Consider the following 144179-nt stretch of genomic DNA (forward strand, 5'->3'; position numbering starts at 1 on the left):
AAATATTTTCAAATCATCCATCTGACCGACCGACAAGACCCTGTTTTGATGCCTGATGACTGCCCCTGAAGTATTATCGAAACAGGGTCTTGTCGGTCAATTTGATGGATGGTTTGAAAATATTTTTCAATAAAATCAAAAACAATTTGAAAAGCTGCCTGACCCATCCCAAACAGAAAGTTGCATCAGAAGGGGGTGGGATGATTAATAATTAACACACTGATTATAGCATAAATCGCGATTAACGTGCAGCCTTATTTATTACCTTTCTTTGCCATCGAGAGTAAAAGGCCCGGAACAATCTCATGAGACTATGGTAATGACAGCTTTTTTAGAAAGCTCTCTTGAAGCTTTGAAGTTGAACATGAAAGAAATGTAATCTTACGTTCATACTTCAGGAAAATGGGCATGGTTTTCTTGAACTCTAAAATTGTGTGTGTGTGTGTGGGGGGGGGGGGGTCCAAGATTTAAGTAGTGAAAACAGGAAGTTCATAATTTATGGTTCAGAAAGTTTCCAATTTTTTGAGCCTAAGTAACATCTAGATTTTTTGGTTTCTAGGGAAAGTTTCTCAGTTGAATATGACAATATTAATTGAGAATGTTATCTGCCTCCGCCGGCTAAATTGAACTCTCTTACACATTAACTGTAGTTACACCTTTGATGTATTTTGATTATTTCCTCTGCTGTAATTTGAAATCTTGGATCCCTGAATTGTAGACTATTATTTATTTTGATTGAGATAAATTTTTTATTGTTATTGTTATTTCCTTATTCATATACATGTTGTAATGAATATAATTTGAAATCAGATAAATTTAAAAAAATATTCATGGTATTTTATTTACCATTAAGTGTTACAGCATTCAGTTTTTATAGTAGAACAAATAAACATATATGGTTATTGCTATTGCTTTTAATCATTCAGTAGGTATGATTATAATTTTTCAGTTATGTACTTCCCAAGAATTTCATTGTCATCACAAGTTCAAGTAACAGAATCCATTATGCAATGTAAATATTCACAAACTATGTGAATTGGATTTTACAGATTACAGAGATGAACTGTAAATCACTTTACATCACTGATTCATTTCTAGGTAATGTCAACTCATGCATAGTCTATTTCTCCTTGTATCTATATGCTAATTTTAATTGGTAAGGGTAATACTTGTGTTCATAATTTGTGAACAATGGGACAATGAACATGAAGAAATTACTAAGAATCAGGTTCAGAAACAGAAAAACCTGAATAAAATATATTTCGAAGATGTATCACACACTCTGGTGTTATTTAGTTATTTCTTTACTTGTATGTCTTTTATACCATAACATCAACAAAATTTAACCTCACACCAATAAACTTTTTGATAAACATTAAAGTTACTAATTTTCTTAGGGTAAAGACCTCCCTAAGGTGGAGGAACAAAAACACTCTTACAAACAATCATAAGCAAACACAAGGGAGTAGGGTGTATGATGGTACTTCCAACCATGGACAACAGGAGGCTTGAGTCCAAAACAAGGAGTTTATTGTATCAATTGCACCACTAAGACTCGACACAGTGCTGTGTTTTGGCATTTCTGCCTGCATCAACCACATAAAATAGGAGTCAGTCAATATTTTCTTCAGAGATAAAAAGTTTTATTACCTTGGAGCAAAGGATTCACTTTTTTACAGGAAAAGGTCACTGCAAAAAACAAGGAAAAGAAAATGTGGACCATCATAAATGAAGCATTCAGCCATATGCAGCTTCAGTGACATAATTATCAGACCATTCAATTAGAAAATGTTATCAATATATGCATTCAAAGTTACAAGTCACCAATGACATATACACAAAAAAGTACTTAACTTTACAAATTGTGCACTCGGCACACACTCAGATGTACTCCCTTTATATTAAATACCAGCAACAATAGTCTGATTTCAACAAAAGTGGAATTTATTTTGGCCGCAGCCAGGACTTCAAACATTGTATTTGTAACATAATCCATATGCTATTACTTCAATTGCTATATTTTAAACATTTAGCTCCTGCCTAGGTACACAGCCTTTTAACAACTGCTATTTGTTATTACCCCACAGGTGGGACGTCCAAGCACCCTGTGTCTCCTCTCTGTGCTTTCTCTCTGAGCACCCATTGTTCTTTGGGTGTATCCCATAGAAGAATGCACCTATACTTCTTTCAAAACACCCGTTGATCTGGGCCTCCCGACCGTCCAAGCCAGGAGACAAGCTGTGTCACCATTCATTGTGTCATATTCCCGCTAACATGCGGGCATATCTTTCTTTAATTACATTTTAACATTATTCCAAAGATTTAACATCAAACTTATAACTCTGGCAATGTATAACTGAACATAGCGTAACGCCCGGCCATGACAACTACCACTCTGGCCATAGGGTGGGTGGGCTGGGTCAGCGCTGCTCTTTCTATGCTCATTAATCTTCAACTGTCACTACCCTCCTTTCTTTCTTGCTTTTCAACCCCCCTTTCACGCTCCTCCCATGTTTTTCTTAACCCTTCCCTCACCCTGATTGTTCTGTATTCTGTCTGTACTCATTTACCTTGCTAACTCAAACCCCCATCCCTGTCTTCCCTAGCCTTCAGCCCATTTGTATACGGCCTCTCCTTAATGGGTTTGCCTAAGTCTAAAATGCAGGTCACTGACACAATGGTGTTTTGAGCAACTACTCTGCCTTAGGGAAGTCTTCACTGTAAACAACCTTCAAATAATCAAACATATATCAAAACTTTGCAAGTTTCTACTGCAATAATCCCCAAATTCCCCAAATTCTACTGCAATAATTTATTGTTCCAAGCAAACATATTGCTCTGCATTGCTCTATAGAAAAACAAAACAAAACATGGCATTCAAGCTTATATTCCAACAGAAGTTATATTCAAGTTTATTCTAAACCAATCAAACAGCTTCTCTTTGAATCACATGATACTCCCAGTCTATCAGATTTATTAAAGTAGTGTAAGCTATTCCATATCTTCCAACTGCATGGTTGAAATGTTTTCAATATGTAGATCCATTATTGTTCACAGAAATTTCATTGGTAGTCATGATCATTTCTCAGGGTATACCATGACAGTTTCATCCACTCTCCAGTTAATATACTCAATCTGATAAGACATTACAATCCAGTGTGCAGTCAAAGATGCCCTCATCAGACCAGTTCTCAGATGGCTTTTATGTTCACTTAAATGCAGATGAAAAATTTGCTTCATTCTGCTCACATAAACCAAAGGGCAAGGGCACAAAATTATATAGATCACATAAGATGACTCACTTGAATCTTAATGTTGTTAGAAACCTTATAATACTGGGCTATACCCTACTTGCTAACTGAACCAACAATGCTACCAGTATAAATCTCTCTGCCAGTTAATTCATTTTTAGAAAATACCTTTATTATTTATTTGCTTACAAAACCTAATACCTTAACATATCATTTCTTCATACACACTCATGCACACTCACTTACAAATGCACACTCATACACATTTCACAATAAAACCTTAATGGAGCAAACCCACTAATACATGTAATATCCTAACTGTTCAAAATGCCCAGTAACCTCAGCAGGATATTTGTTCAAAAAGTTCCTCTGATGCTAGTACTGCACTACCCCCACGGGGTGTGCCTGTTGCTTTAATCTTCCATACTGGTCACAGCACTGCACTGCAAGTTCAAAAATTTCATCTAATTTTAGTGCTGCACTACCCCCTAGGGTGTGCTTGTTACTTTAAACTCCCATCATAGTCACAGCACTACACAAAATCCAATCCTTTTCATGTGTGCTGGGTCCCAGGAATTCCAAACGAAAATGCAAACATTTGCTTAGAGTTCTCCACTCCTGTGGTCAATCCACTTCCACTGTTCCACTGTTGTTAGAAGGAGATGTCCAAGAGACACCCTCTATCATTGAATTACATCATGTACATCTACCACAGCATTTATGTCCTGAGGTAGGCTCCATATCGATCTTAGCAAGTTTAGGGTCTATCAGTTCTCCAATATTTCTGTTTCATTGAAAAGCCATTATGGGAGATTTCTTAAGTCATTCTTGGCTAGATGATGACAAGAGATTCACAAATAATTATTCTGATCATCTTTCAAGGTAAAGAGATGTGATGATGCAACCTTCTTTTTCACACAAATATCTAAAACAAAATCAATCAATAACTGATTACGTGAGAAAGTAGATGAATATTTGTAAGAATTGCACTAAGAAGTTAAATTCAATGAAGACCAATTTACAATTAATTATGGGGTCCTTTTACTAAGGTGTGCTGAAAAATGGCTTGCGGTAGTGTAGGCACGGGTTTTGGGCACACGCCAATCCATTTTTCAGCGCACCTGTAAAAGCCTTTTAAAAATGTTTGACGAAAATGGACATGCAGCAACATCAAAATTGCCATGCGTCCATTTTGGGTCTGCGACCTTACCGCCAGCCATTGACCTAGAGGTAAAGTCTCATGCAGTAACCGGGTGATGATGATGACCTACACGCATCAAATGCCACTTGGCGCGCATCCGAAAATAAAAATTAGTTTTCAGCCGCACGTATTGAACACATGCCAAAAATGAAATTACCGCAAGAGCCATGAGGTAATTGGGCGGTAACTCCATTTTGGCATGCGTTGGGTACGCATAGACGCTTACGTAGCTTAGTAAAAGGGCCCCTATGACACCTGGCATTCAACTGTAGTCCCCAGCCCCCTAACAGTGACATCATCAGGGTGAGAAGAAATCTTCCTACAAAAAGGCTTGCCCATAAACAGATGAGGAAGTCATCTTGCATATTCAGTGCTGTTGCTGCAACCTCTGCTGCATTATTTGGGACTCTTGTGTGGAACGGTTGCTGCTAGGTTATGGCTGTTCTAAACTTTTGGCGCCATACCTATTAGCTTTTCATGCTTGTTTTATTTTGCTGTAACTTCTGTATGAAACTGAATCTATTTTTGATTAATTTAATGATACAGTAAGCAACCCAGTGTGTGGTCCTGTAAGGTGACACTAAAAAAGTCTCTGCTAGGGTTTGTGTGTGAGACCTGTGTAATTTTAATATGTGATTCTGTAAATGTTTCTGTGAGTGTTTTTGCAAATACTTTTTGAGAACTTTCACAAATAATTTTATTATAGATTTGGATAGTTTTGAGAAATTTAATTTAATTTTGTAAGTGAACTTGATCGTTTAGATTGACTTCCAGAATTATGATGCTTTATTATCCTTAGTGATTTGAGAAGTGAATCTCAAATAGGAAGTAAGGAAGAAGAGAAGCTGTCCAATCATTCTGTTTTCCCCTTCCAGGGATATTAAGAATAGGTCAGTATGAGACCCTGTTCAATCTGTGTTGAAATTGTTAATTATTGCAATTTATTATCTGTGCCTGCTACATGAAATGTAATCAGTTTGGCTAGGCCTTTTTCTTTAGGCTTAATATATATTAGATCTGTGAAAACCAAGGTCGAAGTAATATATATTTATTAATATCAATTTTGAAGTTCTATGTATATCAGATACCTGGTTGAGGTAGTAATCAAGGTTTTTTTTTAAACTAAGTCACAGTAGCGTTTTAAACTCACAGTAGAAATCAGCTGGTGGTAAACACCAAGACGCCCATTGGGGCGTCTTGGCATTTACTGCCAGCTGATTCCGCGAGCTAAAAACAGTACCGCAGCTTAGTAAAATACACTCCCCCCCAAGTGATGTTTAAGCTGCATTTTGACTCCCTGGTTATAAATATGTGCTTCAGTCTCATGAGAAAAAGAGATGTTGAAATATTATGTTTATATAGGAGTCCACAAAGAGACCACACAGATCCGGAAAAGAGAAGACACAAAAAGAGAGCAGATCTAAATCCAATATATAAAATGATGGCTTTATTTTAAAATATCCAGTGTGGGCCACGTTTCACCCATTCATGGGCTGCATCAGGGGTACATAAGTACATAAGTACATAAGTACATAAGTAGTGCCATACTGGGAAAGACCAAAGGTCCATCTAGCCCAGCATCCTGTCACCGACAGTGGCCAATCCAGGTCAAGGGCACCTGGCACGCTCCCCAAACGTAAAAACATTCCAGACAAGTTATACCTAAAAATGCGGAATTTTTCCAAGTCCATTTAATAGCGGTCTATGGACTTGTCCTTTAGGAATCTATCTAACCCCTTTTTAAACTCCGTCAAGCTAACCGCCCGTACCACGTTCTCCGGCAATGAATTCCAGAGTCTAATTACACGTTGGGTGAAGAAAAATTTTCTCCGATTCGTTTTAAATTTACCACACTGTAGCTTCAACTCATGCCCTCTAGTCCTAGTATTTTTGGATAGCGTGAACAGTCGCTTCACATCCACCCGATCCATTCCACTCATTATTTTATACACTTCTATCATATCTCCCCTCAGCCGTCTCTTCTCCAAGCTGAAAAGCCCTAGCCTTCTCAGCCTCTCTTCATAGGAAAGTCGTCCCATCCCCACTATCATTTTCGTCGCCCTTCGCTGTACCTTTTCCAATTCTACTATATCTTTTTTGAGATACGGAGACCAGTACTGAACACAATACTCCAGGTGCGGTCGCACCATGGAGCGATACAACGGCATTATAACATCCGCACACCTGGACTCCATACCCTTCCTAATAACACCCAACATTCTATTCGCTTTCCTAGCCGCAGCAGCACACTGAGCAGAAGGTTTCAGCGTATCATCGACGACGACACCCAGATCCCTTTCTTGATCCGTAACTCCTAACGCGGAACCTTGCAAGACGTATACCAGGGAAGAGTGCCTGGGATGCACACTCCCGATCTAAATGCTGTTAGAGCAGAGACTAGTATGTGTTCTGCTGCATTTCTGAAGGACCAATTCCTGTGCCTAGTTGTGGCTCAAGTTGGAACTGTGTGAGCAGTAATAGAGCAGAAACTTGTATGTGTACTGCTGCAGCTGTGAAGGAAAACACCTATGCTTAGTTGTGCTTCAAGCTGTGGTGCTAAGCACTAACATAAGTACATAAGTACAAAAGCATAAGCATCGCCATGCTGGGACAGACCAAGGGTCCATCGAGCCCAGCACCCTGTCACCGACAGCAGCCAGAAGAACAAGCAATTTGTCCTGCCCATCCTAGAAATACTGTATTATTCCCTCATCCATTCAATAACATTCTATGGCTTTTTCCTCCAGGAAGCCGTCCAACCCTTTTTTGAAGTCTGCTAAGTTAACCGCCTTTTCCGGCAGCGAATTCCAGAGTTTAACTACGCGTTGAGTGAAGAAAAATTTCCTCCGATTCGTTTTAAATTTACCACATTGCAGCTTCATCGCATGCCCCCTTGTCCTAGTATTTTTGAAAAGCGTAAACAGACGCTCCACATCGACCCGTTCCATTCCACTCATTATCTTATAGACCTCTATCATATCTCCCCTCAGCCGCCTTTTCTCCAAGCTGAAGAACCCCAGCCTCTTCAGCCTATCCTGATAGGGAAGTCGTCCCATCCCCTGTATCATCTTTGTCGCCCTTCTCTGCACCTTTTCCAATTCCACTATGTCTTTTGGGCATCTTTAGCGTTTAGAGTGCACCCCTTTTTAACTCGTGCTAAAAACGCCGGCGCACCTAAGTAAAAGACACCCTTATTATTTTTATCTGTCTGAGATTACAGCTGAGAAAGTTGTGCGGTCTGACCATTTCTTACTCATGTTTCATTGCATTTTGGTGCAGAATGAGAATCAGTGTGAGCATGATCCTTAGGCCACACTGAAACATCTCCCCATTGATTTAGATAGAGTTCAACAATGTTGGGAACAATCAAATACTGTTCTTCTGCAGTAACAGAGCATGACCTTCAATGTAAGGTTCAATTGTGGAACAATTCAATGACTACTCTAGTAGATAAGATTGTATCAGTGACTTATTGAATATAAAAGACAAGATATGGTTTAGTAGGACCTTGGTGGAGCAAACCTCTGTGGTCCGATGGCTTGAAAAAAAGCGTGAAAGGAAAGAATAGATATGCTCATATTTTAGAAACCCTATACATGATTTACACATATAAAATATCTGAATTTAGGAGGGTAGTTACTAAGGGGTGCTAAGGCAATATTGCATGTTATTTGTCCTTAATGCATCTGCAGGCACATAAGTTGGGCATGCAACCCCCGAATACTATAATACTGTGCCTAAATTTTTGGAAAACCCCTGACCTGGCCGTGCCCTTTTTGGGTTGCATGTGAGACACTGTGGGCCCCTTTTTCAAAGCAGCAGTAAGCCCAACGTGGACATACCACTCGTTAAAAAGGAAGTACCGCTGGGCTACCACAGCAGCCTGGTAGTAGTTTCCACCCCTAGAGGGTCTTTTAATTAGGCGCGCTGGTGTTTTTTTAATGCACGTTAAAAATAGATGCGCGCTAAACACTAAAGGCACCAATGTATTCCTATGGGCAACTTTAGCATTTAGCGTGCACCTATTTTTAAAACACTCTAAAAACACCAGCGTGCCTAAGTAAAAGACCCCCTAGTGCACTATCATATCCGACGCTACAAAAATATATTTATTTTTGTTGCACCAGTGTGTACCCAGTGATAATCGGGTATTGCTGTACGCTGCCTGGTTACCGCCGGGTTGGTGTGGGAGCAGGGCCGTGCCTAGGGTCTCTGGCGCCCCCCTGCAGACTATCAGTTGGCCCCCCCCCCGTGAAAATGATCACGCCCCCCCCCCATGAAAATGATCGCTCACCACTTGCCACACTGAAAGGAATTGTCAGCAATATTCTTAGAAACAAATTGCTATACATTGCAAAATAAGATAGCAGATGTAAATTCTCAAAGTGGACATATTCCAAACGCTAAAATGAAAATAAAATAATTTTTTTCTACCTTTGTTGTCTGGTGACTTTCTTTTTCAATCATGCTGGTCCAGTATCTGATTCTGCTGCTATCTGTCCTCTTAACTCCATTTCCAGGGCTTCCTTTCCATTTATTTCTTTACTTTTCTCCTTTCTTCTTCATTTCTTGCTCTATATCCATTTCCAGCAATTTCTCCTCTCTCCCTGGGTCCTGCCCTCCCATCCATGTCCATTCTTGTCCCTCTCTGTCCTTCCCTCCTCCATCCATAGCCAGCAATCCTCCTCTCTCCCCTCCCCTCCATTTCCAGCAATTTGTCCTCTCCCTGGGCCCCCATGTCCATCCTTGTCCCTCTCTGCCCTTCCCTCCTCCATCCATAGCCAGCAATCCTTGCCTCCTCTATCCCCTCCCCTCCATTTCCAGCAATTTGTCCTCTCCCTGGGCCCCCATGTCCATCCTTGTCCCTCTCTGCCCTTCCCTCCTCCATCCATAGCCAGCAATCCTCTCTCCCCTCCCCTTCCAGCAATTTGTCCTCTCCCTGGGCCCTGCCCTCCCATCCATGCCTCTCTGCCCTTCCCTCCGCACCCTGGGGCCTTTAAATCTTTTACTTCTGGTCGCAGCAGCGAAATAAAACAAATACAGAAAATAAAATAATACCATTTTATTGGACTAATACATTTAGCTTCCAGAGGCCAAAATCTCCTTCCTCAGGTCAATACAGTATAGTGCTGTTACAGTATCCTATCCTGATCTGAGGAAGGGGGTTTTGTTCTCTGAAAGTTAAGTCAAAATGTATTAAAATTAGTCCAATAAAAAGATTACCTTATTTAAATGTTCTATTTATAAACATTTATTAGCACAGCTAAAATACTATATCCTAAAGCAAAATAATAAAAATATATATTTACAGTTTGTTGTCTTTGGTTTCTGCTTTCCTCATCTTCTTTTCACCGTCTTCCTTCCATCCAGCATCTGTCTTCGCTCTCTCTATGCCATCCAGTGTCTGCCCTCTCTAATGTCCCTTCCATCCACATCTGCCCTCTATTTCTGCCCCTTCCATCCACCATCTGCCCCAGTCTGCCATCTCTCTCTCCCCCTTCCATCCACCATCTGCCCTCTCTCTCTCCTTTCCCTCTAGCATTTGCCCTCTATCTCTGCCCCCTTCCATCCACTGTCTGCTCTTTCACTCCCTTCTATCCACTGTCTGCCCTTTCTCTCTGCTCCTTCAATTCACCACTTGCCCTCTCCCATCCATTCAGGGTCTGCCCTCCCTCTCACTCCCCATTCCATCCAGGATCTATCCCCCCTCTCTCACTGCCCCCTCTTTTCGGCTCCCAGTTCCCACCTGCGGCTGCCCCTAGTTCCAGATCCATTGATTCTCCCATCCACCCCTGCCCCAGGCATGACCCCATTCTCCCTCCTGCTCACTTTTCAGACCCCAGTTCCAGCTCCATGCCCCTTCTCCCATCTGTCTCCCACCCAGTCCCTTCTGCCCATCCGAGTCCCCCTCACCCCATCTGTCTCCCACCCAGTCCCTTCTGCCCATCCGAGTCCCCCTCACCCCATCTGGCTCCCACCCAGTCTCTTCTGCTATCCAAGTGCCCCCCACCCTCACCCCATCTGTCTCCCACCCAGTCCCTTCTGCCCATCCGAGTCCCCCTCACCCCATCTGTCTCCCACCCAATCCCTTCTGCTATCCAAGTGCCCCCCACCCTCACCCCATCTGTCTCCCACCCAGTCTCTTCTGCCCATCCGAGTCCCCCTCACCCCATCTGGCTCCCACCCAGTCCCTTCTGCTATCCGAGTCCCCCCCACCTTCACCCCATCTGTCCCCCACCCTCACCCTGTCTCGTCTTCTCCCTGCCACCCGGTCTTTAAAAGAAATTGCCGACGCGATAGCGAGCACAGCACCTCATGTGGAAGTAAAACAAGCGAATCCGATCATCTCATTGGGCCTTCCTTCACTGTCCCGCCCTAGAGGAAATAGGAAGTTGCGTCAGAGGAGGGCGGGACAGTGAGGGAAGGCCCAATGAGATGATCGGATCCGCTTCATTTACTTCCACACGAGGTGCTGCGCTCGCTATCGCGTCGGCAAATAAATTTAAAGGGCTGGGGGGGGTGCCAGGATGAAGAGCAGCGGGAGCGGCGGCACCCCCCTTTCTGGTGACACCCGCGGCGATGAAAAGATTTAAAGGCCTCGGCGGCGCGGGGCGAGGGTAAGCACCGCGGGCGGTGCCCTCCAGAGGTGGGCGCCCCCCTGCGGCGCTTACCTCGCTTACCGCATCGGCACGGCCCTGTGTGGGAGCCCTTACCGCAACCTCAAGGGGTGGCGGTAAGGGCTCCCCCAGAAATGGCCATGTGGCAAACGCTTCACTTACCACGTGACCATTTCCTCTAAAAAAAACCTACCTTTTACCCGCTGCAGTAAAAGGGGCCTCAGCACACGTCAAAAACATGCAGCGCCACCAGAGAAGGACCCTTTTTGCCGCAGCTTGGTAAAAGGGGCCCTGTGTGCACACAACATTGTGAATACCAGGGGTATAGCCAAACCTCGGCGGGAGGGGGGTCCAGATCCCAAAGTGGGGGGAGCACATTTTAGGCTGCCTCCCCAGCCGCCGCTTCCAACCCCCCCCCCCCCCCCCCACCGCCGCCACAAGGTACCTTTGCTGGTGGGGGTCCCCAACCCCCACCAGCTGAAGCGTTTATCTGTCCCATCCTGGTCTCGCACTTGCTTCCTCTCCTGTTTTCAGCGTGCCGTGCACTGCACGTTCGTTCTAATGAAACTGAGGATGCGCGAGCATGCTCAGTTTCATTAATATAAGAGCATGCATGGCGTGACTGGAAACAGGAGAGGAGGCAACTGCGAGACCAGCGCGGGACAGTTAAACACTTCAGCTGGTGGGGGTTGGTGTTGGGGACCCCCACCAGTTAAATCAGGGGCCCCAGAGCCAATTTGGGGGGCCCAGGCCCCTGTGGCTCCTCATAGCAACGCTACTGGCGAATACCACATAAGCAGATGTGCACATAGGTCCAAATTAATGCCACTTAATGCCAATAATTGTTTGTTAATGGCTCATTAACTAATTAATTTGCTGAGCATGTGCGCCAAAATTTGGATGACCTATATAGAATCCAGTGGCCTTCCATTTACCCATGTCATTACAGAATATTTGTTATTACATTTGTACCCCGCGCTTTCCCACTCATAACAGGTTCAATGTGGCTTACATATAATATACAAGTACTTATTTCTACGTGGGGCAATGGAAGGTTAAGTGACTTGCCCAGAATCACAAGGAGCTGCCTGTGCCTGCAGTGGGAATTGAACCCAGTTACCGAGGACCAAAGTCCACCACACTAACCACTAGGCCACTTCTCCACTCCAGGAGCCCTACTGGCATTTTTATGGGTAGGTGTACAGCTATGTGTGTTAATGCTAGTATTCTGTACATTTATATGTGCAAAGAGTATGCAAATGCATACACCCATTTATATACCTACTCTTCACCCACAGTGCAGATAATGCACCTATTGAGGTGACCTTAAGTGATATATGTTATCTGCTGTGGCAAGTTGCCTTATGTTAACTGCAAGCACAGTCCATGCCTGTTCCTCTCCTATTGCTCTTTTCCACGTTATACTGTCAAGCCACCATGCTAATCATTAGTACATCTCAATTCATGTGGTAAGGTGTCGCGACCCTTACCTGCGCCGCCTTGCCCGCTGGGATGCCCCTCTCCGCGAGCAGGGAGGAGCGGGGTATCGCTGGCTATGGGCAGCGTGGGCGGAGAGTTGTACCCGCCTCCTGGGCTATGCCGGTTCGCCGCTTCAGCGCGGTGGCGGCCGGAGAGCGCCGGCGCTGCCAAAATGGCCGGCGCTCTCTAACTTGCAAGTCTCTTCCGGGTGCGGGACCTGGGAACAGAGGAAACGCCCCTTCAGGGTCCGGATTGGCTGGTCGCGGCTAGACTCCGCCTTCTCTCTGGGACCAGCCTATCCGGAGCCCTGGGGCTGGCTGTGGGCCCCTCCTTTCTATCAGCTGTTGAGTGTTCTCCAGATGGAGGGGGCTATTTAAGGGCAGTCACTGGCAGTGTTCGTTGCTTCGGCTTCGACTTGCGGATCCCTGAGTTCTGTGTTTTGGATTGCCTTCTGTTTGCCTTGAATTCCTGATTGAACCTGGACTTTGCTTTTGCCTGCCGCCTGCCTTTGAACCTCTGATTGAACCTGGACTTTGCTTTTGCCTGCCGCCTGCCTTTGAACCTCTGATTGGACCTGGACTTTGCTATTGCCTTCCGCCTGCCTTAGAACCCCTGATTGAACCTGGACTTTGCTTTTGCCTGCCGCCTGCCTTTGAACCTCTGATTGAACCTGGACTTTGCTTTTGCCTGCCGCCTGCCTTTGAACCTCTGATTGGACCTGGACTTTGCTATTGCCTTCCGCCTGCCTTAGAACCCCTGAATGAACCTGGACTTTGCTTTTGCCTGCCGCCTGCCTTTGAACCTACATAAGTACATAAGTACATAAGTAGTGCCATACTGGGAAAGACCAAAGGTCCATCTAGCCCAGCATCCTGTCACCGACAGTGGCCAATCCAGGTCAAGGGCACCTGGCACGCTCCCCAAACGTAAAAACATTCCAGACAAGTTGTACCTAAAAATGAGGAATTTTTCCAGTCCATTTAATAGCGGTCTATGGACTTGTCCTTTAGGAATCTATCTAACCCCTTTTTAAACTCCGTCAAGCTAACCGCCCGTACCACGTTCTCCGGCAATGAATTCCAGAGTCTAATTACACGTTGGGTGAAGAAAAATTTTCTCCGATTCGTTTTAAATTTACCACACTGTAGCTTCAACTCATGCCCTCTAGTCCTAGTATTTTTGGATAGCGTGAACAGTCGCTTCACATCCACCCGATCCATTCCACTCATTATTTTATACACTTCTATCATATCTCCCCTCAGCCGTCTCTTCTCCAAGCTGAAAAGCCCTAGCCTTCTCAGCCTCTCTTCATAGGAAAGTCGTCCCATCCCCACTATCATTTTCGTCGCCCTTCGCTGTACCTTTTCCAATTCTACTATATCTTTTTTGAGATACGGAGACCAGTACTGAACACAATACTCCAGGTGCGGTCGCACCATGGAGCGATACAACGGCATTATAACATCCGCACACCTGGACTCCATACCCTTCTTAATAACACCCAACATTCTATTCGCTTTCCTAGCCGCAGCAGCACACTGAGCAGAAGGTTTCAGCGTATCATCGACGACGACACCCAGATCCCTCTGATTGAACCTGGACTTTGCTATTGCCTGCCGCCTGCCTTTGAACCTCTGATTGAACCTGGACTTTGCTATTGCCTGCCGCCTGCCTTTGAACCTCTGATTGAACCTGGACTTTGCTTTTGCCTGCCGCCTGCCTTTGAACCTCTGATTGAACCTGGACTTTGCTATTGCCTGCCGCCTGCCTTTGAACCTCTGATTGAACCTGGACTTTGCTTTTGCCTGCCGCCTGCCTTTGAACCTCTGATTGAACCTGGACTTTGCTATTGCCTGCCGCCTGCCTTTGAACCTCTGATTAAACCTGGACTTTGCTTTTGCCTACCGCCTGCCGTTAAACCTCTGATTGAACCTGGACTTTGTTATTGCCTGCCGCCTGCCTTTGAACCTCTGATTGAACCTGGACTTTGTTTCTGTCTGCCCTAAGCCGGTCCTTCTTGGGAGGTCTCTGGCCTGATTCTCCAGGTAAGATCAGAACTGTCTGGCTGCCAGACGTTGTTTGGTCCAAGGGCTCACTTTCGTGACACAGGCCTGACAGAAAGCCGAAGCCATGAGCTCGCCAGATAAGCCTGATCTAACCGACTTGGCCCAAGCTCTCCAACAGCAGCAGGCCCAGCTCAACAGATTGTCTGGAGTACTGCAGGATGTGTGTTCCCAGATGTCAGCACAGCGAGCACCGACTCCCGGGGCAAGTAGGACATCTCCACTTCAGCCTGCCTTTCGTTTGCCAGAACCTCCCCGGTTTGACGGCACACCCTCCGCATGCCGCGGATTCTTGAACCAATGTCAAATGCTCTTTGACATGCAACCTGCCTCCTTTCCTACGGACAAACAAAAGATTACCTACATTATCTCATTACTCTCCGGTGCGGCTCTGGCATGGGCTTCACCTCTCTGGGAGCAACAGGATCCTCTCCTTTCAGAACTTGGAGAATTCCTGCGTCGGTTCCGCATGGTCTTCGATGTTCCAGGGCGTCCCTCCTCTGCTGCAGGAGAACTACTACGGATCCAGCAAGGAAGCAGTACGGTTGGAGCCTATGCTATTCGATTCCGTACTCTGGCGGCAGAACTCAAATGGAATCAAGAGGCTCTTACGGCCATTTTTTGGCAAGGCTTGAGTGGGCGCATTAAGGACGAGCTAGCCGGCCGGGAGATCCCTAGTACCTTGGACGCTCTAATCTCTCTAAGTACTAGGATTGATGTCCGCTTCCAGGAACGGGCACGAGAACAAATTGCCTCTCGTCCGCCTCGCAGGTTTTCCCCTCAAAGACCACGAACTGTCTCTCCCCAGGAGGCGGTGGTTCCGACGGTGGAGGCACCGGAGGTGCCTATGGTGATTGGCAGGCACCGATTGACAGCTGTGGAACGAACCCACCGGAGGGAAAATAAACTATGTATGTACTGCGGGAAACCTGGCCATTTTGTGAAAGGGTGTCCCAACAAGCCGGGAAATGCTTAGACCCTAGCCTGGTGAAGGGGGTGGTTTTGGGTCGTTCAGGAACCCTTCCGGATAACTTAATGACTGTACCTATTATCTTACGTTGGCAAGAATTCAGGATAAACACCCTAGCCTTGCTAGATTCAGGAGCAGGAGGCAACTTTATTGATGCTAGGCTACTTCAGGGCCTAGGAAGGCCGGTTATTTCCTGTAAACCAGCTCTTCAAGTCACTTCCATTCACGGCTCCACTTTACCTCAGCCTATTACTCATCTCACTCTCCCGCTCCAGATGCAGGTGGGCCTTCTTCACCATGAGGAGATACAATTTCTTATTTTACCTCAGGCCATCCATCCTGTAATTCTAGGTATTCCCTGGCTGCGGCTGCACGCGCCTTACATAGACTGGCCTTCGGGAGAGATCAGCCAATGGAGTGGTCATTGTTTTGAAACCTGTCTGACACCAGTGCACCCTCTTCCTATTAATGTGCCAGCACTACTTGGAGCCCTCCACCCCTGTGATGCTCATCTTCCGAGGGAGTACGAGGAGTTTTCTGATGTTTTTGATGCCCGGGAGGCAGATTCCCTCCCGCCCCATCGCCCGTTCGATTGTCCCATTGAGTTGTTGCCCGGCACTATGCCTCCTCGAGGGCGTTTATATACTTTGTCCCGGGAGGAATCTGCTGCCATGCGGGCCTACATTCGGGACAACCTTCGTAAAGGATTTATCCGTCCATCCTCTTCTCCTGCCGGGGCGGGGTTCTTTTTTGTCTCTAAAAAGGATGGGTCCTTACGGCCCTGCATTGACTATCGAGGACTTAACAACATCACAGTCAAGAACCGTTATCCCCTTCCGCTTATCCCGGAGCTTTTTGATCGACTCCAGGGGGCTGTCATCTTTACTAAGTTGGATCTGCGAGGGGCCTACAACTTGATTCGTATCCGTCAGGGGGACGAGTGGAAAACTGCGTTTAATACTCACGAAGGCCATTTTGAGTATCGGGTCATGCCCTTTGGACTGTGTAATGCTCCTGCTGTATTTCAAGACTTCATCAACTTCATTTTCCGGGATCTTCTGTATTCTTCAGTCATTGTTTACTTGGACGATATTCTGATCTTCTCTGCTTCACCTCAGGATCATCCCGGGCATGTCCGCACTGTGCTTCAACGACTCCGGGATCATCGCCTGTTTGCCAAGTTGGAGAAGTGTGCTTTTCATCACTCCACCATTCCTTTTTTGGGACATATTATCTCTGCTGTGGGATTACAAATGGATCCTGCTAAACTGCAGGCTATCCGGGACTGGCCGCTTCCCCAGGGTCTCCGTGCCTTGCAACGTTTTCTTGGCTTTGCTAATTACTACAGACAATTCATTCCCCATTATTCGCTCCTCACAGCTCCTTTGACAGCCCTTACGCGGAAGGGGGCGGATGTTCGACATTGGTCTCCTGCTGCCCTGGAGGCTTTTTCTGCCTTAAAGACGGCTTTCTTGTCTGCATCTGTGCTCCGGAGTCCTGATGTCACGAAGCCTTTCATCGTGGAGGTCGATGCCTCTGCTCTGGGCGTGGGGGCGGTGCTGTCCCAGACCACTTCTTCTGGTAAGAAACATCCTTGTTTTTTTTTTTCTAAGAAGTTTTCGCCAGCTGAACGTAATTATACCATCGGGGACAGAGAGCTGCTGGCTCTAAAGCTCGCCTTTCAGGAGTGGCGGTACCTACTGGAGGGGGCTGCGCATCCTATTACTGTCATCACTGATCACAAAAACCTGCTTTATTTGCAGGATGCCAAACGCTTGAATCCCCGGCAGGCCCGTTGGTCTCTATTTTTTGCTCGTTTTCTTTTCATTTGGTGTTTCGTCCCGCAGAAAAGAATATTCAGGCAGATGCCCTCTCCCGAGCTTTTGACGCACCGGAGGAACCTGAGGAGCTCTATCCTATGCTCAACCCTGCTTGCCTTTCTCCTATGGTGGGGGCCTCCGCCTGTCTCAAGACTCCGGTTCCTGCTCGATCTCGTCGCAAGGTTCTTCAGTGGGGTCATTCTGCGGCATTTTCGGGACATTTTGGGTTCCGTAAAACCTATCACCTTATTTCCCGTTATTTTTGGTGGCCCCGCATGACCCAGGAGATTCGGCAGTTTGTCTCTACCTGTCCTACCTGTGCTCGTACCAAGTCCTTGCCAGGCAAGCCGTGGGGGCTTCTTCAACCGTTACCTGTACCCCATCTACCATGGCAGGAGGTCTCGATGGACTTCATAACTGATCTTCCATGTTCCAAGGGCAACACGATCATCTGGGTGGTGGTGGATCGTTTTTCTCGCATGGCTCACTTTGTTCCCATGCGGTCCCTGCCATCCGCGAAGACTCTGGCTTCCCAATTTATCCAGCACATTTTTCGGCTGCATGGCCTGCCGCATCGTATCATCAGTGATAGAGGGTCACAATTCACCTCTAAATTTTGGAGATCGTTATGTTCTGCCTTTGGGGTGACCACGCATTTCTCGTCAGCTTATCATCCTCAGACCAACGGCATGGCAGAACGGACAAACCAGACCCTGAAAGCCTTCCTTCGGGCCTTCACTAATGCTCGTCAAGATGATTGGACTGATCTCCTGGCCTGGGCTGAATTTGCATACAACAATAGTTTTCATTCTGCTTCACGGACGTCACCCTTCTTCACTGTTTTTGGGCGTCATCCACGTCTTCCACCTCCGATTCCTTTGACTACAGCTCCCCCACTGCTCCAGTCTACTCTCACCACTATTCATGCAACTTGGAGGACAGTCCGTCAGCAGTTGGGGAGGGCGGCTGCTCGGTACAAACAATGTGCTGATCAGCGTCGCCGTGCCGCTCCCGTATTCCAGCCGGGACAGAGAGTATGGCTCAGCACCAAGTACCTCAAGCTTCGTCTTCCCTCCCTGAAGTTTGCCCCTCGCTTCATCGGGCCATTTTCTGTGTCATCTAGAGTGGGGACGGTGGCCTACCGCCTTCACTTACCTGGTAATCTGCGCATTCACAATGCTTTTCATGTGTCTCTGCTTAAACCTTTTAGGACTTCCCACTGGCATCCTGCTCCAAAGAAGATACTGGTTCCTGATTCTGACCCTGATCCAGAGTTCGAGGTAAAAGAGATACTTGACTCTAAACTCCAGCGGGGTCGATTGTTTTATTTGATCTCGTGGAAGAACTTTGGTCCTGAGGATAACTCCTGGGAGCCAGTGGCTAATATCCTTGCCCCTGATTTGTTACACGAGTTCCACTCTCGTTATCCTACTAAGCCTGGACCTAGACGGAGAGGGGGGGCTTACGGGGGGGGTACTGTCGCGACCCTTACCTGCGCCGCCTTGCCCGCTGGGATGCCCCTCTCCGCGAGCAGGGAGGAGCGGGGTATCGCTGGCTATGGGCAGCGTGGGCGGAGAGTTGTACCCGCCTCCTGGGCTATGCCGGTTCGCCGCTTCAGCGCGGTGGCGGCCGGAGAGCGCCGGCGCTGCCAAAATGGCCGGCGCTCTCTAACTTGCAAGTCTCTTCCGGGTGCGGGACCTGGGAACAGAGGAAACGCCCCTTCAGGGTCCGGATTGGCTGGTCGCGGCTAGACTCCGCCTTCTCTCTGGGACCAGCCTATCCGGAGCCCTGGGGCTGGCTGTGGGCCCCTCCTTTCTATCAGCTGTTGAGTGTTCTCCAGATGGAGGGGGCTATTTAAGGGCAGTCACTGGCAGTGTTCGTTGCTTCGGCTTCGACTTGCGGATCCCTGAGTTCTGTGTTTTGGATTGCCTTCCGTTTGCCTTGAATTCCTGATTGAACCTGGACTTTGCTTTTGCCTGCCGCCTGCCTTTGAACCTCTGATTGAACCTGGACTTTGCTTTTGCCTGCCGCCTGCCTTTGAACCTCTGATTGAACCTGGACTTTGCTTTTGCCTGCCGCCTGCCTTTGAACCTCTGATTGGACCTGGACTTTGCTATTGCCTTCCGCCTGCCTTAGAACCCCTGAATGAACCTGGACTTTGCTTTTGCCTGCCGCCTGCCTTTGAACCTCTGATTGAACCTGGACTTTGCTATTGCCTGCCGCCTGCCTTTGAACCTCTGATTGAACCTGGACTTTGCTATTGCCTGCCGCCTGCCTTTGAACCTCTGATTGAACCTGGACTTTGCTTTTGCCTGCCGCCTGCCTTTGAACCTCTGATTGAACCTGGACTTTGCTATTGCCTGCCGCCTGCCTTTGAACCTCTGATTGAACCTGGACTTTGCTTTTGCCTGCCGCCTGCCTTTGAACCTCTGATTGAACCTGGACTTTGCTATTGCCTGCCGCCTGCCTTTGAACCTCTGATTAAACCTGGACTTTGCTTTTGCCTACCGCCTGCCGTTAAACCTCTGATTGAACCTGGACTTTGTTATTGCCTGCCGCCTGCCTTTGAACCTCTGATTGAACCTGGACTTTGTTTCTGTCTGCCCTAAGCCGGTCCTTCTTGGGAGGTCTCTGGCCTGATTCTCCAGGTAAGATCAGAACTGTCTGGTTGCCAGACGTTGTTTGGTCCAAGGGCTCACTTTCGTGACACAGGCCTGACATAAGGTCTTAACACCCTTTAGTAAAGGGTTCAAAGAAGAGCGACCAAAATGATAAAGGGATGGAACTCATCTGATATGAGGAAAGGCTAAAGAGGTTAGGGCTCTTCAGCTTGGAAAAGAGACAAATGAGGGGAGATATGATTGGGGTCTACAAAATCCTGAGTGATGTAGAATGAGTAGAAGTGAATCCATTTTTTACTCGTTCCAAAAGTACAAAGACTAGGGGACACTCGAGGAAGTTACATGAAGATATTTTTAAACCAAATAGGAGGAAATATTTTTTTCACTCAACAAATTAAGCTTCATAACTCTTTACTTGAGGACGTAGTAGCAGCAGTTAGCATGTCTAGGTTTAGAAAAGGTTTGGACAAGTTCCTCATTCTCTGCTATTGAGACAAATATGGGGAAGCTACTGCTTGCCCCAGGATTGGTAGCATGCAATTTTTCTACTATTTTGATTTCTGCCAGGTACTTGTGACTTGGCTTGGCCACTGTTGGAAACAGGATACTGGGCTAGATGGATCATTGGTCTGACCCAGTATGGATATTCTTATGTTCTTATATAGACGGTGGCAGTTACAGCTTGCGAGCATGTTATATAGAATTTTGGATAGCTTCAGCTCTGTCATTATTACCTCTAATTATTATTATGTTTTATGGAGAGTGACACAGTCTATAGTGGTGATATAGGGCTAGATGGTCCAGTCTGTGACACTGATAGATAATATCAGACGTTGCATACTAGTTAATACCACATGCAATTCAAGTTTGCTTGCTAATCTACGAACACATTCACACTATAGCTCCTCATTACTCCTTTGCTTTTATCTCTTCTTGCAGCTTTCCGTGTGAACTCTGTTCATCAGACAGGATGCTCTATTACATGCCCTTCTTTTCCATTATCAGCCCCTGACTCTGGGTTTTCCACCTTGCTCTGTCAAATGCCTCTTACGGACTTACTGAGTATGTATTTCATGTTCCCTCTCTGGTCATATTAAAACCCAGTCCTGAAACTCACATTTTGAGATTATGATAATATATCTATTATAGAGAAACAGACTCGTTTGACATGTATCTTTGTCTTGACTGGAACTATGTGTCTCAGTACTGCTAGTAAGGTTTTAGATTAGATGTGTGTTTCTGCCCGAGACACTGAAAAATTATCTTAGTGAAAGGGCCCTTCAATCTTCACTTCTACTTTTTAAAGTACTTTTTTTTAATAACATTTGGATTCATACTAATTCCTCACTCCTCATGCCGCTAAAATAATTAGCCTCTCAACAACATAAATGCCTATGGGGTCCTTTTACTAATCAGTGGTGAGCACTAGCACTTGCTTACCACAGGTTAATATGGTTTACTGTGGGACATTTTAAAGCGTCCTGCAGTAAATTGTGGATCTGCATGTGCAAACCATGTGCTAAAAAATATTTTGTAATTTTTCTGGAACGGGGCGTTTTTTTGGGGGGGGCAGAGAGTGTTTCTGTGCTAATCAGTTAGGGGGTCTTTTACAAAGGTGTGCTAGTTTTTTTGGTGTGCACTAATAATTAGCGCACACATAATGCTAGAAATGCCCATAGGAATATATATAGGCATCTCTAACGTTTAGCGCATACTTATTTTAGCAAGCCTTAAAAACACTAGCGTACCTTTGAGAGCTAACTGATTAGTGCAGGATTAGCATGTGAGCCCTTACCACCTACAAAATAGCTGTCGGTAAGTGCTCATGTGCTAATTTTTGCAATGGCCGCGAGCTAATTCCATAATTAGCACATGGCCATTAATTCAGAAAACAGGAAAACTGGCCACTTTCACCCTATAACAAAAATGGCCTTAGTATGTGGGAAAGACCCGTGTAAGGACATGGTAAGGCCACATTTTGCCACAGCTTGGTAAAAGAACCCATATATGTTTTCCTCAATATTGTTCACAGCTTTATTAAACACAATAAATATCTACTAACCAATAACAGTAACAATCTATTGCAAAATTACAACATCCGTCTCAGAGTAGCCTTATCCCATCTCTTCATAAGGTACCAGGCGAGTTCCCACCCGGACAGTTCCCACTGGACAGTTCCCACCCACCAATTCCCCCTGAGACAATTCCAACCTAGGACAATTCCCACCTAAGGGTACAATTTCCACCAAGGACATTTCCCACCCACCCTAGCCTTTTTTTTTTTTTTACCGACTGTAGCTTCTTTCTTGTATTGGGTCCCATAAGGCCTTGTGGTGCTTTTTTTTTTTTTGCAGCGTCTGAAACAAGGAGGTTAGAGCAGCATACGAATATACAATAGAGGATGTATTATAATGGAATAACTTTTCATAGGTAGATTTCTTTCAGTTCCTCCGCATCATCATCCTTGAAAACCATTTCCGGTACAGGCAGATCTCTTATATCTTCTTCCGTAAAGACAGAAGCAAAGAATTCATTCAGTTTCTCCGCTATGGGTGATATGTTGAAACCCTCTGCTCAGTGTGTGGCAGCAGTTAAGAAAGCAAATAAAATGTTAGGTATTATTATGAAAAGAATAGAAAACAAAAGATGAGGATGTTATAATGCCTTTATATTGCTCCATGGTGTGACCGCACCTTGAATACTGTGTGCAATTCTGGTCACCACATCTCAGAAAAGATATAGTGGAATTAGAAAAGGTACAGACTCATAAAGGGGATTAGACGACTTAAAGCAGCTAGGGATCTTCAGCTTCAACGCGTGCCCAACACGCACCAAAATGGAGTTACCCCATGGCTACCGTGTGGCCCTTGTGATAATTTCATTTTTGGCATGCGTCCGCTGCGCGCGCCTGAAAAATATTTTTTATTTTCTGGCGCACGTCAGCTACACGTGCCAAGTGGCATTTGGCGTGTATAGGTCATTATTGCCTGGTTACCGGGTGAGATTTTACCGCTAGGTCAATGGCTGGTGGTAAGGTCTCAGACCCAAAATGGATGCGCAGCAATTTTTATTTGCCACATGTCCATTTTTGGCAAAAATAAAAAAAGGGCTTTTTTACAGGTGCGCTGAAAAATGGATTGATTTCATGCCCAAAACCTGCGCCTATACTACTACAAGCCATTTTTCAGCGCATCTTAGTGAAAGTACCCTTTACATAGTAACATAGTAGATGACGGCAGAAAAAGACCTGCATGGTCCATCCAGTCTGCCCAAGACAAACTCATATGTGTATACCTTACCTTGAATTTGTACCTGTCCTTTTCAGGGCACAGACCATATAAGTCTGCCCAGCAGTATTTCCCGCCTCCCAACCACCAGTCCCGCCTCCCATCACCGGCTCTGGTACAGACCGTATAAGTATAAGTCTGCCCTCCCCTACCCTCGCCTCCCAACCACCAACCCCTCTTCCCCCCACCTGCTTCGCCACCCAATTTCAGCTAAGCTTTAGTTGTTATGTATTAGATCTTATTATGCCTGTTTGTTGTACTCTGCCTAGAAGACTATGGATATAGCAGAATATAAATCTATCACTAAATATGGGATCAAATCAACTTTTTATTTCTGCCAGATGTGACCACTACCCTTCCCACCAACATACATACTCTATACATTACACTTGCTTCCTCCATACATACTCTATACATTACATTTGCTTCCTCTCCCTCCCCTTCCCCCACCCAAAATACACAACAGAGGGCATGGTGTCTGTATTATTTAGATTGTAAGCTCTTTTGAGCAGGGACTGTCTCTTTGTATCAAATGTTCAGCGCTGCGTATGTCTGGTAGCGCTATACAAATGTTAATAATAATAATAATGGTAGGCAAAATTATCACAGAAATCCACTCACACTTCACCCTCCACAATGTACCACCCACTCTACAATACCACAACCAGCCAAAACCAGCTCCTGTCTACAAACTCCACTTCGCTAACCTTTTCCCCATCCCCTTCCTCCCCAATCCTTTTTAAACATGCAACCTACCTTCACTCTTTCTTACCCCCATCTCTCCTCCCCCTTTCAGTCATGTTATATGGCCTCAGATAGTGCCTGTGAGCACTCTTTATACCTGGAGAATTTTTCTGATCATCATTCTTGTGCTTCGTCAATATCTGAGATTTAAGTAAGGAGTTGTGTAATAATGATAATAAAAAGATTGATGGACTAGTTAATAAAGACCTCTTTTGACTTTTATACTTCAAAGACCTTTTTATAGTAACTAACAAATCAGTATGATGAGATTCCTAGGCATTTTTCAAATCAATTTTATTTAATATTTTAACACTTCTTATTAAAATATATTTTCATTAAATATATATTTTTATAAAGCAATTCAGTTTATTATTAGTTCTGAAAAGTCATTAATCTCTTGTAATATAAAGTAATACATTGTCAGTATTCTTGTGCCTTTCTATAGGGAAGCCTTCACCCAATGCATTGATTAAAATGGAAAACAAAATCATTTCACCTTGAAATTGATGTATGAAAAAACAGACCACTCCTATTTTTTTTTCCAAAGAATGGCAACTCTTGTTGAATTTTTTTCACAGTGAATAAGGATTAGTGCCTCTATCAATTTTGTCCATATTCCTATTCTATATACTTTATTTTCACTGCTGGAAGGTGCCTCTTTTAGACTGAGCTGTAGAACTGTGAAATTGAGCTTCACAAAGCTGAGGAGATTGAAATGTCACTCTCTACAAGAAGGTTTAGGAGTAAGACTAAGTGCTTACCTCAACAGCGGTCATCCATCCTTTGACCTAGTTTAGAAACTTTCAAAACCAATTTGAGAATCTTCTCTTCATAGCTAGCTATCAAATGTCCCTTCGATATTATACTTATATTAAACTGCCTCGGTCAAAGGTGCATTTGGAGGGAAGACATTGATTTTTTGCCTGTAGACTCCGCTGTCACGTTGCTTTCACTCAAGCATTTGAGCATTCACCAAACTGATGGCCTGCTTTACTAAGCTTTTTTGTTTGTTTGTTTGTTTCCCCCTGCTGTAGATACAGAAGGGAGGAAAAGCCTTAGTAAATCAGGCCCTGAGCACAGTTTAAGGACCTCAATATTATTGATGAACACGTTAGGCCTGGGTGCTTTTGACAGACAATTCTTCACATTTGTGGTGCCTGTAATGTTTGGATATTCCTCATTACAGTCAAATTAGATTTAACCTGGATGGTAAGTCAGTGAGCAGAATTTCATACATACATATGGATGACTTCTGTTAGTAGATTCACATTGAAGGAGCTGGCCATTAGCAAAGTGCATCCAGGTTACGTAATTTCATTACATTCTCTATCTTTATGTTTGTACCAGCCACGTTGTAAGAAATGTTTAGTTAGTTAATGCAGAAATAATTTATTATTGCTCCACTAAACTTGTGTAGGACAAATATACCATTTCAATCAAGACTACTATTCAAAATTGCTGATCACATGTGTTTCCAATTAACTGTCACTCTGCTTTCAATGTACCATACTTAGAATTTTCCTATCAGCAAAAGAAAGTGCAAGTCTGAAACTGTAATGTGCTTTTGATTATTTATGTTGCAGCAAGTCTAATATTTTGGCGCTTTTTATATTCGTGATGTCTTTATCTTTTTTGAAACGTTCAACGTCATTATACTGTTTAAATACCGAACATGTTATGAGTGGGAGTTTTACTTCTGTTGCTGCTGTGTTTGTTTGGATAATAATACACAGGCAATTGGTATGTTTTGGATGTCTCATTATGGTTTGAATCTTTTTACTTTAATGGCATTTAAGGTCCCTTTTACTAAGCCGCATAGAGGGGGATAATCGAATGGGAGCGCCCATCTCTAAGGGCGCCCATCTCTAAGGACAGCCCTGTAAAGGGGCGGGGCAACCCGTATTATCAAAACAAGATGGACGCCCATCTCTCGTTTCGATAATATGGTCTGGGACGCCCAAATCATGAAATTTAGGTCAACCTTAGAGATGGTCATCCCCAGTTTTTGGCGATAATGGAAACTGAGGACGCCCATCTCAGAAATGACCAAATCCAAGTCATTTGGTCATGGGAGGAGCCAGCATTCTAGTGCACTGGTCCCACTAACTGAATGGAAAAGGCCCTTCCCGATCCGGAAAAAACAGGCATGCATGAAGGAAATTGCATGCAAATGAGCTGCTTGCTGTTAGCTCATTTGCATACAATTTCCTTCCTAAGGAGGGGATGTCCAAAATGTGGATGTTTCTATGAGAAGGACATCCATGCCTTTGCTATGCCTCTGACACTCTATTTATGTATTTGGATTTTGGATCAGAAGTAGCAGCAGTGGGATTTGAACCGGCCACCTCTGGATTGCAAGAGCAGTGCTTGAATCACTAGGCCACTCTTCCACTCCAATCCCTTGAAATTTGGCTGTCCCTGTGGGGGGCAGTTGAGGACGTCCAAAATATTTGAAAGAAGGACGTCCACGCCTTTATTATGCCTCTGCTGACACACACATACCTCCCCCCCCCCAGGGACCTGCATACTGCCCCCCCAGGGATGGCCAAATTTCAAGGGAGTGGAGTAGATTGGACATTTTTCTGCCATAATAGAACAAAAGCATCCAGGGCTATAAGTTGGACATTTTGGTCTAGACCTGTTTTATTAATGAATAAGCCAAAAACAAGTGCCCTAAATGACCAGATGACCACTGGAATGAATCAGGGATGACCTCCCCTTACTCCTTCAGTAGACACTAACCCCTCCCCCTACCCACAAAAAGGTATGATTTAAAACATTACTTACCAGCCTTTATGCCAGCCTAAGATGTTATACTCAGGTCCCTTAGAGCAGCATGTAGGTTCCTGGAGTAGCCTAGTGGTGGGTGCAGTGCACTGCAGACAGGTGAACCCAGGCCCATACCTCCTCCTACCTTTTATACTTGTGGTGGAAACTGTGATGCCTGCAAAACTCAATAGAAACTCACTGTACCCACATATAGGTGCCCCCTTCACCAATAAGGGCTAGTGTGCAGGTGTACACTTGGGGGTGGTGGGTTTTGGGGGGCTCAGCAGAAAAGATAACGGGGCAATGGTGAGATGTGTACCCGGAGCATTTATTTGAAGACCACTGCAGTGCCCCCTAGAGTGCCCCATTGCTCTCCTGGGATATCTGTATGGCCAGTCTACTAAGAATATTGGCTTCTCCTACACCCCATTAGCTTGATTGTGTGCATTTTTCACTTGGACCTTTTTTTTTTTAGTGGACCAAAAAGATACATACAGAGAGCACAAAACATCTATTAAATAGCCATTAAAAAAGAATAGACGTTTTTCTGTTTTGAAAATGACTATATTCCCCACTTGAAAATGCCCCTCCACATTTTCCTTCACTGAAACAACAGTTTGGTATTTATGTTTATGATTTTTAATGTGATTTTAGTCGATATGTGTGATAGCATACATGTTTTTTCTTCTTGATTTTCTGTTTGGTATGCAAAGTTTAATATTTTTATGTATTTTATGTGTATAGACCACTGATGCAGACATTTGCTGAAACACAGGCCATGTTCCTCCGATCAGTGACTCCATTTCATTATTTCATCTGTGATCAACTGCGCTATCATTGCTCTACATTTGGGGATCTTTTTACTGATCAGCAGTAAGCACTAACGTGTGCTTACCGAGCAGGAAAATTCACTACTGTGGGGTGCGCTCAGGTGTCCTGAGATAATTTTGGCCTCTGTGCATGCTTCCCATGTGTATTTGGGAGGAAGAGATTAGGCATGTCCAGCACTAATCAGCGCAGCTACATTGCTGCGCACCTACCGATTAGTGCATGGTTAATGCAGGACCCCTTACTGCATAGTAAATAGGTGTTAGTAAGGGCTAAAGTACTAATGGCCATCCATTAACTGGGAAATTAGCACATGGCTATTAATTGAAGATGTGAAAAATTGGCCATTTTATTGCTGTGTGAAAAGTGGCCCCAGCATGTGGGGAAACCCATGTGCTAGTCATAACACAGGCCACCTTTTAGCACAGCTTAGAAAAAGGGCCCCTTGGTCAGTTAATGCAGAAATGATTTATTATTGCTCCACTAAACTTCTGTAGGACAAATATATCATTGCAATCAATAACTTGTTATTCAAAATTGACGATCACATGTGTTTCCAATTAACCGTCAGTCTACTCTCTATATACCAAACTCAGAATTTTCCTATCAGCAAAAGAAAGGAAAAGTCTGAAACTGAAATGCATTTTCACTATTTTTGTTGCTGTTGAATGCACTACTTTCATTCTATCCACAATGAATATTCATGAGATAGATTTACATAGAGTGGACGTAGTGCATGCAAATCTATATCATGCATATTCATTATGGACAGCCTGAAAACCTGACTAGCTGGGTGTGCCCCGAGGACTGGGTTGAGAACCCCTTTCTTAAATTTAAAATCTAAAATTTGTACCCAATTTTCAGTCAAACTTAGGAGCAGAAGTTTTCAGCAGAAAATTAATCTTAATTTGGGAGCTTAGGGGGTCTTTTACTAAAGCTTATCTTGAGTTAATCTGCAGCACGGTCCATAGGAATAAAATGGGACCTGCTGCAGTTAACTCGAGCTAAGCTTTAGTAAAAGACCCCCTTAAAGTTATACTTATAAATTTAGGCCTGCCTAGATTTATGAGCCCAGTTTGTCCCTGGTAATTTTAGGATTGGCGTACACCTCTCACACGTTAAAAAATAGATTTTATTTTTTAGCGCTAGGGCAGGATGGGGGGAGGAGAGTAGTCGGGTTCTGCACTAATCAGTTAGCGAAGTTATACTGCTGTGCACTAACCGATTAGTGCATGATTAACACGTGAGCCCTTACTGCCTACAAAATAATGATCGTGAGCTAATTGGAAAACTAGTGCATGGCCATTTTTTTTTTTTTTTTTTTTTTTTTTTTTAATGTTCAAAATGTACAGTTTATTAAAACATCCAATGACTTTGACGTGAGCTGTGTTTCTGCCATAATGGCTTGCTTCAGGAGTCTTCGTTAGATGTTTTATTGAACTCTCTAGATGTCTGAATGTATCAAAAAGTTATAATCCACTGCTAAAAAAAATACACTGAAAGCTGAAAAGCTGCTGGAAAAACCTGCTAAAAGGCTAGTGTGCTAAAAGCACTTCATCACAGGAGTTTTCTTTAAGTGAACATGTGTTTTTTTTTTTTTATAAGTAATTTTTATTAAGGTACTAGAACACCAACGGCATTACATTACAACGCAAACAATTCCAAAGCAAGGGTAACCCTACCAGCAACAAAGTTCTTTGTACATAGAGCAGTTTAATATGCTGTCACCTACTCCTCCGTTAAGCTGCCCCTGCATGTACCAGTAATCAGTCAGTCAGTGTTCCATACACCCGGTTTTTTCATTATCTCCCTCCCCCCCCATTAGCCCCCCTTCCCCGCTACTCCCCTCCCCCCTCCAACCCCCCGCCCTCTCCCGGAGAACTTTGTGAACCTGGATTCATAGCCACGTAAAGTCGCCACATATCTCTATATGCTTGACCCCTCTGGCCGGAAGATTTAGTGCGCTCCTCTTCCCAGTGCGCCATCTGTGTCATCCTACCCCTCCACTGCTGTACAGTTGGGGGTACTTCACCGACCCAGTTTGCCAGTATTGATTTCCTGGCCAGCATTAACGCTACACAGGCAAAGCGCATTTGTGATGGAGATAATCCCTGCCCTCTCAAAGTGTCGTCATCCCCCAGCAGTACCACCCTGTAATACCACTCCACCCGCGTTGTCAACAGACGCCCCAATGTCTCCAGTACCCCCGTCCAGAAGGTGCCCAACTTCGAGCACTCCAAGAAGGTGTGCACAAGGGACCCTACTTTGTGTTTGCATCGCACACATGTGTCATCTTCCCATAATCCCATCCGTTTACCTTTCTCCCTCGTTATAAAAACACCATGGAGCAGTCTAAACTGCATTTCTTGTAGGTTTGCACTGGAGGTCATTCTAAACGCCCCCTGGAAGCATTTGGATAGCATTCCCGTAGTAATTTCCTCCCCCAATTGTTCGCTCCACCATCGTGCTAAGCCAGCAAAAAAGGGCGCTTCCTTCTGTTCCCTCCCCACCGCATACCACACTGCTAGTTTGTTAGCCGTTTCCGGCATTTGACAAAATAACTTGTCTAGCCGGGAGAAAGTCGGCCCCTGGGACCGTACCGCAGTCAGGGACGCACAGTAATGCCTCCATTGTAAAAAGGGCAGAACATCTGCTTGGGACAGATTCCATTGAACTTTTGCCTGCTCGAATGTAGGGAAAGGCCCTGCCCCCCAGTGCTGTAAAATCTCCCACATATCGGCATCCATTGCTGGCCCAGATTTTGAACCGCGACCCTCCTTGTCCTGCTGGGAATTGAGGGTTTCCAATTGCTGCAAGGAAGGGTGACGCACCCACCGCTCCCCCCAATACCCTTCTCCACCAAGCCCAGGCCCGACTCAATGGGTGGAGCAAAAACCCGATACTCCCTTTCCTGCTCCTCCCCCCTTGCAAAAAGTTGAATGCCGACTGCTGAAGCTGCTCGTCCTGCCATATAGCCTGCGGCGCAAATTTGGAGTTCCCCGAATGCAATTCGTGGATCCAGCGCAGCATAGCCGCCACGTTGTATAAGCGCAAGTCTGGCAAATTTATCCCTCCCTTTGCCCTATCCAGTGTCAGTTTGGCAAGACCTATCCGCGCCCGTCTCCCTGCCCATAGAAAAGTTCCAATGAACCCTTTGTAGTAGGATTCATCCTTCCTCGTAATCCATAAAGGTAACATCTGTATAGGATATAATATCTTTGGCAACATGACCATTTTAACCAGTGCTGCCCTTCCTAGCAAAGAGAGAGGGAGGTCGCGCCACTGATGACACAACTTCCGTATACTATCCAATTTGTCCTGGACATTTTTGCGGTATATTACTCTCAAGTCTCTGTGTAGGTACACTCCTAGATATTTTAGAGTGCCCGTGGACCACGCAAGGGGAAAAGAATGCACCTGCTGGCACTTACAGGGCGACGACACCGGCAGGGCCTCCGACTTGTCGAAGTTTATACGCAGCCCGGAGAAGGATCCAAACTGCAAAAGCAACGTTATTAATCTAGGTACATTCTTGGTGGCATTATCCAAGTATATGAGCATGTCGTCCGCAAACATATTTATTTTAAATTCTTGAACACCCATCTTGATTCCTGTAATCTCCCTGGACTGTCGAATTTTAATGGCAAAGGGTTCAAGCGATAGCACAAACAGCATTGGCGACAATGGGCACCCCTGCCGTGTGCCCCTTTCTAGAGAGAAGGACTGGGACAGCGTGCCGTTAATTAAGATCTGGGCAGTAGGGTTACTATAAAGTGCTCGTATGCCCCCTAGAAACTCTCCCATGATGCCAAATTGGGGAAGCACCCAGAACAAGTAATCCCACAGGATCTTGTCAAAGGCTTTCTCCGCGTCTAAACTGGTGATAATGGCATCTCCCGGCACAGTCCCCCATTTCTGCAATACCGACAAGGCTCTAAGAACGTTGGATGACGCGTATCGCCCCGGCACAAAGCCTGCTTGATCCGTATGTATTAATGCTGGTAAGACTGCTCCCAGCCTATGTGCCATGATATTTGCAAAAAGCTTTATATCCTGGTTCAAGAGTGAAATCGGGCGATACGATCCCAACAATTCCATGTCTCTCCCCGGCTTTGGGAGCACCACGATGTGTGCATGAGTCAGCCCTCCACCGTCACCCCCTCCCGCAGTGCACAAATGATGGCACAGCTCCTGAAACGGAGGGCACAACTTTTCTCCCAGAATTTTATACCACTCTGGGCCTAGCCCATCAGGTCCAGGGGCCTTTGCCAATTTCAATCTCTTAATTGCCTGGCAAACCTCCGTTCCGATCACCGGGGCATTTAGTACATCCCGCTGTGCCTGCGTCAACTGAGGGAGGGCAAGATCACGGAAAAAGGACTCCCTCTGCTCTCTATCTATCTCTCCTTTGCTGTATAATGCTTTATAAAATTTTACAAATTCCTCCTGTATGTCCTCTATCGACGTCACCATTCTCCGGTCGGCCGATCTGATCTTGCTGATAATCTTCTTTGCCCCTCGCTGTCGCACCAATGTGGCCAACAACTTCCCTGCCTTATTTCCCCAGCGGAAAAGATTGTATTTGTACATATTAATGTCGTGGGCTGCCCTGGCATTTAAAATATCATTTATCTGCCTCCTTACCGCCCAATACTCCCGCCTTACTCCCTCCTCCCTAGTGCGAATATGCTGCCCCCTCAGCTGCTGCAATTGATTAGTTAATGTAATCAGTTGCCTATTCCTCTCTCTATTTATTTTCACTGTGTAGGCTAGGATATGACCCCGCATCACTGCTTTCCCGGCTTCCCAATATGTTATGGGGCCCACCGACTCAGGATCGTTCTCTTTTAGGTAGTTGTCCCATTTTTGCAACAGGAACGCTCTAAAGTCAGGATCTAAATAAAGGGTTGGGTTCATACGCCACTGTCGCACCTCCTCCCCCTGCCGCCAATGTATCTCCACCCATACCAGACAGTGATCTGAGACAGCTCCATCTACAATATCTGCTTCTCCTACTCTCGCTAAAAAAGATGGGTCCAAAAGCAAGTAATCCAGTCTGGAATAGACTCCGTGGACCTGCGAGAAAAAAGTGTATTCATAAGATTCCGGGTGTAATACCCTCCAAATATCTAACAGCCCTAATTCACGCATCAAAAATTGCACCCCCTTGCCTTCCCAAGCAGATGTTCTAGTTTTTGCTGGCTTGCAGTCAATCGAGGGGTCCGCCGTGATATTAAAATCTCCGCCTAATATCAACTGATATCCAGCGATCGAGACCAACTGCGCTAACAGGTTGGAGAAAAAGGAGTGGGAATACACATTGGGTGCATACACAGAGCAAAGGGCGACCCTCTGTCCCGCTACCTCCCCCAGCCACAAAATAAATCGGCCCTCTGGGTCTTGGACTAACTTATGCATGCTTACATGGAGTTTTTTATGAAATAATATAACCACTCCTCTCTGTCTGCTATTATATGAAGACGAGACCACCTCCCCTACCCATCCCCGTTTCAGCTTTTGGTGTTCAATCTGAGAGAGATGAGTCTCCTGCAGGAATAAAACATCGATGTGCATCCTAGCGCAGTAAGACAGGATCTTGGAACGTTTGACAGGTGAATGAATCCCATCAACATTAAGAGATCCAAATCTTAATTTACTCATTGGTCAACATCACTTTAGGGTTCAAGCAGCCCTTACAGTATCTTGGGGTGATGTCCCAGCTCACCACCCCCCTTCTATTTCCCTTTAGTACAACTTGCCAAATCCAGGATTTTGTTTTCGGTTGGATCCCCATTTCTCCAGGAGCCTCCCTCCCATCCCCTTCCTTCCCATCTTCCCTTCCCTTCCCATCCCCTCCTCCAGCCCTATCCCACAGCATTGTTTCCCCACAATCACTCTCATCAAGCTGCTCATTTCCCACATTCAAATCCCAAACAACGCACCTCCTAAGTTCCTCTTCATTCCCTTTCCGTGCAACTCCCTCCCCGCTATCCCCCCTCCTCCCCCCTAGAACAACCAGTGTTGCAACCCTGTTCAAGAAAGCTGCTCCCCTCCCCCATGCACCCCTTGTAAGGCACCAACTTCTAAGATTAACATACAACAGGCTAACTATAACAACTTGAATCGTCTCCCCTTTGCAAAAACATCTACCACAGTCTTCATATACACCCCCTCCCCTCCCTCATGCGTTTTTATACAGGCCTGTACATATTGATTGTTCGCTGCCCCTTTAACTAGTGCAGTGAGCAGGTGCGAGGGAGTCCCGCACACCTGCCACTGAAGAAAAATTAAATAACATGTCTGAGCAGCAAGAGGAGAGGCTGTACACAGCATCCGAACATCTGTTGGCCAAACTGCCTTGATCCTTTCAAATGAACATATCTCTGGGGCTTGTTCTTGAGTCTCCCAGTAAAATCCACTAGCCCTACTTGATTCTGGCGCCAAAAATAAGCGTTCCTCTCACCAACGCTCCACTGCTGTAGTAAGTCGGCAAAAAATCAGAGCTCCCTTCTGGAGAGTACCCCCTTCTGGCCAAACGATCAAAATCCGTGAATAAACTCACAAGTGATCCAGATCTGCATCCCCCATTAGTTGTCCTCTGTGGTACTGCTTTCTTAGGTTGCCCCTCATTTCAATTGCTCCATGAATGATTGGAGCTCCTCAGGTTTTTCCATGAATAGAACGCGACCCTCATGTAGCACTCTTACCCGGGCTGGGTATTGCAGTGAAAACTTAATTCCCTTATTAAAGAGCTGAGAGCAATAAGGAGACAGACGCCGGCGGAGCTCCGACACTCTAGGGGAAAAATCTTGAAACATCAGTAAACTGGTTCCATTATAGACCAAACTCCTGCGCTGGCGATATTTCTCCATCAGCTGGGCCTTGTCCGCATAGTTGAAAATGCGTGCAATTACCGGGCGAGGCCTGCTATGTTGTTCTTTCAGCACTCCCACGCGGTGCACTCTTTCTGCCTTTAGACGCTGTCCCTCCATCACGAGGCCCAGTTCTTTAGGTAGCCACGTTTCAACCAAGTCCCATAAATCTTTTTCTTTTACAATTTCTGGGACCCCCACCAACCTGATGTTATTGCGTCTGCTCCTATTTTCTTGATCTTCAACTCTGTCTTCCAGCACTTTGCACCTTTTGTCCAACGCAATTAGCTGAGTAGACATTCCATTCGCGAGGTCCTCCTGCTGAGAAATCCGTTCCTCTGCCTGTTGTATGCGGTTCCCCTGCACTGCCATGTTTTCTTTGAGTTCGTCCATAAAGGCATGTAGGGTAGAAAGCTTGTCATCTAATACCGCTGCCATGTGCTTCATAATCTCTTTGATCGCCGCCTCCTGCAGCGCGATCACTGGCGGGGTTTGACTGTTGGTGTCTGCAGCCTGCTCTTTCCCGGACGCCATCTTGTTCATAGCGTTCGCTCTGCTTTTTTTGTGTGTCCGCGGAGTCTTCGGCGGCATGCCGGTGCGTCCACACCCAAAGGATCTCCTCCTTCTCCACGTCGGGTCAGTGAGTACTGCGCTTTATTATTCTTCAGTTACCGCGGGTCTAAGTTCGTTAGTGCCGCTGTAAATAGCTGTTTTGTCAAGCTTGGGAGAGGAGAGCAGCCTCGAGACGTCCGTTCAGGTCCCTGCCATCACGTGACCCCCCGAACATGTCAGTGCATGGCCATTAATTAAAAAAAAACAAAAAAAAAAACAAAACAACAACAACAACAACAACAACAGAAAAAGCAGACATTTTACTGCTGCAGTAAAAATGACCTTAGTGTGCGGGGATGGCCTGCATAAGGACATGCTAAAGCCACGTTTTACTGCAGTTTGTTAAAAGGACCCCTAAGAGTTCAATGACATTTTGGGTAAATATTCAGCCAACAATGGTCAGTGATTTTTTTGTCGCCACAGGCTTTATGTCCAGATATTCAATGTGGGGCCATGTCCAGGCACTGGCATTGAATATCCAAGTATGTGCAGATGGATGCCACTTATTTATTTATTTATTTATTTCACAGCACTTATACCCCACAATTTCCCACCGCTGGCAGGCTCAATGTGGCTCACAACATTTAAATAACAGATAGACAAGTATAATAAATGGAAAGGGATAAGTGAGGTGGAAAGGTAAAGATAAAAAATGGGTCAGTCCATAAAAGAATTGTCTTGAGGTCAGGGAGGCAGGACAGCATCTTTAGGGTACGCTTGCATAGTACCGGAGAGGCGTTACAGACTCTGGTGTAAACAAATACAAAGTGATGTTGTAGTAAGATAAAATTCATGTGGCACAGCCACACTAGGGAATCATACAACGGAAGAGTTGTGTTATGTCCATTAGGTTCTTTAGTTTTGTTGTGTTGCAGAGATCAGGCATTTATGTTGGATTGGTAGGGTATGCCTTTTTAAACAGGTTAGTTTTTATTTTTTTCCGGAAGTTTAGGTGGTCGTTCGTAGTTTTCAAGGCTTTTGGTAATGCGTTCCACAGTTGTGTGCTTATGTAGGAAAAACTGGACGCGTACGTTGATTTGAATTTTAGTCCTTTGCAACTTGGGTAGTGCAGATTTAGGTATGTTCGTGTTGATTCAGTTGATTTGGTTCAGGATCAATATTCAGTCCTTAAACAGATATGTTACATTGGATAAAGATAGGATCATGTAAGATAGGATTATGTTTTTTGTGGTCTGATTTGCCCCGTTAACTTATCCAGTTACTTGCTGAGTATCGGCACTTAACCCGATAAGTGTCGAATTCATCCCCAAAGTATCCACAACATAACTGATTTCGGCTTAGGAAGTTAGAGGGGATATTCAGTGGCACTGTCCATTTAAATGCCACTAAATATCTCCAGACAGCTCTGTAAAGGCAATTTAACAGGGCAGGATCATCTCTTGCCTGGTTAAATCGCTTTGAATATCAACCTCTTTGCGTTTACATTTAGACACTCGGCCCTGGTAGTTTTTCAGAAGACAATTTAATTGCATAACTCTCAAAGAAGCCATTTTACTAAAATAAGTTATGCAGCCAGCGCAGGATTTACCTCCTGTTAAATGTTTGTGGAAGTAAGTGCTAATGTAGGTTAAAATAGGCAGCCAGTAAAAAAAACAACAACCATGCTAACTGTTCAACATCGTTTATCGTTTATCAATTTCACATACCACCTGCCTTGAAAGCAAATTGTGGTGGTTTACACTTACTAAAAACTTATAAAAGTTGGAAAGGAACTCCATACTATAATATACGCAATAGCAAACATACAGAACATTCACACCTACAACAATATTCTTACATTAGTCCTAGTAAATTAAGCATATAAAACAACAATAAACCACTCAAACCTAAAAGCAATTGTCCACCACAGGAACAACTGTAACCAGGTCTCAAAAGCAATGTGAAAAAAAATAAGTCTTCAGAGCTCTGTGAAAAGAAGAATGGGAGGTGTCCAACCGAAGGTATTGCGGCATGACAGGGCGGAGCAAAGGAGTGGCCTGATGTGCATAGCTTGTGCTAGCTGTCAAGACTACCAACAGTGCTGCTACACTTACCGCCACCTCAAGAGGAGGTGATAGGTGCAGCCATGCTGTAAGCAGACCTATTCTATAACTGCCTGAGTAAAGACAACAAATCCGTTGTGATGGCTCACCTTTCCTTCTGAACGCTCATGACTAGACCCTCTAAATCAGATCTATCATGATCTGACCCTTCCTTTAAATGCAATTTTCCTGATCTAATTCCCTAATTCCACAATCCAACCTCCCCAAATGAGATCCCCCCAATTGATCCCCTCTATTTGATCCAATCTCCCCACCAACAGCTTACTCTGCCCTGCCACACCTTTCACAAGAAGCAACATTCCCTTGAAGAACTCCCAGGACTTATACCATATACCTGAGAGCCACTCTTAGTGGCCCTGTTTGGCTACAGCTGGGGTAGGCCTGGGGTGAAGAATGGGCATGTTCTGCACTAATCGGTTAGCGCATGGGCATTGCTGCATGTTAATTGATTAGTGCAGGTGTAGTGCATGAGCCCCTACCACCTACAAAATAGGTAGCGATAGGGACTCTTGTGCTAATGGCCACATGATAATGGGAAAATTAGCATGTGGTCATTAATAGGAAAAATAGGAAACTCGGCCATTTTACTCCAACAATAAAAATGGCCTTAGCGTGTGGAAATGACCCAAGTAAGGGCACGTCGAGGCCACTTTTTATCGCTGTTTGGTAAAAGGGCCCCTATGATTTATGGGCATTCTTGCTATCATCTAGGCATGAGTGTTTACACCAGCCATAAGGATGATTGTGTCTTAAATCAAGGCATGTTTTCAGTCACATGTGCTGCTATTTTATAAAGAAGAGTAGGCACCTACTTTTCTTTATAAAATTGGCTTAAAATAGGCCCCTTAATTAGTGCTTTTAGTAGGCAGGCCTGTTATAGAATTAGCCGCCAGGATTTCATTCTCTGTGACAAAGAAAACAGAGTGAGTACATAAGACTGTTAAATGTTCATGAAACATGAGCCTACAATGATTACAGTATGGACATAGTCTATATCGCAATCTTCATTCTATTCAGATAAAGGTAAAGCAATAACTAGAGAATGATACTATAATAAAATGAAAAGTTGTAAAAATATTAAGCATATGGTTAACATTGTATCTTCAAACATTAGACCCTGCAGCCAATTGTATAACATCCCTTAAAACATGCTAGTGTACAGATAATATTACAAACAACACAGGCAGAGAACCAAGACATGATATAGGGCGACTACAAAAAAAACTCAATTAAGTGCAAAAAAGACCTTATTACTGCAGCTCAGACAACACCATAAAGCACAATAATAGTTCTCCTTTAAAAAAAGGAGCACAGCCTTAGGTACAGAAACTTATCACAGCAGTCATTCCATAACCTGTTCAACGCAGGAAAGACCTGTTACATGAGAACAAAGTAACATCCATACACTCTTGAGTTCGTGCAAGCAACCGAGAAAAGATTAAAAAAAAAAAAGGAAAATAAATTGACACACGAGTATACACTAGAGTGTGGTATCCTTCAGCCAGTTCTTACTGCCATATAGACACTCTTCTCTCTGTTATTGATCTTCCTTGTTCCAGAGAAGGAAGGATCTTTTGCTAATGCCTGCACCTTCATAAGGATGTTGGCTTCACTAGAATCTGTCTGAAAACATGGAACGTAGGATGAAATGCATATCACCATATTTATCAAAATCCACAGTGGCTACACAATATGTTACTGTATGACCGTTCTTCTAAATTCCTTCTAGGATGATCTACAATCTATAGTTCCAAATCTTCTGCCCCCCCCCCCCCCCCAAAGTTTACTTATCTTCAGGTCTCAACCAGGCTGGTTAAGTAAAATGTGGGTCCTTTTTTTGCTTTCAGCTTGATTTGATTCCAATATAAAAAAATCAGAAATTAAAAAATAATAAAAAATATACGATTTCAGAGTAATGAAGAATTGCTGTGAAAGAATTACAAAGAGTAAGAGAAACAAGCAGTGGCGTAGCCACAGATGGGCTTGGGTGGGCCAGGGCCCACCCACTTATGGCTCAGGCCCACCCAACAGTAGCACATGTTTAGTGGTAACTGGTGGGAATCCCAAGCTCCGCCAGCTGAAGATTTCCCCCTGATGGTAACGAAAATGCTACTCTCCACAACACCGGCACCTGCGCATACTCAGTTTACAGTGCATGCCTGCTGCCAAGGTGGAAAGAAGCGTTTTCCCACCAGCTGAGATTTTTTTGGGGGGGCAGGGGGAGAACACTTGGTGCCCACCCAATTCTTGCCTAGGCCCACCCAAAATCTGTTGTCTGGCTACGCCCCTGGAAACAAGCAAGCATTTCGGGGTTTTAGCCAATGAAGAGTTGTAAGTATATACACAAGAGGACGGAGCCCTCAATTATGTAGGGGTATATATCCAGGAGGCCAACTCCTAATATACATATATCCTGAGATACTTTGCTGACAGAACACTACTAAATAGCAATTATTCTGGACTCGTGTCTAGGGGAAGCGATGCCGGTAATTGGAAACAAAACGGGAGCTGGGCAGACTTCTACGGTCTACGCCCTGATCGTGACTGAATAGATAAGGGATGGGCTGGGGTGTAAATTTAAGGGGCTTCGATGTTAGCTTCAGAACTTAGTAAAAGAACAGTACTGGGGAGACTTCTATGGTCTGTGCCCTGAGAAAGGCACTTGGGTATACATATAAAGTATCACCTACCATGTAAAATGAGTTTATCTTGTTGTGCAGACTGGATGGATCGTACAGGTCTTTATCTGCCGTCATTTACTATGTTACTATAAGTTACTACTAGTAAAAAAAGCCTGTTTCTGACACAAATGAAACGGGCATGTTACTATGTTATAAGCTGGTAAGCCTCACATTGGTGATGGGGAAAAATAATGGAGTCGCTGCTGAAGGAAAAGAAAGTTAACTTTCTAGAAGCCAACAGGTTATAGGATCTGAGGCAACATGGCTTCACCAAAGGAAAATCCTGCCAAATGACTCTAACTTCTTTGACTGGGTGACCAAAGAACTGGATAAAGGTCATACGTTAGACCTAATCTCAGGGGCGTATCTGGAATCCGGCGGTAGGGGGGGCCACAGCCAGAGAGGGGGGGCACATTTTTGCCTCCCCCCCCCCCCGCCGCCGCCGCCGCCTCTCTCCACCCCCTCCCCGCCGTCAACCCTCCCCCGCTGCTTACTTTTGCTGGCGCCGAGGTCCGACCCGCAATCTCCGTTTTTTGTCTTCCTCCGTGGCCATGCTTCCAGGAAGTAACGCTGCAGTGCTGATTCGTTGAATCCAGTTCGACGTCTGACGTCAGACGCCGAACTGGATTCAACGAATCAGCACTGCAGCGTTACTTCCTGGAAGCATGGCCACGGAGGAAGACGAAAAACGGAGATTGCGGGTCGGACCTCGGCGCCAGCAAAAGTAAGCAGCGGGGGAGGGTTGACGGCGGGGAGGGGGGCCAGGGCGAAATCTGCGGGGGCCCAGGCCCCTGTGGCCCCACGCAGATACGCCCCTGCCTAATCTACTTGGATTTCAGCAAAGACTTTGATACAATCCCTCACAGAAGATTCATGAATAAGCTGAGAGGCTGAACCAAAGTGGTAAACTGAACTGGAAACTGGTTGAGCGACAGTAAACAGAGGATGGTGGTAAATGGAATCCACTCAGAGGAAAAGAAGGTGACTATTGGAGTGCCTCAAGGGTCAGAGCTGGATCCTATTCTGTTTAATATATTTGTGAGAGACATTGCTGAAGGGTTAAAAAAGAAAAGTTTGCCTTTTTGCAGATGACAAAAAGATTAGAGTGGATACCCTGGAGAGAGTAGAAACTGTGAAGAAACAGTGGGTTTCTAAGACAGTAAACTATATTATTTTACTGATGAAGTGTATTTCTCCTAATTGGCCAGCAGATGGCACTTGTTTTCAGTTTTAAGCTGTCACAGAAAAGCTGTTTTCTTCTTTAGTTTAGCACAAGAGAGGAAGTTCCTGCAGTGTGTGGCTAACTACTTTTGAAAGTTGTTGTACTGGGCTCTGATTGGCCTGGAGTTCAGATATAGCTAGGAGTTACTGGCTTTTCTCTTTTTTCTCTGAATCTCAGTCTGGGAGAACAGAGGTAAACATCTGTGTCCTGAGATCCTGTTCAAGGCTTTTGAGCAGATAATTTCCTGAAACTCCTCAGGCGCTACCCAGGTAGTGATAAAATGTTTAATTTTAATGGTAATCCTTTTTCAGTTACCTGTTTCTGTGTCCTGTTTTCCCATCTGTTTTTATGGTTCACTGTTCAATATTTTTATGACAATAAACTGTATTAGTTTATTGGCTCTGGTGTCCTAGACAGACTAAGAATCCTGGTTGTTTGTGTGTTGGGTCTGTGGGTGCTTTCTAGGAACTGTGGGATAGTATGGCCCCCAGTAACCTAGAAATCACCGGGGAATACCTTGAGAGTGGGTGACTCATCCAGAGGCAAGTGAGACCCAGTCAGTGGGGTGGAGGGTGCTACTGTAGAGCACAAACAGCAGGTGCAGGCAGACCTGAGCAGTGCTGGGGATAGACCCTCTAGGTGGCTGCATGGTTAGCCCCAGTCAGGTGGCTAGGCATTTCATGACAGAAACCATGAGAAGAAATCTCCAAAAATTAGAAGAATGGTCAAGGATCTGGCAGTTAAAGTTTAATGCAAAGAATTGCAGAGTGATGCATTTGGGGTACATAAATCCAAAGGAGATGTACCAGAAAGGAGAGATTGATAAGCTCGGCTCAGGAGAGGGACCTTGGAGTGATGAAACAATGAGACAAGGCAGTGGCCATGGCCAGAAGGATGCTAGGCTGCATAGAGTAGGGTATAACCAGCAGAAGAAAGGAGGTGTTGATGCCCCTGTACAAGTCGTTCATGAGGCCCCACTTGGTATTGTGTTCAGTGTTGGAGGCTGTATCTTGCTAAGCATGTAAAAAGACTTAAAGCAGTTCAGAGAAAAGCAAAAACAAACAAACAAAAAACTCCAAAACAAAATGGTATGGTGGTTTACATAGCAAGATGTATGATAAGAGACTTGATGACCAGAACATGTATACCCTCGAGGAAAAGAGAAACAGGGGTGATATGATACAGACATTCAAACATTTGAAAGGTATAAATCTACAAACCTTTTTCCAGAGATGGGAAGGTGGTAGAACTAGAGGATATGAATTGAGGTTGAAGGAGGGCCAACTTGGGAAAAATGTCAGGAAGTACTTTTCACCAAGAGGGTGGTTAAATACCTGGAATGCCCTCCTATGGGAGGTGGTGGAGATGAAAATTTATTTATTTTATTTATTTATTTGTTGCATTTGTATCCCACCTTATCCCACCTCTTTGCAGGCTCAAAGTCGCTTACAATACAACATGAGTAGTGGAGGAATGTTAATAGATAAACATTTGGTATTGCAGGATCTTGGTCAGCATGATGATAATAAAACAAACATTTTAAACGAAATCATAGTGTACAAGCAGATATTATGAAACAAGTTCTGATTATAGATGTGCAAGTTGTGCATATTCACAATTGTTGATCTTTGTGGTACGCTTTATTGAAGAGATGTGTCTTCAATAGTATGCGGAAGTTTGTTCTTTGGAATATCGATTTCAAGCTGCGTGGCAGTGCGTTCCATAACTGTGTGCTCAGGTAGGTAAAGTTTGATGCATGCATTATTTTGTATTTCATTCCTTTGCAGCTGGGGAAGTGCAGATCAAGGAATGTGCAGGATGATCTTTTGGCATTCCTAGGTGGTAGGTCTATCAGGTCTGACATGTAAGCTGGTGCATCTCCATGGATAATTTTATGAACTAGTGAGCAAAATGGTAATGGAATTCAAAAATGCATGTTTGAAAGGAATGGATCCAAAGAAGCTTAGTGGTGATCAGATATACATATTGTAATAACTGTAATCCCGGTAGCAAACCTTCAGGGGTGGTAGGCTCCCTTCAGCAGTCCACAAACAAAGTCCTTCCAGACAACACAGCTTTTAGTTCCAAACAGTTTATTTCCCCTCCTCCACAAAATCTCAGTTCAAGGGGGTTAAAGTCCCATTCAGTTTCCAAAATAAAGCAACAAGAAAAAAACTTCCCTTTAAATCCAAGTTCTCCCCCAGTTCAACAGCCTGGGTTTCAGTTTTAAAAGTCTTTCCGCTTGGGTGGTTGCAGAATGGCAGTACACCGCCCACAACACAGCTAATTGACTCCTGTGACCACCCACTGCCTTCAGTCCCTGCAACTCTGCCCCAAAGTACAATTACAGTCCATGTCAACTAGCTCCTCCAAACCTGGTGTGTTGGTCTCTCCAGCCTCTCCTTCCTCCAAGCACTCCATTAACTCTGCTTCTCTGCTAGGCTGTTGGTTGGAGACCTCCTCCCCCTCCCAGGTGGAAGGAATCTTGTACTGATTTCTAACCCAAGGGTATTGAGCTTTGTCATCCCTGCTCCCCCTTCTGGCCCTCGCTTGCCATAGCAGCTACTCTTTCCAGTCCTTTTCCCCCTCCCTTCCATGTGGGGGCCATACCGGGTTTTGGGACCTACCACCCCGATCCCTTCTCTCAGGGCCTTGTGGGGAATGTAGTCTGGCCCCATACCTCCTCCTGAGCTGCTTAGACCCTCCAACCTCCTTACAATATGAAGTGTCACATCATACCTTATGAGTTTATCATGTTAGGCAGACTGGATGGACCGTTCAGGTCTTTATCCACCGTCATCTCCTATGTATGTTGTAACTATGCATTTGCTCAATAGATTCTTTGAACTGCAGAAAGGAATTGACTAGATCTCATTGCTGGATGTTTGAAATCTTGACAATTAAATTTGAGATTCCCTATTAAGGTAACATCATATGCCTCTGAAGCTGGTGCAAGCCAAAACAGCTGTGCTGTGCAGGTGAATTTGTATCACCAAGAGGGGCATAATTGAACGAAAACGCCTATCTCCATGGGCGTTTATCTCCAAGAACGGGTCCGTGAAGGGGTGGACCGAACCGTATTTTGGGAAAAAATAGACGCCCATGTTTTATTCAACAATGTGTGAGCTGGGCGTTTTTGTTTTTCAGAGATAATGGAAAATGAAAGCGCCCAGCTCAAAAACGAATAAATCCAAGGCATTTGTTCATGGGAGGGGCCAGGATTCGTAGTGCACTGGTCCCCCTCACATGCCAGGACATCAACCGGGCACCCTAGGGGGCACTTTTACAAAACCAAACAAAAAGGTAAAAGAGCTCCTAGGTGCTCCCTTCCCTTGTGTGTTGAGCCCCCCAAATCCCCCTCAAAACCCACTGCCCACAAGTCTACACCATTACTATAGCCCTAAGGGGTGAAGGGGGGCACCTACATGTGGGTACAGTGGGTTTGGGGGGGTTGGACGACTAATAAGCATTAAGCAGCACAATTGTAACAGGTAGGGGGGATGGGCCTGGGTCCACCTGCCTGAAGTCCACTGCACCCCCTAACAACTCCTCCAGTGACCTGCATACTGCTGCCAGGGAGCTGGGTATGACATTTGAGGGTGAAAATAAAAAGTTGAGAAACGTCATTTTTTGTGGTGGGAGGGGGTTAGTGACCACTGGGGGAGTCAGGGGAGGTCATCCCCGATTCCCTCCAGTGGTCATCTGGTCATTTAGGGCACTTTTTGGGGCCTTATTCGTGAAAAAACAGGGTCCAGGAAAAGTGACCTAAATTCTAGCTAAAAACGCATACTTTTTTCCCATTATCGGTGAAATGCGCCCATCTCTGTTCGGCAGATAACCACGCCCCAGTTCCGCCTTCGCCACACCTCTGACATGCCCCCATCAACTTTGTCCGCATCCGCGATGGATTGCAGTTGAAAACGTCCAAAAATCGGCTTTCAATTATACCGCTTTATTCGTTTTTGTGAGATAAACGTCCATCTCCCGATTTAGATCGGAACTTGGGCGTTTTTCTCATTCGATTATAAGCAGGCAAATGAATTAGACATTATTAAACACTTTTTACCATGCTGCTTCTGACTAACTCTGGTCTCTGCCCTGGGTCCATCCTTGAACTGCCCCAGATAGTGTCGCTGAATATCTGTCTCAGTGGAGCTTATCCGGGTAGCTGGTGCTGCTACTTGGACAAATCCTTTAAAATATTGACCTACCTGAGAGCACCTACATACATTCCATTCATAAATACATGATATGTGTTGATAGCACATACAGTATTTTTATATGTATATACCCAAGGGCAACTTTATAAGCACCTGTTTCTGCATATAAAACACCGACACACAAAGAAGACATATACAATTAGCCCCTGTATGTCAATAGTGTACAATGGTTGAGATTCCCTCCCTGTCCCCTCCTTGGGGACTGTGAATCCTCTCTCTCTTCAGTTTAAAGAAACATTAAAGGAGGCCAGGTAGTAACACATTCCAAGAAGAGATTAGTGATATAATTTGCCTAGTGGTTAGGGTGGTGGACTTTGGTCCTGAGGAACTGAGTTCGATTCCCACTTCAGGCACAGGCAGCTCCTTGTGACTCTGGGCAAGTCACTTAACCCTCCATTGCCCCATGTAAGCCACATTGAACCTGCCATCAGCAGGCTCACAGAAGCAGAAGCCTGCGTGGCCACATTGGTGATCTGCAAGGGCCGACTTCTACATGGAATGTTGCTAGAATAGCAACATTCCATGTGGAATCTCCAATAGTAGCAACATTCCATGTAGAATCTCAAATAGTAGCAACAGTGGAGGAGTGGCTTAGTGGTTAGGGTGGTGGACTTTGGTCCTGAGGAACTGAGTTTGATTCCCACTTCAGGCACAGGCAGCTCTTTGTGACTCTGGGCAAGTCACTTAACCCTCCATTGCCCCATGTAAGCCGTATTGAGCCTGCCATGAGTGAGAAAGCGTGGGGTACAAATGTAACAAAAATAAAATCATCATTTCAGATATCACACAAGGAGCCATTTATTTTTAAAAATGTTACCAGAGAATGACCAGCATCTCCTATAAAGTATTTCAGTTATGAAATCTGAGGATTAATCATGTTTGAGTTTTCTACTAAGGAAAGAGTGGGATGGTATTATCTGCCAGCATCTGTTTTCCTCTGTTTCTCTGTGCTAAGAGTTCAGATGATATGTAGCCTCTTAAACATTCCAAAAGCGTATACTGAAAAGAATTACCATAATATCATTATATTTATTTTAGCATTTTCCCTTGATTTACACTGAAGCTTTTTCTTAATATTCAATTACGTTAATATACTAGACTGGGTTAATAGTAACACAAACATTATTGTTCATTAAACACAGGATTTATCTAATACAAGCATGTAACATATGTAGACTAGCTTCTGTTACTGTTAATACAACCTGTGCTAAAGAGGTAGTGATTTATAAAAGTATGTGTGGAGGGGCATTTTCAATATGATGTCTAAATCTGATTTTGGATGTTTTGCAGAAAGCAACCAAAAATCCAGTAGTGAACATGGCCATTTTCAAACCAGAAAACATCTAACTTTTTGCTTCAAAAATGGCCATTTGCTAGAAGATTTTCTGCTCAGTACATCTATCTTTTTGAACCATTTTCAAAACAAACAAAACAGTACCAGGGGAAAATGCACAAAAATAACCCATTGAGATGCATGGGGGGGGGGGGGGGGGGGGGGGGGGGGGGGGAGGCAGCATTCCTAGTAGACTGGCCACACAGACATAACAGAGCAAGCAGTGGGGGCACCCTAAAGGGCACTGCAATGGACATCACATAAAAGGTCCCAATACGCATTTCACCATTACCCCCTATATTGTATGGCAAGCCCTCCAAAACCCACCAAAAACTTACTGTACCCAACTGTATACCACTACAATAGCCCTTATGCCTGCAGCTGACACCTATATGTGGTTATGGTAAGTTTTTGGTGGACTTTGGAAGACTCACACTTTCTACCACAAGTGCACCAGTTAGAGTGAGGTATGGGCTTGGGTCCCCTTCTCTACAGTGCATGGCACCGACGACCAGGCTATTTCAGGGACCTGCTTGCGGCTTGAATAGGACAGGCCATAACATCTGAAGCTGTCATATAGCTTTCACAGCTTTGGGGGGAGGGATTCAGTGCAGTGGCATAGCTACAGGGGGCCTCAGGGGCCCAGCCCCCCACATTCCTATCTCAGGCCCCCCCCCCAACAAAGGTGGCCAGCCAGGTGCTTGCGTGTCCGTGCACTGCATCCCTGCCCCCTACTCTCCATGGATGCTCCCGATGCAGTCGTCTCCCCTTCTCTCTCCCTGCAGTCCTTCCACTTTACCTCTGTAGCGGCACCACTGTGATTGAAGCAAAACAGACAGCTGCCTCGGAGCCTTGGCCATCCCTGGAGCATACCCTGCCCTCCTCTATAACTTTGTTTCCGCCCGCCCTTGCAGAGGGGAGTAGTATGTTCAGGGAAGACCAAGGCTCCGAGGTAGCCCTGCTTCAATTGCTGTGGTGCCGCTACTGAGGCAAGGTAAGAAAACTGTGGGGAGGGAGAGGGAAGGGTGCTGGATCCAGTAAAAAAGTGTTACTCTGCTGGGTTGGGCTGGGGAGGTGGGAGGGAGAGAGGTGTGCTGCAGGGGCGTAGCCAGATGGGCAATTTTGGGTGGGCCTGAGCCTAAGGTGGATGGGCATGGAATTCGCCCCCCCCCCCCCGGCCCCCCTCTGGTTTGCTCCTCTCCCCTCCCTTCCTTGCCCACAAACACCAAATATTAAATACTTTGAGCTGACGGGGATACCCAAATCCTGCCAGCTGAAGACTTCCTCCTCCTCGAGCAGCCAGCACTCTTCCAAACGGCAGCTGGTAGCACTTGCCCCAAACTGATGCTGCTGCCAACAGGCTGTGCATGCTCAGTGCTTTTACATGTGTGAAAACTGAGGATGTGCAGAAGGGTTGGTCTCAGCGTCAGCTCAAGGAAAGTGCTGCTGGCTGCCCAAGAAGAGAAAATCTTCAGCTGGCAAGGTTTGGGGATCCCAACCAGCCACAGCAAGAGTGTCACAATTTTGGATGGGCCTGAGTCCATAGTAGGTGGGCCCTGGCCCACCCAGGCCCACCTGTGGCTACGCCACTGGACTGTGCTGGAAGGTGGTTAGATCATTGAGAACAGGAGACGGTATGAGTCTATCTAGCCTATTTTATTTGGGCTGAAGCCACCCAAAACAATAGCAAAAGATTATTACAAATGAGGGACTGACTGTCTATGTGTGGTCCATCTATAAAATGTCAAAAGCTGTCCCAGTTGGATAGGCAGTGCCTTAAAGTGTGGACAAAAGGTTGTTTTTTTTACTTATTTGATAGCTTTTTATTTATTTATTTGAAAGCTTCCCATATGTAGATATAAATATCATGAAATAAAAATTGATTATCAACAGCTTAAAAATTATTGTTGCTGGTGAAAACAGCAGTTATAAACTCTGTATTTTGTGCTAATTTTTCTACACTGTTCTATACAATACAGGTGGCCAAATATCAGTGAGGATATCCTGTTTGCTGATGGGTTGGTTCATCTTAACTGTTGTTGTAATCTGCCTTGGGAAGCCTGGTGTTATAAAGATGGAATATATTGAAATTAAATGGACTCTCGCCTAACTTTTAGCCCTGGACATTTTTGCTTTTGTTCCATTATGGCAGAAAAACATCTAAGTTTTGAGAACAGCCAAATCCCAACATGCCCTCTTGTGAATTGGATGTACTGCATATGAACTGCACAGAAAACTCTCTTAAAATGGGTTTTGAAAATAGCGATTTGGACATTTTGGCAAAGAAAATGCCCACCTGCTGCTCTGTGCCACTTTTGGGGCATTTTTCTGTTTTGAAAATGAGTCCCAAAATATGTCATTGCCTATTAGCACAGGTTTAAAGGGTGGGGTGGAGGGCAATTAACATCCAGCATTTTAGAGCCTAAGTGCTATTTCTCAAATGGGATGTGGGCACCCAGATTTGATTACAAAAATTACAAACTGCTCAAAATACCGCTGCACGCTTCATATGCAGACCACCTCTCTTCGCCAAAGCAACTCCTCTTCTATATAACCTACACTGGTTACCAATAAAAGAGAGAATATCTTTCAAGTTCTATGCTTTTATTCACCAAATTCTGTATGGTTCTGCTCCAATCTCATTGAATTACCCCTGTATAAGTCGTTGGTGAGGCCCCACCTGGAGTATTGTGTTCAGTTCTGGAGGCCGTACCTTGCTAAGGATGTAAAAAAAATGGAAGTGGTGCAAAGAAAAGCTACGAGAATGGTATGGGATTTGCGTTACAAGACGTATGAGGAGAGACTTGCGGACCTGAGGAAAGGAGAAACAGAGGTGATATGATACAGACGTTCAAATATTTGAAAGGTATTAATCCGCAAACGAACCTTTTCCGGAGATGGGAGGGCGGTAGAACGAGAGGACATGATATGAGAGTGAAGGGGGGCAGACTCAAGAAAAATATCAGGAAGTATTTTTTCACGGAGAGAGTGGTAGATACTTGGAATGCCCTCCCGCGGGAGGTGGTGGAGATGAAAACGGTAGCGGAATTCAAGCATGCGTGGGATAAACCTAAAGGAATCCTGTGCAGAAGGAATGGATCCTCAGAAGCTTAGCCGCTGGTGTTTGGGTGGTGGGGCTAGTTCTGGGCAAGACTTCTTCGGTCTGTGTCCTGAAAATGGCAGATACAAATCAAGGTGAGGTATACACAAGAAGTAGCACATATGAGTTTATCTTGTTGGGCAGACTAGATGGACCATGCAGGTCTTTTTCTGCCGTCATCTACTATGTTACTATGTTACTATTACCCCCACGTAATGCCATATCATCATCCAGAGAATATCTCATTCTGCATTTTCCTATTTGTAGAAATGCAATCTATAAAACAATTCACAATGCCACTTTCTCATATCAAAGTACTAAAATTTGGAATTCTCTACCAAAAACAATTAAATGCACAGATGATTATCTGTCCTTAAGAAATATACCGAAAACTCATTTTTTTTTCAATTCAGACTTTCAGAAAACAAAGAATTCTAATTGAACATTATCCATTCATACAAAAATTTTCATTTCTTCTTTCCTTCCTAATCCTAACTAGCCCCAATTGTACCCATATTTATTCATCTTCAGTTCTTTGCTTAGGAGCGGAATTATGATTTAATCTTCTCTATCCATCTACCCTTAAGAACAGTTGCATTAATTCACTACATATGTTATATTTGTTTTACAAAGCCAATGTTATAGCATTATTTCTTGTACTTTATAATCTGTTTATGTAATTTTTAATATGTATCATTCGTTTGTTATGCAGGCCACATTGAACCTGAGTCACACTCAGGCTAATGTGGGGAAAAATATCATAAATAAATAAAAATTATAGAATACAAGCGTAAATCAGGATTTATGCACTGATATTTAGATGACCACTTATACCATGTCTATGGCAGTCATGAAGGCCTGAACCGAAATGCTGCACTTTGGCATACAAATGACACTATTCTACAACATATGCATATAATTGTGGGAGACGAGACGTCCCTTTTGTATTTTTGCACTATGCAAATTCGGCGCTAAGATTACATGAGAGTCTGTGACATTCACATGTATAAATGATAGTATTTTATAATTTGAGTGCACTTATATTTAGGCAATTTGGAGGTCTTTTACTAAGATTCAGTAGCGTTTTAGCTCGCGGTAGAAATCAGCTCATGGTATATGCCAGGATGCCCATTATTCCTAAGGGGGTCTCAGTGTTTACCACAAGCTGATTTCTACTGCGAGCTAAAAATGCTACCGCGGATTAGTGAAAGACCCCCTAAGATTACAGAATTGTCAAATGTACAAAATGTAATTAAGACAACAAATTTAACTACATCCCTCACATTGATATGCATTCTATTCTGTGAATATTTTGCTATCAGCTTCTATCTCATTTGCATTTCATTAACATTAGATGTTAATATGTGCCTTGAATATTGCATTAACATACATTAACAGCCAAAGTTAATGCAGTTTAGAGCATTGGCCCACAGTAAACCATTTAAAATGGCAACTCTTTCTTTCCAGTTTCACTATCGAGGTGGTGATTGTAAGTGTGAATTATAAAAGATCAACAGGTTTTCATTGCAACATAATTTCCAAATAATGATCTCGTGATGGTCACTAAAATACAACATGATGTGTTCATGGTATGTGTATATTTTAATTTAATTGTTTCATTAACTAGACGTCTGATCAAGACTTGTTTATCATCTGCTGAGCAGTGGAAACTAACTTCATTAAAAATAAGCGTTCTGCAATATTTTATTCCTCCCAATGTTGTATATAGCCAATTAAAACATATAAATACGTAGTCATCATGAAATAGATTTTACAGGCATTAGCTTCATTTGAAAAATGCTGCATTTTAAAATGAAAATTCAATTAGTTTTCTCTTATTAGCATAGCCCTGGTCTATAAGCAACTCAGATTCAACCAGTGTACTCTGCAAAGCGGATCCATTTTCACCAAGCATCCATTTAAAGGGATGTTCAAATTAGTTTTTCCAATTTACAATCAGGTATTTATTATTATTATTATTATTATTATTATTTTGATTGCTGTCCAACTTGTACAAATTCTGCCTTCTGGGAATTCAGTTCATGTATTTGATTCATGATTTGCTACTTATTGCAAGGATTCTTTGCAGGCTGAGATGTCTTTGGGATTCTTTTACTAAGAAGAGGTAAATGCTAGCGTCTGTTTACTGCACTTTAAAATGGGTTGCCACAGGATGCTCTCAGGTGTCTGGCAGAAAGTTCAAAATCATCGTGTGCTAACCGTGTGCAAAAAAGGTTTTTTTTTGTTGGATTGGGCATGTCCGGAGGTGGAGCGTGGGTATGTCTGGGTTTAGAGAGTAGGCATTTCTGCGTTAATCAGTTAGAATATTCGCAATTACCATGTGCTATCTGATTAATAGGAGTACCACATGAACCCTTACCACCTATAAAATAGGTGTTGGTGAGTGCTTACACATGCTAATGGCACTGAATATTGCTGGCACCCGCATAGTTACCATATCCTCCTTGATTCTGCCTCCTCTGGAACACCCTTCTCTTGACCATTTTTCTAACGGCTAGTCAGAGTCGATATTCAGCTGCACTGCTCAGTTAAGTGCCATTGAATATCAACCACAGAAAAGGAGAGGTGAAGTTGGGTTGGAGAGGGCAAGACTTGAAGATTGTTATTAGATAAGCAGAGAAAAGTATCTGTTTCCCCTTTGGTAAGACCAACTGAAATAACTTTAGATGACGTTTGGTCCACAGTCACTTCAATGCATAAGCTAATCTGTACTGTTTGCTAATTTTGCTTCTCAAACACTTCTGAAAGCTCAAACTGTTGAATCTAACTCTTGCACAATGACTCAGAAAGTAGATTCTTTCGATCAAGATTTAAAGAAAGTTAAAACTGTTATTCAAAGAAAGCTGGAGAATATGGAAAATGTGCTAGACATTTAAAATATTAGAATCTTGAATTTTCCACAAGCTTTCTCTGCATCACCCAAGGATGTATTTTACAGATATTTAAAAGAGACATTGAAGTTTCCACAAGGTTCTTTACCGCCTTTGAACCAAAGTTACTACATCTAGATGGACAAACATGCTAGAAGACCTGAGATGAATTCTGAAGCTATATTGGATGTAACAGGAGATTTTGTTATTAAGGGCTCCATTTACTAAGCTGCAGTAAGCACTCATGGCTTTGGCAAACTGTCGTGGTTGGGGAAAGTAAGCTCTTGGACTGATGAGGTTGGTGCCACCTACAAGCAGAGTTCATCATTTGTATAAATCTTACAATAGACAGAGACTTTACTGGAATTGTTGAAGTTGTTGTTGAACTTTGCCCTAATTCTCCAATGACCTGCTGATGATAGCAGAATATTATCCATAGCTTGTGTCATATGATCTATAATGTAAAACTGTTGACCTGTTAACCTATGACTTAATGCTTTCTTAATAAAAAGACGAATGTGCTTAGCAAACTGAGCCAGTCAGGTGTCATTTCAATGAGTGAACGCCATGACTCTGTTCCTGAAAGCCGTCATCATTTTCTAGTAATTTGTGTATGACCTATTCTTTCCCTTGGATTCATTCAGAAAGTAAGAGCTAGGTGAGGTTAAGCAAATAAAACATAGACTAGAATATATATTGGAACAAGGCTGAGGACTCCAACGGGAATAGGACCTCAGGAACAGAACAGGACAGGAAACCAGGAACAGAGGAAGACAGGAACACTGGAATGAGCAGGGCAATGACCACTGGAGTAAGCACAACTCCAGAATTCTCTTGCTGAAGCACTGGTGGAGTGAAGATTACTTCCTTAAATATCCCTTAGCCAGGAAGTGAGATCATCTGTCAGCCCCCCATCTAGGGCTATAAAAAGGGAAGTGCAGGAACCAGAAAGTAAGACTCACAGGACTCAAGGCATAGAATGGTGCAGAACTCTAGTGGTTTTCTGAACCAGGTGAGAGGTGTGACACTTGGTAAAAGGACCCGTCAAAAAAGCCTTGCCTATATCTAGGATATATTCTCCTTCTAGTTTTTAAGAAAATCTCAAAAACTAGAAGGAGAATGTATACTAGATATAGGCAAGGCTTTTTTTGATGGGGTACTTGGGGGTACTAAGTACCGGCACCTTTTCCATCGTCTGCTAAAATTGGCCCATGGACCCCACATTTTAATGAAAGAGCTCAGGCTCTACACACCAATTCTGCCTTGTCATAGGTTCTGTGACTGGTTGCAGGGGGCCTGGCTATTGATCCCTCAGTGATCACCCCACCCTTGAAAGGTGGCCTAGCATTTGAGTTCCAGCACCTTTTTTGCTAGAAAAAAATGCACTATAGAAGAAGATAGTAAATAGGACATGGAAAACATGTGGAGACCAACGTTCAATAGATTTTCAAATGATAGCAATATAAGATGTTCTGAAAACCTATATCAACAGATCTATATGTATATATGGGTAAGAATGCGTATTGTACTTTATGTGTTCAGAGTTTCTATGTATTCTATTTCTGGTTCCTGTATATGATTGAACCATACAGCACATTCCTGTATCAATGATCTTACAATGACCCTTTTTATATTAGATTGCTTGGAAGTTTCTTTCAACATGCTTTTGTACCTGCATGATAAACGTATATTTTAGAAATGCTAACTAATATAATTCTTTAGGTTTTGCTATAGTCTTTTGAGCAATATGCAATGAGATTAATATCACTGTCAATGCATCTTTCGCAGAAGGTCATATTCCTGCCCGTTTGAAACAAGCTAGTATCTGGTCTATCATAAAGAAAGTCAATATAGACTTTTCTGATCCAGTTAACTATCATCTGATTAGTTTAAAAAAAGACAGCGTGGATAAATTGCAAGAGGAAGGGATACTTTTAAAGTTGTATGATTTTCTTGATGAAAACAATATTTTGTTTCAATACCATTTTGGCTTTTCACCTATTCATAGCACAGAAATGTTGCTGCTATGAAGTTTGTTTGAATTTTGGCACAGCTTTTACATGGGCATCAATTACCTACTTTTATTTTCTATACATTTCAAAAACACTGACCTCACCATTCTTCTAACCTGACTCCACGGGCAGTGCTTCAGCTACATTTTTCTTTTCGTATCTTTATGTTTATTAAATACATGTTCGAGAAGTTGTACAATAAAGGCAATATTTACAACAGAGTAGACGTTAGTATGTAAACTTTAACAAATACAGATTTGACGTTATTTTGAAAAGGTAATGTGAAAACTGGGTTAATACTTCAATTGCACCGTCCTGTCATCCTAGGTCAGGGTTTGAGGAAATGACCATTTTATTTATTTATTACCATTACTTGATATAACTACAAAATGGCCAAATAAATATGACTTCAATGTGGTTTACATAAAATAAACAATCGGGAACAGGGGAAGAACAAGATGAAAGAAGAAGAGAGGAGGGGCGGAAAAGGGGAGGAGAGGAGGGGAGGGGAGATGCAGAGAGTCAAGAGCTAGGAATTGAGGGAAATGTGACTTAGAAAAGGTGAGCTTTCAGAAGAGTTTTGAATTTGGAATAGGAAGTTTCAGCTCTGAGTGCCGGAGAGAGTGAGTTCCAAAGTTTTGGAAGGAGGAGTGGCCTAGTGGTTAGGGTAGTGGACTTTGGTCCTGGGGAACTGAGGAACTGAGTTCGATTCCCGGCACAGGCAGCTCCTTGTGACTCTGGGCAAGTCACTTAACCCTCCATTGCCCCATGTAAGCCGCATTGAGCCTGCCATGAGTGGGAAAGTGCAGGGTACAAATGTAACAAAAATAAAATAGATACTATTGGAGATTCTACATGGAATGTTGCTATTCCACTAGCAACATTCCATGTACAAGGCTGCGCAGGCTTCTGTTTCTGTGAGTCTGACGTCCTGCACGTACGTGCAGGACGTCAGACTCACAGAAGCAGAAGCCTGCGCGGCCACATTGGTGATCTGCAAGGGCTGACTTCTACATGGAATGTAGATTCCATGTAGAATCTCAAATAGTAGCAGCAGTGGAGGAGTGGCCTAGTGGTTAGGGTGGTGGACTTTGGTCCTGGGGAACTGAGGAAGTGAGTTTGATTCCCAGCACAGGCAGCTCCTTGTGACTCTGGGCAAGTCACTTAACCCTCCATTGCCCCATGTAAGCCGCATTGAGCCTGCCATGAGTGGGAAAGCATGGGTACAAATGTAACAAACAAAAAAAAAAGAAACTGAAGATGGTTTCACTGGAAAGCTGTAAACATAGTAAGTAAGGAGATGGAAGGTGCAAGAGAGAGCAATTAGAGAAATAGACAGAATGGCCTTGGACACAGGGAATAACATAATATAACATTTTAATTTATATTGTGCTAGAGCTAATAGAAGTTTTAAGCAGATTAGATATAGGAAGGTGGTTAATGTAAGCAGGTGCCGTGGGAAGTCAGCCTTTGAACATCAATAGGGCAAGTAATCTAATCTATTGTCAAAAGCCAAAAGTATTTAGCCTCAAGTCCCCCCAAAAATGCATACGATGAAGATCATTATAAAGTCTTCTGTCCTAGCATCATATCTGCATTAAGAAGGAAATTTGATAAAGCATTTTCTGTATGTAAAGGGAAACTAGTTATTATAACATTGTGTGGATAAATATGCCCTTACAAGTAGATAAGCCAACAAGAGAACACATACATCGATGCAGTCCATGGCATTCCAAAGGGTGGTATTTGGTTGGTGCTGAGGTGGAGTTGTGAATGCATGTGCATTTCATAAAATACAATGTATACACTGTCCACCTTATACTATAAACTTGGGTGCCAATTTTGTGATTAGCGCACAAAATTATGTGTTCAAGTATGGAATAATACCTAAATTAAGTGGGTGCTAATTGGCTCTAACTGCCAGTAAAGACCCTTAACTGGTGTTAATTGGCACCAATTTGCAGTTACATGCGTAACTGTAGTTAGGCATTATTCTATAAACTTAATTGCCGATATTCAGCGCAAGTTAACCAGCTGAGAAGAGCTGCCGACCAGTTAATTTGTGTTTTGGTGGATAACCAGTCATTTTCAGCAACATTTACCGGTTATCATTGTTGAAAATGCCTGGTTAGTGCTGAAAATAAAGCTGATGATGTTGGGGGTGTTCTGAGGGCATGACCGGTTAAGTGCCAATATTTAGGAATTTAACTGGCTAGGTTTAGTTGCCAAATAAGGCCTATCTTTGCTCACTAAGCCTTGGCCAGTTAAGTCTGAATATTGAGTTTAGTCATGCGCTAGCTGGTGTTGAAAAACCCAGATATTCAATGCTGGTCACTGGAAATGACCCGGCATTGAATATCTGGGTTGAACACCGGAAGTGGGCAGTCAAAACACTGCCCGCTGCTGGCTGAATATCGGGCAGTTAGTGCCTAAATTCTGTAACACATAACTGCAAAGGGGGTACTAACATAAGAGGGGCAGGGTAGGTCAGGGGTGTGTCAGGCACTTCTGCACTAAGACCTAGATGCACAAAGGTCCTGGTAAAGACCCGCTCTGTATTTTCACCTGGGTAATAATTACCAATTTGGAAATACAGAGCGATTCCCAAAGTGAATTGTATGCAAATGAGCTGGTTGCTGCTTTTGCAATCAGCTCATTTGCATGCGATAAGGGGGAAACCAGTCGGACAGCTGAGCTTGCACAGAACAACCAATCGCTAAGTGTGGCTTCTCTGCACATGCTCAGAGTGGCACTTGTATACGGCTTTCATGCAAAGAAGCAGCGTGTATGAAAACTGGTGTAGATTTCTTTTTCTGTTGTGTTGTGCTTTGGGGGGGGGGGGGGGAGGGTGTTTTCAGACAACAGATCTGTTCTGATCAGCCTGTGACCCCTGATGCAGGACATCCAGGGCAGAATTCAGGAGTAAAGTTAAGAGGATCATTTGGATTAGAACCACAGAGGATGGCTTCTTTTAAAAAAATGTTCTCCTAAGGCACACGTCCAGATCTCTGCTCTGACAGGCTTCTTTCCTCCACCCCAGATTAATTCTTCCCTCCACTTACTGGCTTCTTTTAACAACAGGATGAAAGTTCTCCCAAGGCACATGTCCAGATCTCTGCTCTGACGGGCTTCTTCCCTCCACCCCGGATGAATTCTTGAGTCTCAGCTGTCATTCTTGCCATACCGGCAGCTCCTGACCACCCGTTAAATTTTCCACGCTAAAGGTAGGGACTGCTTCTGTGAATCACTCATAAAATGCCTGTGGTTTGCATTGCTTTGCATGCACATTTGTATAGTAATTAGCTCATTATAATACCTTTACATATGATTTTTAGTTAGCTACTATTCTGACAAGAAAAGAGCTCACAGAATCCTTTTGTGCATGGCTCACTGAACTCCATGCTCGCTAAACCAGCTAGGAACAGTGTAAAACCACATTGCTGGCTCGTTAGGTTTTGTGCATCAGAGCCTAAGTTTACAGAATACTCTCAGGTATGTGCACAACTGATAGTATTTAGGCGTGAGCATTTACACCTGCCTTTGAGATGGCCTAAATGCTTACGCCTAAAGTTTGGTGCTCAGATATTGATTTATGCTAGTTTTCCATAATGGCTTCAGCACCCAACTTTGCCATTACGGAATATTTGCTTAGCGGTCATTTTTTTTCACCTAACTCTTGGCACGCTTTCTTGAATCAACCCCTTAGAGTACAAGCAGCTAGTTTTGCATGCATCTGAGCAGGTGTACATTTGAATGACAACATGTGTGGTACATGGAATAGTTCTGGGTGCCACTGTTCTCTCCAATCTATGCAGGAGTCCTCCAAATATATTGCTCCCACTATGGATTGGTGCTTCAATATTGTGTTTTTAATCACAAGAAACAGGCAGGTTCCCTGGGCTCCTGTAGAGCTCTCTTGTCCCTCACTACTGAAAATGTGATAGTGAAACAGCACCCCCTACTGGCAGGGCTGTAGGTAGAAGACTCCCAAGGCACACAAGTGTTTATATTACCTTTATAAAAGAACTTTTGCATTCTGCAGAGGACTTTCAGTATGTCAGTGGGACCTTGGACTGAATCAATTGCAGGAATTTAACAGATACAAGTGGCACTACCAGTTTTTTACTTGCCTCTTTTAACCACATGACATACACAGTATATGAGAGAGAGAAGAAATGCTCTATTGGACTTTTTAAAGCAATGGCTGCATGTGCTGTTTTTGAGTGCATACAAACCCTGGCTTACTCAGTTCAAATTGTACTACATTTTCAAAACATATTTTACCCGAAGTGCTAACATTCTAGCCACAATATGTATATCAGACAGCCAAAGATAGTTTACAGGATGACAATGATGGGAATTGATTACAGAGCACTCTATGAGTCATCTGCCTCCAGAAGTAAGTGTTTCATGTTATTATCAATGTCCTGATGGGTCAAGCAGGACATGAAAGACAATTTGCATTAAATTGATTTGACCTTTTTTCTTTCTTTTAAAGAAATAACATCAGCCAGTCACAGGACCACATTCAGTCAAAGACAGAGAGCGCCAGTTCAAGAGTGAGCAGTCTGATTCCTCTAAAGATAGGATTTAGGGAGTCATAAATCTACAGATGAAGAATAAAAGGCTACAGACTGGTTTAAAACCAGATAAATTGCATAACTGCTCATATTTCAAACATATATAATTATTTTTATACTCATTAGAAATACCTATATGAATGCATACTTAATGTAAATACAGTATTTGATAAAATAATGAATTTTGGCAGTCTTTTACTAAACTGCGGTAAATTTTGCACTTACTGCACAATTAATGCAAAAATTATGGTGTGGTAACTACAAAGGCAGGGGGTGTACCCTGCATCTGCCCTGCATTTACTACATAGGGCTAATAGTACATGGGCACTGTGTTACCTCCAGTGCCAGATAGCATGGGTAGTCACAATATCTGCAATGGTAGGCAATGTGGTACAGGCCCACTCAAACAAAAAGAAAGCACACCACAGCCATGGTGGCTGATGATCACCCGGCTCCCTGATTCAGCCAACCCCACCAACAACCTGACTCCCTTCAACAGGTCTTGCCCTCCAAATAAACTTTTGTCTCTTCCTTGAGGCCTACCCACCCCCATCCCCTGACCACCCCCAGGACTTACCTGGCTGTCAGCATTGGTGCCTCATTGGTCCTGGGTGGCAGCTAACCTCTCCTCCCCGCTGTCACATGAGCCTGGGCCAGGATTGAAAATGCTGCTGATGACTGCCACTAGAGGTCATCCATCTATATACTTTGGAAAAAAGGCAGGAGATGAGAGATATGACAGAGACATTTAAATACCTCAGTGGCATAAATGTACAGGAGCCAAATCTCAATTGAAATGAAGCTCTGGGATAAGGGGGCATAGGTTATAGGTTGTAGGTGGAAGGGGATAGACTCAGGAATAATCTAAGAAAATACTATTTTATGGAAACTAATGGATGTATGGGATGGCCTCCTGGTGGAGGTGGTAAAGAAGAAAGCTTATCTGAATTCAAGAAAGCATGGGACAAGCACATAGGATCTGTCAGGGTGAGGAAGGGAGAGTTTATGGAATGGACTGAATAGACCTTATGATCTTTATCTACCATCTTTTTCTATGTTTCTGTGGTATATTATAAGAATCCAAGGGAACAGTACAGTGTAGGGGCTGAAGTGCTTCTGGGTACGAAAGAAGAGCGTGACTTGGGGGTGATTGTGTATGATGACCTTAAGGTAGCCAAACAGGTAGAAAAGGCGATGGTCAAAGCTAGAAGGATGCTTGGGTGCATAAGGAGAGTGATGACCAGCAGGTGGTAGTTCCCTTGTATAAGTGTCTGGTGAGACTCCATTTGGAGTACTGCATGCAGTTCTGGAGACCGAACCTACAAAAAGATATAAACAGGATGGAGTCGATCCAGAGTTTGGCTACAAAATTGGTAAGAGGTCTCTACCATAAAATGTATAGGGACAGGCTTATAAATCTCAACATGTATACGATGGAAGAGAGGCGGGCAGGAGGGGATATGATAGAGATGTTTAAATACCGTGGGTGGCATTAATGAACAGGAGGTGAGCTTTTTTCAAATGTAGAAAACTCTGGGATGAGAGGGCATAGGATGAAGTTAAGAGGAAATAGGCTTAGGAGAAATCTAAGGAAATATTCTTTCACGGAAAGGGTGGTGGAGGTTGTGGCGACGAGGACTGTGCCATAATTTAAGATAGTGTGGTACAGGAACGTGGGATCCCTTAGGAAAAAGGAGGAGTTAATGGATGCTGAGCAAGGGCAGATTGGATGGGCCTTCTGGCCCTTATATGCTGTCATGTTTCTATGTTATATTTATTTTTAAATTTTGGTCAGGTACCATCAATACTTTGCACATGATTTGTTGTATTGGAGCCTGCAGGGTCCTTATCAGGATTACTGGTGTTCAAAAAAAAAAAAAATGAGCTGCTAAAAGAGGGTCTCATTGAGTTGAAATACAATTGCATCGGACAAGTTAGGCAAACTTTTGGGATTTTTAACAATACATTAATGCTACTGCAAACACTGCTGCAGTTTAGTACATCAGCCTCATAGCCTTTAAAGCAGCAGCAGCTGACCTTTTTTCATAAGCTTTCTTTAGAAGTCAAAATTAATAAGAACATAAAAACATAAAAACAGCCATACCAATAGTCCATCTAGTCCAGTATCCTGTTTCCAACAGTGGCCAATCCAGATCACAAGTATCTGGCAGAAACCCAATTAGTAGCAACATTCCATGCTATCAGTCCCAGGGCAAGCAGCGGCATCCCTCCCCCATGTCCATCTCAATAACAGATTATGGACTTTTCCTCCAGGAACTTGTCTAAACCTCTTTTTAAACCTAGATGCTGCACCACATCCTCTGGTAGTGAGTTCCAGAGCTTAACTATTCTTTGAGGTCCCCTAGTCTTTGTATTTTTTGAAAGAATGAAAAATTGATTCACTTTTACTCATTCTATACCACTCAGGATTTTATAGACCTCAACCATATCCCCTCACAGCTGTCTCTTTTCCAAATTGAAGAGCCCTAACCTCTTTAGCCTTTCCTCATATGGGAGGAGTTCTACCCTTTTATCATTTTGGTCGCTCTTCTTTGAACCTTTTCTAATTCTGCAATATCTTTTTTGAGATACATCGAACAGAGCTGAGTGCAATAATTAAGATGAGATCGCAGATACATTTGGAGCGATACAGAGGCATTACAATATACTTGGTCTAATTTTGCATCCCTTTCCTAAAAACTCCTATCATCTTGTTTGCTTTTTTGGCCACTGCTGCACACTGTGTAGAAGATTTCAGCATATTGTCTATGACACCTAGGTCTTTTTCTTCATTGCTGTCTCCTAAGGTGGACCCTAGCATCAGGTAACTATGATTCATTCTTCCCAATGTACATCACTTTGCATTTGTCCTGCAGAACCTGCTTGACCTTTGCGATTAAAAATGCAATTTTGAGGCACTTTTCCTGCCAGCAGGAACACAGACAGAGGACGCCCAATCAGCTTAGTGGGAACACTGCATAAGTACGCTGGTTTTCAGATTCCTTCAAGTAAATTTTTTTTTAGCATTGCAGAAATCAGAGTGCATTTCAATCAGATTCTTTCGGGCCATTATTGTTTAAAAGGCGTATTGTCATGAGAGGACTTTGGCTTTCAAGTGCTGCAGTGCTGGCGCCTTGTATGAATGCTAAACTCACTAACAAAATAGCAATAATAAAAAAATTTACTCTCATTATTCCTTCCTGGGAGGCATTCCAGATTTCCTGCTAAATTGACTGCAGATGTTTCTGAATGTAGCAACAGTGGCTATTACTACGATATGATGTATGAATCATTTTGGTCCCCATTTTGCACTCTTTACATTCGCTGTCTGTGTCAGATGCATTGATTTTTAAGACTTTGATCATTCTAGGTAACGCTTACCTCTTTGAACATAATTTTAACACAATTCATTAATCTAATGGATCCTTTATGTGCCCCTTCTCTTCATTTTATTTGGGTCTGAAGATCAATGGCAACACAAAACGTACTTTATATTTATCATTTTAAATTATTTGTAATAAAAATGTTATTACAATAATTGAAAGGGTGAAATGTATCCTTTAGTTGTATTTCATCATTTTTCTCCCCTGAGTGCACTCAGAAATCCATTCCATTCAAAAGAAGATGGCATTTTACAGTGAGTAGAATTTTCTAGTCAATGACAGAAGATATAATTGAGCTACTTCACTGCTCTAGATTAAAGATGCTGCATCTCTATCTGAGAAACAGTTTGGAATAACCAGACACTACTTTATCATTGAACTTTCTGTGCTATGGTCTTCACTATGGTACTTAAAATGGCTTCATTGGTTATTTCTAAAACTTTATCCAGAACCAAAGCAGTTTTGATAAACTATATTCCATTAAGCTTTGGCATATAAATTCAAGGTGGACATCCAGCTGAACAATTTTTCCCACTCATCACAGTTGCTCATTTTAAAGTACATACCATATTATTACACATCAGCATGTAATACAGGCATTATTACCAAAGAGGCTTCGTTAGAAATAATGGATGTCACAGTAAATAACTCACAATAAAGTTGTGCTCTTTAGGGAATCAACCTGTAAGTATACTCAATGTATGCATTTTCCCATGAATACGCTTGGTTTCTATGATTAGGTTTCAGATGTTTCATTGACTCTTGCTTTAGTGCAAAACATTCAATTGACCATGAATTCAGGAACTTGAATGCTAGCAGAATACCTCTGCTCTTTCCTTCTCTCTTTTTCTCTCTCTGCATCTATAATTTATAACATCTGTTTTGATTTTCATAAATATAAATAATATCTGAGTCTTGTTTTTTTTCTTTTCTTTTTCTAAACTCTTATTTTTACTTCTTAATTGTGAAGCTTAAAGGTCTCTAAGCATTTTCTCCAACTTAATTGTCGCCTATATAGTTTTTATCTATTTTCTTTCATGTCAATTGTTTCCTTTTCTACTCCTCAATTTTGAACCTGAATTGCTCTTTTACCCCTATGTAATAGAATTATGAAAACTTTACTGCTACTATCTGACTAAATTCAGCCATCTCTATCCTGAGGGACTGAGAACAGAAGCTGCCCTTACTACTGGATGAGCACAAACTGTAGACTGGATATTCAAAAGCAACTATCTGGATCAGGGGTGTCCAATCTCAGCCCTCGCCAGGTCAGGTTTTCAGGATTTCCACAATGAATGTGCTTGAGATCTATTTGCATACAGTGGAGGCAGTGTATGCAAATAGATCTCATGCCTATCCATTGAGGAAATCCTAAAACCCAACTGGAATACGGCCCTCAGGGATCAAGGATGGATACCACTGATCTGGATAATGGCTGCCATTATTCAGATATCTGCACTGATCAGAGCTACCCGTGGATATTCAAATGCATTACATGCGTAGAAGTAATCAACATGGGCTACCGTTAAAACGGGTTATTTTACTGTTAATCCCATTTATTAGTAACAATGTCTTGTTGCGTAAAATAGCACAAGTTAATGGTCAAATAAGCAGTCTTAATGGTAGCCCATGTTGATAACTTCCCCCCCTGAATATCCTTCCAGACTACCAGATTGTAATGGATCTGTATGGGCCACTGTCTATATAAATTAGGTTTCTATACTATCTTTATCTTGGTACCTATCTGGATAGTTGTTTGAATATCATGACTAGGCACTCACCACTTTGCCCAGATATTTTGTTCTGGAGAGATATTTATTATTTATTTGTTACATTTATATCCCACAATTTCCCACCTATATGCAGGCTCAATGTGGCTTACATAATACCGGAGAGTCGTTCGCGGACTTCGGTGTGAACAAATACAAAGTGATGTTGTAGTAAGATAAGGTTCATGTGGAACGGTCACATTAGGGAATCGTAAAGCGGAAGAGTTGTATGTCCTTTACGTACTTTAGTTTTGCTGTGTTGCAGAGTTCAGGCATTTAAGTTGGGTTGGTAGGATATGCCTTTTGAAACAGGTTAGTTTTTAGTGATTTCTGGAAGTTTAGGTGGCCGTATGTTGTTTTCAAGGCTTTTGGTAATCTCTTTTAAATGTTTGGTTAGTGGTAACCAGGACTGAGAACGTGCTGTGTTCTTCTAGAATGCAGTTATGTGATTTTACAAAGGTCTCGGTAGAAAAGATGGCAGAAAAAAAATATAAATAAAGTGAAGATAGAAGTAAACACTTGAAATCTTTGAAGTCTCGAGTATCTGTTATTCAGAAAACTTTAATTTGAGGAATTAAGGTAGTTTTCTCCTAATTCTATAATCTTGCATGCTAAAATTTCCAACTAGTGTATAAATTTGTTCGCACAAGTTATAGAATAAGGTCAGTTGTGCACACAACTTAATTCAATAATTAGCTGTTAATTGGAGTTAACAGCCAATTATTGGCTATAATTGGCCTTAACTTGTACCAATTACCAGTTACATGCATAACTGCCATTTGTCATGATATTATAATAAGTTGCACAGTCAAATTGCAAAGTACGCATCTTCAAGAGGAGTGTAGACCTGAGAGGGGCATGAGCAGGTCAGGAGCATGTCAGGCAGTTACTCGTGTGGGGTTATAGGATACAATCATGTACACATCTAAATGTGGGCATGAGCGTTTATGCCAGCCATTGATCTGACATAAGTGCTCGTTCTTAAAGTTAGGCGTATAGATGCAGGCTTATACTAGTATTCTATAATGGCAGCTGTGCATACTACTGCTGCTATAGAATTCACACTTACGGGAGAATTCTACATATGGGGCAGATTCTATATATGGCCCCTTAAAAAATCCACATGGAATTCAGTTTTGCCTAAGTGTATTTTATAAGATTTACGTGCTGTATATAGAATATGCTTAGTCGATATCATCACACCTAAATCTGTGCACACCCATTTACACCAATGAAAACATGGCATAAATCCTGGCGCGTAGATTTAGGCAGACTGTGCCATATTCTATAACTACATGCATAAATTTTGGGATGCCCACAAAATGCCCATAACATGTCCCTTTTGAACTGTGCACATTTTGAACTGCATGCATCACCATTTAGGCGCAGTTCATTATAGAATGCGCTTACCGAGATGTGCACGTAACTTGTAGTTATTGTCAATTAGTGCTCATTATTCCTTATTAAGTGCTGTTAAAACGCTGATTTGCTTGTTGAGCCAATTAAGTTACAGGCGTAGTTTTCGAATGCACTTGGATTTTGGCACGTAAATCTAGGCGCCACATATAGAATCTGGGCCATGGCACCTAATGTTAAGCGCTACTTCTGTGCCACGTTTTCAGCACAGAAAAGCATTCTAACGGATGCAAGGTGCCGAAACAGGGCAGAAATGGCAAATCTGCAGAAAACACACTTATGCGCCTATTTATAGAATAGTGCTTAAGTGTTTCTCTACGGATCTGCAAGGGGGGGGGGGCATAATGATGGGAGGGACATGGAGGGGGGTCAGGGGTATTTCCTTAAGATGAGCGCAGTGTTACAGAATAGTGCAGATCCACGCCCACCTTGCATGTCAGAATTTACATGGTTTACCTTCTACTCACTGTGCTGCTGTGGCTAGGAAAGCGAATAGAATGTTGGGTATTATTAGGAAAGGTATGGAAAACAGGTGTGAGGATGTTATAATGCCGTTGTATCGCTCCATGGTGCAACTGCACCTTGACTATTGTGTTCAATTCTGGTCGCCGCATCTCAAGAAAGATATAGTAGAATTGGAAAAGGTGCAGCAAAGGGCGACTAAAATGATAGCGGGGATGGGACGACTTCCCTATGAAGAAAGACTAAGGAGGCTAGGGTTTTTCAGCTTGGAGAAGAGACGGCTGAGGGAAGACATGATAGAGGTATATAAAATAATGAGTGGCGTGGAACAGGTGGATGTGAAGCGTATGTTCACACTTTCCAAAAATACTAGGACTAGAGGGCATGCGATGAAACTACAGTGTAGTAAATTTAAAACAAATCGGAGAAAATGTTTTTTCACCCAACGCATAATTAAACTCTGGAATTCGTTGCTGGAGAATGTGGTAAAGGCGGTTAGCTTAGCAGAGTTTAAAAAGGGGTTAGACTGTTTCCTAAAGGACAAGTCCATAAACCACTACTAAATGGACTTGGGAAAAATCCACAATTCCAGGAATAACATGTATAGAATGTACGTTTGGGAAGCTCGCCAGGTGCCCTTGGCCTGGATTGGCCGCTGTCGTTGACAGGATGCTGGGCTTGATGGACCCTTGGTCTTTTCCCAGTGTGGCATTACTTATGTACTTATGTACAGGAAGCCTGGTTTCAGTTGATGTAACTCTTAGCACCTAAAGTTGAGTGCACATCCCAGCACTACATGCAGTTCTATAAAGGGTGCCCATCCCAGAACACTGGCGCAGAATTTTGAGCGCCATTTATTGAATCCAGCCCTTAGCATACATCATCCTGGTACAGCACTGAAGCACGTTTTGCGTTAAGTAAGAACAGTTACACATTTTTGTCTACACCCCGAGGCAGCAAGTATGCGAAACACTGGTCATCATCACCACCAAGTTTGAGTCATTTGTGCAGATAAATTTTAGACCTGAATATGTACTGTATATCCTAGAGGACAGGAGGGACAGGGAAGATACATGGAAGGTATTAGTGAGCATACAATCTTTTTCAAAAGTGGGGAAGCTGAAGAACTAGAGAACATGACAAGAAGCAAGGTGGTAAACTTAAAAGAAACATCAGGAAATGCTTTTCCACAGAAAGGGCAATGGATGCCTTGAATGCCTTCCCAATGGAGTTTGTGGGGACAAATAGTGACAGAATTCAAAAAAGTATTGGGATAAACAGAGGATCCCTATCTAGCAAAGTGATGGGATCAAAGCAAACCATAAATGCCTTTGACAGTAAAAACAAAGGCATAGAGGGGGGAAGTTATCAAGCTGTGTTAGGGCTTTAAGTCACGTTATTTGCCCCTTAAAATGACTTAAAGGGTCTCAATGCAGCTTGACAATACTTACTGTGGTGATTTTAAGTCACTGCTGGTTAAATAGTAATGAGATGCAAAATGTGCAAATACAAGTTTTACATCTTATTATTATATAAATACCATAATATGACTTGTAGTGATAGATCATAAGTTGTGATAGGCCTAACAAATCATGGTAAATTAACCCCAGTGGGGTTATTCCAGTGGCTGAGGAGCACTGGGCTCCAAAGCTGCAGAACAGGGTTCTCCCCCATCTTATGCTCCCCCAAAGGCCATTTCTCCCTGCTGAAGCTCTACCCACCCCCAAAAGATCCAAGCCCCCCACTCCTCCCACTCCCCACCTTCCACCACCTTGATAGCTCTCCACCCCCTAAAGAGGTTACCTTTATAACTATTGGTGGTCTAGGGGGCTCTTCAGGCTGGAACAATGCTCACTTGCTATAGTCCAGTCTGGCACTGACCACAAATTGGCACCCCTCATAAGCAGTGTTATTCTTTTAAAATGGGATTCAGCAACCTGTGGGACTAAGATACCAAAAGGTGCCATGCTAAATCTAGGCTTAGAGCATCATAAAGTCCTATGTAAAAACACATTATGCTCAGATTCTGGAGAACTTTATTAAAAGGGCCCCTTAGTAAATAGGCACATTAAAAAAAAATCAGAGTAAAAGTCTCTTTATCAGGAGAGAGCAGGTCTTCAAATATTTATCTAAAAATTGGAAAACTGTAACAGATGTAATGTCTCTCAACCCAGAATATGGTTATTTACCATTTGTGTCTTATTTTATTTTCATTTAGCTGTACATCCTGCTCTATTTTGCATTTATTATTAGAAAGGAAACAGATGTGAAAATTTTGCAAAAAACTGATGTGAAAACTAAAATAATCTGCTGTATTGAGTGACTGCTCACTAGCATAGGAATATAATTCACTAGAAGAAATTTTATGCTTCATTAAATGACAATGAGATGGTATATAACATATCAGAACATGTTCACTGTGCTTTTAAGTCACACAGTTTCAAGGCTCAAAAAAAATTCCAGCAGAGGGTTGCTTCTCAAACTTCATAAGCCATATAAATGGCAGTTCTACAAACTGTAACAAAAGAGAGGGTATTACAGCATACAAGTATACAACACAGACAAAGAAAAGCACCACTGGGCTATTATCTCTTTCTTGAAGGCCCAGTGGTGCTTTTCTTTGTCTGAGTTCTACAAACTGGGCACTAACATTTACATGATAAGTACATAGGTGGATTTTAGTGGAGGAGAAGCTTAACGGTTAGTGCAATGGGTTGTAGACTTGGAGAACTGGGTTCAATCCCCACTGCTGACTGATGGTTGGCAGTGGCCTCCTAATGGTTAGTGCAGTGAGTTGGGGAACTAGGTTCAATTCCCACTGCTGTCTGATGGTTGGCAGGAGGTTGAGATCCTGGGGAACCATGTTCAGTTCCCTTGCAGCTCCATGTTTTTCTGGAATTTCGGGTAGCGCAGGAAATGCTACATGCTGGAAGCAAACTACCGCTGGAGGCCGTGTTTGGCCTGCAGTAGTTCTGATTTGCCAGACGGCAACCCTTTTGTGTGTAAAAGGGCCCTTTTGTGACCCAATGCTCCCCTTAATGCCAACTTTTTGCTAGTGTTGTTTTTCTAGGTATAACACAGCTTGCAGTATTCACCACAGCTGTGTTATTCAATGTATGTAGTAATGAGGTGTTTTGTATGAATTTGCATGTTTTGCATCTCTTTACTGTGTATCCAGTAATATTATTATTATTATTATTATTTGTTGCATTTGTATCCCACATTATCCCACCTCTTTGCAGGCTCAAAGTGGCTTACAATACATCATGAGTAGTGGAAGAATATTAGTAAAATAAACATTTAGTATTGCATGATCTTGGTCAGCATGATGATAAAACAAAATAGTAGTATACAAGCAGATTTTAGGAAACAGTTCTGAGATTAACTAGGCAAGTTGTGCATATTCACTTGGGTTGATCGTTTTTGGTATGCTCTTTCAAAGAGATGGGTCTTCAGCAGTATGCGGAAGTTCGTTATTTCGTATATCAATTTCAATTTGCGTGGCAGTGCGTTCCATAACTGTGTGCTCAAGTAGGTGAAGTTTGACGCATGCATTAGTTTGTATTTCATTCCTTTGCAATTTTAACATGTGATATGCTAATATGATACATGTTATTGCCCTTTAATATGTGTGTTAGGGATCATAACACACCTTAATAACTATCCACCCTAAATTTGCTATATTTCATAAGCCTCTTCAGGTCTTTCATGATAGAGGCAGTTGATAAATAAATAACACTGTCTTCTAAAATTCATTTGAGGTCTAGAGTACCTTACTTCCATCTGCATTTGTGTCCATTTTCTGTAGTCCTATTCCCAGCCCTTCCTCTATGAACACTGCACAGAAATATTTGTTAACCATTTTTATTTTAACCCTCATCAGCCTCTACATATTCTTTGAGTATCACTGTGATAATTGTTCACTTCCACTTGTCACTTACATTTCTAAGAAACAAACAAACAAACAAGCAAGCAAAAAAAAAAAAAACCAAACACACCTTGTTTTCCTATTTCACTGTTGCTAGTGTTGATTTAACTTGAAGTTTGTACTGATTTGGGGGCATGATTCTAATCCTTTTTTATCCCATTTTCAAAATTTTGCAATACTTCTGAGAAAAAAAGAAAGAAAAGGATGAATCACATAAATAACCCAACAAATAGAAACTTATATTACATAATATAAACAGTAAAAATAACCATAAGAAGAGGATTAAAACCAAAGAAATAATAATAAAAAAAACAATTAAAGCACATATTTCTCAAAACATAGCACACTGCTATGAATGATCAGCATAGGATAGTGGTCAGTAGGCTTGATGAGTCTTGGCAACCTTTCCATTATATCTCAAATCTTGGCACCAGGCAGACAACACACCTCCCTAGACATCATGTCTGGTTGGCAGATGAGTGCTTCAGGACCCTCAGAAGAGAATCTCCAACCACCACTACCTTTCTTTTCTTTTTGGCCACTGATCCAGCGGCTTTGGGATTTTTGATCATAGTTTCTTCCTGTCCTTGAAATGTTTTCAGCTCTTTTACATTCAGGGCTGTGAACCAATTCTTCATTTCAACAGAAGATGGAGTTGGGGGGTTGATTTTGCAGGATCTGGTAATGTGTGTCCTCTTTCTCCATTAGATCTTCTCTCCCTTTGCTGGAGATCACCAATGTTTCAACATTCATCTCTGGAATGAATTTCTGGTTGACACAGAGGCTTCTAAGTCTTGCCACCTCCTCTCTTAGTTCATGTACTTCTTTCATGAGGGTTTCAATGTGCATACATTTATCATAGGAAATCTGATCCTTGCCTTGGACTAAGCATTCAGTCTGGACAGAGGCAGAAGCTGTAATGAGAGCAGCAGCTTTAGGGGGCACAAGGTTTCTTTGTCATACTTCAAGTGTAGGAGGCTTTTGTATCTGTGGATAAAAGAACTAAAGAAAAAGAGTTTGATTTAAGAGCTTGTTCAGATTTACTTTGTGGGTGTAGTCCAATGTACTTCCTTGCCAGTTATTGGGATATACAGTGATTTAGCTTTTCCTTTTAGCTTTAGCAATTTTTTAAAATAATATATGATGTGTAGTGTACTGTGTTTGGTTGTAGGCCTATTTCAAGGGATTAATCTTACAAAGTAGAGACCCATGATTAAAATTGGTCTCTCTTAATAGGTAATAGATATGTGACAATAATTCCTTTGGTTATCCTTCCATCAATACTACTAATAATACCAACACAGTGGAGGAGTGGCCTAGTGGTTAGAGTGGTGGACTTTGGTCCTGGGGAACTGGGTTCAATTCCCACTACAGACACAGGCAGCTCCTTGTGACTCTGGGCAAGTCACTTAACCCTCTATTGCCCCAGGTACAAATAAGTACCTAAGCCACATTGAGCCTGCCATGAGTGAGAAAGCACAGCGTACAAAAAAAATAGTGCTAACAGGCCCAGATCTCTACAGAGAGTATAACTTATTTTCCCCCTTTTGAAATGGGGTAAAATGAAAAGCCTATAGTAAGTTGATGAATAAGTTTGAGGGAAGGAGAATGTAACTAATATCCTTCTATTAGAGGTATATAAAAGTATTAGTATGTATCTATATATCTATATATGTTAAAAAAGAAATCCGCCAGCTAAAGAAGAAAGCCATACTTTGGATGGAATTAATAGTTGGAGATGGAGAATGGATTAGGCAATCTACATAAGAAGTGCCACCCTAGGGGTGGGCGGGCTGAGGGACAGGGTGGGAATGCTTAAAAAACCAAGGGACTGTAGATGGGCTAGCTGTGAAACTTATCTCCAATGCTGTATTAAACTACGGAAAATTGGCTAGTTTTTCTTTTTCTTTTTTTTTTTTCACTATCTCTATATTGTAAGGCATAATATCATACTCCTCTTCCCATTACTATATGGTAGACTTTAAGATGGGTAATGAAATTATACAGTATATAATTTCCTTTAGTTCTTGCATTTTAAGGATGTTATTTATTACTGTTAATTGTATTGTTATTCATTCTCATGTTCTTTTCAAGATGTTGTCTTGTAATTATTTTGAAATATCATAAATAAAAAAATAAAAAAATGCAATAACTTTGAATTTGAAATAACTTGTAAACAAAATAACTTATCAACTTCTGAAGTCAAAAGAACCACTAGAGTAGCTCTACTAGGTATGTTATAATGAGAGGAGTCTAAAAAAAAAACCCCAGAGAGAGTCCTTCCATCTAGAGAGATGATGTGAGTCCACTCCTCCTTCAATCTTAATCTTTTCTTCTTCCCAGCTGGTAAATAATACATCTTAGATACTATTGGCTTCAAGATCTTCAATGCATCTCTCAAATACATTGTCCATTGAAAACTGGGGGACAACAGTCTAGTCTAGACTGTTGAACATTTATAATGTTCTTACTCCAGTTAGAATTTTCCAAAGCTTCAGTTTTTAAATGTAAATGAAGACTGTCTTTCACAAAGCTACCCCAGATTTCTGTGAAGCTATAATTTCAGAGTTCAGTAGACCAAGATATTGTTCTACTTCCTGCAGCCTAGTCTCATATTCATCAAGCTTCTCTACTGTTTGATGTTTGCTCAGAAAAAAAAAAAACAGAAGTTCTAGATAAGGACACCTATAAATCATCAAAAATCACATTTTTCAAAGCTCTACTCAGTTTATTGACCTTAAATTCCAGTAGTGCAACAGAAACAGGAATCAGGATATTAGCGTTTACATCCACAGAAATCATCACAGCAGCTGAGGCTCTTTCTATCCTCTCCTTCTGTCCTACCTTGTGTTGCAATTAGTCACACCCTTTCCTACATAGGTTCCTCACCTCCAGTGGCCTCTATCACCGCTGCGTTTCCAGGGACCTCTTCCAAACAGGCCAGAGACTGTAGTGGAGCGGAAGGGCTGCTGCAGTTCAACAAAATGCCGGGTTCAATCGGATAGCATGCTCTTACACTTTCACTTGCAGTTTTTGCAGATGAAATCGAGAATACATGTGAATCAATAGGTCTCTGAAGCACTGTTCTACCAGCCACAGACACTGACTTAGCCTTCTGCTTACGTGCAGTGGCCTGACTAGAAGCAACAAAGAAATAAATCAACTCAAAGGTAAAAATCCAGTGCAGAGCAGTAACTGACACATCTTAATGTTGTGCCATCTTGAATCCCCCACCCAGTCCCCGAAAGAACTATACTTTAACCAGATAAGTTTGACTCAGGAGGAATGCTGTCCTAAAGTTATCCAAAACTACTAAAACCAAAACCAGCTATTGTGTGGGCAGTTCGGAGGTCAGAGTCAGAACTTAACTAGAAAAGTGCTGATATTCATCCCTTTACTGCATAAGTTAACCAGGCAAATAGGACCATATAAATAGCAGTACTATTATTGTCCGGTTTGCTTATCTGGTTAAGTGCTGAATATTGGCAGTTATCCAGTTGCATGCTGGCCAGCTTACATATTCAGGAATAATTTCATCAGTGGTGGTCAGCATTTTAAGAAATGCTGACCTCTGCAGGCTGAATATAATCTCCTGGGTGTTTAAAGTGTTATGTTATGACTGTTAGAGAGGGGGGTGCAACAGAACGGAAAATTAAATTAAGAGAAGATGGTGAGGCTTATCCAATACCAAATGCCTGGTCAAGGGTATATTATGGTGGTATGGTTCCAACCATCTACCCCACATGGTCTAATGAAATTTATCCATTTAGGATAAGCTATAGCAACTGCCTGTGACACCTGCTGTATTTTGTGAGTACTGATCTTAATTTCTGTTAACATTTCATTATCTGTCTTTTCATTCTGGCATGGCAGATGGTAGTATATCCCTACCATTATTTCCCAAGATTCTAATTTTAAAGCTGCTCTATTTCCTTTATAAATGTTAGCACCCACAGTCTGGTTCCACCCCAGTTTAGGTGGAGCCCATCTTTTTGGAATAGGCTTTCCCTTATCTGAAAAGTTGCAAATTGTTAACTAATCTAAATCCTTCTGCCCTGCACAATTGTCTCAACCACACCTGCCTACCTCTTGGGTCCTGAGCATGAAATGGGGACCATGTATGACAATGCTACTATGGAAATTTTGGATTTTAACTTTCAACATAAGATTTTAACTTTCAACTTTCATAACCTCCCTCCCACAGTTTCCTATGTGGTTGGCACCCTTATGTACCAAGTCAGCTGGACCCACCCCAGCACTGTCTAACAGCTTATCTGGATGATACATGAAACCCTCCAACTTTGCACCAGGTAGGCAAGTGACCAAGTGAGTGTCATGCCCACCAGTTGTCCAACTATCTACATGCCTAATGATTGAAACTCCAACTAAAATGGCTATTCTAACCCTTCCCTTCTGGGCAGAAACCCCTGAGGACACATTCTTAGTGTGAAAGGATGTTGCATGCCCTGAAGAACAGGTCTTGGCTATAGGATTGGTTTTTTTTTTGCCCTACCAAGGTGATGGTCTCCTATAACATGACCTCTCTCCTTCAACACAGAACTAAGGGTGCCAAACTGGAGGTGGGATTTCTCTACTATATCCTTTTAGGTGTCCTCTGTTTACATCTCTGTCTGCCTCAGGCCCTCCAAGTCTGCTACTCTTTCCTCAGGAGACTGGATTCATTTTCTGAGAGCCAGAAGCTCTTTGCATTGAGTGCACACATATAACTTCTCACCAACTGGAAGATAATTATACTTATGGCACTTGGTGCAAAAGATTGTATAGCGCCCTTGTCACTGCTGGACTGCTGTCTGCATCTTTCTATTTGCAAGTTATTTAGTTATTTGCCTACTTGTTAAGAAAGTAGGGATACCTAAACTAATTTACTTGTAGTTCACCGAGAACCTCTAGGATCAGCAAAATATAATAAATTCTAATACATAATAACATGGACATGGACAGCGACGCTTACATATTATTGAGTGGGTTGCTACATGGGAAGAATACTCATATCAGGAGACAAAAATGGGAACTGAACTTGCTGGAGCTTTGCATATTTCAGGTCTCTGACCCTGACCCCACCAGCTCCCATATCATGCTCATCCAATCAGTGGCCTTCTTGACCACTACTTGATTTTATACTGTGGCTGCTGGCCACTTAAGTAATAGCCTCTACATCCTTACCTTCACCACCCCTTTCCTTGGCCAACTGCAACATCAGGTGAGAGAAAGCCAGGGGACAGCATGTGAAGTGGGGACACTCTGGTCCTATGGCCTGAAACTCTGTTACCAGTAGCAGACTGAGATAATACCTGCCCACTCAATAACTAAAGATGTGAGGAAAGGACACAGTGTTTTAAAAGGCAAATGTTTCTGACCTCGATTGGGGAATATAACTGGCCTCTGTAAAGCAGGTTTTATAAGGAAAAATAGAGAAGGTAATTAAAAAACCCCCAGTGTCAATATTTAGTGAGACGTATTTGGCTAGGAATAGTCCCAACCCAGATAAGTCCTTCTGAAACTCCAGACATGTAGTGCCAGAGCAGACTGGCTAGTGGAGACAGGGCAAAGTTGGCATTTTTAAGAACAAATACATTCTGATGGAGCACATCTACAAGCTAAAGGCAGACAAGGCCCTTAAGAAGTTGCTGGCATAAGTACTGTGTTATATGCTCTACTGGGCTCAGAGGGGAAAATCTGTGTTGTGGGGGTTTAGGGGTTTTTTTTTTTTGGGGGGGGGGGGGACACCATATCAATAAACATTTTCATTCTATACATAAGGTACAGCCAAGATATGTACATGAAAATCAAAATTATAATCTATACATTTCAACCAATGGAATCAAAACCTAAAGAAGCTCATCTGGATTAATACTTACCCATTAGTAACATCTTTTTTAAAAAGAGTGAAGTATTCTACTGTCTAAGTAATGGAAAGGGATTACCAAATCATAGTGACAGCAGAGCCTTAGAACCACACAAGGGTCTGGCCCATGTTGAAACAAGTTGAAAATCCAGAAATTGGGGAGACTGCACCTTTAATATTGTGTACAATTCTGTCATCGCATCTCAAAAAAGGTGGTGGAATTAGAAAAGGTACAGAGAAGGGCTACAAAAATGATAAAGGGGATGGGATGACTTCCCTATGAGGAAAGGCTAAAGTGGCTATGGCTTTTCAGCTTAGAGAAGAGATGGCTGAGGAGAGATGTGATAGAAGTCTATAAAATAATGGGTGGAATGGAATGGGTAGACGTGAATCGCTTGTTTACTCTTTCCAAAAATACTAGGACTAGGGGGCACGCAATAAAGCTATAAAGTAGTAAATTTAAAACTAATCAGAGAAAATATCTCTTCACTCAACGTGTAATTAAATTCTGGAATTCGTTGCCAGAGAATGCAGTAAAAGTAGTTAGCTTAGCAGAGTTTAAAAAAGGTTTGGCTAGCTTCCTAAAAGTCAAAAAGCCATTATTAAAATTACTTGGGGAAAATCCACTGCTTATTTCTAGGATAAGTAGCATAAAATATATTGTACTGCAGGACATCAGACTCAGAAACAGAACGAAGCCTTGTGCCGGAAGAAGAGTACCTCGGCTGGCGGGGGTTGGGGTCCCCCACCAGCAAATGTAGGCGACAGCGGGTTGGCGGTGGGAGGGGAGTCGAGAGGGTCGGCGGCGGGGGGGGGGGGGGGGGGTCAAAATTGTTGTTGGTGGTGGTGGCGGCGGGGGGGGGGTTGGCAATAGCGGGGAGGGGTCAGCGGCGCCGGGGGGGGGCTAAAATGTGCCCCCTCACCTCAGGCTCTGGACCCCCTCCCTCCAAAGTCTGGCCAAGCCCCTGCTGCACAGTTACCGCGTGAGACCTTACCACTAAGTCGATGGGTGGTGGTAAGGTCTCAGACCCAAAATGTACACACGCCAATTTTTATTTTGCCGCACATTCATTTTCTGCAAAAATAATAAAAGGCCTTTGTACAGGCGTGCTGAAACACGTGCCTACACTAGAGCAGCCCATTTTCAGCGCACCTTAGTAAAAGGACCCCTTACCTTTTTCATAGAGTTTTGGGATGAATAATGCAAAGGAAAGGACTCAACTTGTGCAGGGTGTGCTGGAGGTACTGAGGAGCGTTCTTTCTCTCTCTGTATCCCTTCCCCCTCCCCTAAGAATTGTCACTTCACCCTCTTATATATCCTTTCTATTTCATTTATATCACAGTTTATATACTGTTCTATTCTATTCACATCAAATTACATACATAATAATTAAATTAACACAAACAAGTCACAACATGAATAAGCCCTCACTCCCCTTCCAATCAAACATTCCTAACTGGTTTACAGGTTTATAACAATTTCCAGTCATTTATCTCTAAATTAAAAGCTTTGTGAAATAAGAATGCTTTTAACTGTTTTCAAAACTGTACATAGTTAAAGTATAAATCTTCTCTGGGTGCGTGTTCCACAACCTTGTCCCCTCCTCATAAAACATTCTTGTCCAGTTCTTGTCCAAGTATACATGCTTAACAGATGGTACTTCTAAGAGTAATTTATTGCTATATTAATGTTTGATCTTGTAAATTGCTTTGATAGTTTGTCCAGAAAGGGGTATATCAAATAATGGCAAACTTGAAACTTGAATCAGTTTTTAGAGGGGAAAATGGGCTTAGGAAAGGTGTGTGCACAATTCTGCAATTGCTACTTATGTGGATACTTCCCTCCCCCCCACTCACCCAATGAAAACTTAAGCATCCAAATCAGGAAGTGTGTACATCAGGGTACTCTCTGCATCAAGCCCACACCTAGGAGCACCTCTCCTATACAGCATATAATTATATGTGTATTCACCATATACACATATTTATACATGCCTAAGTGGAAGGTAATTTTCAGAATCTATATTTTTGCATATGGAAGAATTTTATTTTTAGAAGTCTTTGAAAATTTTCTTTTTCTATAACACATTTTAGTTAAACCAGAATATTTTTTAGTATTCACTTAAGAACATAAGAATAGCAATACTGGGTCAGACCAGTGGTCCATCTAGCCCAGTATCCTGCTTCCAGCAGTGGCCAATCCAGGTCACAAGTACCTGGCAGAAAATCAATTAATAGCAACATTCTGTGCTACCAATCCTAGGGCAAGAAGTAACTTCACTTCATGTCCATCTTAATAAAAGACTATGAACTTTTCTTCCAGGAACTTGTGCAAATCTTGTTTAAACCTAGATATGCTAACTGCCATTACCAAATCCTCCAACAACAAGTTCCAGAGCTTAACTATTCCTTGAGTGAAAAAATATTTCCTCCTATTTGTTTTAAAAATATTTCCATGCAATTTCATTGAGTGTCCCAGAGTCTTTGTACTTTTTGAATAAGTGAAAAATCGATTCATTTCCACCCACTCTACACCACTCAGGATTTTGTAGACCTCAATCATATCTCTCCTGAGCGTTTTCCAAGCTGAAGAGCCCTAACCTCTTTAGCTTTTCCTCATGTGGGAGCAGTCCACAGTCAGTTCCAGTAAATGCAATCTCTTATTCAACACAGTTTTTTTTTTTGCTTCTTACATGTGTGCAATGACAATTTAGTGGCAATGCAGTGTTATTACAATTCATTCTACACAGATATATAGTGACAAATCAGTGTAACCTGAATTTAACATTCTGTTGTGGCTTTTAACAGTTCACTCTGAATATAGTGAATAAAGACTGTTCCATTATCGGTTACCAGTATAAGATTCATTAAATTAACACTGAAAACTTTATTGAAATGAAGATGCTGTTACAACAGTGGTGAACATTTTAAAATTAGAACAGCATCCTTAACAACCTCCTATTGCAGAGAACTATTTTAGGAATGAGTTACCGGGTGATAATTAGATCGTGAAATCCACACAGCTTCACATTTCAGTGCTTCTTTCCAATTAGAATGGCATTAGAACAAGGGTGCAGCCATATAATTGTATGAAGAATAGATCTAATTTTCTCAATGTCACTGCAATATCACCTTTCAGTACTAACAGCGCTGAATGATTACGCATATCATTTAGTAATTGTATTTTATCCATTTCACAGGGAAAGCTGATTTTTAAAGTGCACATGTGATTAGATTAGAAATGAACACACAGCAGAGATATCTTGATACATATCAAGGCAGCAGCATTAATGTTTCTTAATTTTATATGCCATCAGCAATAGTGCTGCATTACTTAGCAGTGCTCAAGAATGACAACTCGTGTACATTCGGCCAAATGTTTAATAGCTAACTAGGTTACATTTGTAAAATTTGAATGAACACTCTCTTCTCTGCTCACACCAGGACAATAACTACAAAATGATTTTAATGCCCAGTTTCTTCTTTCAGTTATATTCTGGTTGCAAGACACCTTGCAATGTGAAGTTTTAACAAAATATTAAGGTGGCCTTTTACAAAACTCTCAGCATGGGCTTACTGAACGCTAAATCGGACTACCGCTGGCCCAACACAGCCGCCGGCGGTAGTTCCGCCCCGAGTACATGCCATTCCCGGGTTAAAAGAAAACCCCCAGAAATGGCTTGTGCAGCGGTAACCCGGCGGTAATCCGCATCGCCTTGCGCAGCCTGGTTGCCACGGGGTTACCACTGGAGCCCTTATCTCCATCTGAATGGGTGGCAGTAAGGGCTCCCCGCCACATGGCCATGCAGTAAGAGTTCTCTTACCGCATAGCCATGTTTGATTGGGGACTGTTTACTTACTGTGGTATAAAGGGTCCTGGTGCAAAGGAAAAATGGCCCCCTCCGCTAGTGCAGGACCCTTTTTCTGCAGCTTGGTAAAAGAACACCTAAGTGCAGGAATAAATTGTCTATCCTTCAAATTGCCCCCCCTTGCTTTTTATGTAGAATACATATTTTAAAAATCTCCAGGTATTTAACTGCTTGCATATCTCAGGATCTTTACAGAAGATAAGCCTTATAGCTGTGCTTCCCAATCTTTTCTCTGATGTGATGCTGTGTTAGCATTGAAATGCATGTGAAAATATCATGCTCAGGTCCATCGCAGCAGTATGCAGGTCCCTGGGGGGGAGGGGCAGTTCAGGACATCCAAAATGTTTGAAAGAAGGACCTCCATGCCTTCGCTATGCCTCCACTGATATACACACACACCTCCCCCCCAGGGACCTGCATACTGCTGCGATGGACCTGAGTATGATATTTCACATGCATTTTCAACTGCTAACACGGCATCACATCAGAGAAAAGATTGGGAAGCATGTGATTCCCAGAATGTGATGAAATCAAATTATCACCCCCAAATTATTAAAAGCAGCACATGCAGTGCTACTTAAAGTTTTAGAAGAGTTAGTTATCAACATGGACTACCATTAAGATGTATTATTTACCACTAACTCATGCTACAGTATTTTTGCACAGGTCCCATTTTATGAAGTGAGGCTATAGTTATTAATAACTAAGGTTAAGAGTAAAATAACAAGGTTATAAGGTAGTCCATGTTGATACTTCTCCCCTCAGTAACATATAAGGGGAAAAGTATTTCTATATCTGTGTACTTATCTCAGACTGAAGAATCTCACCCAAAAAACACAAACTGAAAATATCCATAGAAAATTCTTTCTTAAGAGCAAGAAGTCCACTCTGGGGGGAATGAAGCTTCTTCAGTTTTAAGATAAGTGCACATATATTTTAAATTTTTATTGAAAATGTGTTTGAACATTTTGAACAAGTCAAGTCATAACATACATGTTCACTTACTTATCCATCATTCCAACATCCCCCTATATATGCTTATTGGATTGCTGGAGATAAGAACGAAGTTCCCATAATAATTATTTCAGCCCCGTACAGTTTAGTTTTGGCCAATGCCCCTATGCAATTACTCAAAAGAATTAAAGTGCACATATATATTTATGTATATTCATTTTTTGCACACTGTTTGAGACGATGGATTCACTGTACATTTTGTGCTTATAGTGACTGAGTGGGGTGACTTTAAGTTTAATTTTCTCTAGAATCAATGGGGCACTTATCTAAACACACATATGTTTCCCAATTTAAACATTCTTTTGTTTATTATCCAGATCTATGAAAGTAGTACTTTTTTTGCAAGCGGAAGTGCTTATGACCCCCAATTGGGGATTTCTAGAGCCCTTGTAAGGCTCCCTAGATGAATGTTTAACTTTAATCCCCCCCCCCCCTTCAGTTAATTTCCAGGAGCCTTCAGCTCCCCTTCCAAATTTTTGACCTACAACAATTCTATCAAAGCACATAATTGGAATCATATTTTTAAACATTAAACTTTGTTTTTCTGATAAAAGTAAGCAGTAATGATTCTTTGAGTTTCTGTGGCTGACAGGACTTATTGTTTTGGATGTTCTATCAGAAAATTATGAACACTATTTCTGAAAGAGTGCACCTTCTTTCCACAATGTGTGCACTATCCAAAGAATGTGTTTGTTATTATCAGAAAATGACAGGGGCCCAGGTTGACCATCTACACATAGAGGGGCATAATTGAATGGGGTGCCCAAGTTTTTCTGAGGGCGTCCTCGTATGACATCCCCGCAAAGGGGCAGGGAAACCCGTATTATCAAAAAAAGATGGGCGGCCATCTTTTGTTTCGATAATATGTTCGGGGATGCCCAAATCTCAACATTTAGGTCGACCTTAGAGATGGTTGACCTAAATGTTGAGATGTCGACCTTAGAGATGGTAGAGATGGTCGTCCCCGGTTTTCGGCGATAATGGAAACCGAGGACGCCCATCTCAAAAACGACCAATCCAACTCATTTGGTCATGGGAGGAGCCAGCATTTGTAGTGCACTGGTCCCCCTGACATGCCAGGACAACAACCGGGCACCCTAGGGGGCACTGCAGTGGACTAACTGATGCACTAACTGAACGGAAAAAGCCCTTCCCTTCATACATGCAGACAAGCTGCGTATATAATAGCTGTCTACAACCTTAAATAAATTGCCATCTACAACCTTAAAAAAAACACAAGTCCAGGTGAAAACATCCAAGTGCTCATCAGCAGCATCTTTTTTTAGTATGGGTGAAGGACGTCCAAGTGTTGGGCACCTTTGCTATGCCTCCATCCCTGTGAGGACGTCCAAAATGTGGATATGTTTCTTTGAGAAGGACATCTATGCCTTTGCTATGCCTCCAACACCCTCTTTATTTTATTTGGATTTTAGATCACAAGTAGCAGCAATGGGATTTGAACACACCTCTCTGAACACACCACCCGAACTCTCGTCCACGCTCTCATTACCTCTCACCTTGACTACTGCAACTTACTCCTCACCGGCCTCCCACTTAGCCACCTATCCCCACTTCAATCTGTTCAGAACTCTGCTGCACGTCTAATATTCCGCCAGAACCGATATACTCATATCACCCTCTCCTCAGGTCACTTCACTGGCTTCCAATCAGATACCGCATTCATTCAAGCTTCTCCTTCTTACCTACAAATGCACTCAGTCTGCTGTCCCTCACTACCTCTCTACCTCCTATCTCCCCCTACGTTCCCGCCCGAAACCTCCGTTCACAGGACAAATCCCTCCTTTCATTACCCTTCTCCACCACCGCCAACTCCAGGCTCCGCTCATTCTGCCTCACCTCACCCTATGCTTGGAACAACCTTCCCGAGCCCTTACGCCAAGCCCCCTCCGCCCATCTTCAAGTCTTTGCTTAAAGCCCACCTCTTCAATGCTGCGTTCGGGACCTAACTCTTTCAGGAAATCCAGACTGCCCCAATTTGACTGCCCCTATCGGACTGACTATTCACGTGTCCTTTAGATTGTAAGCTCTTTGAGCAGGGATTGTCCTTCTATGTTAAATTGTACAGCGCTGCGTAACCCTAGTAGCGCTTTAGAAATGTTAAGTAGTAGTAGTAGTAGTAACTGGCCATGGATTGCAAGACCAGTGCTCTAACCACTAGGCCACTTCTCCACTCCCTTGAAATTTGGCCATCCCTGTGGGGGGGGGGGGGCAGTTCAGGACATCCAAAATGTTTGAAAGAAGGACCTCCATGCCTTCGCTATGCCTCCACTGACACCACACACACCTCCCCCCAGGGACCTGCATACTGCTGCGATGGACCTGAGTGATATTTGAGGCTGGCAAAAAAAGTTTTTAAAGTTGTTTTTTCAGAGTGGGAGGGGGTTAGTCACCACTAGGGGAGTAAGGGGAGGTCATCACCGATTCCCTCTGGTGGTCATCTGGTCAGTTTGGGCACCTTTTTGAGGCTTGGTCGTAAGAAAAAATGGACCAAGTAAAGTCGCCCAAGTGCTCGACAGGGACGCCCTTCTTTTTTCCATTATCGCTCAAAGATGCCCATCTGTTAGGCACGTCCCAGTCCTGCCTTCGCTAAGCCTCCGACACGCCCCAGGGACTTTGGTCATCCCCGCGATGGGAAGCAGTTGGGGACACCCAAAATCGGCTTTCGATTATGCCTACTTGGGTGACCCTGGGAGAAGGACGACCATCTCCCGATTTGTGTCAAAAGATGGGCGCCCTTCTCTTTCGAAAATAAGCCTGATAGTGTCAATCTGGGCCAAAGATGGAAGCGAAAAAGGCACTAGGTCTCATGCACTGCCATTACTGCGGGTAAGCGCCACAGAAAATGTCTACTGCGTGTCTTGGACACACATCAAAAATGGAATTGCCGCCCGGGGCATGTGGTAGCCAGGTGGTAGTTCCAATTTCACATGCTTTGGATATGCATAGGTGCCTACGTATCTTAGTAAAAGGCTCCCTAGACTCCTAATGGTAAATTTAACATGAGTTGTTTCCCATCTATGATAAAGAGCACTAAAGTCCTAGAGCAATTTTTAGCTTCAAAGCAAAGCAGTTATTTCAGTGGTTAATTTTAGTAAATGAAGATTCATTCAAATACAAATTTAGTCAAAGATTTAATTGGTCATAAGTTTTAGCAATTAAGGGGTCAATATTCAAAAGTTTTTAACCGGACAGGAAGACTGGATCCTTGAGCCCTGCTGAACTATCTGGTCGTTAATATCAGTACCTCTTAACCGGGTAGTGGTTGACACCTGTTTAACTTCCGGGACAGCAGACATACCCAGATATCCAGTGCTAGGATCCATGCATTTCCCAGCATTTAATATCTGGGGTTGGTCATCCTGTGGCTAGAAGGGGCTTGTAAGCCACTTATCACCACATGCTGAATATTACCCCCTGAGATATCACAAGGCAAAATAATTTGTACTTCTGCATAGATCTCTATAGCTAAAGTACTAAAACAAGCATTGACTCCTAATTCTATATATGGTGCTTAAAATTGCATGCACAAATTTGGGTGCATGCCCAATATGCATGCAGAATTTAATTGTCAAATGAACCAATTAGTGCCAATGGCACCATAGGAGCCAACTTTTCAAAATGATTGGGGGTGCTTACTTTTTTTTTTTACAGGTGGTGCATTTGCCCTCCTCGCCACCTCCCCCCTCTCCCCTCCCCTCCCCTCCCTCCTCTTCACCTCTCCTTGCCCCCCCTCCTCCTCTCCCCCCCCTTGCCCCCCTCTTGCCCCCTTCCTCAGAGTTCTAGGTCCCCCCTCTTCTCAGAGTTCCAGCCCCCCTCCTCAGAGAGTTCCAGACTCCCTCCCTCCCAGTTCCAGACCCCCCTCCCTCCCTCCCTCCGAGTTCCAGCCCTCCCTCCCTCCAATTCGAGTTCTAGCCCAACCTCTTTCCCACTCCCACAACAGTCCTTCGCCTGCACCTCGCCTTCCTGCATTCTGACCATAACTTAAAAGTCATCTTACCGGGGTCCCGGCAGCAGCAGTAGTGAAAGGTGAGCATGAGCAGGCTCGGTGAGTCGGCGCTAAGTTCAGCCTGCCTTCCCTTCTCGTTGCTCTCAGCTTTGCCTCTGGTCCCGCCTCATTTCCTGTTTCCACAAGGGAGGGTCATGGGTGAATCAGGAGCATTCCTGGAATTTGCACACACTGTTACAGCATAAGGAATATCCATGTCTAATTTAAGCATGATAATTTACACCACATTCAGTTGGTGTAAATCCTCACACCCAAATTTAAGTATGGATACCGGCGCTAACCACTATTCTATAAATGGGGTCCAACTCAGCAGTTTATAGAATAGCACTTAGCACTAATTTTTATCGGTGCTGATTATTCAGCACCATATACAGAATTTAGTTCTATCTCCATTAGTCTGACCCAGTATGTTCTCATATTCTTGTACCAGCTCTGAGAAGAAACTCTAGAAAGTACATTGCAGACCGCTTTTACGGTACTATGTAAGCCACATGAGCCTGCAAATAGGTGGGAAAATCTGGGATACAAATGTAACAAATAAAATAAACAGATAAAGGACAGGAGACAAAAGGGAGCCTGTGGAACACCATAACCTTGAGTCCATCTTTATAGAATTCCCTAATCTATACACCTGGTAGAATCTAGTCTTAAGAAAAGAGGCATTTCCACACGTTTCCCACAATACAAAAAGAATCAAGAATGGAAAGTGATTTATCATTGCATACTAGACCAAATACAGATCTTAAATCAAGTTGTATAATAAGGCTGTTTTACCCTATCAATGGTATGCCTAAGCTTGTTAAAGTGAGTAAACAATATACACTTCTACTTTGAAAATTACCCCAGTAGGTGCTATACTTATACCTTCCAGCCAATATTCAGCGCTATTTAGCCACAGTAGCGTTTTTAGCTCAAGGTAAAAATCAGCTGGCAGTAAATGCCAAGATGCCCATAGGAATATAATGGACATCTCAACATTTACCGCTAGCTGATTTCTACCATGAGCTAAAAAACGCTACCGTGGCATAGTAGAAATCCCCTTAGCTGGCTAACGCTACTATCAGAACAAGATAGCCGGCTGTCTCAGCTGAATATCAGTGCTCAGTGCATAGGGGAAGATTCTCTATATGGCAACTGAAACATCAGCCCTGAAGTCAGTGCTAACAGGCTTATTTTTCGAAAGAGAAGGGCGCCCATCTTTCGACACAAATCAGGAGATGGGCGTCCTTCTCCCAGGGTCCGCCCAAATCGGCATAATCGAAAGCCGATTTTGGGTGTCCTCAAACTGCTTTCCATTGCGGGGACGACCAAAGTTCACTATAGGCGTGTCGGAAGCGTAGCAAAGGCGGGACTGGGGCGTGCCTAACAGATGGGCGTCCTCAACCGATAATGGAAAAAAGAAGGGCGTCCCTGATGAGCACTTGGGCGACTTTACTTGGTCCATTTTTTGTATGACCAAGCCTCAAAAAAGGTGCCTGAACTGACCAGATGACCACCGGAGGGAATCGGGATGACCTCCCCTTACTCCCCCATGGTCACCAACCCCTTCCCACTCTACAAAAAAACTTTTAAAATATGTTTTGCCAGCCTCAAATGTCATACCCAGTTCCATGATAGCAGTATGCAGGTCCTGGAGCAGTTTAGTGGGTGCAGTGCACTTCAGGCAGGCGGAAGCAGGCCCATCCCCCCCACCTGTACACTTGTGGTGGTAAATGTGAGCCCTTCAAAACCCACCCGAAACCCACTGTACCCACATGTAGGTGCCCCTCCCCCTTCACCCCTTAGGGCTACAGTAGTGGTGTACAGTTGTGGGGAGTGGGTTTTGGGGGGCTCAGCACACAACGGTAAGGGATCTATGGACCTGGGAGCAATTTCTGAAGTCCCTGCAGTGCCCCCTAGGGTGCCCGGTTTGGTGTCCTGCATGTCAGGGGGACCAGTGCAACTACAAATGCTGGCTCCTCCCATGACCAAAGGGCTTGGATTTGGTAGTTTCTGAGATGGGCGTCCTTGGTTTCCATTATCAGCGAAAATCGGGGATGACACTCTCTAAGGACGACCATCTCTAAGGTCGACCTAAATTTCATGATTTGGACGTCCCCGATCGTATTATCGAAATGAAAGATGGATGTCCCATCTTGTTTCAATAATACGGATTTCCCCACCCCTTTGCCAGGACGTTCTGCGAGGACATCCTTAGGAAAACTTGGATGTCCCTTTCGATTATGCCCCTTCACATGTATTCTATAATCAGTGCCTAGATTTAGGCACCGGTTATAGAATATGCTTAGTTGATATTTCAGTTGATATTTCTATGTGCATCCATTTACACCAACGAAAATGTGGTGTAAATCCCAGCACATAGATTTAAGAGCAGTGCGCCATATATATAACTAGGAAAATAAATTTGAGAATGCCCACAGAACACCCATTTTCCCACCCATTATCACACCCCTTTTGCATGTGTGCATTAGAAGTTTGGCGCACATCTACGCTTAGTGACTTGTGCGCCTAAATTCTAATCAGTGCCAATTAAGTGCTCATTATTGCTTGTTAAGTACTGTTATCAGCACTCATTAGCTTGTTAAGTTACGTGCATTGTTATAGAATCCGTGCCAAAATCAGCGTGGATCTCTAGGCGCATTATATAGAATCCAATGGATAGCGGCTAACCAGCCATATTGCAGGATTTAACTGGCTGATCGTGAATATTCAGCATTTTGCCAGCTAAGTTTAGTGGCCAAATTGGACTGCATAAATACCAGTCCTATCTTTGGCCACTTTACTGGGCAGCGCTGGATATTAACTTACCTGGTTAAGTTTAAGCCAGTCACAAAAAAAAAAAGATATTCAATGCTGGTCACCGAAAATGGCCCGACATTGAATATTTGGGTTCAGTGCTGACGGCACTTAGCCAGCCTGCCTCCCGTGGGCTGAAATATCATCTGGCTGCTCTTTAGCAGACACATTTTTGCTGAACTAATTTACATGAATATGCTTTAATTTTCAAACATATGCCCATCTGTGAAAATCCTTCCTAATCATTTGCCTAGGTCCCACCAAAAGGTTAAGCCTGTCCTGCCCAATTTTATGGGTAACGCTTTTGAAAATGACAGTCACCTCCTGCTCACCATTACTAACTGAAGGAGGGTTTCACATCCTGTCCGATAATATTTCTTAATTTAAAACGTTTGCAGTTGGATGCATCCAAAAATAATCTTTTTTCTACATCATGACATTCTTCACCTTGCAAATAAAGCCAAGCCAGCTGAGACACTGAAACCAACTAATTCTATTAAAGTGTCTTTCAGATTTAACTGCTTTTATTGCCCTCTTCAACATTAAGGAGGGACATGGATAAATTGAAAAAATATATATTTAATAAAAACACCACCACAATTCTCTTTGAGGTAGGACCTCCAAAGCAATGGGCTTTGCAATGCCTAAGGTGCCCTTTATATAATCAGTAGTTTTCATATAGAAAACTGGTGTGGGTGTGTTATCATAAGCTGCACACTGCTCTCATTTGTTTTCAAGAGTTAATTTGGGCTTGAAAATTCTATTCATCAGTGTGTCCCCTAGTGGATTTCAGGCAGTGTACTTTACCTTAATGCATTCTAAACATCTGCATTCAAATAATTTATTCATAGTCTGAAATCTTTAATCCCAGTGTGGGTTGGAGAAATGTTTACTTGGTCACTTACAGTCTGTTAAACTGGGACAGTGACAGGCAGGTCACACAGAGCTGTCCTTTTTCATGCAACTTTTTGAACAATAGATTGTTAGTCATGTTTTCCAAAGAGCTAGGGGTAACAGTTTATGTGGATGTATTGAGAATCAGCTAATGGCCAGAAAGTACCTGCTCCTACACATTAATTCCCTCCTCTGTCAGGCTGCATCATTGTATAGCACGCATGATGGGAAACAAGGTCCCATCACACCATGGCACCTGCTGCTTTTCCATCTGCCAAGTGCAATAGCTTCTTTGATTGCCCATTTTTCAGACTAATGGCTTTATTCTTTCTCCCTTTGTAAAATTTTTACATTTTTATTGTTACATTGGCAGTCATTTTTTTTCTCCATCTGTGTCACGCATGCTAAGAATGTAGCTTTAAAAAAAATGCATAAAACAACACCAAATTTTCCAACCTATACTGACATTCAAATCGCCTAAATTGTTGCGCTGCAATATTTTGTCTTGTAAAGTTGTCATGGTGATAATGTCTCCCGGGAATAAAAGTGCCATGTGCATATCTGATTAAAGGCAATAGCTCAGATGGTACACAAACTGACAAATATTGAAACCCAGGGGCTATGATGCTGGTCATATTTCTCTTTGTTTTATTTTATTTTTTTCAGGCCATGCAAAGATTGATTGTTTGAAGTAATTTGACAATTCAGATCTTGCTTTTCATATCCTAGGATTTAAAAACATCTCTTGGACTCTGTCCTGGCTCTGGTCCCTGAACTGGCCTTTTCAGCTCTATCCGAAGCGTTTGATTTTGCAGGATTAGAAAGAACAGCAACCCATTATTACATATTGAACATCTGTCAAAACAGAAAAAAACAATTAACACATTTATATATGTCTTGAGCCTTATGCCAGCTCCCTGGTACCTTGTCTACCCAGAGTGATTCCTAGAATACTAAGGAGTTGAATCACTAAATATTGCTAAAAGTTACTGTGTATAATAAAAGGTGTTCAGGTCACAAAGGGGGAAATTATTCAGCTGGATGCCTCCGTTTAGGTACTCTGAGGACATGTGATAGGATCCTATTCCATAGTGACTATAGTAGTAGCATAACCACAGTGTGTATGTGGTTAGGGAGGGGAGAGGCTTGGGGGCCTAGGCCCTTACACTTTGGGCTCGGGCTCTCCTCCAAACTGTAGTACCTTGAATGGTTGGCGGGGATGCCCAAGCTCCACCTGCCGAAAAACTCCATGGCCCAAACCCCCTGGTGTGAGGAAGTTGATGATGAGCTTTACAGCCACTCCTTGCACATGCTCAGTTCATACACATAAACTGAACCTGTATGAGGAGTGCCAGCACTGGAGTCTAAAAAGCATGTCACCGACTTCTTTGCACCAGAGTAGGAGCTCTTTGGCTGGAGGGGCTTTGATAACCCAGCAAAGGTAAAATGTTTAACTGGGGGGTAGGGTAGTGTGAGGAGAGAGAGAGCAGAGTAGGTGGCCCCCAATCCACCTTGACCCCCCAAAAAAAACAAATATGCTGCTGGATACACCCCTGGGCTATAGATTATGGAATATTAGTATAACCTGGTATTGGCACCGCTAACATTTGTGTGCCCACAGTTACACCAGGCATAAATCTGAGGTAAGTTCGAGCAGCTAAATACAGCAGGTGCGGGTGCCATACCCCAGTCCCATTCATGCTTCACCAATGTGTATGCCCCCTTGTATTTCTGCATTATGTAAGTTATGCCTTTATGGAATAGAGCTTAGGTACCCTGCTGGCACTTTCTCAGGTAAGTGTATACTTGCACGCATAAGTGCTAGTTTTCTAGACATTTATGCATGCAAGAGGCATGTAAATGCAAATGCCTAGATTATAGAATTGCCCTTTAAGCTTGTAAGTGTTCTGAAGTCATCCAGTAAAGCAAACAGAAAGAAAGCTAAGCTCACAAACATAATGCGAAGCAATGAAGACCTGGAGGGGCATTTTCGAAAGGACATCCAAGTCAGGATTGGGACGTCCTGCTCATAACGTCCCAAAAAATGTCCATCTCACAGCCATTTTCCAAAAGGGCTAGATAGTGCTGTGGAAAATTCCAACAAAAGAGGAGAACCACCAAGGCAAATATCTCCCAACCACAGATCAGCCTACACATAGTCCACCTGGACAGATACCCTGGGGCACGGAACTGGGAAGAGCTTTTTCTTCCTTGTCAATATGGGCCCAACTGCCAGGGATTTGTAAGACTAACAAAGTGAAAGGAGGAACATGAGAACAGTCTACCTGTGTCCTGCTGTGCCACTGGTTCACTTCACAGTGATAATCTTGCCATATCACACTTGGAGTCAAATATTGCAAGCTCCTGTGTTTCAGTGCAATGCAGCAGAAGCACCTTTTTGAAGAGGGCTGATCCTTTTCCTTGCTGGTCCTAGGGGTAGGGACACTTGAGGATGATAGTGGGACCACATCAGAAGGGATCCCACTAGGGGTGTCTTAACTGGTAGGGAAAGCACTGTTGTCTGATAGTGGATTTCTACAGAGAGTGGGGGAAGGAATACCTTCCGCTTTGTAGGTAACTAATAGTTTGTTGACCTGGTCATGGTGCTATCACTTAACTACATCTCAGGAATTGTAGTTAAATTAACCTTGGTAACAAGGCTTTGGTAAATTAACTGTTCTTTATAGATACCTTGGTTCATGATTAATGAGCTCATTAGCAAGGCATTTAAAATATTGCATACACAGCATATCTGCATTAACTTTAAAACAACTTGTTTAATAGGCCCCTATCTCATTATAGGCTTCTTTCCTTCATTCATAATTAGTGACTTATAATAAATAGGGATGGAAAGCAAGAAGCATTTTGTTTCATGTCATTTCCCATGTCATTCAGGAGAATTTTCACTTGTTCTATGCATTTTGTCAGTTTCTGATAATAGTTGGCATTCTTTGGAATAGTGCCACTATTAGGCTTATTTTCGAAAGAGAAGGGCGCCCATCTTTCGACACAAATCAGGACATCGGCGTCTTTCTCCGAGGGTCGATCAAATCGGCATAATCAAAAGCCGATTTTGGGTGTCCTCAACTGCTTTCCATCGCAGGGATGACCAAAGTTCACGGGGGCGTGTCGGAAGTGTAACGAAGGCGGGACTGGGGCATGCCTAACACATGGGCGTCCTCAACCGGTAATGGAAAAAAGAAGGGCGTCCCTGACGAACACTTGGGTGACTTTACTTGGTCCATTTTTTGTTACGACAAAGCCTAAAAAAGGTGACCAGATGACCACCGGAGGGAATCGGGGATGACCTCCCCTTACTCTCCCAGTGGTCACCAACCCCCTCCACCCTAAAAAAAACATTGTAAATATTTTTTGCCAGCCTGTATGCCAACCTCAAATGTCCCCAGCTCCGTGACAGCAGTATGCAGGTCCCTGGAGCAGTATTAGTGGGTGTAGTGCACTTCAGGCAGGCGGACCCAGGCCCACCCCCCTATCTGTTACACTTGTGGTGGTAAATGTGAGCCCTTCAAATCCCACCAGAAACCGACTGTACCCACATGTAGGTGCCCCCTTCACCCCTTAGGGCTATGGTAGTGGTGTACAGTTTTGGGGAGTGGGATTTGGGGGGTTTGGGGTTCAACATACAAGGTAAGGGAGCTATGCACCTGCGAGCAATTGCTGAAGTCCACTGCAGTGCCCCCTAGGGTGCCGGTTGGTGTCCTGGCATGTCAGGGGGACCAGTGCACTACAAATGCTGGCTTCTCCCATGACCAAATGGCTTGGATTTGGTCGTTTCTGAGATTGGCGGGCACCGGACCGTATTATCGAAACAAAAGATGTCTTCCCTCCCCTCCTCCATCCTCCAGCATTTTCCTCTTTCCCTTTCCATCCGTGTGCATCTCCTTCCTTTGTCTTTCCTTCCCTACATCCTCATCCAACATTTCTCCTCTCTTAACTGCCCTCCACTCCATCCATGCCCAGCATTTCTCCTTTCTTCCTCCCCTCCATCCATGTGCATCTCCTTCCTGACTTCTCTCCCCTACATCCATCCATGTCCAGCAACTCTCCATTCTCCCTACCCTCTCCTCTATCCATCCATATCCAGCAAATTTCTCTCCCTGCCCCTCCATTCATCCATCCATGTCCAGCAATTCTCCTCGCTTCCCTGTCCTCTCCTCCACCCATAGCTAGCAAAATTCTCTCTCCCTGCCCCAATTCATCCATCCATGTCCAGCAATTCTCCTCTCCCCTGCCCTCCCCCCATTCATCCATGTCCAGCAAATCTCCATTCTCCCCTACCCTCTCCTCTATCCATCCATATCCAGCAAATTTCTCCCCTGCCCCCTCCATTCATCCATCCATGTCCAGCAATTCTCCTCGCTTCCCTGTCCTCTCCTCCACCACCCATAGCTAGCAAAATTCCTCTCTCCCCTGCCCCAATTCATCCATCCATCCATGTCCAGCAATTCTCCTCCCCTGCCCTCCCCTCCATTCATCCATGTCCAGCAAATCTCCATTCTCCCCTACTCCTCTATCCATCAATGTCCAGCAAATTTCCCTCCCCTGCCCTCCTCTCCCTCTCTGTCCAGCGATCTCTCTTCCCCTGCCCCTCCCTCTCCATGTCCAGCAATCTCTTCTCTCCCCTGCCCTCCTCTCCTCTCCATGTCCAGCGATCTCTTTTCTCCTCTGCCCTCCTCTCCTCTCCATGTCCAGCGATCTCTTCTCTCCGTCCTCCCCCTTTCCTCTCCATGTCCAGCAATCTTCTCTCCCCCTGCCCTCCCCTCCCATCCATGTCCAGTGATTTTCCCTGCCCTCCCTCAGCTCCCCGACAACCCTCCTCTCTGTTCCTCCCCCCCCCCCGGCGTGTTTAACCTATTTATTTTCAGTGTCCCACCTTCTGCAATGATGCATTTCATGTTTCCGTGAGGGTGGGACACTGTGTGAGGGAAGGGAGAAGCTGGAGGCAAGCTCAAGTGCTTTCTTCTTCACTGCCGTCTCTGCCACTGAAAATAAAAAGGTTAAAAGGCCTGGGGGGGGGGGGCAGGAACGGAGAGGAGGGCTGGAGGGCTGTTGGTCGGGGAGCTGAGACCTGATGGCGGGACAGAGGGAGAGCTGAGGGCAGGATGGAGGAAGGGCTGCCTGCATCGTTGTGCCGGCCCTGCGTTTGGGGGGGGGGCAATGCCCCCTCGCCCCCCCAAACTACGCCCATGACTACACGTTCTCTTCAAATCCCTTCCATACTTTTTGTAAACAGGCCTCTAATTATAAGGAAAATTTTCACAGAAACTTATGTCTATTGCATGCCAATGGGTGAATTCTGTATATGGTGCCGAAAAAAATTGACAGTGAAAGTGCTATTCTATAAGCTATACTTACATTTAAGAACAGTTTATAAAATAATACTTATGACCGGGAATCACACTTAAATTAGACGTGCATCCACCCTTTATTCTATAACAACATGTGTAATTGCTAGGAATGCCCCCATTCTACCCAGGTCCCTGTGCATCCCCTTTTTTTACTCATGCGTAAAATATGCATAAATTCCAATTAAATCTAATTAGTGCTAAGAACTTCTTGTTAAAAAGCCAACTATTGGCACATTTTTTGGGGTGGGAGGGGTTGGTGACCACTGGGGGAGTAAGGGGAGGTCATCCTCGATTCCCTCCAGTGGTCATCTGGTCAGTTCGGGCACCTTTTCAAAGCTTGGTCGTGAAAAAAAATGGACCAAGTAAAGTCGGCCAAATGCTTGCCAGCGACGCCCTTCTTTTTTCCATTATCGGCCGAGGACGCCCATCTCTTAAGCACGCCCCAGTCCCGTCTTCGGTACGATGCTGACACGCCCCGGGAACTTTGGTCGTCCCGCGACGGAAAGCAGTTGAGCAGTGCGCCCAAAATCGGCTTTGGATTATGCCGATTTGGGTGACCCTGAGAGAAGGGCGCCCATCTCCGATTTGTGTTGGAAGGGCGCCCTTCTCTTTCGAAAATTCCCCTGATAGTGTATCTAGATTTTAAGAAAGCTTTTCATAAAGTTCCTCATGAAAGACTCCTGAGAAAATTAAAGAGTCATGGCATAGGAGGCAATGTTCTGGTGTGGATTAGAAACTTGGTTATTGGACAGAAAAACAGGGGTAGTGGTTATATTGTCATTTCTCTCAATGGAGGAGGGTAGAACAGTGGAGTGCCGCAGGGATCAGTACTGGGACTGGTGCTATTTATCATATTTATAAATGATATGGAAATCAGAGTGACAAATGAGGTGATTAAATTTGCAGATGACACAAAACCTATTCAAGGTTGCTAAAACACGTGCGGACTGTGAAATATGCAGGAAGACCTTAGGAAATTGGAAGACTGTGCATCCAAATTGCAGATGAAATTTAATGTGGACAAATGCAAGGTGATACACATTGGAAAGAATAATCCAAATCATAGTTACCTGATGCTAGAATCTATCTTGGGAGTCAGCACTCAAGAAAAAGATCTAGATATTGTCTCTACTATAATAAAAAGCACCTTCAACGTTCTGAAGCTGACTCCGTGGCTTCACTGAAGTGAAGGGTTCATAAGGTTCGTCAGATTCGTGAATCTGTAACCATCTCTCTCGGCCCCGCCCTCGCCTCTGATAGGTCCGCCTCCCTCGACGTCATGTGGGATTTACCACGCAGTAGACAGCAGCACAGACTAAGGGCCCTGATCCCCATCCCAACACCTCAACACAGTGTCTGATTGGCTATTTAAACACAAATTAAAATTAAATCCTGACAAATAAAGGCTTAGATATTTAATCTAATGATTCATCTACAACCAGTTTCTCCGACCTATACTAGTTGCAGGTTCTTCAGCTATAATTGTTTCTACTTTAAAATTCTAGGCATAATATTAGTTCCATGACCTAACCTTTAAATCACACATTTCAAATGTCTCTAAGAAATGCTACTATAAATGAGATTAATACATTTAATCAAATCTTTGCTTTCTGAAAATTCACATAACATTAATACTTTCACATTATCAGTAATATTGACTACTGCAATATCCAATATTTGTCAATCAGATATTCATCACCTACAGATCAACCAAAACACTACAGTCAATCTTTTAAGGGAGCAAAGAATGGGACCACATAACTCCACTATTGCAAAGTGAACATCGGCTTCCCATTTGTGAGAAGTTCAGTCAGGAGTCCAGAGCATAAGCAACCATTAACCCTGAGGCAGTTGGACAAAACAGTGGCCAACGTTGGGTTTTTGGTGCCGACAGAAGGCCCTGTGACCTGGTATTCCAACTGAATAGCAACAAGCAGTGTAAAGCTCAGCATTAGTCACAATATTGTTTGTGGAGAGACATTCATTATACTGGTGGGGGAAGGTTTTTTTATGCCAATGGATGAGTTTATGCCATTAAAAAAGGCTGCAGCTTCATATGGGTAATATCCCTAGAAGCTCTTTGAGACATTTTCCTTCCTCTTCAGTTGATTGCTTCTATTATTTCCTGAGAGACATTATATTTTGTATATTGTTGAGCTGTTGATATTTTAGACATATGTTTTCTAAAATGGATATTCCTGTCTCATGAAACCAGTGCATAGACATCTACTTCTCCAGTTAGTTTAGAACAAGCTCTACATTGGCAAATCCGTTCTAAGATACTAGTAGAGCTTGCTACATCCTGACTAAGGGCCCCTTTCTACGATAAGCCACACATAAGCATCTACGCACACTCATGCACACCAAAATGGAGTTACCGAGTGGCTCTTGTGGTAATTTCATTTTTTTGCTCATGTCCGATACGCGTGTCTGAATATTTATTTTGGTACGCACACCAGTGCATTTGACACGCGTAGGTCATTTACCACCCAGATTCTTTACCGCAAAGTCAATGGCTGGCAGTAATATCTCAGACCCAAATGGACGCACGGCAATTTTGATTTTGCTGTAACGTCCATTTTATAGGCAAGCTGAAAAATTGATTGGGTGCGCGCGCCAAAAACCCGTCCTACACTACTGCAAGCTGTTTTTCAGCACGCCTTTGTAAAAGGACCCCTAAGACATCTCAAGTCCTATTTGTACATTTAAAAAAAAAAAAAAAAAGCTGTTCCACATTAAGGAATACCTGTAAAAAAATGCCTGCACAGTATGCCAGGTTTTCAAGCTATTTCACATTTCCTTCTTTACGTCTACTTTATCCTGACTTTATCGTGTGCTTTTGCTTCTGCACGTGAGGAAACCTCTCTAGTGCAGTTTTCTTATTTATACAGTCCTCTATCTTCTCATCATGCAAACTTTTCCTGCCATCCTTTAATTTAATATGACTTGTCCATTCTCTATATCCTCTTTCTGGGCTGAGCTAATTCACCATTCACCTGATCAGCATTTTCAATTTTTACTAGTATGTGCCATTAATAAAGTAGCAATGCCTGCAGGCTGTACCTCAATTCTTTTATCAGTGAGATCTGATTAGATTCCTCTTAGAAGGCTATACAGATCTACATATTAGATGCATCACCCTTCCTTCCTCTATTCTTCATTTTTTCTTCTTCTTACCCCTTCACCCCTGCTTTATTATAAGTTTGAAGTGTTCAGACTTTAACATTTAGCTGTTTCTTTGAAAAACTTGATGTGTATAGAGATTCTTGACAAGGTTATATATGACACGAGGAAAAGGCAAAGGATATATATACAGGGAGTGTGGCAGACAAAGCTTAGAATTATCTCTAATGGTTGAAAGACAGACATGACCCCAGTACAGTAAAGTGATAGAGAGCTGTTTTCTTGACAGCTGTTCTCTGTTCTTCCCATACACTGTGACTACATGGAAATAAAATATCTTTCTTCTGCGCAAATCCTCTGTGATCCAGTACGGCAAAGTTAACAAGCAAAGTTGCTGAAACCCCCCCCTCCCAGAATACAGACATTCTCTATGAACTGTAATTAGTGACATTTCAATGACAAATGAAAGCAAATAGCTGCTTCCTGAAATCAAAATAATAATTTTGCTTAAATATAGAAGTGGCATATTCTAATAGAGTTAACAAACCTGATTAAAATTCAATGCCTTTCCAAATATACATATTTGAAAGCATCTTTCAGTTTCTAAGGATAATGTTTAAAAAAAAAAAGAAAAGAAAAAGAATTAATTTTGGTAATCAGCTTGTCTTAATTTGGCACTTCTAATCAGCACGTTTAAATAAATAAAATAAGTAGGGTACATTCTAACTATAGTTCCATGCTATACTAGTGTAAGCTGGGTCTCAGGGCCCCACTGCTCAGCTCAGTTTAACTGATTCAGTCGAACCGGGCTAACAAGCACACAATTCTTTACCATGGTAACAAGGGACTACACACACACCGCACTCACAGTCCCAATTCCACTTGCAGTCGACCTTGGGATTGGTCAGTGGTCTGCAAGATCCGGGGTATTGGGAAGGAAGTTGAAACTGTCCAATGGTACTTTACCAGTCAGAGAGCAAGTGTTTCCACTCACACCTCAAAGACCACTCTGCACTCCAGGAATTGTATTTAATGCAAAATAAAGTTAGAAATATTGACTCTCCAAGATTATTCATGATAATCTTAGCCAATCCACTTCACTCCTCGAATATTCCAAGGCTATACGTATTTACTCATACTCCTGTCCTTTACCCATCCTGTTGTGTCAGCAATAAACCCAAGCCTACTCCTGTTACTCCTGATACCCATCCAACTCTCTCAGGCACAGACTCTTCAGGCTGTCTTTCTTCCAGCAATGCACCTTGCAGGGCTGAACCCCGGCCTGATCAGACTTCTCCTGCTTTTGTTCCTTCTTTCAGGCTGGATTCCCTTTTGCACTTGAAACTCTGTCTCCTTTTTCAATTGTCACTTATAGGGGTAGCAACTACTCCTTTACTCAGCCTGCATTTATTTCTTTCACTCCCGGATCCCCCAATGCTCCAAGGGTCCTGTTGGAGGTAAAGGCAACCAAAAACTTTGTGTACTGTAACACAGAGGGTTTAGGGAAAAAAAAACTTACCTGGGGTGGCAGGACGGTATTGGGGCCATTCTGGGGAATAAAAAACTTACTTGGGGTGGCAGGACGGTGTTGGGGCCGTTCTGGGATGGCAGGGTCTGGTTGGGAAGTTGGGGGCGGCACCGCGTTTCTGGGAGGACCGACACCGTCGTTTTTGGTCTCCCGGGGAGGAGTGAACACATCTCCGGGAGCGGCGAGATGGGGCCGGGTCGTCGGTTGAGGAGGCCGGGGTGTTGTGCTAGAGGAGCGCTCTGGGCCGAGCGGGGATTTTGTTTTTTTGTCCGGAGACGATTGAGTACGTCTCCGGGAAGCATGGAGGCAGGCCGGAGGGTGCGCGGAATTTTGGAGGTCCGGGGACTGTGGAGCATGTCCCTGGACGCGAAGATGGGGTGGTGGTTCCCGGGGCCGTTTCAAGCCTGTGAAGGAGGGTGGGCCGCTGAACAGAGCATTTTGGGCCCTGTTGCAGTTGTTTTGATGGCCGGAGAAGAGGAGAAACGTGCGGGCTCGCTCCCGATCGGGGCACGCCAGATGCACGAAACGGTAGCGCGTCTGGAAGAAAATCCCATTTAGGCCGAAGCCGGGGCCTAAATTTTGGGCCGGCTTCGGAAGTTTTTTGTTTTAGTTCCGTTTTGAAAACCGGAGGACCGGGACCGGAACCAGCGGAGGTCGTCGCGAAGGGGGAAATTCTTCTTTCAGGTAAGGGGCGCTTGACCCGAAATTTTAATTTATTTAATTTTAAATTGTGTAGATAGCGTTTTTATTTTTTAAAATTCGGGGTTTTGAGTTTTTTTATTTGGTTTTCAGTTTTGGGGTCGGGGAATTTTTGGGGATTTTTGTGGCGGGTCAGATTTTGAATTTGCATATTTTAAGTGGGGGGTTTCTGGTAGGGTGTTGTTCTATGTTTGTGCAGCGCTGCGTATGCCTTGTAGCGCTATAGAAATGCTAAATAGTAGTAGTAGTAGTTAAAGGGGTTCTGAAAGGGTTAATTTTTTTTATTCGACGGGGTAGGTTTAGAGGGGGGAGTTTGAATTTTGAGATATTTTTTAAATTATTGGTGATTTTTAAAAGGGGTTTTGGGGGGAAAATATTGGGGTATGGCTTAAAAAGGGTTAAATTTAAATTTTGAAAATACAGCTAGGTAGGGAATAAAAGTTTTATTGAGTATGGGAATTTTGGGGCAGGTTGGATATTGTTTAGTTGGGTTTTCATTTTAATTATTGATTTTCTCATTATTTCCTATGGGAAATCAGTAATTAAAATGGGGTTTTAGCACTGCTGGCCAAGATTCCATCGGTCAGCAGTGAAGCTTGGAATTTTGAGGGAGGTGGCTGATTGGTTGGGGTGCATGGAATTCTACCGAAAGCTCCGTATCCTTGGATACGGAGTCGTTGGCGGTTGGGAGAAGAAGTTGGGATCTGGTGAGGAGAGGGTGTTTTTGGTGTGGCTGGTGGTGATAGGTGATTTAAGGGTGAGTGGTGTTGATTTGGGTTTGGAAAAGGGAGTGATTGGTCAGGAAGAAAGTGAATGAATAAGGAATTGATGAGAAAGGGTGAATTAATGCTGGTGGTGCTGATTTGTATATATTTAGAGTTAAGTGTGAATATTGGGATTACTGGGGGGGGGGGGGTGATTGTGGGGTGTTGTGTGGGTTCCTGTTTATCACCTGATCGCTCCTTTATTAGTTTAGGGATTAAAAGAATAAGGTTAGGTCTTTTAGATTAAGGAATTTTCATTATATTTATTTAAAGTTAAGTAGGTCCAAAGTTTTGATAGTTTAATTAAGTAGTGTCACTAAGTGGGGGTACTTGAAAGGGAGAGGGTCTTGCCTCTTTTTTGGTTCTTAAGGGTGAGGTTAGGATGAAGACGCGCCGGAGGAGTGGAGCAACTGAAAACACGGGCCCCCACCAAGAAAGACCAGCGACTTACTTAAAGGAGCGTAAGAAAAAGACAGTATTGCAACACACGTTTAGGAAACTGGGACTTTGAAAAGAGAAAAGGGAGGGAAGTAGAATAGAAAAGAAAGGGTAATACTTACCTGAATCCAGGGAAGGTTGGTGTGGGAATCCTGTAAAATATAAAAAATACACAAAGAATCAAATCCTTTTATGTAACCGATTCTGGGGAAGAAATTGGGTAATATTCAGTTATATTGTAAGGTATAAGAATAGAGATTAAGAATAAGGATACATATCTGATGTTGGGTGTTGTGGAGAAATAACCTGTGAAAGAAAAGAGAAAGAAAATTACCAACTTGATTTGCATTATAAATCTTATTAAATGTTATGTTAAATGTTCCAAAAGTTTAAAATAAATTACTAGTTGTTTACAACTTTATATGGTGAGTTGGTGGTTTGTGCTCTCAAAGAGGGAAAATCTTGTAATTAGTTTCCATTCCTCTCTTGCTTCTGAAGTAAGAGACGAGGTTAGTGATTGTTGTCTGCTCCTCATTCCTGGGAACTGGTTCCTGGAGAGTCGTCACGACTACTACCATCAGGCTTACCAGGGTCCAGTTTATTTTACATCATCCTAGGCGTGAGGTTCGACTAACAGTACCTCACTTCAATCCTTTTTTTTCTTATTTTCCAACTCCATCCCTGCTGTCACTCACTACAGGGAACCGCTTTATCTCTGTAACTTCTCTACCAACCCCTCCCCTGGGCATGTCTCCCAATCTCACTCTCCAGCCCACTGACAGGGCCCTCCCTCCCCTCAGGGCCTCTGGAAAAATCTATCACTACTGCTCTAGTAGTACCAATAACGGGGTATTACACTAGTTTAGAAATGAAGGGGTCCTTACTAAGGTGCACTGAAAAATGGCATATGGTAGTGTAGGCGCGGATTTTGGGTGTGCGCAGGTCCATTTTTCAGCACACCTGTAAAAAAGCCCTTTTTAAAATTTTTGCCGAAAATGGACATGCGGCAAAATAAAATTGATGCGCGTCCATTTTGGATCTGAGACCTTACCGCCAGCCATTGATTTAGTGGTAAGGTTTCACGAGGTAACCGAGTGGTAATGACCTACACATGTCAAATGCCACTTGATGTGCATCAGAAAATAAAAAGTCTTTTTCAGACGCCCGTAGTGGACATGCGCCAAAAATGAAAGGGCCATGCGGTAACCGGGCGGTAACTCTAAATTGGCGCTTACGTGGCTTAGTAAAAGGGTCCCTAAGGCACTGACCTTGTAAAGATGGTGTCCACTTCTCTTGTGACACCAGCAGTGAAAGCTCTGACCGGAACCATGCTTGAGTATTTAAAGTGTTTGTGGTTTTTCACTTAATTTTGCTTACACCATTAATGCAAAGGGAATCATTTTGTGGTATTATTTTGGGTTTCAGATATCGTGATTTGCCTCTTGTTACTTGGCCCCCTGATGAAGCTCAATTGTAGAGTGAAACGGTGAGCCCCGTTGGGCTATATTTATAAGCTAAGTAACATTATCTGTTTAAGTAATAGCTAAGCAACATGGTTTACTGGTGACAGTCAACCACACTTACAGCCCTTACTTACGTATAGTGAAGTTTTTTTGGACCAATGATAAAAACGGAGTCAAATGAATGCGTGCATTGAGTACAATTACTGTTCTGCTGCCACATGGTGACTACTGAGGTCTTTTTCTCCACTTGAAAATAAGAAAAAAAAGAAAGTCACTAACTTGATACCACATACTAATGCCACTTTCAGGCAATTAGGGTAGGCAAGTTCATTTCAGCTCATTAATTGTATTAATTTTATATGTATACATGTGCATTATCAGAAACCTAAGAATAATTGCAGTCCCTCCTCCTCTGGGAATGTCTTTGCTCAGTTCAGGTTAAAATACATGTCTAGGCTGCTTGCACCTAACTTCATGCGCATATCAATATATAAATGGTGAGTGTCGTACTCACTCGCAAATGCGCAGTAGAGACCCTCTCTGCCCCGCCCCCGCGTCAATACGTGATGATGGGGGCGGAACAGAGGGGGTCTCTACTGCGCATTTGCGAGGGACACCGCCGTCGCTAACGCTCCCCCCATCCAGAGTCGCTGCCGCCACCCACCTTCCACCCGGTCGGGCCCTCGCTCTGCTATTGAAACAGCGAGGGCACGCAGCACACAGCTCTGCTGAGCTGCTGTCGGCCTTCCTTCTTCTTCTCTGCCTGTGTCCCGCCCTCGACGACGTTACGTCAAACGAGGCGGGACACAGGCAGAGAAGAAGGAAGGCCATGGCAGCTCAGCAGTAGAGCTGTGTGCTGCGTGCCCTCGCTGTTTTAATAGCGGAACGAGGGCCCGACCGGGTGGAAGGTGGGTGGCGACGGCTCCAGGGGGGGCAACTCGGAGGGGGCGGCAGCGGCGAACTCGGCGGCAGGGTGGGGGGCCTTTCAAACCCCCCCCCCCTCCTAGTAAGAACATAAGAATAGCCATACTGGGTAAATCGAGTCCAGTATTTTGCTTCCAGCAATAGCCAATCGAGATCACAAGTACCTGGCAGAACCCCAAAGAGTAGCACCATTCCATACTACCAAGCCTAGGTCAAGCAGTGGCTTCCCCATGTCCATCTCAATAACAGACTATGGACGTTTCTTCCAGGAACTTGTCCAAACCTTTTTTAAACCCAGATATGCTAACTGCTGTTACCACATCCTCCGGCAGAGAGTTCCAGAGCTTAACTGTTCTTTGAGTGAAAAAATATTTCCTCCTATTTGTTTTAAAAATATTTCTATGTAATTTAATTGAGTGTCTTCTTCACCTATCTCTGCACCTAAATTAGGCCTTACTTTAATTTTCCAAGGCATTTCTTGGGATAGAGCAGTAGTTTTACTATAGAACGGGACTTTTATAAATTGCCCACTGGATATGTAAGAAAAGTTACCCATCTACAGACTATATACATGTAACTATGCCCACACTGTATGGAGACATTCCTGAGGGGTTTTTTTTGGGGGGGGGCAGGGTTTGTACATGCCTACATACATTTAAATTTCAAAGCATATATGTAGAATACCTAAAACAAAAAGTGAAAGAGATGTGCACAAATTAGGTATAATTGTGTATGCATTGGTTTCCTGGGGTAATGATTACTTTGAAAACCAAAAAAAGGAAGAATGGGGGAAGACCAAATGAGTGCCAACCCAAGGAGAAACGTTTATTGAAATATAGACAGCAGGCTCGACATAGTCCTGCGTTTCAGTGCAAAGGAGTGCCTGCCTCAGGAGTCAAACAATTCAGTCCAATGAACAATAGTGAAGTATTCAGTAGTTCAAACCAAGATTGCCAGATTACACCATCGGTGTACTGCAGAAAAGCAGAATTCAGCATGAACCAGCAGTTTGCAGCTAGCTGAAAACAGGACTGCATCTGCTCTCTATATTTCTTTTTTTTTTGTTGTAAATTTTAAACAGGAAGCTTTATTGAAATGACTCCAGCAAATATACAGTATCAAAACAAACACCAAAATAATGCAAAACATATTGATTCATCTTATCTTCAGAAGAATCACAAAAACACAGCATCACCCGTATAGGCATTTTCACATATAACCATCAATTTTCCTGTCATATTTTGATATTTTTATAGAAACAATAATAAACCTAACATCTCTTATTCTGCTCTCTACATTTCAATAAACATTTGCCCTTGTGTTGGAACTCATTTAGTCTCCCCCCATTTGTACTTTCTTTTTGTTTTCCTTTTTGTGTGCATTTGGGGGATCTTCTTTTTAGGTATGCATTTTTCATTTATGCTGGTAGTTATTAAATGATCCCTAAATTGGTTATAAATTTGCCCTGCAAACTAAGAGGGTCATTTACTAATGCTTAGTTCACACTAATGGGTCACTAATGGCTAATTTATTCAGAGAGCAACTAAGTTTGAAGCTCTTTGGATAACTTTTGGACATCTCCTAACCTACCCGTAACTCTGCCTTTGAGCATATGAATAACTCTTTACCCATATAACTCACCACTGTGTAACGTATGGTTAGTTATCGATTTAACCAGAAGAAATTAATAGACAAAAAACCTTATGCAGTCAACATCAACATTAGTCTTTTTGAATATTGGGCCCTGCGTTCATTGTGCTTGAATTTATAGATGAACATTTTTAGTTTGCCTGCCCTGTCTCCTTTTGAAAATGTCTTGTTTGGCAGGGATTGTGTGTATATAAATACCTAGTATTAACAAGTGAGTTCTCCGAGGCCATGCTATGCCTTGTCTTGTGAAAGACACCCTGGTAGGTTTGAGGCTGAGATAGGGAAATGTATGCACACTGTGTAGAATGCCACAGTGGGGGAGAAGGGCAATTTTGAAGACACTTGAGAGCACTTTTGAAATTTGCTTATCTAGAGTTGGGAATTGTGACTCCTATGATTTTCATAGTTGAATCAAGGGGATATGTGATGTTCTCAATGGTAAATTATTTTAAGATTTATAGCGTGATGAGGATTAGTAACTATTAAGAATTTAATTTTACTGGTGTTGAGTTTTAATTTGAAATTGGATGCCCAAGATTCCATTAGAGAGATACCTAATCTGATGAGATGAGTAATTTCATTTATTTCTTTAGTGAATGGAATATAGATGGTAACATTGTCTGCATAAATGAATGTCGGGAGACCATTAAAATGTTTAATGGAGTCAACCTGATCTTAAATAGGATGGGGGACAATGGAGAGCCCTGGGGCACTCTACAAACAGGGGGCCATGCTGATGAAATTGTACCTGATTGTTTCACTTGGTATGATCTAGACCTTAGGAAGCCTGAGAACCATTTTAACACAGCTCCACAGATTCCGTAATGGTCAAAGATGTTTAGAAGGATATTATGATCAACAGTGTCAAAAGCACTGGACATATCAAATTGGAGTATTAATATATTATTACCAAAGCTATGTTCTCGTCTAAATGTAGCTAGGAGGGGTGAGAACAGTTTCAGTACTGTGAAAAGGTCTAAAACCAGATTGTGAGCTATGTAAAATGGAGTGAAGTTGGAGATAGTCTGTTAGTTGCTGTGTGACTAACCCCTCCATTACCTTTACCAATAATGAGATTGAAGTCACTGGTCTATATTTAGAGACTAAGGTCCCCTTTTACAAAGCAGCAGTAAGCCCAATGCAGTAGGCGGTACTTCCCACCCCCAGCACGCTGTCCTATCCGGGGCTATAAAAATATATTTATGTTTGTAGTGCCGGTGAGTACCCGGCAATAATCGGGCAGTGTTGCATGCTGCCCGGTTACCACCGGGTTAGCGCTAGATCCCTCACTGCCACCTCAATGGGTGGTGGTAAGGGTTCCCCTCGGAATGGCCACACGGCAAGTGCTTCACTTGCGTATGGCCATTTCCTTAGAAAAAAAAAAGACCTACCTTTTATTTGCTACGGTAAAAGGGGACCTCAGCGTGCATCAAAAATACATGCCGACACCAGCGCAGACCCCTTTTGCCACAGCTTGGTAATAGGGGCTCTGAGTGACAAGGAACTGTAGTGGGCATTGAACCCATTTCCCCAGGCTGCTGCACTAACCACTCAGCTACTCCTCCATGTCAGGTCATTTCCATCAGTTATAATTGGCTAACCTCAGCAGTGACCCAAAGACATAACATCCTGAGAGCAGTTTGGTGACCCTTTGGAAATGAGTGGTTGGTCTCGGTCTAAGGTGTCCATATAACAAAAAAGAAGCTGGTATTAAGTGACTGTGGCACCCATATTGTGTTGCGCCTTCGCACTTCAATAAACTCCTTTTACCAATATACATCTTCCAGTCTTTGGTATCCTTGGTCACCCTCCCACTTTTTGTGTTATATTGTTGCTTTTCCGTGGGACGTTCTGAGTTCTCTGTCTTTGGACGGATTTCTTCTTACCCACATTGGTTGCCTCAGCTGATTGCACAGGCATGGAAAATGAATTAGTTTCTCACCTGTAGAGATGGTCCCTCTGGAGCAGGGATGAGATGTATTGGCAGGGTTCCATGGAGAAAGTGTGTCCTCCTCTGGTTTTGATGCACCTGTTCTGTTGATAAACGACAGGCTCCTTCCACTGTTGTCAATCCGGCTCCTTTCTTGAAAACTATAGTGCATTAGAAGAAAATCAGCAAATAAACTACAGTGGTGTTTCCTTTCCAAATTAGCTTTATGCAAAATAATATATCACCTCAAAGCACTGAATCTAAATGTTGCAACACACTGTGAAATGTGAATACTAGTATTTATTTTTTATCCTTGTGAAAATAATTTGCATGTAAATAGCTCTTTTCATTTAAGCAGAAAACCTACTTGCTACACAATCACAGCACTTAAGCAACATACATACTTGGATCACTGGCTCTGTCTCTTGTATAACAGCATCTAAAAGAGAAAGCAAAGGAACTAAGTGGTAATTTTAGAGATGAAGTGGATTAAAAACTGGTTGAAGTATAGGAAACAGAGAGTGGGATTAAATGGGCAGTATTCACAATGGAGAAGGGTAGTTGGTGGGGTTCCTCCGGGGTCTGTGCTAGGACCGCTGCTTTTTAATATATTTATAAATGATTTAGATGGGAGTAACTAGCGAGGTAATTAAATTTGCTGATGACACAAAGTTATTCAAAGTCGTTAACTTGCGACAGGATTGTGAAAATTTACAGAAGGACCTTACGAGCCTGGGAGACTGGGCGGCTAAATGGCAGATGACGTTTAATGTGAGCAAGTGCAAGGTAATGCATGTGGGAAATAAGAACCCGAATTATAGCTACGTCATGCAAGGTTCCACGTTAGGAGTTACGGACCAAGAAAGGGATCTGGGTGTCGTCGTTGTCGATAATACACTGAAACCTTCTGCTCAGTGTGCTGCTGCAGCTAGGAAAGCGAATAGAATGTTGGGTATTATTAGGAAAGGTATGGAAAACAGGTGTGAGGATGTTATAATGCCATTATATTGCTCCATGGTGCGACCGCACCTTGAGTATTGTGTTCAATTCTGGTCACCGCATCTCAAGAAAGATATAGTAGAATTGGAAAAGGTGCAGCGAAGGGCGACTAAAATGATAGCGGGGATGGGACAACTTCCCTATGAAGAACGACTAAGGAGGCTAGGGCTTTTCAGCTTGGAGAAGAGACGGCTGAGTGGAAACATGATAGAGGTATATAAATAATGAGTGGAGTGGAACAGGTGGATGTGAAGTGTCTGTTCACGCTTTCAAAAAATACTAGGACTAGGGGGCATGCGATGAAACTACAGTGTAGTAAATTTAAAACAAATCAGAGAAAATTTTTCTTCAGCCAACGCATAATTAAATTCTGGAATTCGTTGCCGGAGAACGTGGTGAAGGCAGTTAGCTTGGCAGAGTTTAAAAAGGGGTTAGTCGGTTTCCTAAAGGACAAGTCCATAAACCACTACTAAATGGACTTGGGAAAACTCCACAATTCCAGGAATAGCATGTATAGAATGTTTGTACGTTTGGGAAGCTCGTCAGGTGCCCTTGGCCTGGATTGGCCGCTGTGGTGGACAGGATGCTGGGCTCGATGGACCCTTGGTCTTTTCCCAGTGTGGCATTACTTATGTAAGTGATCCAACCGTCATGAATGATGTTTTGGGATTTATAATCCTGCAGTCCAATAAAAGTAACAAATAGACAATGAAAGTAATTGATAATTATCAGGACAATTTTGAAACATCATGGGGGATTTGGGGGAGGATTGCAGTCTGATACAGTAAACATTTTATTTTTTAAATATAGGGGCATTTATTTTACTAAGGGGCCCTTTTACTAAAGGGTATTAACCCTTTAGGAGGAGATTCTATATAGTGCCTAAAAATTGGCACTAAAATCAGTGGCAACTAAGCATATTCTATCATTGGCACTTACATCTGTTTACACCAACTAAAATATTGCATAAATCCCAGCACGTAGATTTAAGCGCACTGGGTCATATTCTATAACTAGGCATCTAAATTTTGGAACACCCACAAAATGCCCATCTCCCCATCCATAACCACGCCGCTTTTTCCCTGCATGTGTTAGAAGTTCGGCGCATTACAGAATATGCTCAGCCAGTTGTATACCTAAATTCTAATCAGTGCCAATTAGTACTCATTATTGCTCGTTAAGTGCTGTTATCAGTGCTCATTAGTTTGTTAAGCCAATTAAGTTATGCACCGTATTATAGAATCTGCACCGATTTCAGTACCTAAATCTAAGTGCACTATATAGAATTGGGGGTTTAATGTGTGGTTAGTGTGCACCAAGCCTACTGCAAAACTTGTTAAAGCATTTTACAGTATCTTGCCTGATAGCACGCAATATGTCACACATTACCTATTTTTAAAAAAATATTTTTTAGGAGGAGTGAAGAGTGGGCATTATCATGTTGTCCAGCTGGTGTGTTAGGATTAGCACACACTAACCCCAGATTTGGCAACTAAAGTTATACACACAGTTTTGGCCATACAGCCAAATTGCACATGTAACTTAATTGATTAACAAGCCAATCAGCACCAATAATTGACTATTAACAAGCATTTAATTAGATTTTACGCACACTACTTGGTAAGCGTGTTCTATAAATTAATGCATGTAAATTCTACTGTGTGGATCTCAAAATGGGGTGTGGCCATGGAATGAGCATAGGCGGGTCATTGGTGTTTCTAAAATGTACACACTGTGTTTCAGAATATGCTTGATCCATGCCCAATGGGCCCTTACTCCAGGTTCAGTTGGCGTAAATGACTGAAACTAAATTTAGTTATGGGATGGGCACTACACCATATTCTAACTTTAGGTGAGGTTTGTAGAATAGCACTAAGTGTATTTTTTTTTCGGCACCCATAAATAGAATTCCCTCCTAATTGGATAACAAATAACTAACACGGGACCTCTTAGCACCTCCTAAAATAGGAGGTGGTAAGTTCTCCCTTGGTAATTTTTTGCAGGTATTTTGTGCTAATGGGAATATTATTTTTTTATTTATTAGGATGTATTTACTGCCTTTTTGAAGGAGTTTACTCAAAGCAGTGTCCAGTAATAATTGATCAAACATGAGCAATAGGCAATTACAGCAGTAAAAATATTCCAAAACAATACAAAATATGACATGGTATACTAGCAATGTCAACACAATATGTAATAGAACATTATAATTGGTAGTGAAGGGTAAGGCAAAGTTGTAACATGTAGATGGGTAAGAAAGTAGGAAGAATTAGAAAGTAAGGACTGATTTGAAGAAAGTTGTACATGGAGGAGTGGATAAACATGTCCCGCTACAGTATGTGCAGCCCGAGTCACTCCTTGTGTGTGTGAGTGAGACTAACAAGTTAGTTACTTCTTCCATTAAAGGCTTGGTTGAAGAGCCAAGCTTTCACCTGCTTCCTGAAGTACAGATAGTCTTGTGTTAAGCGGAGCCTTTCAGGCAATGCATTCCATAGTGTGGGGGCTACTCCGGAGAAGGCTGGCTTGTGGGTATCACATCATGTAATGTGTTTTGGAGAGGGTGTAGTTAGTGAAAGTCCTTGGAAGGACCTTAGTGTCCTTAGTGGTGTATGGATGATCATTCTATTCTTTAGATACTCAGGGCCATTTCCTTTAAGGGCCTTGAAGATCAGACATAAAGTTTTAAATTTAGCCCTGTATTGTACTGGTAGCCAATGAAGTTTTTGAAAAAATGGTGTGATGTGGTCACATCGCTTGCAACCTTCTATGAGTCTTGCTGCTACATTCTGAATCAACTGAAGCTGGTGCAGGCCCTTTGTAGTCAGACCATTGTATAGTGCATTGCAGTAATCCATTCGATGTTAACATGGCATGCACAACTGGGATAAGATTTACCTTCTCGATGTAAGGAGAGAGGCAGCGTAGCTGTCGCAAATAGTAGAAGCACCTCTGAAGGTTGCTTTGATTTGTGGAATCAGAATAAGTGTTGAATCTAGCTGTTTTCCCAGGTTCCTGACTTTATTAGTGCACAACCTTCAAAAAAATAATTAAAAAATCCACTACAAAGTGTGAAATTAAATCTGGGTTTAGCACACGAGGAAGTCTCATTTAAAAATATGCTAAGCCCAGGTTTTACTGCACTTTCGAATCGGAGAAAATTTTTCTTCACCCAACGTGTAATTAGACTCTGGAATTCGTTGCCGGAGAACGTGGTACGGGCGGTTAGCTTGACGGAGTTTAAAAAGGGGTTAGATAGATTCCTAAAGGACAAGTCCATAGACCGCTATTAAATGGACTTGGAAAAATTCCGCATTTTTAGGTATAACTTGTCTGGAATGTTTTTACGTTTGGGGAGCGTGCCAGGTGCCCTTGACCTGGATTGGCCACTGTCGGTGACAGGATGCTGGGCTAGATGGACCTTTGGTCTTTCCCAGTATGGCACTACTTATGTACTTATGTACTTATGAAAAGGGCCCCTGTGGCAAAGTTTTGTACTTAAAAATCTAAAAGTACTGAAGAGCAAAAATAATATGAAACCAATACTAATATGTTTTGCCCCAAACATTAACATTAGCCTAAGAGATTATCCATAAGTACTATATAAACCAGTGGTGCATACAGAGCTGGTCTTCCCCTTTAATGGCTCTTATCACAGGTTTCAACTATCCTCTGAAACAAACTGCAATGGAAAACAACTCCAACTCGGAGAAAAAACCATTACAGCCAAAAAAAGAGGGAAATGCTCAAATGATAATCTATAGGGTTAATGTCATTCAAACATTGAAAAATACAAAATACTACATGTTCACAGGAGAAAAATTCCACTTAGCTAATCCAGCTGCGACCCATAAGCTTCCACAAAAATCCAGCCGGGTAAAACTCCAAAAGTAGATCAGCTGTAACACAATGTAAATCCCCAACAAAGGCCCCCCCCCCCCCCTTGTTTTGCTTCTGCCTCAGGAGAAATTCAACAGGACAAATTTTTCAGTCCTTCAATCTGGCATCAGTAAAAAACAAACTGAGGACCAATGAAATACTACTCTTCACAGAGAATGAGTTGTACTAGCCTAAATCAGTAGAATGCCTCCCACTCCAATGGTCCATTTAATCCCTTCGGTGTCACAGTTTGTAACGTTTATATCAATTTTTGCTCTTTTTGATGAAGCCAATGAGAAATATCCCCACTATGTCCATTGTCTACCAATTGTTCAATGGCTATACATCACAATTGCTCAAGTGAATGTTGTAAAGTCACGCAATGTTTCACAAAAACATATAGATTTTCCCAGCATTAATGCAATGTTTACGTTCAATCAATCCTTTCTTTAATATAGTACTCATAGATAATCACTTGTGCTAATGTTAATGTTTAGGGCAAAATTATTAGTATTGGTTTCAAAGTTTTGTACTTACCATGTTTTAAATGCAAAAATTAAAGTGGCAACTAGAAAGCACGTGTGCTAATTGTTGTTGGTGAAGGGGTTCTGGGGAAGGAGGTTCCCAGCATGTCCCTATATAGGTAACACACAGTTTCAATTATTTAGAAGGCAGTAAATGCATCTGTACCAACTGCAACAGATACAGCAAACTGTGAAGTGCCATACGCTAAACGCAATGCACAGTTCATGCCTATCCCCCACCCAGAACTCACCCATTTACTGCCTTGTAACAGGCTATGCAGTTAAATAAGCGAACCACTGCAGGGTTTCACCGCCGGCCCAACGCAGAGGCCAGCGGTAGTTCCACCCCCAGTGCATGGCATTTCTGGCGCTACAGGAAATAGTTGAAAAATATTTCTGCAGAGGATTGGCTGGCGGTAATCGGGCAGCACCACACACTGGCCAGTTAGCACCAGGTTACCGTTGTGGTAAAAAGGGCTTCAGCACACAACAAACATGTTTGCTGCCACTAGCACAGAGTCCCTTTTACCCAGGGGCGTACCCAGATGTCGGCGGGAGGGGGGTCCAGACCAGAGCCCGAGGTGGGGGGCACAATTTAGCCTGCCTCCCCCAGCCGCCGACCCCCCGCCACCTTCGACCCCCTGCCGCCGACTCTCCCCCACCACTTTCGATTCCCCCTCCCACTGCCCGCTAACCAGCCGCCGCAAAGGAGGGATCGAAAGTGGTGGGGAGGGTCAGCGGCAAGGGCCAGGGCTAAATCTGTGGGGATCCATGCCCCCGTGGCCCCACCTAGCTATGCTCCTGTTTTTACCGCAGCTTAGTAAAAGGGCCCCTCAGTGTCTGAGTCTACCATTTACACTAATGTATTCTAAAGACAAGTAGGGGGTAGATATTCAAAGTGATTTAAACAGCCATGTAATGCTCCCTGCAATTTAAATTGCTTGTCCAGGACTAACCACAGAAATCTAGCAGCACTTAGCTGGATAATGTTATTGAATATTCACGGTTAATGCCTATGCTAAAACTAGCTAATTTATCAGGGTAGAGTCAGTACTTAAGTGGTTAACTGCCAATATTCAGTGCTCAACCACATGCAGCTGGGAAGAGGAGGTGGGCCAACAGGGAATCACGGATCCCTTAGGAGTTACTGATCTTGGAATCGGAGGCAAAGACCCCTTTAAAGAGCTGCCATGCAAGGAAGCCAGTTTCTCAAACTTTCTCACATTGCCGTGGCTGGCAGTATGGGGGGGTTCCTGACTGTGGCAACATACAAAAAATGTCTTTCAAAATGTAGCTATGGGCAGCAAATTAAACCAGGTGCTCATTTGCATCCTTTAGTTACATTTAAGGGCCTCTTTTACCAAGCTGTGGTAAAAGGGGGCCTGCAGTGGTGTCAGCATGTGGATTTGGCACGTGATGAGGCCCCCCTTTTACTGCAGCAGGTAAAAAGTTGTTTTCAGTCAAAAAAAGGAAATGACCCTGCGTTAATCACAGGGATTGGCAAATGGCCATTTCTGGGTGGAACCCTTACCGCCACCTATTTAGGTAACAATAAGGGCTCCTGCGCTAAACTGGCAGTAACTGAGCAGTGTGCGGCATTGCCTAATTACCACCTGGTAAGCCCCATTGCTACAAAAAGAAAAAATATGTCTGTTGCTCCAGAAATGGCACGCGCTGGGGGTGGGAAATACTGCCAGGCTCCAGCGGTAGTACCGATTTGGCAAGCAGCAAAGTGGGGGTACAGCATGCATGAAATAGCACTGTGCTTTTCCCCACAGAAAGTCAGGGTAATTTTATGACAGGCTGTTCGCTTGCATACCATAATGAACTTAAGTGGCTTTGAAAGTTAACTCCTCTGAGAGCATTTTATCACTGAAAATACAGGCAAATGAAAATATGCACATATTTCTGTTTTGAAAATTACCCCAAAGAATTATGTGCTTACATTTACATTTGCTCTTGAATATATACAAATTTAGGGACTTATTTTACATGCATATATGTATATTTTTTTAAGTATGTAAATAAATGCAAACCCTACCTCAGACTCATCCTTGGCATACCAGTATTTAGTTCAACTAGAGTTTCACATGAACATGCTGTATGCATGAGGGATATGCATTCCTTTTAAACAACATGAGGAATGTCAATGACATTTCCCATTTGCTTCATATCATTTTAAGTTGAAACTGCAGAAAAAAACTGATACATATCAGACACACAGTTGTATAAGCATCTATTTATGCACGAAATATTGCTCTTCATGCAGAAATGGCTTTTAAAATTGCTAAGAGGATAATTTTATAACAGGGTACATATGGACCGATCTCAGAACTCCTGCAGTAAAGTCAACAGTGCAGAACCCATACTGGAACAGCACAGAAAACTAGCTTGTCAGTGCTCAAAGGAAATTCTATTCAAATTATATTTGCGCTGTAAAAGTGAAAGCAAGGGAAATTTCTTGGCGCATGCACAGAAGAATTTCACAGTAAGCTCAGCTCATGTTCGTATGCACCAGGCAAACCCAAAAGTGAAGCACATATTAGTACCTGTTTTCTATGCCTTTAAATATAAGCTTTTCAATTTTTTTTTTTTTACTTGGAAAGCTTATATTTAAGCGCAAGAAACAGATTGGTCCAATGGACCATGTAGCCCAGTATCCTGTTTCCAACAGTGGCCAATTCAGGTCACAAGTACCTGGCACAAGATTTCATGCTACCGATCCCAGATCAAGCAGTGAATGGAAGTCAGTTGATGCTCTAGAGTGATCTAGGGCCAGCAGGCGTAGTGGGGAGGAACGGACGGGACAATACTCACTCTCAAGATGTTCATCAATCAAGACAAAGAGAGATTTCTTTAATGAGAGCACCAACAGCTGTATCTTCCAGGGTTGTGTGCTCTTATTTCCACAGAGGGGCAAAGGAAGGCAGGGGTAGTGCAGGATGGGATGACAGGACACCAGCGACATGTAAAGTCAACAGAGCCAAGTAGGAAGTTTACTTTGTTTCCTGCTAAGAAGCATATGGAACAGGTTATGGCAGATACAGATTCTGATTTCCATCAGAAACATAAGATATAGTCATAGCTCAGTAGGAATTCAAAAATGTTGTTAGTAGCAAGCCAAGTGGTGAAAAATAGGAAGTGAATTGCCAGGGCAAACAGCATCCCACTAGTGGAGCAAGTAATGGATAATATGAAGGAGGTTCTTGAGTTTTCATTTTGTGCTTCTGGCTTCAGTCCCATCAGCAGTAGCAGCAACAGAACAAAGCAAAAAGGAAGTTACACAAAACATCTGAGGTCTGAAGGTATTTTTATTACTTGGGGATCCAGATAATGCAGAGAGCTTTTACTATTGGAAGGCTATTAATAGAGGAAATGGGTGATCTCTCTATTAATAGCATGCTATATCATGTGCAGAAGCAACACCTTTAAGTTACTACTGAAATACTACTACAACTTATCATTTCTATAGCACTACTTGATGTATGCAGCACTGTACTTTGGACATAAAGAGACAGTCCCTGCTCGAAAGAGCTTACAATCTAACTAGGACAGACAAACATGACAAATATGGGATAAAGGAGTTACAAAGGTGGGAATGAAAAATGGGTGCTGAACAAATGAGTAAGGGTTAGGAGTTAAAAGCAACATCAAAAAGGTGGGCTTTTAGCCTAGATTTGAAGATGGCCAGAGATGGAGTTTGATGTACAGGCTCAGGAAGTCTATTCTAGGCATATGGTGCAGCAAGATAAAAGGAACAGAGTTTGGAGTTAGCAGTACATAAGTACATAAGTACATAAGTAGTGCCATACTGGGAAAGACCAAAGGTCCATCCAGCCCAGCATCCTGTCACCGACAGTGGCCAATCCAGGTCAAGGGCACCTGGCACGCTACCCAAACGCAAAAACATTCCAGACAAGTTATACCTAAAAATGCGGAATTTTTCCAAGTCCATTTAATAGCGGTCTATGGACTTGTCCTTTAGGAATCTATCCAACCCCCTTTTAAACTCCGTCAAGCCAACCGCCCGTACCACGTTCTCCGGCAATGAATTCCAGAGTCCAATTACAGTTGGGTGAAGAAAAATTTTCTCCGATTCGCTCTAAATCTACCACACTGTAGCCTCAACTCATGCCCTCCAGTCCCAGCATTCTTGGACAGCGTGAACAGTCGCCTCACATCCACCCGATCCATTCCACTCATTATTTTATACACTTCTATCATATCTCCCCTCAGCCGTCTCTTCTCCAAGCTGAAGAGCCCTAGCCTTCTCAGCCTCTCTTCATAGGAAAGTCGGCCCATCCCCACTATCATTTTCGTCGCCCTTCGCTGTACCTTTTCCAATTCTACTATATCCTTTCTGAGATACGGAGACCAGTACTGAACACAATACTCCAGGTGCGGTCGCACCATGGAGCGATACAACGGCATTATAACATCCGCACACCTGGACTCCATACCCTTCCTAATAACACCCAACATTCTATTCGCTTTCCTAGCCGCAGCAGCACACTGAGCAGAAGGTTTCAGCGTATCATCGACGACGACACCCAGATCCCTTTCTTGATCCGTAACTCCTAACGCGGAACCTTGCAAGACGTAGCTATAATTCGGGTTCCTCTTACCCACATGCATCACTTTGCACTTGTCAACATTGAACTTCATCTGCCACTTGCACGCCCATTCTCCCAGTCTCGCAAGGTCCTCCTGTAATCGTTCACATTCCTCCTGCGACTTGACGACCCTGAATAATTTTGTGTCATCGGCGAATTTAATTACCTCACTAGTATTCCCATCTCTAGGTCATTTATAAATACATTAAAAAGCAACGGACCCAGCACAGACCCCTGCGGGACCCCACTAACTACCCTCCTCCACTGAGAATACTGGCCACGCAATCCTACTCTCTGCTTCCTATCTTTCAACCAGTTCTTAATCCATAATAATACCCTACCTCCGATTCCATGGCTCTGCAATTTCTTCAGGAGTCTTTCGTGCGGCACTTTGTCAAACGCCTTCTGAAAATCCAGATATACAATATCAACCGGCTCCCCATTGTCCACATGTTTGCTTACCCCCCTCAAAAAAATGCATTAGATTGGTGAGGCAAGACTTCCCTTCACTAAATCCGTGCTGACTTTGTCTCATCAGTCCATGTTTTTTGTATATGCTCTGCAATTTATTCTTAATAATAGCCTCCACCATCTTGCCGGCACCGACGTCAGACTCACCGGTCTATAATTTCCCGGATCTCCTCTGGAACCCTTCTTAAAATCGGAGTAACATTGGCTACTCTCCAGTCTTCCGGTACTACACTCGATTTTAGGGACAGATTGCATATTTCTAACAGTAGCTTCGCAAGTTCATTTTTTAGTTCTATTAATACTCTGGGATGAATACCATCAGGTCCCGGTGATTTACTACTCTTCAGCTTGCTGAACTGACCCATTACATCCTCCAAGGTTACAGAGAATTTGTTTAGTTTCTCCGACTCCCCCGCTTCAGTGGAGGAGAAGGGTGCAGATAAGAGAGATATACCCAGTGAACAGAGTTCCCAGGGAGGAGTGTAAGGAGAGATAAGAGTGGAGAGGTACTGAGGAGCTGCAGAGTGAATGCACTTGTAAGTCAGTAAGAGGAGTTTGAACTGTATGCAGACATAGATAGGGAGCCAAAGTTCAAATGAAGATGCGGATGATAGCATTGTCCTACAGTGAAAAGCTGTTAGCTTAAGCTGTGAGGTATTATTTTAGTCCACTGCTGGTTGAGGGTAAAGAGAAGGTTCTCTTTTCCTGAGACTCTGTAAACAGTTAAACTTCATAACTTGTGAGCAGCTATGTCTTGTTCCTCAACTCCCCAGGTACTATTTAGGTAATAGATAAATGTTAGATAGTTTATATTTAATCCACATTCAGTTATCTGTTATTGCCTGTTACTTTTCCATCTGTTTTATATAATTAATTGTTCAAGTTCTGTGATAATAAACCTAAAGTTTATTAACTCTGTTTTCCTAGACTGACTAAGAATCCTAGTGGATTGTATTTTGGTCTGTGGGTGCTTTCTGGGAACTGTGGGACCCCTGAGAGTGTGGTCCCAGTAACCTAGAAAAGCTCCAGAGATGTAAACCTGTAATAATAATGACTGTAGCCCATGGCTTAAGAGATATTTGACTTTAGATGCATAGCTGTAAAGCCAAATTGAGAATCATGTAGATCAGGGATGTCCAACCTTGGCCCTCGCTAGGTCGAGTTTTCAGGATTTCCCAATGCATATGCATGAGATCTATTTGCATATAATAGAGGCAGTGCATTCAAATAGATCTCATGCATATTCATTGAAGTAATCCTGAAACCCTGACTGAATTACAGCCCTCAAGGATCAAGGTGGACAACCCTGGTATAGACAATTGAATGATTCTAGATATAACGTGATCTGAGATTCCAATAACTTAGCCATCCAAGGGATGTTCACTATTGGATGAACACCTGAAACAGAAAGATCAGCTCCCTCTACTTTTGGAATGGGAGTTAAAACAATGTTCCCTAAGGAAGTGGGAAAATTCCCCTCTTGTATGATTTTACTAACAAGTAAAGTTAACCAGTTTATCATCATCTAAGGGTAGTTCTTAATAAATAGGAGAGGCAAATATCTAGAGAACAAAACATATGTGAAGTTTTTTTTTTAAGTGAAAAAATTAAAATTTTTAGCAACAGAATGCCAACATAAAGACATGTATGTGCACATATACACTAAATGCCAATATTCTAGTGACACATTATTCTATAAATGGCACCTAAATGCAAAGGCACTTAGTTTGAAGGTGGATGTATACATTCGAAGAGTCTGGGCAGAGTCCAGATGATATTCAGCATGAGTTAACCGGTAGGATTGACCACCCGACCATTTAACTTGGGTCTTGGCAGATAAACGGTCATTTTCAGTGTCATTTAACCAGTTAGCATTGCTGAGAATCCGTGGTTAGCACCGAAAATGAAGCCATCAAATTTGGGGACGTGACTGGTTAAGTCCCGATATTCGGAACTAACTGGCCAGGCTTATCAGCCAAATAAGACTGCATAAAAATCGGGGCCTATCTTTGCCTATAAGCCTTGGCCAGATATCGACTTCAGAGGTCAGAGGTCAGAATATTGATTTCTCAGGTCATGTGCTAGCCAGCGTTGAAAAACCTGGATATTCAATGCTGGTTGCCAGAAACAACCCGGCATTGAATATCTGGGTTGAACGCCGGCAGTGGGCAGTCAAAACGTTGTCCACTGCTGGTTGACTGTCGGCCAGAGTGTGTGTAAATCCCTCTAAGCTTTACAGGAGTCCTCCATCTACATTTCTGCAAGTGGAGGTGCTGTTCATTATCACATTTTCTATTGTAAGGGACTGGCAAATTCTGCAGGAGTCCAGAAGATCTGCCTGACCCAGGGATTGAAAACACTATATTGAAGCATCGCTCCCCACTGGCAGAAATGCAGTTAAAGGAGTCCTGCACAACTTAGGGGGAACATTGGTGTAAACCTCTGGCTTAAACCTAAAATATTGGCATGTTTTTCACCTATTTCACTAGTAGTCTATAAAGGAATGTAAGAGCATACTTTGCTTATAGAATAGCCTCCCAATAGGCATCTTCTTGTCACCAAAATATAGTGCACTGCTGTAAATTGCTGTTGCAATGAAAACATTATCATAATTGTATAAATTAAAAAAGTTAAAATATTGTTTGGATTGATGAAGATGAGTTGTTCCACCTACTTCCATTGATACATTCCAAAGCCGAAGGCTTAAGTGAAAGTTTTCCTCTGAAGATCATCAATAGAAATCAAACAAAATAAAACATGGAAAAGAAAATAAGATGATACCTTTTTTATTGGACATAACTTAATACATTTCTTGATTAGCTTTCAAAGGTTGCCCTTCTTCGTCAGATCGGAAACCTTCGAAAGCTAATCAAGAAATGTATTAAGTTATGTCCAATAAAAAAGGTATCATCTTATTTTCTTTTCCATGTTTTATTTTGTTTGATTTCTATTGATAACCTTTAAGAGTGGACTAACACGGCTACCACACCCCTCTGAAGATCCAAATTTATACAATTATGATAATGTTTTGATTACAGCAGCAATTTATTTGAGCTTGTTTTTGGACATCTAGCTGTTGTTTGGGTTATATTGGATATACATAGAGCCCTTATCGTTCCTTTTGTAAAATTACCTTCTACACATCTATACTGCATCTTATCAGGTGTGTGTACATTGCAATTCTACCCCTGCTCCATCCATCTTTGCCTTTGGGAATGCTAATGCACGGCATGCATATAAGTACAAACTATCTTATGAGTGTGCATATTAATACCTACATATTTATTTATTTATTGTTCACTTATATCCCACATTTTCCCACTCATGCAGGCACAATGTGGCTTACAAACATTAAATAAAATACAGAATAGGAAAACTTACAAGAATATACAAGGAGTATGCAGGGGGAGAAGCATCTAACAGGGTGAACTAGCAGGGTAGGAGCCAGGGAGGGTGCATCAAGCAGCGGTATAAAGTGAGGAGTAGGTCTTGGCAAAGAAGTAGGTCTTCAACAACTTCTTGAAGAGGGCGTAGTCCGCTTGAGTTTTAAGGTGTTGCGGGAGAGAATTCCAGTGCTTAGGACTCCAATAGCAGAAAGATGAGGCGAAGATCCTTTTGTACTTGACACCCTTACAGTTTGGGAAGTGAAGGTGGAGGAAGGAACGAGCAGCAGGGTTGGCATTCCTGGGCGGGAGGTCGATCAAGGGGTGCATATACTCCGGGGCAAACCCATAGATAATTTTATGGGTCAAGGAGCAGAGTTTAAAGGCATGCGTAAAGACATGCTTTAGACTCAGAAAAGGTTTTAAAAAAGTACCCCATCATGTAAAGCCAGGCTACAGTTAACAATTTTATCCATGACAGAACAGGACATTAAGCCATGGTTAAAAAGCTTTTCAGATCCACAAGTTTACCTCGTAATGGAGATTCACAAATAAACACACCAGGAAAAATACTATTTGCTTTTAATCTGCTAACAGGTGTATTGAAGGATCACAATTTGCATCTTTTCCCCCAGTGGCTACAGGTATTATCTCTGTGATGTTCTCAGTAGGAGCTGCGTAAGTAAAAGGTTTAATGAAAATTTTATGAGGTGTGCATGAATTTTGATATATCTTTCAAAAGCAAATGAGAGGTAATGCTTTATAAATACATTTCACATTACTGAGGAATGTGCTAAATCAGTTCATATAGAGTGGTATTATATGGAGGATCCTAGTGTAACCTCGTTTTCAGGTGCCTATTTCAGGACAGCTTATAAAGCTTGTTAGAAAATACTAACAAAGAAAGTAAGTGGAAGAAATCATGGCTACATTGCAGGTGTGGACATTTACACACGCTCCCTATATGCTTACCTACAAAGTATGCACCATCATGTCAAATCATGCACCACCTCCTTAACATTGCTTTTGACTGGTAACCACTTGTAACCACTTGCCTCCACCTACCCTCCTCTTCTCCTTCCTGTACACATTAATTGATTTGATTTGCTTACTTTTTTTTTGTCTACGTTCTACAGGGACTGTCTTTCTTCTGTTTGTGCAGCGCTGCGTACGCCTTGTAGCGCTATAGAAATGCTAAATAGTAGTAGTAGTAGTAGTAGTTTATACTAGTTGATATTTTATGAGGCTATTTACATGCTAAAAATGACTGGGCATCCAAATGGCAGATGAAATTTAATGTGGACAAATGCAAGGTGATGCACATTGGAAAGAATAATCCAAATCATAGTAACCAAAGCTAAGGTTCACCTTGGAGGTCAGCACTCAAGAAAAAGATCTGGGTGTTGTTGTAGATAATACGCTGAAATTTTCTGCTCAGTGTGCGGTGGCGGCCAAAAAATCAAACAGGATACTAGGAATTATTAGGTAATGGATGGTGAATAAGACTGAAAATACTATAGTGCCTTTGTATCGCTCTATGGTGTGTCCGCACCTTGAGTATTGCTTTCAGTTCTGGTTGCCATATGTCAAAAAAGATACAGCGGAATTAGAAAAGGTTCAAAGAAGAGCAACCAAAATGATGAAGGGGATGAAACTCCTTTCATATGAGGAAAGGCTAAACAGGTTAGGGCTCTTTAGCTTGGAAAAGAGACAGATGAGGGGAGATATGATTGAGGTCTACAAAATCCTGAGTGGTGTAGAACGAGTAAATCCATTTTTTACTCGTTCCAAAAGTACAAGACTAGGGAACACTCGAGGAAGTTACATGGAAATACTTTTAAAACAAATAGGAGAAAATATTTTTTCACTCAATGAATAGTTAAGCTCTGGAACTATTTGCTGAAGGATGTGGTAACAGTGGTTAGTAAATCTGGATTTAAAAAAGGTTTGGACAAATTCCTGGAGGAAAAGTTCATAGTGTTCTATTGAGACAGACACGGAAATCAACTGCTTGCCCTAGGATTTGTAGTATGGAGTGTTGCCACGATTTGGGTTTCTGCCAGGTACTTGTGACCTGGCTTGGCCACTGTTTGGAAAACAGGATACTGGGCTAGATGGGCCATTGGTCTGACCCAGTATGGCTACTCTTATGTTCTTATGACTAGTACTATCGGATCTCACTCACTCATAGTGCTAATCATTCATTGGGACATTTACTCTGAGGCCCTTTTCTCCTTTATCTTTATTATTGGTTGATGTTTGGCAAAAGGCTTTTTGTTTGTTTAGTATTTTGAACACCAATATACTACACCATATTGAAGTGCTGCTTTACTATGTATTAAATTCTATTCATTTTTCCTAGCTTATAAACTTGTTTGAGTGAAGTGGTTAAGTAGATTTCTTGGTGATCTAGTTTGGCAGGGTTCTGGGCTGAGATTTAGAATAGGGACAGGGTGCTAGAATTGTTTTCTAATATCTGGAGCCTGGATGTATCTGTCGATGGCTCTATGATATTTCTGTCTTAGATACAATTAGTGAAAAATAGTGCTTATTATCAATTCAGGTTGGTATGGCAAATGCACAGGGTTTAACCAGGCAGGAGAGATGCCTCTTGAGGAAGCGCCATCCCCTGGATTCTATATATCATGCCCAAATTTCTGAGCCCAACTTTGTGTGCGTGTCAGAGATGCGAATGCAAATAAATTGACTAATGAGCTCAGAAACATCAAAAATTGGGTGCTATTAACCGATTATGTTAATTGGCAATCTTAAAAATGTGTGCATGCTATTCTATAAAACAAGGCACCTAACTTGAACTGTGCATATCTGAAAAGGGGGCATGGTTATGGGTGTGTCAGGGGCATTCCATAAAGTTATATGTGGATTTATAGAATTCACTTGAGGTGTGCCTAAATTGGGCCCTGGAATTCATGTCTGCTTTTAGCAGGCATAAGTACGGCACCCAAACGTTAGATGTGGGATCCGCGCCAAGTGCTAATCTATAAATGGAGCATTCTCTTTATAGAATTGCACGTTGCTCTCAAGTTTTTTTGGCACTAAATTTTTGGTTCTTTTATAACTGAGGTTTTCAATATATTACTAGAGTACAAACTCCGATATTACTTACACAAAGTACTCCTTACACCAAGCATACCTTAAACTTATTTATTGTATTACATTTATTTATTTTTATTTGTACCCCGCACTTTCCCTCTCATGGCAGGCTCAATGCGGCTTAGGTACTTATTTGTACCTGGGGCAATGGAGGGTTAAGTGACTTGCCCAGAGTCACAAGGAGCTGCCTGTGCCTGCAGTGGGAATTGAACCCAGTTCCCCAGGACCAAAGTCCACCACTCTAACCACTAGGCCCCTCTCTACATATGCCAATTTCTTACCCTCAGCCTCAAAACTCACATTCTTACGTCACATTCACACATAGCGCCCATTTCTCTAGATACAATAATCATCTATTGCACATTATCCTTTGATACACAACTCTGGTTGTACATTCACATTATGTATAGAACATCAGATCCAAGACTTAATTCAGTCCTTGTTTCAAAATACTTCAATTCAATACATCAAATTCAAATACAAATGCAGGCACCCTTGTTAAACACAAATTATAGTGCTTGCCAGCTTTTATACTGATCTGAATGTCCAGTTTGTTTGCATCAAAATTCAAACGTCTTTGTTAAGCCCAGGTAGCAGTGCTTTAAGGCAATTAGAGAACTGTGTTCCATGCGTGAGAAAGGCTAACGAGGAGCGTGCTCTGCAAACATTCACTCCAGTTGAAAAACCTTTTAAAGCCAGCCAATGTTCTATACCTTCTCCAGGTTCTCCTCTATGCGAGACCGCATTTCAATATGCAAGACCACATTTCAGAAATATCCTTCATCAGGAGGAACCAATGTCCGAAATCTGTAATATATATAAATAAACGTACAAATACAAATAGTACAAATACTAAATTTTTGGTGCCATTTATTGAACTCCCTCCGAAGTGCTTAACACACCTTAGTGAAAGACCCCTTTAGATTGATTTCACTTATTCGGTAAAGAAGTGATTTTAAACACATAATTAAATTAAATTATATAGTGTGCAGAAGCTTTCTGACCACTTTTAATGTTTCTGTAGAACTAGGAAACCTGAGGATGGACAAAGCCATGGGACCAAATAGGATGTATCTTAGGATATAAAGGAGCTCATTTTCAAAACAGAAAAAACATCCAAAAAGGGTCACAGAGCAGCAGATGGACGTTTGTCATCCAAACTGCTATTTTCAAAAGACATTTTTAAGACATTTTTATGCAGTTCATTTGCAGTGCATCCAAATCACAAAGGGGGCATGTCAGAGATGTGTTGGGGACAGAATTTAGGCATTCCCACAACTTGATGTTTTTCTGCCATAATAGAACAAAGCCAAAAGATCCAGGGCGAAGAGTTGGACATTTTGGTCTGGACCTGTTTCAATTACAACTAAGTCATAAAAAGGTGCCATGAATGACCAGATGACCACCGGAGGGATTAAGTCAGGCTTCTACAACCTTTTTCTATCAGGGGCCACATTTTATAACATTCGGAGGGCCAAAATATGCACCATCGTATTTTGTTACGTTTCGTCAAATACTGGCAAAATATGACAGTGCACATCCCCTCCCCAGCTTTCACCCAGTCTTGTTCATGTAACCCCCACCCCCAGCCTTCACCCATTGTATCTCACTCATGGAATTTTCTAACCCCCTCCCCCCCCCCCCCCCCCCCCACCAGACTTCACCCAGTTACTTTTCCCTCATCTGGCTTCGGCTGGAGAAGAACATGACGGGATTCTTGCTTTCCTACCAAGTTGAGGTGGGGAAGCAGGAATCCTGCTATAAGTACCACAAGAATTACCAAGCTTCTGAGGGCTAGAAAAAAATCTCTTGGTGGGCCGGGTTCTGGCCCTTGGGGCATAGATTGAACAAACCTGGATTAAGGCAGGACTCCCATATACTCCCCCAGTCACTGACCCCCCCCCCCCAAAGATGTTAAAGAAACAGTACATACCAGCCTCTACAACAGCTTCAGTTGTTATGACCAGTTCTATCACAGAAGTAAGCAGGTCCCTGGAGTAACATAGTAGTTGGTGCAGTGCACTGTAGAGAAGGGGACCTAGGCCAATAAACCACTCTAACTGTTACACTTGTGGTGGAAAGTGTGAGCCCCCAAAAACCTACTGTACCCACATATAGGTGATACCTGCAGGCATAAGGGCTACTGTAGTGGTGTATAGTTGGTTACAGTAGGTTTTTGGTGGAGGGCTCTCCATACAATATAAGGGGATAACACTGAGATGTGTACCTGGGACCTTTTACTTGAAGTCCACTGCAACACCCCCCTTAGGATGCTCCACTGCTCTGCTAGGAAGCAGAACATCCTGGATATACTATATTACAATAGTCCAACTTTGATAAAATGAGGACTTTATTTATTTTTTGTCTATTAGATTGTAAGCTCTTTGAGCAGGGACTGTCTTTCTTCTATGTTTGTGCAGCGCTGCGTATGCCTTGTAGCGCTATAGAAATGCTAAATAGTAGTAGTAGTAGTAGTACTTGTCCTAGCAGATGAAAAGTAGAAAGGCCAAAAGGTTTCCTGATATTCTTAATTTCTACAATACTAAAAAAGAGTTCTTAGGCTAATCAGATTATCTTATTAACTAGTAATCAAACTCTCCACCTGAACAAGTCATTAATATCATCCTGTGGTAAGAGAAGAATAACTGAAATATCATCAGCTTATATATACCAGGAGAAATTAATCTTATCAAATTCAACACCCAAAGAATGCATTATAAGTTTGAATAGGATCGGGGAAACAGTAAACCTTGTGGATTGCTGCAATCCATACTCCATTTATCAGATAGAGAACCCTAAACTTTTACCCTAAATGTTCTCCGAGTTAAAAAGCCATTGAACCAATAGTAGTCCACAGTGTAGAGCTATGAGAGTAATAGTTTAGGACTATTCATAGAGGGGCCCTTTTACAAGGAGGTGGTAAGCCCAACACGGGCTTACCGCTTGCTAAAAAGGAAGTACCACCAGGCTACCATAGGAGCCCGGCGGTAGTTCCCACCCCCAGCGCGCCATTATATCCAGAGCTACAAAAATATTTTTTTTGTAGTACTGGTATATACTTGGCTATAATCGGGCAATGCCGTGCACTGTCCGGTTACCACTGGGTTAGCGTGGGAGCCCCTACTGCCACCTCAATAGGTGGAGGTAAGGGCTCCCCCCTGAAATGGCTGCATAGCAAGTGCTTCACTTGCCGCATGGCCATTTCTTTAAAAAAGAAAGACCTACCCTTTAGGCACTGTAGTAAAAGGGGGCTTCAGCACATGTCAAAAACATGCACCAATGCCAGCGCAGGACTCCTTTTGCCGCAGGTTGGTAAAAGGGGCCTTAAGTCTACTTCTCACAAATCCACGTTGACACTCCTTTAAGTGCAAGGTTGGGAACAATTCCCTTTTACGTGCATTTTGGGCATGCAAAAAATTAAATGCTACTGGAAGGTCATTGCATGCAATTACAATTACATTTACACTGGTGGACTCTCTCCTGGGGAAGATAGATGTTCCTTTGACTTACTGTGTTCGTTACTTCACTGGACAATGTGCTTTCCCTCCACTCTCCAGTAGGTTTCCTTCTCCATTTTCTAGCCAGCAGAGGGGAGAGCCAGGGGGCAAAACTAGGAAGCACAGAGCTTAGAGAACAATACCTCTTGCCTCCCCAAATTCCACCTGATATGCTGTAGTGAATAGGATGGGAGATGTTTATTTATTTATTTGTTACATTTGTACCCCACATTTTCCCACCTATTTGCACACTCAATGTGGCTTATATAGTACTGTAAAGGCGTTTGCCAATTTGGTTGATAACAAATACAAGGTTGTATTGTGGTCAGACGAGGTAGATGTGAATCAGGCATCATAGGGTCGAAAGGAGTGTGGATAGTGGATTGTCCAGTATGATCATTGGTTATGCTGTGTTGCTGGATGTGTGGATTTATGTTGGATCAGTGGGATAGGCCTTTTTGTAGAGGTGAGTTTTCAGTGATTTCCTGAAGTTTAGGTGGTCATGGATTGCTTCCACAGCATACGGGAGTCCATTCCATAGTTGTGCGCTTATGTAGGAGAAGCTAGATGTGTAAGTTGTTTTGTATTTTAGTCCTTTGCAGTTTGGGTAATGCAGGTTTAGGTGTGATCGTGATGATTTGGTTCTGTTTCGGGTTGGTAGATCTATGAGGTCTGTCATGTATCCTGGGACTACGCCAAAGATAATTTTGTGGACCAAAATGAAGATTTTGAACATGATCCGTTCTTTGATTGGGAGCCAGTGCAACTTTTCTCGTAGGGGTTTAGCACTTTCGAATCGTGTTATACCATATATTAGTCTGGCTGCTGTGTTTTGGGCGGTCTGGAGTTTTTTTGTGAGTTGCTCTTTTCATCCTGCATAGATAGGATGGGAGATGTTTCAGGGGCATGTTATAAATCAACAATGGCAGCTTGTCTTTTGAAAAAGCCCATATACTACTACTGCTATTTAACATTTCTATAGCGCTACAAGGCATATGCAGCGCTGTACACCATACACAAAAAAGACAGTCCCTGCTCAAAGAGCTTACAATCTAGATAGAATCAACATGTTGATAATGTATGTGACTTTATACCACTGCCCTGAAAGGGCTAAAGATGCATATATGTATTTAGCTATATATAATCATTCACTCCAACACAATTAATGCAGCTTCCCTGTATTTGAAAATAAGATTATTTTTCATTTGCTTAAAAGGACAAGTATTACTTTGCAGTCAGGTGTAATGCTGAAAATTTATCCCTAAATATTTCACTTCAACAATCTTTATGTACTCCTTCAAATGAGATTTAAAAGCTGTTAAGCATTAGATTACCATGGAGAATATTTAAGATATTTTTCTTCAGTGTCAGAACATGATCAAGGAGAAAGCAACTACGTTTCCATATTTATATTGAAAATGCTCCATACCCACTGCTTAGAGAAATGATTCATTTCAGAGTTTATTGGAACAAATGGAAAGTTGATACTATCTGCCAAATCCCATTGTAATGTATTTTTGACATGAAAAGTGGAGTGCACCCAAAATAGAGCAACGGCTTTTTGCATCTTTTCTGTCTCATATATAGAAACAGACTTTGAGTCACCAAGCTGTATCACTGTCTGAGAACACAACATGTCCTACTCCACCTCTTTGATTCCAGAGAACAAAACCCTCCAAAATGTAGAAGCAGGCTGACAAGCTCAGTCCTCTGTGTCCATGGCTTCCTGAGAGATGTTCTTTGTATCCTTTAAAGAGATTTCCATATCCACCAGATCTGGATGAGCTCCAGTCCCTTCCTAGTTTTTCTCAGAAAGTGTTTTTCTCCTTCCCTTCTTGCCTCTGAAGCTCCACCCCCCTCCTTTGCTGGCCCATTTCAGATAGGCTTGCCTCATCTCACCACTTCATTGGTTCTTGGGGCCAAAAACTACATTTCCCATGTACCTGAGGGGCCCTCCAGGCAGGCCTAGCTAGCTGTGCTCAGCTCTAGCTTTTCCTTCTGCCTCTCTTCCAACTTGGCCCAGAGCTGTTTCTATTCTTCCCATTCCTCAAGGGATTTTATAGCCACTCTTTCAGGTGTTAATATCTCTGTTTCTTTCAAAAAAACACATGCTACTTCATTACATGAGTACTTTAAGGTATACCAGAAAGGAATGGGGTAGGGGACAGGATTAGGTTGATCAAAGGGTAGGTTTAAGGCAGGGAATGGAAAGTACTGCTGAGAGTTCATTTTGAACCTTCCATAGGTACTTTCTCATGCAAACAGCACCTGTAGAAAGGGCAGATTCAAAATCAATGAGTGCTTTTGTAGCCATGATCCATGCATTTAAAAGAAAATCCTTGAAGGAGTTTCCATTTCCAAAAGATCTTGCAGGTACCCACTAATATGTACGTTATATAAGAATATAAGAGCATGTAATACCCCTTTACTTGGGGGCTCCTGGATTCGGTGTCTGACCTGGCTGAAGCCTCGCAAGGGCAGTCTCTTCAGTCCCTTACTCTTATGGCGCTCGGTGCCTCCACCTGGGGAAAAGAAGTGTTAGTGGGTGGGATTACCCTCTTCTCCCACCAGGACACAAAAGAAATGCAAACTCCAAAGCAACAGTAGTGAAATAAGCTGGTAGTTAGGTTATGCAGTATTGGGAGATAACTATACTCTTTCAAATCCAATGTTCACTCTGTTATCAGCAGCTTATAAATCTCAAACTGTTTATTCTTCAACTTGAAACCACAGGAACATCCAACTGAATGAACTCTCCATCAACTAGTGCAATCTCTAAATAAATTGTCCTTCTGGTATTCCCCAGGGGAACTCCTATATTCTCCTCCCTGGGATATATTTACACATGCACTGAAGCAAGAAAATTAACACCTTGTACAGTCTCCTGTCTATGCCTATTCCAAAGAACAGTGCTCCAAAGGCTGTGCTCTCCTCTGTACCTCAGGTTCAGAACCCTATGACCTGACCTTCTTCCAGATTGGTCTTTGCTTCAGATCCACCCTGGTCTTGGGATGGGCACTCCCTAGAACCTATTCCATGCTCCTGAGCTGGGTCTCTTCTCTGCCCACCCAGAGCTCCTCTCCCCAGTTGTCGCTTTGCCATAATTCTCCTTTACAGCTAGTGGTTTACCTCCTTCTCACTGGGATTCCCATTTTGTTCTCCAGGTCAGTGGCAGGGGACCATCAGGCAACCAAAGATCCCCTCCCCCCCAAAAGGCAAACTATCATTTTTATCATCTCACTAACTCCATCTCCCCTGCCACTCATATGCAGTAAGGCACTATTCCTCTGCATCGTATTGCCAAGCTAATCCCCTTTGGCTGGGCTTCCTCCCTCCCAGGAACCTCCCAGTCATTCCCCTCAGTGACTCTCAACCAGGGATTTTCTCAGTAATCCCCAACCGAACAGGAAATTACAAACATAAGCACTACCATACTGGTACAGATCAAAGGTCCATCAAGCCCAGTATCCTGATGCCAATAGTGGACAATCCAGGTCACAAGTACCTGGAAAGATCCCAAAAGAGTAAAACAGATTTGATGCTGCTTATACTAGAAATAAAAGTATATCAGTCCAAAATTTAGACAGTAGGGCAACATATAATTCAAACTACAGCCCAGCACCTCCAAAACATCCATACAGGGATAAATTCACAGATGCATCATAAGTACATAAGTGTTGCCATACTGGGACAGACCAAACGTCCATCAAGCCCAGTATCCTGTTTCCAACAGTGGCCAATCCAGGTTACAAGCACCTGGCAAGATTCCAAAACAGTACAATACATTATATTCTTCTTATCCTAGAAATAAGCAGTGGATTTTCCCCAAGTACATTTTAATAATGGCTTATAGACTTTTCTTTTAGGAAGCTATCCAAACCTTTTTTAAGCCCCACTAAGCTAACTGCTTTTACCACATTCTCTGGCAATGAATTCCAGAGTTTAATTACACATTAAGTGAAGAAATATTTTCTCAGATTCTTAGTCCTAGTACTTTTGGAAAGAGTAAAGAAATGATTCACGTCTCCCTGTTCCACTCCACTCATTATTTTACTTACCTTTATCATATCTCCCCTCAGCCGTCTTTTCTACAAGCTGAAGATCCCTAGCCATTTCAGCCTTTCCTCATAGGGAAGTTGTCCTGTCCCCTTTATCATTTTCGTCGCTCTTCTCACTCCCTTTTCTAAATTCCACTATATCTTTTTTGTGATGTGGTGACCAGAATTGCACACAGTATTCAAGGTGTGGTCACACTATGGAGCAATACAAACGCATTATAACATCCTCGTTTTTATTTTCCATTCCTTTCCTAATAATACCTAACATTTTATTTGCTTTCTTTGCCGCCGCAGCACACTGAGCAGAAGGTTTCAAAGTGTCATCAACAATGACTCCTAGATCCTTTTCCAGGTTGGTGACTCCTAATGTGGAACCTTGCATCACATAGATATATTTCAGATTCCTCTTTCCTACATGTATCATTTTGCACTTGCTCACATTAAACATCATCTGCCATTTGGAAGTCCAGTCTCCCAATCTTGTAAGGTCGTCTTACAAATTTTCTCAATCCTCGCTCGATTTAACAACTTTGAATAACTGTGTGTCGTCACTAGTTACATAAGTACATAAGTATAGCCATACTGAGACAGACCAAAGGTCCATCAAGCCCAGCATCCTGTTTCCAACAGTGGCCAATCCAGGTCACAAATACTTGGCAAGATCTCCAAAAAAGTACAAAACATTTTATGCTGCTTATCCCAGAAATATTTTCCCCAAGTCCAATTTAATAATGGTCTATGGATTTTTCCTTTAGGAAGCCGTCCAAACCTTTTAAAAACTCTGCTAAGCTAACTGCCTTTATCAATTTTCTAGCAACGAATTCCAGAGTTGAATTACACGTTGAGTGGAGAAAATGTTTCTCCATTTCATTTTAAATTTACTACTTTGTAGTTTCATCACATGCCCTCTAGTCCTAATATTTTTGGAGAGTGAAAACAGACGCTTCACGTCTACCCATTTCACTCCACTCATTATTTTATAGACCTCTATCATATCTCCCCTCAGCCGTCTTTTCTCCAAGATGAAGAGCCCTAGCAACTTTAGCCTTTCCTCATAGGGAAGTCCAATAAAAAAATTATCATCTTATTTTATTTTCCATGTTTTATTTCTATTGATTACCTTTAAAAGTAGACTAACACGGCTACCACACCTCTCTAATCCACAATAGAACACTACCTCCTATCCCATGACTCTCCAGTTTCCTCTGGAGTCTTTCATGAGGTACTTTGTCAAATGCCTTTTGAATATCCACATGCACAATATCAACCAGCTCACCTTTATCTACATGTGGAGTGGAGGAGTGGTCTAGTGGTTAGAGCACCAGTCTTGAAATCCAGAGGTGGTTGGTTCTAGGAGTAGCCTAGTGGTTAGTGCAGTAGACTTTGATCCTGGGGAACTGAGTTCAATTCCCACTGCAGCTCCTTGTGACTCTGGGCAAGTCACTTAACCCTCCATTGCCCCTGGTACAAAATAAGTACCTGAATATATGTAAACTGCTTTGAATGTAGTTGCAAAAACCTCAGAAAGGCGGTATATCAAGTCCCATTTCCCCCCACTGCTGCTCCTTGTGATCTTGGGCAAGTTACTTAATCTTCCATTGCCTCAGGTACAAGCTTAGATTGTGAGGTCTCCTGGGACAGAGTAATATCCAGTGTACCTGAATGTAACTCACCTTGAGCTACTACTGAAAAAAGTGTGAGCAAAATCCGAAATAATAATGTTTGTTCACCCCCCTTCAAAGAAATGTAGTAGATTGGTGAGGCAAGATTTCCCTTCACTAAATCCATGTTGTCTTTGTCTCATTAATCTATGCTTTTGGATATGCTCTGTAATTTTGTTCTTTATAATAGTCTCTACCATTTTGCCCAGCTTCGATGTCAGGCTCACATTAAACATCATCTGTAATTTCCTGGATCACCTCTGGAACTTTTTTTAAAAATCGACTTTATATTGGCCACCGTCCAATCTTCTGGTACCATGCTTGATTTTAAAGATAGATTACATATTACTAACAATAGTATCCAGTCAAGGCGATTTGCTACACTTCAGTTTTTGTCAAATTGTGTCATTACATCCTCCAGGTTTATAGAGATTTCAGTCAGTTTCTCTGACTTATCAACTTTGAATACAATTTCTGGAACTGGTATCTCTCCTCAATGAAGACCAAAGCAAAGAATTCATTTAATCCTTTTACCCCTCTGTCATCTAGCGGTCCAACTGATTCTTTTGCCAGCTTCTTCCCTTAAATATACTTCAACAAGTTTTTACTATGTGTTTTTGCCTCCAACGCAATCTTTTTTTCAAAATCCCTCTTTGCCTTTCTTATCAGCGATCTGCATTTGACTTGCTATTCCTTATGCTGTTTCTTATTATTTTCAGTCAGATCCTTCTTCCTATTTCCAAAGGATTTTCTTTTAGCTCTAATAGCTTTGTTCACCTCACTTTTAACCATGCCTGCTGTCATTTGGCATTCCTTCCTCCTTTTTTAATTCATTGCTTATGGACTTTTCTTGAGGGGTCTGTTTACGAAGCAGCGCTAGTGTTGGCACTAGCGCATGGACAGCTGTTAGCACTGCTTAATAAACCGAAGCGTGAGTGAAGAAATATTTTCTCTGATTTGTTTTAAATTTACTGCTTAGTAGCTTCATTTTTTACCCCCTAGTCCTAGTATTTTTGGAAAGAGTAAACAAGCAAGTCACATTTACCTGTTCCACTCCACTCAGTATTTTATAGACCTTATCATATCTTACCTCAGCCATTCTCCAATCACTTTCCAGTTTGTCCCCTATATTTTTAAGCTGACCTGGAGAAGCACACACAAGAGGAATCTGTGCAATGGAGGCACTAGCTGGAAGATGAAAGGCATTGCAGCCTGTTTGAGACCGATGGAGAAAGCTTGCTGCCCGAGTACAGAGATGTACGAAAGGAACTAAGAGATAGAAAATTTCCCCTTCCATTTGTTTGCTTTTATAACAGTTTGCAAGACAGACACCCAGCCAGAAAACTCTTAATTTTCATATTGTATGCAAAGCACTGGAAACAAACAGACTAGAAAATTGAAATGCATTGGAATATATCTCTTTATTTTTTTTTGAAAAGGTATTAGTAATGGAGCAGGTAATGAGTACCTGAACTTGGATTTTAGAATTCTAGAAACGTGACAGATCTAGCTGTCCTCATCCTCCTGAGACCACTAAATTCAGTACTTTAAATGCTTTTCTTTATAACAAAAGTGAAAGTCTGGGAAAGTAATTTCTTAGATGATACATAATTGCACTTTTCAGTTAAGACTCCAGCACTACCTGGACATTATCAGTCAAGAGATGGATTCTCTCTATGGCAACCTATCTGTTCTCTACAGCAGTTAATATTGCTTGTTACTTTTCTGGGACTTGGCCAACACAATGTTCATTATTGTGGCTTTTCTATTTCCCATTTACAAACACTTGACAGGCCCATAGCTTCCAGAATATTTCTTTCCTATTAGCTTTTTTAAAAAATTTACATGTGAGGTCGAGGTCAGTGGGAAAGCAGAATATGGCAATTTTTAGATTAAAAGTATTATAGGGCTCTGGCAGTTGTAATTCTGCCCTATTCTCTTTCAGGGAAAAGGGAATCAGAAACAATGATCTTTTTTCTTCCAAAAATGGTGGCATAATACATTTGGACTTTATATTTAAAAGGACTTCTCTGGGTAGCAGCACCTCGATAGTGCTGGGGTGGTTTAGGGTTGGAGCCTGTGTAGAAATGGCATTTATCCGGAGACCAGGAATACTCAGGGCCAGGATCTGGATAACTAACCAGATAACTTAGGGGTCCTTTTACTAAGGTGTGCTGAAAAATGGCTTGTGGTAGTGTAGGTAACGTGGAGGGGCATAATTGAACAAAAACGTCTATCTCCATGGGCGTTTATCTCCGAGAACGGGTCCATGAAGGGGCGAACCGAACCGTATTTTCGAAAAAAATAGACGTCCATGTTTTATTCGACAATTTGTGAGCTGGGCGTTTTTGTTTTTCAGTGATAATGGAAAATGAAAGCGCCCAGCTCAAAAACGAATAAATCCAAGGCATTTGTTCGTGGGAGGGGCCAGGATTCGTAGTGCACTGGTCCCCCTCACATGCCAGGACACCAACCGGGCACCCTAGGGGGCACTTTTACAAAAACAAAAAAACAGGTAAAAGAGCTCCCAGGTGCATAGCACCCTTCCCTTGTGTGTTGAGCCCCCCAAATCCCCCTCAAAAACCACTGCCCACAAGTCTACACCATTACTATAGCCCTAAGGGGTGAAGGGGGGGCACCTACATGTGGGTACAGTGGGTTTGGGGGGGTTGGACGACTAATAAGCATTAAGCAGCACAATTGTAACAGGTAGGGGGGATGGGCCTGGGTCCACCTGCCTGAAGTCCACTGCACCCCCTAACAACTGCTCCAGGGACCTGCATACTGCTGCCAGGGAGGTGGGTATGACATTTGAGGGTGAAAATAAAAAGTTGTGAAACATCATTTTTTGTGGTGGGAGGGGGTTAGTGACCACTGGGGGAGTCAGGGGAGGTCATCCCCGATTCCCTCTGGGGGTAATCTGGTCATTTAGGGCACTTTTGGGGGCCTTATTCGTGGAAAAAACAGGGTCCAGGAAAAGTGCCCTAAATTCTAGCTACAAACGCATACTTTTTTTCCATTATCAGCGAAAGGCGTCCATCTCTCCTCGGCCGATAACCACGCCCCAGTTCCACCTTCGCCACGCCTGGCAGAAACTCAGTTAGTAACTCCATGACCATCTCAATAACAGTGTATGGACTTTTCCTCCAGGAACTTGTCCAAACCTTTTTTAAACCCAGATACATTAACTGCTGTTACCACATCTTCCAACAATGAGTTCCAGAGCTTAACTATTCTTTGAGTGAAAAATTACTTCCTCCAATTTAAGTTCATTGAGTGTCCCCTGGTCTTTGCACATTTTGAAAGAGTGAAAAATTGATTCACTTTTACCCATTCTACTCCACTCAGGATTTTGTAGTCCTCGATCATATCCCCCCATCAGCCATCTCTTTTCATCTCAAGAGGTCTAACCTCTTTAGCCTTTCCTCATATGGAAGGAATTCCAACACATCTCACTGTTGCCCCCTTATCTTGTCTGCCGAACCCTCCAAAACTCACCTAAAACCCACTACCTCCAACTGTATACCACTATAGTAGCCCTTATGGGTGAAGGAGGCACCTATATGTGGGTACATTGAGTTTCTGGTGAGTTTTGGAAGGATCACAGTTTCTACCACAAATGTAACAGGTAGGAAGAGGTATGGGCCTGGATCCACCTGTCTACAGTGCACTGCACCCACCACTACACTACTCTGGGGACCTGCATGTTGCTCTAATGGACTTGATTAGAACATCTGAGGCTGTCATAGAGGCTAGTGAGTACTATTTATGTTCACATTTTTTGGGGGTGGGAGGGTGTCAGTGACCACTGGGGAATAAGGGTCATTGACCTCCTCCCACCCCTATCTGATCATTTAGGGCACCTTTTTGTGCCTTATTTGTTATAAAAACAGGTCTAGATCAAAATATTAAAGTTTTCACCCTAGATGTTTTTGTTTTGTTCCATTATGGCTGTAAAATGTCCAGTGTTAAGCACATCCTAAGCGTGCCCTAATCCCGCCTTTGGAATGCCCATGACACACACCCCTGTGATTTGGATGCATTGCAGATAAAATACATAGATTAAATATCTGCAAAATAGGTTTCAAAAATACTGATTTGGATGTTTTGAGAAAAAAATCCATCCAAGTGGTGCTTTATGACACTTTTTGGATGTTTTTCTCTTTCAAAAATGAGCCCCCTAGTTACTAATAACTGGGTTAATAGTAAAATAATATGCGTAACAGTAGCCTATGTTGATAACTTTCTCTAAATGGTAACTGTTTTCTAGTAGCATGAGTTAGAGGAAAGTTATTAATGTGGGCTACTGTTAGGGCATGTTGTTTTACTGTTAACCCTAGTTATTAGTAACTGGGGGAGTTATCAACGTGGGCTACCGTTAAGATGGGTTATTTTACCATAAGTTGGGTTATTCTAGCACAGGGTCTTATTGCACAAAATGGGATCCTGTGCTAAAATAGCATGATTTCTGGTAAAATAACCCGTCTTAGAGCTAGCCCTGGTTTATAACTTCCTCCTTTGGTCTCATAAAATGGATAAAATGGATCCTATGCTAAAATTGCACAAGTTAGCAGTAAAATAACACCTTAACCATCGCCCATGTTGATAATTATGTCCCTTAGTTGATAAATAGCTCTACCCTTCATTACACTTTTATTAAAATGAATGCCCTGAAAAAAAAAATCAAAAATGGCAAAAAGGCCAAATGAATCAAAAATTTTCCCTTGTTCACATCTCTAATGTGTAAGACTCCTTGGTGTACATACATTTAAAAGCACCTTGAGGCAGGGGCGTAGCCAGATGGTCAATTTTGGGTGGGCCTGAGCCCAAGGTGGGTGGGCATGGAATTCTCCCCCCCCCCCCCAGTCCCCCTCTGGTTTGATCTTCTCTCCACCCCTCCCTGCCCACAAACCCCAAATATTAAATCCTTGAGCTGACAGAGATCCCCAAACCCTGCCAGCTGAAGATTTCCTCATCCTCCTTGAGCAGCCAGCACTCTTCCAAATGGCAGCCGGCAGCACTTGCCACAAAAACTAATGCTGCTGCCGGCAGACCGTGCATGCTCAGTGCTTTTCCATGTGCAAAAACTGAGCATGTGCAGAAGGGCTGGTCTCAGCGTCAGCTCAAAGCAAGTGCTACTGGCTGACATGTGGAAGAGCTCTGGCTGCCCAAGGAGAGAAAATCTTCAGCTGGCAAGGTTTGGAGATCCCCACCAGCCACAGCAAGTGTGTAACAATTTTGGGTGGGCCTGAGTCGAAAGTGGGTGGGGCCCCGGCCCACCCAGGCCCACCTGTGGCTACGCCACTGCCTTGAGGAGATGTTTCTGGAGGTGTGTTTTGTTGGAATGTAATTGTATTTTACATGCATTGCCTGTCACCTATTATTTCTCTGTGATTACTCTGTGACCTCTGATGTGAATTACTTAGAGAGGTCACACAGCTATGCAACTTCCTGTGGGGGTTAGACACAGCACATGGAGCACATGGAGCTCATGATCTCTCCTAACCTGAGAGGATCTATGGTGGTGTGAGCATCCATTACCATCTAAGCACATGGAAGGAGCTGATAATACAAATGTATAGTAATATGTATATATAAGCCTGTCTGATTATAATCTAACTACAAACTGTGAGTAAACAGATGTTTTGTTACTTCAACTTTAAAGTGACTCAGCAGTGAATTATTCAGGGGTGAATGAGAGAGAGATGAAGAAAGAAATTAACATTTCTAAAGCTGAAGCTGTGTGTACTAAAATCTGCTAATTATTTACTACAAATAATCCAACAAAAGGGTTATGGGCCCAGGGTCCAGGAATTGAAAAAGAAGAGAAATATTACCAGGCAGAAAAAAAGGCCACATTTTTCTCTTAAGTTTTAAAGGAAAGATTCAGTCTGTCTCTCTCTCCCCCCACACAGCAGACAGAAGGCTAAGAAAATGGCTGAGGGAAGAAATTCACCATTGTTCTATTCTCTCAAGGTGCCTAAATTAACTGAGTTTAATTATCAGCAGTGGGAATTAAGATTCATATGTCTCCTTCGAGCAAAAAGATTAAATATATGCTTAGACCAAGACAGAACAGCTGAAAATATGGCTGAATGGGACAATGCAAACTATTATGTGAAGTGCATGCTTTTGGAAGCTCTCTCAGAGAAACAAGCCATATTAGTGGAGGGAAAAGATACACCAAAGGACATTTTATATAAACTGAGAACTATGTATGCAACTACATATGCAAAGCAGCAACCAATTTGGCTGGCAGAGTTGAATGAAACCAAATTAAGGGATAAAAGTAAATGTAATGATCACATTATGCATCTTATGTCTTCATTTCAAAAGCTAGAACTTTCTGGAATTCCCATGTGTGATGCATTGAAAAGAGCATTTCTTTTTACCTCACTATCAAAGAAGTTTGATGTTTTTAGGTCTGTAAATGAGGCCATTGAAGGGCAATCTTTTGAACAGGCAACATCAAAACTAAGGCAGGAATGCATAATAAATGATTCTGAGGAGATGTGTTCTCAGAGTCAGTCAGAGAGAAATGAAACAAATTTCTTGGCAAAGAACAGAGGAAGGCGGAGCTATGGGAAAACTCCACCCAAGGGCAAGCTGATTTGCTACTCATGTGGAAAGGAGGGACATGTATCTAAATGGTGTAAGGAAACACAAAACACTCCCTCTAGCTCACCTAAGCCAATGGAACTAAAGAATTTTCAAACCAGGAAATGTATGAAGGACAAAGATAAACACAAGGGTTTTCTAATGGCAGAAAAATCTTTGACTATGGTAAATAATAATTCAAATGAAAGTACTTGGATTTTGGATTCAGGGAGCACATGCCATTTAACCAATTGTAAAGATTTCTTTCAGGAAATGTGTCCAGAAGAAGGAATTCTTAAAACTGCAAACGCAGGGACTGCTAAGATCCAAGCAAAAGGTATTGGATTCTTAAAATGCAAAGTGTCTAATGAAGTTAAAGAAATTCCTGTAAGTGATGTCTTGTATATTCCCCAAGCAGTTTGCAATATGCTTAGTGTATCTACATTAGATAAGAAGGGATTTGCGATTCATTTTGAAAACAGTAAGTGCACAATCTCTAAAAATGATGAAGTGTATGCTGAAGCTTTTATGCATAATGATGTTTATAAACTGAGCATTTCAGGTGAAGCCTCACATATGGCGCAAGTAAGGAAGAATGATGGTAAATGTAGTCTGGAAATCTGGCACAGCCGCCTGGGACATCGTGATTCTAAGGTGATCCAGGATCTTTACAGTAAGCAACTGGCCACTGGCATTCAGATAAGTGCAGATGCTGGTAAAATGGAGAAAAGCATAGACTGTGTTACTCAAAAAGGTGTAAGACCCTCATTTCCTGCATACACAGGAAATAGGAGTAATAAAGTGCTGGACTTAATACACAGTGACTTATGTGGACCGTTTAATATCCCATCATTGGGAAATAACAGATTTGTGCTAATATTCTTGGATGATTTCTCTAGATATTGTGTGGCCTATTTGCTGAAAGAAAAAAGTCAAGTCAAAGACATGCTGAAGAAATACGTAGCCATGGTGAGCAATAAATTTGAAAGAAAACCAAAAGTTCTTCAGACCGACAATGGTGGTGAGTTCACTTCACAAAGCATGCACACATTTCTAGAACAAGAAGGCATTCAGCATATCACAACAGTAGCTTATACACCAGAGCAAAATTCTGTTGCAGAGAGAAAATTTAGGTCACTTGTGGAAATGACCAGATGTATGCTGTCAGATAGCAATCTCCCTAAAAGACTATGGGGGGAAGCCATTCTCACAGCAGTGTACCTACAAAACAGAATGCCAACTAAAGGCGCTGAGCGCACACCACATGAGACATGGCATGGTAGGAAGCCAAACCTGTCACACATAAGAACATTTGGAAGTACAGCATATGCTCATGTACCAAAGCAAAGAAGGCATAAGCTGGATTCCACAACAGAAAGGGGCATTTTAGTTGGCTATGCTCCAGGACACAAAGGTTATAGAATTTTGAATCTGAAAACTGGCATTGTTGGCATAAGACATGTTACATATTTTGATGAAAACAAAAGGGTTGATAAAGGCTGGATTATCCCAGATGAGCCTTATCATCCAGAATATGAAACTAGAACCATAATAGACATGCCAGTGTATATAAATGCCATACCAAGGCAGATGTCTGAAAGCAACTCATCTGTATCTAACGAGGAACAGGCAGAGGAAACAGACACAGAAAGGATCATTGAAGAAGACAGTACAGTTGGAGAAGGGGAATCAATTGGAGAAGAACTCTCAGATTTAGAGGATGCGGAAAGGTCAGACCAACCTGCTGTCAGACGCTCATCCAGGGAAAACAAAGGTGTTCCACCCCCAAGACTGTCTTACTTAACAAAGTCAGCAGAAGCTCAAGAGCCCTTAACATGGGATGAGATTGAGAAAATGCCAGCAGAAGAAGCTGCTGAATGGCATAAAGCTGCACAAGAAGAAATTGATGCATTGGATAAAAATAATACTTGGATTCTTACAAAATTACCTCCTGGCAAGAAAGCTATAGGATGCAAATGGGTATTCAAGTTAAAAAGGAATGCACAAGGAAAAGTGGAAAGGTATAAAGCCAGATTAGTGGCAAAGGGATATCTTCAAAAATATGGAGAAGATTTTGATGAAGTGTTTGCACCTGTAGTGAAACACACGACAATAAGAACACTTCTGAGCATTGCAGTCTCAAAAGGCATGCAAGTCAACCACATTGATGTGAAAACAGCATTTCTTCACGGAGATATAACTGAAGACTTGTACATGGAACAACCAACAGGTTTCATAAATACAAAACAAAGACAGCTAGTGTGTAAATTAAACAAAGGTCTTTATGGATTAAAGCAAAGTGCAAAATGTTGGAATGAAAAATTGCATGAAATATTGACAAATTTAGGATTTAAGCAAGGTGAAGCAGATAAATGCTTGTACACTAGGTGCACAAATGGACAATATGCATACATTTTAGCTTTTGTTGATGATCTGCTCATTGCAAGCAAAAGTGAGCAAGAGTACAAGGACATTGTAAAGTGTTTAAACCTCAATGTTGAGATAAAAGAACTTGGTAATGTGTCATACTATCTTGGTATAGAAATTGAGAAACAAAATGATGGTTCTTATCTTCTAAGCCAGAAGCAGAAAATAAATGAGCTTATTGAAAGTTTAGGTATGCAAGATGCCCAAGTTGTAAGCACTCCCATGATCACTGATTTTCTGAAGGATGAAACAGTAAGAGAACCTTTACCAGATAACATCCAATATAGATCAGCCATAGGTAAGCTTTTATATCTAGCTACCACATACAGGGCTGATATAGCAAATGCAGTAGGAATTTTGAGCAGAAGGGTCAGCTCACCTACCAAATCAGATTGGACTGCAGTTAAAAGGATGGTAAGGTATTTAAAGGGTACCATTGATTGTAAATTAAAGATTTCAGCCAATAGTAATCCAAAACTAATATGTTACTGTGATTCAGATTGGGCAGGGGATCATTCTGATTATAAATCCACAAGTGGATATGTGTTTATGTATGGAAATGTACAAATTTCATGGGCCAGTCATAAACAAAGTATTGTGAGTTTGTCTTCTACAGAAGCTGAATATGTGGCCGTATCGGAAGCGTGCAGAGAACTGATGTGGATTGAAAAACTTTTGCTGGATTTCGGAATAGCTGAAAAGAGACCAATCCAGATAATGGAAGATAATCAGAGCTGCATCCGACTGTCACAGAATGACAAGGTTCAGTCACGCACCAAGCACATCGCAACGAAATACCACAACGTGCGAGAGTTGGTGAAAGAAGGGGTCATCAGTCTACACTATTGTCACACCAGTGAGATGACAGCTGACATCATGACCAAACCGTTACCCAGAGAACATTTTGTGAATCTGCGTATAAAGCTTGGACTTTGTATGAATAAATAATTGCATGACAGTTATGCATGAGAAGGGGTTTGTTGGAATGTAATTGTATTTTACATGCATTGCCTGTCACCTATTATTTCTCTGTGATTACTCTGTGACCTCTGATGTGAATTACTTAGAGAGGTCACACAGCTATGCAACTTCCTGTGGGGGTTAGACACAGCACATGGAGCACATGGAGCTCATGATCTCTCCTAACCTGAGAGGATCTATGGTGGTGTGAGCATCCATTACCATCTAAGCACATGGAAGGAGCTGATAATACAAATGTATAGTAATATGTATATATAAGCCTGTCTGATTATAATCTAACTACAAACTGTGAGTAAACAGATGTTTTGTTACTTCAACTTTAAAGTGACTCAGCAGTGAATTATTCAGGGGTGAATGAGAGAGAGATGAAGAAAGAAATTAACATTTCTAAAGCTGAAGCTGTGTGTACTAAAATCTGCTAATTATTTACTACAAATAATCCAACATGTTTAGGTTGGGAAAGGAGCATAGTTCCTGATTCTATATATAGCGCCTAAAATTAACGCGCATTAGGCAAATATGCCTAATGGTATTCTAAATACTGTGCATAAATTTACGTGTGGTATTTAGAATATGCCTAGGCATAGTTTATGTGTGCAAATCTATGCATGTCCATTTACACCAAAGAAAAGCTGGTGTAAATCCCTGCGCATAGATTTACGTGCACTGGCCCATATTTTATAACAACGCACATAGATTTTGGAATGGCCATAAAATGCCCATTCCACACCTCTAAGCATTCTCCTTTTTGCCTGTATGCATTAGAATTTAGGTGCAGTACATTACAGAATATGCTTAGCAATGTACACACATAAATTCTAATTTTTGCCAATTAGTGCTCATTATCGCTTGTTAAGAGCCGTTAACACTTAACAGCTTGGTAAAACAATGAATCTAAATGTGTACAGGGCCGGTCTTAGGGCGAGGTGACCGAGGCGACCGCATAGGGCCTCGCGCTCAAGGGGGACCCGCGTGGCGTGCCTGAAGTCGCCCCGCTCCCGACCACCCGAGCTCCAGTCCCCCCTCCCTTTGGATTTTAAAAGTTACCTCGCGTTGACGTCGGGACAGGTAGCAGCAGCAGCAGCAGTCAGTGAAATGCGTGCGAGCTGCTCGGCGCTTTCTTTCCCTTGCTCAGCTCTGGTCCTGCCCTCGTGAAAACAGGAAATGAGGGCGGGACCAGAGCTGAGCGAGGGAAAGGAAGTGCCGAGCAACTCGCACGCTTTTCACTGACTGCTGCTGCTACCTGCCGGTGGTGTAACCCGTCCCGATGTTGACGAGGTAACTTTTAAAATTCAGAGGGATGGAGCTGGGTGGGAGGGAGGGGGACCTTTGGAGCTGGGAGGGAGGGAGGGGGAGGAGGGGGGCCTTTGAAGCTGGGAGCTGGGCCTTTGGAGCTGGGAGCTGGGAGGGAGGGGGTCTTTGGAGCTGGG

Source organism: Microcaecilia unicolor, chromosome 1, assembly GCF_901765095.1.
Source record: "Microcaecilia unicolor chromosome 1, aMicUni1.1, whole genome shotgun sequence".
In the NCBI taxonomy this organism is placed as follows: Eukaryota; Metazoa; Chordata; class Amphibia; order Gymnophiona; family Siphonopidae; genus Microcaecilia; species Microcaecilia unicolor.